Source organism: Mytilus trossulus, chromosome 4, assembly GCF_036588685.1.
Source record: "Mytilus trossulus isolate FHL-02 chromosome 4, PNRI_Mtr1.1.1.hap1, whole genome shotgun sequence".
Taxonomy (NCBI): domain Eukaryota; kingdom Metazoa; phylum Mollusca; class Bivalvia; order Mytilida; family Mytilidae; genus Mytilus; species Mytilus trossulus.
In genome coordinates, this window is record NC_086376.1 from 87,131,798 (window position 1) to 87,275,976 (window position 144,179).

At 31.3% G+C, this 144,179-nt stretch overlaps 2 protein-coding genes across 5 annotated transcripts; both read right to left on the bottom strand.

The window, feature by feature from the left end:
- Positions 1–26,135: 26,135 nt before the first annotated feature.
- Positions 26,136–83,969, bottom strand: LOC134716220 (neuropeptide Y receptor type 2-like). 2 transcript variants are annotated; one of them, XM_063579076.1, is made up of 3 exons: positions 83,697–83,969; positions 51,139–51,198; positions 26,136–27,779 (listed from the first exon to the last, which is right to left on the bottom strand). In XM_063579076.1, the coding sequence occupies exon 3, from the start codon at positions 27,679–27,681 to the stop codon at positions 26,500–26,502; it is 1,182 nt and encodes a 393-aa protein (XP_063435146.1). In that variant the 5' UTR covers positions 27,682–27,779; positions 51,139–51,198; positions 83,697–83,969; the 3' UTR covers positions 26,136–26,499. The 2 variants fall into 2 exon arrangements, with proteins under 2 accessions (XP_063435146.1, XP_063435147.1); XM_063579077.1 differs by lacking the exon at positions 83,697–83,969 and adding an exon at positions 51,635–51,835.
- A 41,387-nt stretch (positions 83,970–125,356) lies between these two features.
- LOC134716221 (ubiquinone/menaquinone biosynthesis C-methyltransferase UbiE-like) lies at positions 125,357–139,110 on the bottom strand. Of its 3 annotated transcripts, none has more exons than XM_063579080.1 (6): positions 138,969–139,110; positions 130,860–130,981; positions 128,293–128,427; positions 126,671–126,806; positions 126,011–126,103; positions 125,357–125,728 (listed from the first exon to the last, which is right to left on the bottom strand). In XM_063579080.1, the coding sequence occupies exons 2-6, from the start codon at positions 130,962–130,964 to the stop codon at positions 125,547–125,549; spliced, it is 651 nt and encodes a 216-aa protein (XP_063435150.1). In that variant the 5' UTR covers positions 130,965–130,981; positions 138,969–139,110; the 3' UTR covers positions 125,357–125,546. The 3 variants fall into 3 exon arrangements, with proteins under 3 accessions (XP_063435150.1, XP_063435148.1, XP_063435149.1); XM_063579078.1 differs by lacking the exon at positions 138,969–139,110 and adding an exon at positions 134,408–134,474; XM_063579079.1 differs by lacking the exon at positions 138,969–139,110 and adding an exon at positions 134,398–134,419.
- Positions 139,111–144,179: the final 5,069 nt, after the last annotated feature.

Genomic DNA, 144,179 nt, shown 5'->3' on the forward strand with positions numbered 1-144,179 from the left:
AATAGAATAGACGTCTATTGCCTGCCGTAAAAAATAGATACGATTGTATAATTGTGTTTACATTTCCCGTGAATTTGCCTTGAAAACATGAAAAAATCTTCTCAATTACCATTTCTAAAAAAAGTGTCGTCTATACGTTTAAATCTTCATTTAGTCCCTTGGTTTGCGCTTCGACACCTATAATCTGCTATCAACATGCAATACCGATCTAACGGTCCGTCCGATATTGGTGTTTAGAATAACCTTTATCAAGAACGCACATGACAAAAGAAAATGGGATGCCAAATACATACTTCAAATGTATACCATAAAGCATCAAAGGTCTTCAATAGTGAAGTCTTAAAAACTATCGACAAACTCGTCTGAGGGACTCATAGTCTGACTTAGGTTTTCTGTTGGAATATTTTAAAACAAAATTTAATTATATTAAAATCGGACCTACTAAATAAAAGTTTTTTCCTACAACTGGGCATTCAATACTGGATTGAAGTTTCAGAAATATTTCTTCTTTTACGTTTCAGCACCTATACATGTACGTCTGGGGCTGAAGCTGGGAATTTCAATGAATTTAAAGATTAAATGACTTGGTAAAAAATAGGAACCCCAAAGACGTTGAATATAAAAATATGGAGATGTGGTATGATTGCCAATGAGACAACTATCCACGAATTATTTAATAAAGTGTATGTAAAGAATTGTAGGCAACCGAATAGGCAGCTATTACGAAGAACCCATCCCGTATTGTCGGCCATCAAATGCACAGACATGAAAAATATAAAATGATCTAAATGAGAAAACTAACGGCCTAATTCAAAACAAAACAAGGTATGAAAAACAAATATGAGAGACGTTAACCAATGACAACCACTGACAATAGGTACTTGAATTGGGACAGGCACACACATAATGTGACAGGGTTAATATCAAAGGAAGATGTGGTGTGATTGCCAATCAGAAACTCTCCACTAGAGACAAAAAGAACTACAGATCACCGTACGGTCTTAAAAAATTAGCATACTCAACACAAAAATGTCCCGAATTTACAAAGCATGATAGTGTCGGGATGTATACGTACCCGGCCACATCCACTTTTATTTTTTGTCTATCTGATGAGTTAAGCCTTTTTCAACTGATTTTTATAGTTCGTTTCTTATGTTGTACTGTTATACCACTGTCCCAGGTTAGGGGAGGGTTGGGATCCCGCTAACATGTTTAACCCCGCCACATTATTGATGTGAGTGCCTGTCCCAAGTCAGGAGATTGTAATTCAGTGGTTGTCGTTTGTTTATGTGTTACATATTTGTTTTTCATTAATTTTTTTTTACATAAATAAGGCCGTTATTTTTCTCGTTTGATTGTTTTACATTGTCTTATCGGGGCCTTTTATAGCTGACTATGCGGTATGGGCTTTTCTCATTGTTGAAGGCAGTACGGTGACCTATAGTTGTTAATGTTTGTGTCATTTTGGTCTTTTATGGATAGTTGTCTCATTGGCAATCATACCACATCTTCTTTTTTATATGATAGTGAGCGCTTCCTCTAACTTGGAATAGTGGTTTAATATAAGAACAAAGTGAAACTAATATAAATCATTGAAAAGGGTTTTACTCATAAGATCAATACAAAAGAAAAATATCCAACAAAAACACAGATAAGACTTGTCAGGGTATATATCCATCCCTCATCCCTAGCATCCGTATAAAACACTAAGCATATCTAGGAGTCCTCGCTGTCACTGACAGCTAGTTCAAAGCCAATAACAACTAATAAAACATCATGTATCTAAAACAATTGTAGTTTTATTTGAGGAATTATCCATTCTTCAATACAAAAACCTATCCCGAGTGGCGTAAAGGTTAAGAGTTGTCAAAGTGAACATCAACTGGACAAATCTCATGCGGCCCTAATTCACAATTAACAAATAAAGTATTTTCTTCAGAGGTATCGAAATTGATGACTTATTGATGGACAGTTTATAATGAGCACGAATAATAGTCACTTGGGTAATAAGTTGTGTAATTTTTCACATTTGATTAAGGACAAGGATGTACCATCTATTTACAATCAATTATTGTCATAAGTCCTGTGAAAATAAACCCTACATGATACGTGACATTTCTATGAATTGTTCGTGGCTTTAGGAAGAAGAAAATGATTAGAAATATAATTATCCGTCTTACAGGATGGTTATATTTATGTAAATCCTAATCATGAATGACAAGTTTTATATACAATTTAACCGGAATAATTCTTTTTACAGGTTGTGAAAATCTACACTTTGTTTAATACCATATGAAGTGAGCCTACTTCCTGTTATTCCCGTTTTTAGACAGCTCAGATTTTGTTATTCTAATGTAGATAGTTACATGTTGTTTGTATGTGCAATGGTGTCAAGTATAATCGACAGTCACTACTTGACTGCAATGAGACAATAATTACTGATTAACGTTTCGACAATAAAGTTCATCGACAGGTATTTCCATGGGCACCAATGTGCCTCTTCAATCTGACATTTGTTCTTGTATTCTTAGGAATCACTTTTAAGTGCAATACTCAGTAAAGCTCGATCAGAATTACATGTTAACTATATATTTAAATAAATAAAACTTAGTACAATAACATTATAGTCTGAGAGATCACCCCCGATTTTCAAAGGGATTCATGTTGCTTTTTCTTTTGTTTTCAATGTTGTTTACTGCTGTTAAAGGATTCGAGGATAAAAAAAAAAGCTTATTTGAAAGAAGAGCAAGAACATTCGGGGGAAAATGCTGTAAATTATGAAGAATGTTCCTGTGTACATCATTAAGATAATTGTACCATGAACAAACATGCAATTTAGTATTGCGATTTAAAAAAATGTTGTTAGTCGTCATGATTTACGAAACCGCCGACTCCGTCGCCTTTAACATCAGAAAAGTTTGAGAATTTTTGAATTTTACTTTTCTGATGTTTATAAACACAAAAAAAAAATTAGTACGATCAATATTCATTGAAAACATGGCGTGAAGTCGATCGCTCTGAAATGTCTGTTCTGCAAATGCTTTACTAGTCTCCATTGATATTAAGAATTAAATTCTCTTAGGAATGTAACATTTCAATAGGAAAAAAGAAATCCTATGGGATTCAATGAAATCTACATAATTACTTTGAAATAAAATTGCATTGGGTTCTTTCCTATATATAATTAGTTGAATCAATGTCTTAAATTTAATATGGAACCAATTTAAATCTTTTCAATTCATAACGCTTTTGAATTTTTACTTTTATCGTAGATCAATGGACGATTTTGAATTCCTCTGGGAAAATCATTGATTCATAAGATTATGCATATCCAGCTGTAATTTCAGTGATTACACGGAAGAATTTTAATTTGAAGATTTCAGCACGATATTTAGCAAATTATCGGTCAAATCATAGTTAAACGAATTAAGGTGTTCGACGCTTTAAGTAATTTCAGAAAAAGGTAAACGTTAAATTCTATTTTTTCTGGTATTGGAAATCTTAAATGAATCGAGGTATATGCACGAATGTCAGTTTCTGACTAAAGGATTGCATATACTAAAGTATTGGATAAACAGAAATAGGGAAAATCGATTAGAATTTTTAAATTATTAATTTGGAAAAAGGTTTTTTTTAAAAATGAAACGAAGTCTACATCGCTTGATTAAAAATTGTTTGGAATTTGTTAATTATTCATATGAAAAAAGCTACATGAAAGCTATTTTTGTTTTAACATTTAATTGCCGGTGTGATTTTTCTTTGCTATCAAAACATTATAGAATTATTTAATATCATATTGATGCTGTCTGTGTATGGTGTTTACTTATTCATGTGAAAAATATTAATTACAAAACATGCAGTACTAGATGGTGCACGTCACCACGGGAAGATAATTCTAAACATGTTGCAACTAATATGATCGAAATGAGATGCACATATGTCATTTCATGCAAGTCATCATTCACGCATCGTGTTAAATAACTTCATACAGTATGGAAGTTGTCCAATATTAACTGTACAGTTTTATGATAAAAATGCGTATAGACGGTTCAAATGTGAAGTGCTAAAACTTAATTAAAATTCTGCATCAAGGTTATCTTTTTGAAAAATATGCATATGTCCTCGAAATTGAACTTAATCATAAAATAATTTAATTTTAAATGTGACGACTTTTTTATTTGGCTGACAGTGTATTGACTTTCAGCTCATAGACATAATTTTGTTATGTGACGCTGACGTCATCAACGTTTTTTTACGATTAACTTATAGCTTTTTAAAATGGAATTTAGATTTAATGATAATAAATGTCTGTATAATTTTTTCTGTCTATACGAAAAAAACATTTAAAAAATGTGGTGCACACTTTAAGAAAACTCACTACACGGATTATTCAGTATGCACCACATTTTTTATGTTATTGCTTCATAGACAGAAAAAATCATTACAGTCATTCCTTAAATTATGTTTTAAAAAAACCACAGCATGTCTCTATCCAAAACCTTAATGCTAGGTGAAACAAATCTCGTTATAAGTCTAAGAATACATTATGGTCTCCAAAGGCAGCACGTTTTGAAGATATTGTCGAAATACACGGGAAAATTTAAATAAAACTTTTTCAGCACGATATTTATCAAATTATCGGTCAAATCATATTAAACAAATTAATGTGTTCAAATAAAGGCAACAGAAGTATACCGCTGTTCAAAACTCATAAATCCATGGACAAAAAACAAAAGCGGGGTAACAAACTAAAACTGAGGGAAACGCATTTAATATAAGAGGAGAACAACGACACAACACCGAAACGCAACAAACACAGAAACGGACCAAGCAACAGACAAAACACCACGAGAATAACAAATATAACATCAAAATGCGTTAATCAACTTCAGAAAAAGGTAAAATCAAATTCCATATGTTCTGCTATTGTAAATTTCAAATTAATCGCGGTATATGCACGAATGTCTAACTAAATGATTGCCCATACTAAAGTTTTGTTAGGTTAACAGACCGAGGAAAAAAATAGTTCAGCATATTTAAATCATTAATTTGGCGACAGGTACTTTTTTTCAAAGAATGAAACGAATTCAACATCGTTTGATGACAATTGTTTGGAATTTAGTAAACATTCATATGAATAGAAACACATGAAAGCTATTTTTGTTCAAACATTTAATTGGCGGTAAGATTTTTTTGCCGTCAATACCCCTACAGAATTATTCAATATCATTAGTATATGTTGTTGTATATATGGTGTTTACTAATTCATGTGGAAAATATTAATAACATGCAGTACTAGATGGTGCACGTCACCAAGCGAAAATAATTCTAAACATGTAGCAACTAACGTGATTGAAATGAGAAGCAAATATGTCATTTCATGCAAGATTTTCAAATCAAAAGAGTGTTCGCGTATTTTTTTATGTAACATTATACAGTATTTAAGTTGTTTATATGCGTTCTAATATTAACGGTACATTTTTATAAAATATTATTAAAGACATGTCGTCTTATATTCTACTAGATTATTCAAATTCTCCATCAATACACTAGTCAAATTATGTCCGAGAATTTTATTTCATCATAAAATGAAATTGAAAAAACACAACTTTAAAGCTTACATTTCTTGATAAGAGAACGCTCAAAAAGCAGCCGATATATTGACAAAATACATTGACGAAATATGATGTTATTTTGCATTTTTGCATTTTCGGTGCTAAGCTGTAGGAAAACATTGGCCGCAACCTGCAAAATAAAATCTGCTACCAGATATTTTTTTCTCTCAAAAAGTGTAATAAATCATGGAAAAAATTGACTGAAACTTACGTTACCACACAAATAATTCATACTTTTAAGGATAGTGCATACACTGGCGAATTTGAATTATCGATTCTGCAGCTGGTACAGATGATTTATAGTCGATATCTTTGACATCACAGGAAAAGTTATCGATGCTTTCAGAGTGCAATGTTTGATTAATTATCGTCTATCTAAAACAAAATTATCGCATAGGTCTTTTTATTTACATATAAAGATTTCTTACATGCTAAATAAATAGAATCGCTTCAGGCGTCTATGCTTGTTGTATGTAAAGCGTAATAGCTATCACGTTTTATTTCTCTCCCATTTTCAGTTTTTCAACAGCTAGTGAATTTATAGCATATATTTCATTCTTTGCTTATTAACACTGTCATTTTTATTCTTTTTTTATAAGACGTTCCTCCTTTTGCTCTTGGTATTTTTTAAACACAATTAATTGAAGGCATTCTATTATAAATGATTTTAAAAATGTAGCATGTGTTTCCAGTCAGATTCTGGTATAATTGTCAGTAAAGCCATTGTGAATTACATTACGTTTTTTTTTACTATTACTATTTTGATATTTCTTCCTTTCTGTATTTATTTGAAATTTATTAATACCTTCATAACTGTAGTGTAAATCGAAGTTTTATTGGTAAGAAGCATAGATAGGTTAGTCGTTTCATATTAAATACTAAATTAAAACTGAAATTGTTCTGCGCCCTCATTTGATTTAAATGAAAATATAACATGTAAAAGATGCTTTAAATTGAGGAAAATTATAAGTTTGTTGATTTTTTATTATCTATTCGTGATCTACATTTTCATACTCAGATTTAATAAGCGAAAACTTACTAGATTTAATTAAAGGGGAAAATTTACACAAGAGCTGTGTTTAAAAGTGAATAAAAACCCTGTTTTGCGCTTAGAGGTGAATAAAGCAGAACATTGCTCATATGGCATTGGTGTGTGAGTTTTTGCATTTAAAATTAACAATATCTCATTAGGAATCATACTACATACAAATTGGAAAATGAACTGGTTCTTAGAATCAATTTGGTTCATTTAAAGGATAAGGAACAGCACAAAAACGTTTATATTTTATCAGAAGCAGAAATCAAATCATGCATTGAAAGTCTTTCAGAAATGAATGCCAGAGCAGTTCTTACCATGGTACCCGACGAGGTTCCTGGAGTGTTGATGCTATGGGTCACATCTAACCACATACTCAAGGAGTTCTTCATTAGCAGCTAGCCTCGCAAATGTTCCGACCTTACTGAGGATACCAAGTCCATCGGGGATCGAGGACATCAGGGGTTGTGGTACGAATAAAAAGAACTATAATATATAATAGCTATAAAACAAGGTTCAATCCACCGTTTTCTACATTAGAAAATGCCTGTACCAAGTTAAGAATATGACAGTTGTTATCCATTCGTTTGATATGTTTGGACTTTTGATTTTGCCTTTTGATTTTGGACTTTCTTTTTCGAGTTTTCCTCGGAGTTCAGTATTTTTGTGTTTTTACTTTTTATATAAAACAATGGACATTAAACAGATAAAAGAGTACTCGTAATTGAAATCTAGTTCAAAGCCAATGACAATTAAAAAAGTGAATAATAATCTTGTAGACTAAGTCCTTTAATGACGATTACCTTTATTCAGCCAATTTCATTCTCATATATTAATACCATGCAGATCAGAAGGGATGTTCATTTAGCGGAAAATGTTTAGTTTAGACAAGTTAGCAGTAAGAAAATGGAATCATAAGGAATATTTAAAGAAAAATCAAATTCCTTTCAGGATGTGTGTATATCTTCTAGGACAACAAAGATCGACATCCTTGAATATATTCAAAATGTTATTCTTATTTTAATGTAAAAGAAAACAGCAGATTTTTTCCGCTTAGAACGTCAGCACTGTCCTTATTGATACCATTCAAAGATAGATTATTAATTTATTTAATTGAAATTACGTAATTTATCATGTGCTAAAAAGTTAATGTTACAGTTATAGTTAAACACTGCGAGTAGTCAGTGTTAAATCTAGTTTCAATACCACAAAATTTTAATCAAAATCATGGACGAAAATTTGAGTCTTTAAACTCTTGGCAAAATGTAAAATAATCACCAAACATATAATGTTTTCTCCATTATATTTATCGGATAAAATCTTATTTTTTATAAGCAAACGTACAAGAGATTGCTTTCGTGCACTTGTACGTAGAGGGAACATGTTTAAATGTGTTTTACCAATGCTCTTTCCAAAGGCCAGTCACTAATATTTTGTAGATTAAAGATTTAAACGTTCGACACCATGACCACAGCATCAAACCTATAATATAAATCGTGAAAAAAACATCCGATCAAATAATCCATAATTTGTACTTAAACGTGGTATTATTTTGGCAAACATAATAACCATAGATAATTGTAACGTTCTTTCCCGTCCTGTCAGCCAATGTCTAGCTTTCTTTTATCAAGATGACTTAACGATGAAAAAATCATGCAAGATGTATGATTTAGCCAATCCATTTGAACCCAGTGGTCTCTACTGTCTTTTCTTTGCCACTCTTTGAAATGGCAAATCACGAACAGATTACATCAGAGACTGTATGGCATTGGACAATTGTATGGATAATGCTTAGAAAAATAAAACAATCGCCGACCTTGCATATGACCAAAACCAGTATGTCTCAATGTTTAAAAGTTTACTCTAGTGCATACAGTGGAAGATGTTTTTGACAGCTACGAGATAAAGACCTATACGGAGTCGTATGTTGAGAGGAAACACAACAAGTACTACAGCTTCCCCCACAGAAGACTGCACTGCAAAATTATGTCATAAATTGTTTACCAGACACGAGAAGGCCAATATTCGTATGATACTCTATACCAGTTATTAAATTCTGTTTTTTGTATTGTCCCTTTTATAGATTCAAGGTTTGCTGTATTTGCAATGCCGGAGACTGGAGGATTCGAGGGCTGGAGATTCTTTATATACTCTCATAAGACCTTTCAGAACAATCTGTCATATGCATAGATCTGTTATAAACTACACTAAGACAGTTCTACCTAGGTAGAACTTTCAGAATCAGTATAAAGTAGAACTGATTTATGTAGAACTGACCAAATCAGTCCTAGGTAGAATTGTCAGAATCATATCTAGGGTAGAACTGACCAAATCAGTCCTAGGTAGAACTGTCAGAATCATATCTAGGGTAGAACTGACCAAATCAGTCCTAGGTAGAACTGTCAGAATCATATCTAGGGTAGAACTGACTAAATCAGTCCTAGGTAGAACTGTCAGAATCATATCTAGGGTAGAACTGACCAAATCAGTCCTAGGTAGAACTGTCAGAATCAAATTGGATTAAACTTGATATGTAACTCATCATGTGAGTTACTCATGATGAGTTACAGATAAAAAATATTTTTAACGATAATAATAACACTGAATGTGATCAGTGAGATGCCCCCTTAACTGCTGTGACGTCATTCAGAACTGTTCTACAATCCTGGCAGATTTGGTCAGTTCTACGGCTAGACAGTTCTACGATTAGAAATGACTAAATCAGTTCTTATCGTAGAACTGTCTAGCCGTAGAACTGACCAAACCTGTCTAAATGACGTCACTGCAGTTAGGGCATCTCACTGGTCATCATTCAATTTAATAACTATCGTTTATATTTTGTATTGCCCCGCAACGAAGTTCCGTCATTCCGCAACAAACCATTATTCGGATTTTTTTTCAAAACCCCTTTAGACATTTGGCTGAATTTTGGTACGTAAGTTAACTATAATGAGTTACAGATGAAGTTAAAGTTTCGTTTCGCTCCGATAATTATTGCCGAAATTACGGGCTTTGGACTTTGATAAATTGTTGAAAATCACAATTATACGCACTTTTTTCTAAACGCTTTCCAATATTTGGATAATATGTGGCATGTGAGTTAACCAAGATAAGTTACAGACCAAGTTTAAGTGTTGTTACGCTCGGCTAATGTTTGCCGAAATTACGAGCTTTGGACTTTGATAAGTTGTTGAAAATCCACATGTGTTATTAAAATTGCAGATTTTATAACTTTTTGAGACGAGGCCATTTGTGTCGCTTTGACACATCTAGTTAATATATATTATATTGTATAGACCTATTTATATTTAAGACATAAAGTTCTTAAAACTGTTATGTGGACATAACTGACTAAATCAATTATAGCCGTAGAACTGACCAATTCAGTTCAAATCGTAGAACGGTTCTAGCCGTAGAACTGTTTTAGTCGTAGAACAGTCTAAAACTGTTCTAGAGTAGAACTGTCTAAATCAGTTCTACTTAGAACTAGTCGTTGAACTGTCTTAATCTGTTCTAGGGTAGAACTGTCAGGATCAGTTCAAGGTAGAACTGTTTAAATCAGTTCTAAGTAGAACCGACCAAATCAGTTCTAGGTTATGACTGTTCTAGCTAGAACTGTCTCAAAAGTGTCAGGATGACAGTTCTACATACTGTCCTAGAACAGATCTCCTGACAGATTCTGACAGATTTGATGAGAGGTTATAAATGATTTTTATGAAATGATTGTTATTCTTTACATCTATTTAACAAATTAAGAAAATTAAATTCTAAATACATTGTACGGGTCCAGAAATCGCGTTTTTTTATCAACGGAAATGAAACAATGCAAGTAAATTCATAATTCCAGCTGGAAAGGAACATAGTATAGTACACTTCAAATCATTCCATCTTGAATTGCATATTTCAGTGGTACTCTTGAAGGGAATTGTGTGTTCGTGTAAGGGACAATCTTCATGTGAGAAGTCATGATAGTGCTTGTTTCAAAGGAAACCAAACAGTGACTGTTACTTTTAAACAAATAAAATTGAGAATGGAAATGGGGAATGTGTCAAAGAGACAACAACCCGACCAAAATAAAAAAACACAACAGCAGAAGGTCACCAACAGGTCTTCAATGTAGCGAGAAATTCCCGCACCTGGAGGCGTCCTTCAGCTGGCCCCTAAACAAATATATACTAGTTCAGTGATAATGAACGCCATACTAATTTCCAAATTGTACACAAGAAACTAAAATTTAAATAATACAAGACTAACAAAGGCCAGAGGCTACTGACTTGGGACAGGCGCAAAAATGCGGCGGGGTTAAACATGTTTGTGAGATCTCAACCCTCCCCCTATACCTCTAACCAGTGTAGAAAAGTAAAAGCATAACAATACGCACATTAAAAGTCAGTTCAAGAGAAGTCCGAGTCTGATGTCAGAAGATGTAACCAAAGAAAATAAACAAAATGACAATAATACATAAATAACAACAGACTACTAGCAGTTAACTGACCTGCCAGCTCCAGACTTCAATTAAACTGACTGAAAGATTATGACTATCATGACTTCTCACATGGATGACATGGTGACTTGAGTGTATATAATGTAGCAATAAATAAGTTTTAAAATGAAATAAAAAACATATTGACTCTGTTAACTGCGCCTCAAATGATATGATTAATAATTGCTGCATAAAGGTGATCGAGTAATACAATCCCAAACTTATGTAAGCGATGCTGGTATATGTTGTTTTATATTTAAAGAAAGAACAGCCAGCAACCGGAAATAGTGTTACCTCTTGCTAGCAATTGAAATAATTAAACTCGTATCAGAATTAATTTTATTTTAGTTTAGTATTGGCATTTACTTAATTCAAAAATATAAATTTTATGATAGAATAAAATACTTACTTTAGTGTTCTGTGGCCTTTGGTTGTATATTAATTACACGTTTTACGATCGAAAGATATCACAGTGTGTGTTTCCAGTTATGAAAAGCATACTTGATGTTCATTTCATCTCTCTTCAATTATATATAAAAGACATAATCATGCTAAAATAGTATTTTATTTAGAAAAAAAGGTATTTGCCTCCTTTAACGAAATCCTTATAAATCGCACATAATACTAGTAAACTTTGTTCTTGCTTAAAGATATGATGATTATATGGCTGTAATGGCTCTTAATAGTTAATCAAAACTTTAGAATCCTAATGAAAGATGTAATGATATACAAACATAATATCATCGCCCACAATTAATATAATGTTATCTAATAGTTATTGACGTAAAACCTTTAATTCATACCCCATGCTTCGTATGCTAGATGTTAGCACAATTTTTCCGATCTGTGTTTCAATGTAGATCTGAAAAAAATAATTGTTGCTGATCTATATTTAAATCTGACAAAATCAGCACACATCCATGCTTTGCGTGTATTTCAATATGACTGTGCTGTTATTTATTTTGTCTGCATGTTGTGTGTTTTTATGTTGTGTTTATGTTATTTTATATTCTGTTAAAATCTTTCTTATGAGCAGCTTATGTTTTGTATTGTTATATGTGAACCGAATAAAAATACAACTATCGTATTCGTATTCGTATGAATAATACAATTAACAAGCATGCCACATCTGCACATCATATACCTTTACTCCGGAGCACCTGAGATAATCCCCAGTTTTTGGTTGGGTTCGTGTTGCTTATTCTTTAGTTTTCTATGTTGTGTCATGTGTACAATTGTTTGGCTGTTGTCTTTTTCATTTTTAGACATTGCGTTGTCAGTTTATTTTCGATTTGTGATTTTGACTGTCCCTCTTGTATCTTTCGCCCCTCTTTTAAATTGTGCGGAATCTGTATGTATATTTGGATTCTTTAGAATTAATGTCAATTACATGTTTTGTTTACATCTCAAAGTTTTCTTGTATAATTGACTAGGACATATGATTTTAATAACCGAGACTTGTAACATTCGGTGGTTAAACCAAGTTTAAGAGAGGCGCCTCGTTTGATTGTGTGGGAAGTATAGATATGAGGCCATTGTCTTGTTGGAAAGGAGACGTAAAATCTGATGATTTCATTGGACGTTAAGCAATGGCATTCAATCAATCAGAGATGTTTCGTGCGCATTGAATCCAAAATCAGCTTGTTTGTGTTTATAACTATTGATAAATCCACTGTAAATAAATGATTACCTTTTATCAAACTCTATTTCATGACACGTAATAATTTGATTTGTCAATCGAAAATCGAAGCAAGGGCTAATATAACATCGGAAACTATGAACTACTTCACAAATGTTCGATATCTACTAGAAAGGGTTCGTGCTATTTAATATTATTGTGTGTACCTTGTGGCCATGGTGTTGTTGTTTTGTGATAGAAGTGTTTTGCAGGATAAATGTGTGTCTTATATTGTTTTCTATGCATAGTCAGTCCTTAAAAAGTATGGTTAATGTTTGCTCTATCTTTGGAATTTTCATATTATGCTTTAATATTTTTGTATAAAGTCTGTTCGTGTTTCTTGAATAATGTCTTGCTATTCTTTGAATTACGAGTGGTATTAGCTTGCACAGCATTTTTATTTTATTGTAGAACGGGAACAGCTACATAATAATAAGGACACGTTTTACATTAAAGGTTAAAACACTGTGCATTCATAAATCTGAAAGTTATTGTAAAATGCCTAATAAAACTTCTTTATCTTGTTATCAACCACGTGTTTTATTAGATATTTACATTAAGTTGTTTACTCGGCAATATTCAGTAAGTGTGTGTCCATCCAAATTCGCGACGTTTCTAATTATCTTTACGACATCCAACTGTTCTTCATTAATTCGATGTCATGATTAGGCTTAACAACTTTATACAGCTGATAATGTAATAATTGTGTTAAATTGATACATGATCCGCTGAACAAATATGATGCTGCCAATTTGGTGATGAAGTTCTTCAGAAACAAGAACGTTGAGGTTGATATATCAATCCCGTCCATTAAATAATAAATTTTCAATATTTACTCAATGTCTAAACCTGCGCGCAGTGGTCAACAAATGATGAATCGAAATAACTTTAGATTATATTTAAGACTTGAAAACTTTTTTTAGTCAATTTATTGAGATATAAAAGTCACAAGCACTAAATTGTCTTTAGGTTAATAGGGGCAAAACAAAATCAGAGACAATTCAAGTGTCTGTGGTAAAAGCTTTGGCTTAGGTAGCAATACACAGTTAGGAAAAAAACTTAAAATTGACACTCATGATTTTAAATCACCCTCTTTCCCCTCCTGTCTAACAAAGAAGGCTTTATATGTGTGTTATGCATGTATATACTTGTAGAAAGAAAATCTTCCATAGATTTGATTTCTAATGCTCATTAGGGTGAAATATAATCCATTTTGGGTGTAACCATGGCAACAATCTGCATTTCTTAGATACAAAATATAGCAAAAAAGGGGGGTGAACATGTCACAAAAGTCTCCAAAATTTGGTCTAAAGGAAAATTTCAATGAATTACAGTGATACCTTTCCTGAATCCATAGGTTTATATCTATCAAGTGGTCCAAAATAAATCATATGCTTTCCTGCTCCTTTTTCCATAAAATTGAATTGAAAAGATTGAGCGCAAAATCTTTGTTGATAAACACTTCAATAATTTTAGGACCTATGAACGGTACGGATAGGAAAATACGGACCTGTCAATCATACAAATGGCCTATAAAACATGTTAAAATCAATCTAAATGTTCATATAAACCCACTAAGAAGGCTCTATTATTCCTCAATTATCTAAAAATCAATTTTATTGTACAAAAACTTTCATATTTAAAAAATTCACAGGGGCCATAATGCGAAACTAAAGTTCTAACTGTGTAGTGCTACCTTAAGCACATTTTGTATAAAGCACGTACACTAAAATCGTGCAACGACCAACGATTTAAGGGGGTAGACCTGGTATATGGGAGACAACTTTTACACATGTATTGGAAGTCATTAGTGTGTTTTAACATAGTAGTAAATTAAACAGTGATCAAGCATTTATGTTGTTTACATTTGACTGTGAGGATGATACAGACAGATCCAGTAAACGGTACATGTTTGACACCACCAGGCATTTAACTAAAGAACATTTTTTAATGATATGGATAAAAAGGTAGAAAACTACAATTCATAAATGAAATGATTAAAAAATCACCAATGAACTGAGTCTAATGAGTTCTGGAGCAACTTAACAAACTAAAGGACCCTGTGGCATCATTTAGCATAAAAACTTTAGAAGTTTTGGGAAATTCAATTTGAACATATGAATTAAATTATGTCAGACGTAAATGGTGTTATATAGTGCTAAGTCATTGATACAGAGTTTGTATTTACTGTTTGTGTTTGGGTTTTTTCCAATATAAAAGGCTATATTCTAGAAGAAATTATCTGAACATCAACCCTAGTACAAGCTTCTGATAGCGTCTGCTACTGGTGACAGGAGCATTTTGGAGTCTGGGGAGAGAAACCAATACATAGTTGTGATTAAACAAATCATGTCAACTCGTCCCATACTGAATTTTACGGTTTGTCCTTATAAATCTAATTACAATTATTATTGGGACAGTACTCTTTTGACTTTTACACATTAAAAGAATGCAAAGACAGTCTGTAGGAGGTTTTGTTAGGGAAAAATGGATTTTGTACCAAAATTCTACTTTTTCGAGTATTGTCAAACATGTTCGTTAAGTTGCTTTCCTATGCAATGTAGTAACGTTTGTCATGAGAACCACATGCAGTTATGAATGTTTAATGTTATTGATAAATTAAATTTGATTTGAGAATTGGCCAATCACAAGCCATGACGGAAGAAATAGATGTCATGTGCCTTTGTAATAATTGTTTATGGGATGTTGACATAATACCCGTTTCATCCTTTTTATATTATTGGGTAATGAATATCGCACAATAAACCAATGCATGTAACTGAATTATGTTGTATCTATGCGTTTAACTTTTCAAGCGAAAAATACATTACTTTCATGACGTTTTAATATGATCCTATCGATAAGTAAAATTACTTCGAAACCTTCTGACACCAAATTACGTCTAAGGAGGAAGTAATTATGTTCAATACTTATGAAAGAGGTAGATACAATTTAATTAGCTGGAAGACCTACAACCTTTACTCATTTTCACAGTGTCACAGCTTCATGTGTACTTTAAGGTATAATTATCGTCTGGCTTATTCTTAAACATGTGACCAAATTATAAATGGTGGAATGTAGACCGGAACTACAGGTTTAAAAGATTTGAGCTTTCTTTGAATTTCTATTCAACAATGAAGCAGAACTTTTGAAAGTAATTCTTTACCGACACAATCAAAGTAAAGGTCAAGTATAAGTTGGCTTTCGGACACAAAGCAGTCTTTTCTCTTAACGAAATTTCTATAAAAGCCTGGAAAATATTGTTTTAAATTTAATTATTTACGATGTCAGCAGGATAAATGGCGGGAAAGTGACACTGCCTCTTTGAAATGTGGGAATTTTGAACAGGAACAAAAAGCATGCCTTTTGCGTATCCTACTGGTTTGTTGCAAGGCTTTTATTAATGTGCATTGAGGGTTGCACTCACTCTCTGCATAAGACACACATACACACACACACAATACTAACAAAGACAAAGCAACGTCATACTATAAAACGAACAATACTACTCAGTTTAAAAGATACGATTCCGAAGAATAAGTAACAAAAGTTAATAAGCAAAATGTCAATGACAAACATAAATTAACAAAATACTACTATCAGTTATGCTTAGGTGCACCCGCGTTTATGCCTGAACATTGTGTTGTTATTTATATGCATTTTTTTTTATTTTTCTCTGTAATCATTTTTGAGTTTTAGCTTGTCCTTTCCTCTCTTTTCAATTAATGATTCGTCATTGGAATATATAGCACATGAATGTACCAGGAACTGTTTAATCTTTCAAAACACATGATTTATGGTATGGTATTTGTGTAAGGGGCGACCATCTGACATTCGGAGAGGGTAGAGAAATATTTTTGACATATTATTGATTTCATCTGTAACAGTTGCTACTTACAATAGACCAGTAACAATCATGGATATCCTTCCATGACACAAACTCAGGACATGCACACCACAGATTTTCCTGTCTGTACTGAAGGTGTTAGCTGCTGTCTGTCATAATTCTAATCGTTAATTTTCATAATTTTCGACTAATCTTCTTACACATCATTGGTTTAAGAAATGAAATAAATCACACAAATTGTTAATTTCATTTCCTGTCTTTGCACCTATTGCATTTCCCAATGTAAACTTGTTAAATCGTTTCCGATCATGTAGCCAACATATGTTCCATTTATCTTATTAAACTAAAATTATTACTGCAAACAAACTGTAAACCTTCTTGGTTCTATCAAAATAATGTAAGCGTAATTGCTTTGTATATTATTTCAAGAGATGTTTTTATTTTATTTGTAAGAGATGTACTTTTCGAAGGAATGTTTTTGAAGTGAAATGTATAATATGTCGTAAACTTAAAGAGGAATTAGAAATGATCTTCCAAAGTGCTGTCAATATTATAAAATGTTATATGAAGCACTAGATAAAAGGTGGATGATACCAAAATGTAAATTATAAACTAGAATTACGATTAATGAAAATTAGAAATCTTCATCAAATAGATTTTTGTGATAAATTAATGTGTTTTAGATACTATTATTTAAATTTTTAATGTAAATCTGTTTCAGTCGTTCTCTGGTGCTAATATCCCAACTACAGAACTATTGATAATATCGTAATACGCTCTTTCGATAATAAGAATGAGCTGTCAAAAATTTAGCGAGAATTTTAAAATCGTATTCCACTCGAACGTCGGGAGATCATCATGGATATATTCTGAATTGCTTACCCTTTAAGCGTAACATACATATTTCGACCTTATATCACAATTTGAATAACATGTTTTCTTCGTTATGCAAATTCAAAGATGCCATTTTTGCCATAAAGGAGGGGAAGAGAACCGTTACAAACAAGTTGACCGAGATATACATTTCAGTTTACCTAAAGTTGTCATAAACGTTTGCTCGAAAATCATGCTCGAAACATAAAATCAAGCATTTGATTGGTTGATATTGGAGTAATGGTACAAAAATTATCGAAAGATTTATGACTTCAACGCCGTATAGATCTTACAACAAACGTGTGAAAGTCAAAGTAATCATTCCAATTAATATAATATTGTTTTGTACATAAACAGACTATAAGTTTGTCATTTCGGGCTTTTTAAACCCTGCTTTGATGTATGGACTTGGCTCATTGTCGAAGGCCGTATGATGACATGTAGCTGCTAACATCTACGCCATTTTGGCTCTGGTAGATTATTGTCTCATTGGCAATCTTATTACTATTAATTTAATTATTTCTGCTTATATTTATATTAATCAGTTTTTATACCGTTTCGTCGTTTTTATTCTAACTGTCAGAATCTTTGTTGTGTGTAATCAGCTAGAAGTATATAATAGCCTGTAGTAAGGACATGGAAAAGTACACCAAAAGGTCAATAAGATAGAATCCGAACGACCACAATAACAAAGAGACATTCAGCATAAATCGTTTAGGGGCCAGCTGCATAGAAGACCCATTGGTGGCCTTTATACTGTTGTCTGTTCTATGGTCGGGTTGTTGTCTCTTTGATACATTCCCCATTTTCATTCTCAATTTTACTTCAATCTGTTATTCCTTTAACTTTTGATTTATGTTATAAAATTCTCTATATATTTAACGAAGATTGGAACTTTAAGTTTAACTTAGTAGAGTTTGTTTTGTACACGACGTGCTTTATTGTATAGCTGATATGTAGTAGTTTATGTGTAATATTTGGTTAAAAAAATAACGTTATCTGCTACACTTTTCTCATGTTTACTGATCAATAAATCCTAAGTTATCTTTTATTTGTAAATATTATTGAGTAGAGAGCACCATTTCACATAAGAGCCGTTGTTATCATCCACCTTGTTACGATTTTGTAACATCGAACATAATGAATTGTAGACGTCATTCAGTGTATGTCTCACACACTGAACATCTATTATAGATAGTTCCAGTACGAGTAATATGTCAATATGAATGCCGAAGGGAAAAATTACAAAGTCACAGCATTTAAGATTTGAAAACAACGAAAGCCTGCGAGCTAAATGACAAAACACCAAAAGACATCTGAAAAATTAGATGGGTGATGTTAAAATATTATTGTCATGCAATACCAGGACATCTACCTATATTTTTACATTAATAAGGACAACTAACCACAATGACTATGTTTCATTTATAATGACTTTTTAGCATTGCCTTTGAAAAAATTGAATGGAAATGGGCAGTGTAAAAACTGAGGCGAAAACACATGCGAGTAATATTTTTATTAAATTTAGTGTAGTTAGGACTTTTAGCCAAGCACTTTATTAAATAATTGACTGTTGTAATTATGATGACGCCTTGTGGTCAAATAAAGGCAACAGTAGTTTGTCGCTGTTCGAAACTCATAAATCGATAGAGAAAAAAACAAATCCGGGTTACAAACTAAAGCTGAGGGGAACGCATTCAATTGAAAAATAAGAGAAGAACAACGACATAACAGAAACACAACATTAAAATGTAACACACACAGAAACAAACTATAATATAACAATGACCATTTTCCTGACTTGTTACAGGACTTTTTAAGAAGATAAAATGGTGGGTTGAACCTGGTTTTGTGGTAAACAGTGTTTTGGTGGATTTTATTTGGGAATGCTTACTAGTGGAAAAGACAAAACATAAAAACTTCGATATCATTGGGTTCCTATTTTCATTCTGCCTTCCTTTTGTACTATAGGGATTGTACACAAAAATAAAAGAATAATGGGGACAGTTTAAACTATGCAGTATATAGTTGCTCTTCGTTGTGACAGATTTTGATCATGTCTAGATCACTTTGACAGCAATTATAAAAAAGGACAAAAATGTCAATACTGAAATTCCTACTTGCTTGAATCAAGCTTAAACATGTTAAGATATATTTGGGGAACTATTTTATCAAAAAGTCTAATGAGAACACACCCAAAGCAATATATAATTAGTTATACTAAGTGAAGCCTTCATCAGAGTCCAACTAAACAAGTTAGATTGCTACACATGTGTCACACTAACCTTCCATGCTATGACCTCTTGATTGCTACACATGTGTCACACTAACCTTACATGCTATGACCTCTTGATTGCTACACATGTGTCACACTAACCTTACATGCTATGACCTCTTGATTGCTACACATGTGTCACACTAACCTTCCATGCTATGACCTTTTCTTTTTACATTTAAACTTTATCGCTATACTTAGAATTTTTAAGCATGTTTTAAATGAAAATGCTCTATATGCATGTGACGCTATGCATGCATGTTATAATGACATTAATTTCCTTTTGTACATTTAAGCTTCATCGCTTTACTTAGAGCTTCAAAAAGAATTACATATCACCATACGTGTTTCAAAAGATTGTCTTTTCAGCTTAATTGATTTAAATGTGTTTCTTATTGGAACTAATGCACCATTGCATCCAATAACATATTTGTTTTGTTCTTTTTATCAACACAACAAAAGACTTTCCTTTTTGAGAAATTCGTTTTCAGATATTTTTATAAGGTTATGTTAGTACAGACAAAAAACTGTAATTTACTTTAATATTGAATTGCACATTTATTTTGTTCTTCCAACCAATTCGTGTATTAAGTAGATGCAAGCAATGCTTTTATTAGTTTACATTTCATTGTAAAGCATTTATCATTTAAATGTTTAAATATCAATATACATGTAAGTAATGATATAAGGAAGATATATCCATCATTGAGACACTATCCAGACAAAACTTACAAACAAGAATTATAATGTTCATCATGCGGTCTTTAACAAAAGCACTCCAATTGATACGTGTTATACTTATATTTCGTCATGTGAGGACCTTTCAAAGTCGATTACATGTTTTGCTCATTGTTGAAGCTTGTCTAATTTCAAGCCATTATGGTCTCTGGTGGATCGCTGTCAGGCTCATTTTGCATCAATATCCCATACCCATACTTTTAAATGTAACTAACTAACTAACTAATTGTATTCAGTATAAAATCCAGTACAAAAGGATCATCGCTGAAACACATGAACACATATAAAAAAAAAAACACATACAAAACAAAACAACAATATAACATAACAGCCAAACATTTTTACACTTATAACAAGCAAGAGACAAAACTCACACTTCAATATTATGCAATTATTCCCACTGGTGAATGTCTAATCAAAATACATTTGTCTATATATATATATATAAGAAATCTGGTGAGCACATCAGTCTCTGAACAGTTCAATGAACATTTAAATTTATCAAAATTATCTAAATTACAAAAACATGGTATAATATTAACAATGTCATCATAAAACTTTTCACTATCGTCTTGATAGAGGTTGCATTCACATATAAAATGAAACTCATCTTCAATTTTGTTATCAATGTTCACATATTCTTTGATCCAAAGGCGTATTATTATATATCTGCCGATTTCAATGTGTAAATTGTGGTTAGAAATTCTTAATGTACATAATTGTCTAATATATTGTTTTTAGATATTTAACTCATGAATGTATGATATAGTACTTTCTAAACTTGAAAACAAATGTTCAATAATAACCAAAGAGAGAAGCACTGCTGTGGGATTTAGGAAATGAGAAAATGGAATTACACATTTGTCGAGAATTTAACCACATCAAAAAGTGAATCGGAATTAAGTTTCGTTGTTGTCATTTATCATTCAAAATATACATAGACAAAACTCGTTTTCCATCGGAGTTCATCAAATATGTTTAAAAAAAAATACATCAAATAAACATTCAGATGACAATTACAAATTGTCTTATTGTTGTAATCCTGTATCTTTGATTGTCTTGAGAAAAGAGGACTGTCGAAAAACATCTGTCTACGTTCTGCATAAACAAATAACAAACCCCATGTGAAAGTTACAGAAATATAAATTTAAACCAAGCAAAAACGAAATTACTGGTATAATCTTTCGCCTCTTTTTGAGTGTTTTGAGAATTTTTTGTTCAATGTAATGAATGTTTCGTTGTAAAAGATATTTCCCAAAATTATTGAAAAAAATGTTGTTACTAATTTTCAGATAATATCGTGATAATGTTGAAACGTGTGACCAAGAAAAAAATATTTTTACATCTTGTCACAAATATCTTGACGAATGAAAACATTATACATGTACTAGTAATCATCAAAATAATACCTGCAAGACACCTTCGCTGCGTGCTCACGTGAATTCACGAAGGATTGGCATAGACAATAAAACAGCTAACCAACAACACAAATACACTGTTGTCTCTTTGATACATTCCCCGAGGCACCAAGTTGGAATGTTTAAATATTAAAATGTATGCAATATTGTGGGTCCAGTGGATGTAAACAAGAACAAAACCGTCAAAAAGAAACACATGTTTAAAATTAATAGCGGCTGTTTTTCGATTCGATGGACACTATAATTATTCTGATTGGCAATGATTATGTATGAACCTCTATTTCTTGCAAGGATGTGTTTCTTTGTTCAAATGAAGCTGAATGTATTTAAAAAACATTTTACTAAAGAAAAAGAAATGTTGGTCGCCAATTACTTGTATTATGTTTCCGTTATACGGGTCATGTCCTTTTCCTTAAGTAAAGAATAATCTCAAAATACACGATTCCGACTTTTTTTAACCCCAATGTTTGTAATTGAACATGGCTCTTGGAAAATCTGTATATCTTCTCCTTATATAGCATTGTTACATCTATGTGGTCATTTGCGATTCCAATTAGGTTTATTTTCCTTTCTAAATAGCAGTATTCATGCATCATCTTTGTATTGTGTAAGCATTTTATGGCTGGTTCGCTTCCTTCGTGTTCGTATCAGCGAAAGACATTTCCGTGAGAGAACACAATCAACTTTGTCTAATAGCTAAATACAAGAACAAAGATAAGTGTACAAACAAAAGTACAACAAAAGAGATAAATCTAAACATGGTCGCTACCTATCTTTGAACAAACAACATTGAATATAGTGGGTTCCGTTGAGTCAGGAGTCCTACTATTTCCTTATCTAAGATAAAGTAGCATGCAATTAAATAAGAAAAGAGGGGGAAAGCATTAAACCAAATACAGGATACACTTCAGTTCCTGATTGTTAAGGTTGACATATAGGTACATGAAAATGTCTACTTGAAGTGTCTGATGAAGTTTATCAGCAGGTAAAATTAATGGTCATTACTATGTCTGTTTATTTTGCTCACGCATTGTTGTCAATATAATGGAACTGTATATGACTGTCATACAAGTGAGAGTTTTTGCTAGCTTAAACTAGGATTAAATCACCATTTTTCTCATAAGAAAATACCTGTACCAAGTCAGGAATATGACAGTTGTAGTCCACTGGTTTGATGTGTTAGAGCGTTTGATTTGTTTCATTTGTTAAAGAACTTTCAGTTTTACATTTTCCTTGGACTTCGGATATTTTGTCATTTTATTTTTTCCTACTGAAGTGAAAAGAAGAGAATATACATTTATACTTTATGTTGATTTGAATATTCTTTATAGGGTCTGTATAGATCATTGTAGCTCACCATGTACTCAAATATACTTCGAATTCCTTGACTTTACATTTCTCATATTTGGTCGTTCCTAAAAATACTATTGAGAAAGGAAATGGGGAATGTGGCAAAGCGACAACAACCCGACCATAGAGTAGAAAACAGTCGAAAGCCACCAATGGGTCTTTAATGTAGCGAGAAACTCCGGCACCCGTAGGCATCCTTCAGCTGCATAAATATGCATTCAAATAAGTGCTTGAGATGCAGCAATTTATTAAGAAAGTGGTTTTTTTTTTCAATTTCAAGAACTATGTCGATACTGTTGCTAGTCCTTATGCACCAACATGATTTTTGTTCTCCATAGATAATTACGAATTTATAAAGCTGAAATTATTTAAACTCCCTCAGGAAAAGATTATTATGGACGATTTTGGTTATTATGTTTATGGTTGTAACATATTCTATAATATCATAAATAAAATATTCATTTATAATACATCCACACTGTTCATGTTTTTATTCTTTTGGTTTTGAGCGTTCCTGATGAATCGAACAAAGCGCTTAATAACACCAAATTATAAAATGTTCATTTATGTTAAGGTTAATTTGTTCGCACAACTAGGCCAATTCCTTATATTGTGATTTCAGTATTATAACATGTCAATAGCAATAGAAACCCTTACATGTTTTAGAAAATATTGTTAGTTTATTTATATATTTTCTTTTGTTACAAAAATTGCCCCTTGATGAAATAGTCTATGTGAGCAATATTATACTTGTTCTTATATAATCTTCGCTGTCCTCTATCGGGATTTGAAGGAAAAACATTTTAAATTCTTCATGGACGACCTTGATGGAATCGAAAGTAATGTTATCCAAGAGAAACTTTTTGACCTGTAAATGGTTTTGTGAATTGGAATGAAAATTGAAGGGACGGTTTATGCACTATGCAGTCTGTTTGTGCGCATTACAAACATTTATTATTAATCTATTCTGGTTTTGAAATTAGCATTGAAGGGGGATAAACTTAAGATTTGATTAACAGTCATAACATATTTGAACTTCCTGTTATTCTTTAAGTTAGCTTATTTAGTGCCCTCAAATATTTATTTTATAAATATTGGTTTGTGTACATGTATTTTTGAACTCTTGGCATGCTTGCTTTTTATCAGCATTCTAAAGTTTTATCTGTAACGTTTATCATCACACATCAATCCCTATTTGTAACAATCAATCATTTTTCATGTGCATATAAATTTATAAACTAGTTTATGTTTTTCACATTTTTGCATTAACATTATATGAAAGTGTTGTATGATCACTCATTCATTACATATAATTGAATTGATATTCTGGTATCATTTAAGTAAATTTGAATATGCTAAACTCAACCTGATTGCGGCATAAACAATGCGTCAACACGAATGTCTAAGTAAATAAACCTTGATCTTTTGCTATTCAATTCTATGTAAGTTGTATGATATTAGAAATGGGTTAAAATATTAGAAATCAACCGCAAAATTTACAAATTATTAAAGGCAAAGAAAACGTACACTTTGTTATCATTTCTGTTACTATTAAACTCACAAATAAGGGCAAAAAATCGTAGACAACTCTGAAACGCCATCAAAATAAGTCAAATATGTCAACAATGTGAACTAGTAAAGAAACATATCCTTCCGATGATTCGTAGCTTCAAGTTCACTTTCCGCTTGCTGGTCCTGTTCGTGTTGTTGAAAACTTAGCTTTCGTGGTATTGTTTTGCTGACTGTTACTTGTCTTTTTCTTTTCCTCCATAGTGCTGTCTATTGTTTATTCTGATTATAAACTTTTATTGTCCCCTAGTTGTTTTCTGTTTCTTTTATTGCAAGGGTTAACCGTTTTACATAACAGTGTTTAAAGCGTGACAGAATACTACATAGCAGGCTGTGCCAAATGATAAATGTCGACAGTGTATATATGCATATCATTCAAATCCTATTCCAAATTTGGTTTCCACTTCAAAAATAACTTCAGCTATTATCCCCAGTTGTTTGTGGGGTTCGTGTTGCGTAGTCTTACGTTTCTATGTTTTTTCTTGTGTACAGTCTGACTATCATTTGTCTGTTTGTATTTTTCTTTTTTAGCCATGGCGTTGTCAGTTTATTTTCGATCTATAAGTTTGATTGTCCCTCTGTTATCTTTCCTAACTCAGTAATAATTATGATTTTAGCGTTAATAATTGTTCTTTATATGAGTGGGTTTTTTTTGGGGTTTTGTTTTTTTTATTAAACATATCTTTTAATTGATGTACTTTATTTAGATGTCTTGCAAAGTACTTTTAGTACAACCATAAGCACATAAAATTAAAATATTAAAATAAATATGTTGTTTGAGTATCCTATGTGTAGTATCTCGACTATTGCTTATCAAAACAATACAACGACCTGTTTTTCCTGTTGTTTATGTTCTTTAACTTATTGTCATTCGGTTTATTTCACCAGGAGTAACATGATTGGTGTATCTAGTACAGCAAACATTGTTAGTGTTAACTCATCCTTTGCTACTGTGTTCATCGCCATTTTTAATGAGGTTCGTGTTGCTTTATACCTTCATCCTTATAGGTTTTCAATGTGGTGTTTTGTGGGTTGATCTTTATTATGTTCGTACTTTTTCCATGGATTTATCGGTATGACTTTATTCAACTAATGGTTTTTGATTGCCCCCTTGATATCCTTTCAAGGCAATGCAATTGAAAGTTTTACTATCATTATTTTGAATGTTAACACATAACATGGACAGTTTGATGAAAGGCTCCAACTATAGAGTTAAAAAAATTTCTCTCGTCGATATATATTAACTGCCTGTATAGAACTAAGAGTTCGATTTTATTTCACAAATAAAACAACAATTATTTACAGATAATGAATGAAACATAATCACACTGATAGTCACAAAGCGAAACATTTTTACAATATGGTACATACAACTAACTGAATGAGCTTGTTTATTTTGTTTGCGATCTCCTACAAAGAGTTAGATAAACCCTTTTGAAACATTAGAACATATTTTATGTTCCACAAATTCAAACATCATTCTAATTCATATAATCAGTAGTTTTAAGTATCTAGATTCCAAACTCACTCCGATTTGCCAGGCACTATTGTCAGACTGTTAATCGCGTGTGGTGTCACTCCGTGTGGCGAGATTTTACGAGAACACACTATAAACTGTCATACAGAGTCTTCTGTGTCACCTTCATGGTTTACGTTTAGTTGAACTTTTTCTGATTCAGTGTCGTAATATGCTTTTGTAACCTTGCCATCTAGTTTATTGTCATCCGGATCTTTTTGAGGAGATTTGTTAATTACAACAGAGGGTTGATTGTCAACATGTGTATACTGAGTATAGCTTCCGTTCACTGGCCTTTCGCGGTCTCTTTTAAATAAAAAGGGCAACACTTGCTTAAACTCTTTCTTAAAATTGTCATTCATCCAAGCGTATAAAAATGGATTGTAAATAGTAGAACTCATTGCTATCACGTGAGCGCTAAAGAATAACAGTGTATAGTAGTACCACTTTGAGAAAGATGAAATATATTCAGCTGTTAAAAGTACTATGTTCAATGGTAGCCAACAACAAACAAATATAGTTACCATAGCGATTAACATTTTGTTTGTACGTCGTTTTCTCTTTATTTCCATTTCGTCTCTCTCCCTAGATTTTGATCCACTTCCAATTTTTGACCGGGAACGTTTTTTCAAAGCTAGAGACACCTTCGTGTAACAATAAGTAATTATACTGCAAGGCACAATGTACTGAAGGATTAGACTAGTGACAGTGAAAAACTGCCCTGCTTGAACACGTGGCCATTTCTCCCTGCACATAAATGATTCATCCATTTGAGGAGTAAGTTCCATATAAATACCGAGTGGGAGGGATATAGAAATAGATATGACCCAGATAGCAACGATCATCAGCAAACATACAAAAACCTTCATTCGTGGTTTAAATGGGTAAACAATAACAAAATAACGGTCAACAGCTATGGCGGTAGATGTAAGCGTTGATACATACACACATATACCTAATGACATTGGTACTATATGACATAGTGCCTCTCCAAATACCCAGGACTGGAGGAAATATCCAAGCGGAGTAAACGGTACTGCTAGCAAACACATCAAAATATCTGATACAGCCAAATTTGTTATGAAAATGTTAGTAATGGTTTGCATTGTCTTGTTCCGAACGACGACATACACCACTAGAGTGTTCCCACTAACACCTAACAAAAATATAACACAGTACAGCAGTACAAATATACCCATAAGTACAGGTTTATGCATTACTTGGTCTGTGATGGTATGGTTGCCCTCTATTGTTCCATTTGTCATGTTTGTTGTATTCTCCATCGTGACTGTAGCAGTTTGATTTAATCAGCAAGATATTATATTCGTGTTGAAAGGTTTTGATTGATGGTTTATCGTGTCGTCTTTTGAAACTATAAAACCTGAAACGATAAAAACGTTAAAATTTAAAATGAATCTCCTGCGAATTGACATTAACATACCGCGGTATCGATGGTATTAACGGTTTTTATACTCGTTATCACTACTTAATAAAAGAAGGTTTGTTTGTAAAATGTAGACGATTGCATCATGCATTTATGTCGTAATTTTGATACACATGAAAATTATCGACTGAAACGATTGAATCGCATGATTTACCTTGCAGCTCACTTCCGACCATGGTAATGTTTCACGGAGTTCAAATAAACTTCTACACGTACAAATAATAGTTCTTATCAAGTATCTCTTTGATTTTTATACGGAAAGAGCAACAAACTTTTGTGTGACTTGCTTTTTTCAGTGTGGTACCAAGTCGATCTATCTGGGTGTGTGGTCTTTGTGAATTGTATATGATTGTCTGGTATTTTTTCCCCGAAAAGTCTGTTAGTGCTGGTGTACTGTCAAATATTTTGTGAACTTTTGTTACCTTTTTCTACGTATTTTATGGTAAATATGAACGAACTCAACGATGAAGATATTTTATGTCTTATCTTAAACGATATCATGCATGTAGAGGAAAGGTATTACAACTGCAAAACTGTAGCGCATTTTCTTAGGATATAATCTCAAACTATTAAATTTGAATTATTACATCATACCGTTCGTCATTAGAATGAGATAATGGGAAAGCATTATTACGTCATACCGTTCGTCATTAGAATGAGATAATGGGATAGCATTATTACGTCATACCGTTCGTCATTAGAATGAGATAATGGGATAGCATTATTACGTCATACCGTTCGTCATTAGAATGAGATAATGGGATAGCATTTTACACACTTCTGATTCTATGGAATTTAAAAATTCATCACTTGCTGATACAAGTCATCTGATGCACAATTTCTGTCATCAGTATCAGATAACAACAACATAATATTTCAAAGTATAATAGATTATATGACTTTTCTTTACACTCCTGAAAACAAAATTATATAAATTGATGAATTTTATAAAATGATTCTAAAAAAGTATATTTTCAAAATTCTAGGTCTTCTTCAAGATGGACGATTCATACACGTAAAGAGAAATAACGACTGGAAGAGTAGATGGCAAAACCATCTTCGCACAACTTACTTACTTTGATAGGATGACCAGTTCCTTGAGAATATTAAAAACCCAAGTACAATGTTATGAATAGTATTAACTGCATAATATATACACATGTCAACACATTTCTGAAATGGCTGAACTTTGGCTACAAATGGCTCCAAATGAAAATATTAACTTCGAAGGAAGTTCGAAGCTCATAAACTCAGTACGACTTTGGAAACGTTTTGTGAGCCGACATCCTTCGAAGATATCAAAACCATAAGGAGATAATTTATGATTGCGAGCAAAACACTGGATTTTAATTCAATCGGTTGTTCTATGTAGAAACATATTTTTTGATTTTTTTCCTCAAAAGATCAAAAGGGTATTTTATAACACTGTATCTTCAGAAATGTAAGAAAGTCGATGTATAAAAACCATAAACTACATTGTATCTACCGTATAGAAAAACTATCTAAATAATTGATTTGGCTGCTAAATTCTCTTCCCACAAACTTTTATACAATGACCAGTGAAACAACACCAAATTAGTAACGGAACCTTGTTTGATGGAAAAACCCAAAGAACTGTATCCGTTACCAGACCATCTATATTGAATATCTGATTAGCTTCAAGTGCCATTGCTTGTTTATTAGTTATTGTCCATAAACGATGACCCAGCGGAAATAAATGAGCAATAAATTTTCTTTTATTCGCCGCCATTTTAATAAGACACATAATCCAATAGCAGAAGCAACTGATCAGTTAGGTTAAATTAGTTCCATGGAGTGACTGATTACTTACAAATAAGTACACTCTTAAACAGACAGGCATGCTGGGACTATTTTTTATTTATTTTTGTCGTGATCTTCTCATGCAATTTGTAATGTTAAAAGCTTGTGTACTTTCTTATTGACAACTTCTAATACGTTTAACTGAGTTTAGGGACCATATAGTGCCATTTTCAATTTTGTCATATGTAAATTCTATAAGCAAAAATGATCATTAATATTGTATACTGTTAAAACTATGGACTGTTTTTTCGCACTGGCTGTGTTGATGATTTTTGTCATGCAAATGGCCCGTAAAAAGGTTGTTAATAGTTTTCCAAGGATAATTGTTTTTAACAGCAACTGGACTGACAAACGATCCGGTTATGTCTTATTATATATACTCACTTAAAACAAAAAGTTAATAGGCTGGGTTAACAGACTATTATAAATGTCGTTCAAAAAGTCATGCCTAAGATTTCAAAGAGAAATATATATGTTTAGAATAATGGACATTTAAAAGCGCCAAGAGACTAGCAGGTTTAATAAGAAATCGTCGACCAATGTTGAACAACGCAAACTGTTTCTGAAGATGAATGTTTATGTTCATTTAGGTTAAGCATACAGACAATAAATGACTTCAGAGAAGTCAAATCTAAGTGTCTGAACAAATGAATATTTACCAAGGGGAGATAATCAAATTAAAAGGCATCTAGAGACTAAAAAAGTAGTACGAGAAGTCTCCTAAATATAAACTTTCGCATAATAGAGCCATGTGGTTAGAATATAACTTCAATAGAGGACAGGAACCATTACTATAATAGTTGAACATTTGAGTAAGATCTCTTTACTTGAATAGCTATTAAATTAATAATTGAATTTATCCGATTCTTAAATCTAAAGAGCCATAATGTTAAAACAAAGGTTAGATTGAGATCACACAAAAAAAAACAGATTAACCCCTGCATATTTATGTATGTGTTCATAGCCCGAAACATTGTCAGTAGTCGTAGAATGCATCATCTTAATGGTTTTCGTTATTTGGGGAATATAAGGTTTTAATAGCAAGTCTATGATTGTTTCTGTCATTTTTATTCACATGTTTTATATGCTTTGGACGAAATATAAACGCTTAAGTACTTCGTCGATGAATATTAATGTGGTACTTGCCAAAGTACTTTTAGCAATAACAAATTCAATATCAAATACATCAATCATAGAGTAACAATATACGGACAAATCTACGGTTAAATTTCATCAATTTACGGAAATAATTCATTTCAAACACTGTCGAAGCACTAATAAAACATAGACAAGATACGTGCACGTGAAAGGGGGTTTCTAAATGAAATCTGGCTCATTTTATTTTTATTTTTACTTTTTACTAATTCAAACTTTTTGGAGTTTCTTTCATAAAGGATTTTCGAGATTCTCGAGGGAAGGCTCTGTCAAAATTACGCTAGAGTGTCGGTAATTCGACAAGTCATAGACACATTAGTATCTGCAAGTCTGTAAACATTAAACCAAAAGAATTACAGTGACTGCTTTACAATGCAGACACCAAATGAAACATGTAGTAAACAAAGATATCAAACTCCAGGGTGAATTAAGAAATAAACAGTCTCTAAATCTATATATTTTTTTTTTATATCTAAAATCTAACAAGACCAAACGCACGAATCAACCAACAAAACAACTGAATCAACCAACAAAACAACTAAATCAACCAACAGAACGACTGAATCAACCAACAGAACGACTGGTCAGACATTTCTCGTAGAAAATGACGGGGAAAATCTAGTTATTCAGATAGTAAACCCTCACATTTCTATAGTGCCTTTTATTGGCAAATTTTTGAGAGCTAATCCATACTGACAAAATTGGTTAACGTGACAATGATTGGGATGCAGCAGACAAAATGGTGTTAACATCTATCATAGATATACAACATATTTTAAACTAAGTTCAACACGTCTGCAGAGGTGAAAGGGCATGGAAATATACTAACCCACTAATGATACGAACACTAATGATACGAAGAAACAACGATTTTTCCATGTCATATCGAAAAAATATTAAAAGTGTATTACCATGACTTCAAAACAATGATGTTCCTATCAATTGCCCTTGCGCTAAATCATGTTCATCAGAGTTTGCTATAAACAATTAGCAATTATATAGAAACTTTCTGTTAATCGTTCAGAAACAGTCGGTTAACCAAAAGTACTGATTTATTCTACGAGGTTCAATTAATCCTGTTGTTCTATTATTAAGAACAGGTCATTTCTCTTCATCATTAAATACGCGCTAGTTTCGTTTTGCAATTATATCCTCTATTACCAATTGTACTTAGTATAATCAAATTATTCATGCAACAACTACATAATTATTAAATATGCACCATGTTGTTGTGATGTCGTTGCATTTAAGCTTGGATAAGGATTGTTTATATTTACAGTCCACTTGGGTGAACTTAAGTGTCGTATTTTACTTGTAAGCCGATTCCGAGATATGCATTACTTTAATCATTCTGAGTGCTGTGTGATACTCTAATGGATGCATATGTCATCATGGTATCATGTCAACAGATTATATGACACTGTAACTAATTTTAGAAAGTTCATAAAAAAATCCTAAAAGGTTAAAGGTTACACTTTGAATTGAAACACGTACCGTAGTAGCAAAGTAAAGCGTTTGTCCTGCAGTGTATTCATTATTCTGACCATACAACATCGTTACATTTATTTACTTGTACATTGAAATGCTTAAATTGATAATGGCCAAGTAAAATGGAACCTTTCAAATTATATGAATATCGTGTAAATTATAAATCCTTTGAGTACAAAATTTGTCAAGAAACAGGGTTCATGGTTCGATCCTTTATGATTCCCCAACAAAAGCTTTTACAAATACGAATGAAAAGTTATCTTTTAAAAAATAAAAAAAAAAACTCGTATTAGTGTATGTAATAATGATTCTTAAACCGGTTTTAAAAAGTATTCTTATAAATTGATACTTAAGAAATATTCCACTAAAGTAGAATGAGTGAATCGATGACAACGCCATTCTATTATCATATGTCAAATAAGTCAACACAGAGAAAAGGATCAGATTTCTTTATATCGTCTTTTATGCATTGATAACATAATAGACTTTCCAGAGAAAATCTCATTTATTGTCCTTCATCAGACAGGATCCTATAATACTTTATTGTTCTCGAATGGACTTCAAACGTGGAAAAATACACAATCCTATTTATTTTTACATTGTATCAAAGTAAGTCGCATTCTAGATTTCTCCATTCCTGTTTAATTTGCATCAATCCCTGTCTTAGCCTGTCCTAATTGGATTGGATTAAGCAATCCGAATGTGGAAAATCTCGTCAAAGTCACGATGATGGAATTAATATATCAACTAAGATTTTGCCTTCTCGAGTAGTACCCTTCAAATTACCGACTGACAGAATAACAAAACAATAAGTTAGTTATATACCTCGCTATATTAACTTTGTTATCGCTTCTGATTGAACGCCTTGTTCATGTCGATAGTCTTTCGCTAATAAGTTCGACCAATCAATAAACAATGCTGCAAAAAAGTCGCGTGTCACATTATTCTACACTTTGCCCTAATTTATGATGGCGACCATAAATTTATAAGTAAATAAGGCAATATTGACGTCATTAAAGGGATATCATTACTGTAGTTTTATATATATATATTCTCCCTAAAAATAGGAAGCGACAGATTAATGCATTTATTTTCAAAAATAGCACTATGACATATTGGCTGATTTGGAACCAATTAAATCATTGTCAAAAACAATAATTTACCGATTTGCTTCTTGACTTTGAACTCAATTACTAGAATGCTGTGTCTGATAACGTCTCTTGTAACAGGTATATGAATCTGTTTGCAGACGATTAAAATTGCCTTTTTTACTCCCCTCCAGTTATTTCGATCTCACCGTAGCAGAGCGATAAAGATAGGGTAGTGAGACTGTATAAAAGTCCTCTCATGCCATTCACTTTACGGATAATAAGCAAAATCCTTAACATTTTGGAAACAATTAAAGGTCCCGGCATAATACAATGTGAAACAATTCAAAAGAGAGAACCAACGCATGCATACGTTTCTTCCTTCAAAGCTTGCAAGACAGTTTTGTTCTGCTGAATTAAGTACTAAGAAAAACACACCAATGACGGAATACCGGGGGATACAATGTACTTAGCAAAAGAACAGGGAAGTTAACGCAAATAACAATTTAAAAGATTTAAAAGATTTGAATGCAATTTCTATTTAAACTAAGACGATTTTTTTTACCGAGAAAGTACATGACAACACAAAAAACTGTACTCTTAAAGTAGAAAATTGAAAAGACAAATCGTTTTTACATTCATATTACTGTAACATATTAATCCATAAATCAGAATACCATTATATAAGAAATGTCCCACCCAAGTCAACGTAAAGCCATCAATTCGGTAATGGATGACGACAATTAATTTCCAACAAAATCAGAACTATTCACACGAGACCCATCATTCATATAGAATCTTTAAAGCATACAATGGAAAAATAACAAGGGGATTAACGTAAATCATTTCATTGTTGCAAAAAGTAAGTGTTGCCATGGTGATAAATCTTTTCAGTATACAATTATTTTCATAGTCTTCAAGAAGAGATTTCATCCACGTATTAGTGTGGATTACAGAAACTTAACAAAATCAATTGAATATTCATTTTAAAGTTTGACTATCACAAATCAATAAACAGCCGTCAAGATTTTTACATGCACTTAAACCATCTAAAACCATCATCTTCAGACAATACTTTAATTTAAAGTTTCGAAAACCTATTAAGATAAATTTTACCAACTGAACTATTCAATTTTGTGTTAAATAACAAGCTGTATCGTTTCTTTGATTGAATTTCCCAAGTAACGTAGCCAGAAAATAGACATTGATATTTAGAAAACTACTGTTCTTTAAATGAAATATCAACATCATTATTGCAGGGTTTTTATTACCGTTTATAAATATACATGTAAATTGAACAAGATGTGCTTTAGATAAAATTATGTTACAATGCTTCCTGATGTTTTATTAAAACGGACTTTAGCATCATGGATTTTAAATGTGTTCATTTGCATATAAATCGTACGTTTGTATGTTAAATCACAAGACTGGTTCACAGACTAAGTATTTCTTCTCATTTTCGTGTTCATGTAATGATACAATGCCTTTAATTACAGGATATATATTGTTACAAATGAAGGATATTTTTTGAGAGAAAGTGTCTAGATCAAATCTACCTATAAAGGTTTATCATCAAGCCAGTAATAAAATAAACACAGACACTTTGGTATATCTGTTGATTTTTTCATATAGTTGATGTGTTTCCCAATGTTTTGATTTGTTATTACCGGATTTGTTTTTTCTCAATCGATTTATGACTCTTGTACACCGGTATACTACTGTTGCCTTTACTATAAACACTGTTAACACACCCTCAATAAACTTCATAACATACAACTAGATGTCGTTTTAAAACAATACAAATATTTCTTGTTATTTTTTTTTTATTATCTAGAAACAACTTATCTTCTGTTGCCTTTATTTATCAATACCGAACTTTTGTTTTCCTAAACAAAATTTCGGACATACAAATGTCCGGTTATTTCTCGATTTTCAAAAATCATTTTCTCTTATAAATAATATCTTTTGTTTTTTTTCGAAAAAAAATATCTGTATTTAAAGGCATGGTCTAGTATGTATCAGTTTTAGTTTGAAACCTAGATGTGCTTTCTCTCAATCGATTGATGACTTTTGAACACCGTTTACTACTGTTGCCTTTATTCTGCAAGGTATGACAGAGAAGGCCTAACGTATCTGTTCTGAAAGGCATTGTTGAGAAGGCCAAATTTAGCTTTTCTGAAAGACATTTTCGAGAAGGCCGATTTCTTTTTAACCATCTTTTTCTCCTTTTCCCTTTTAGATGAAGGATGATGGGATGATGATTGCTAACATATCGGTTTGTGGTTGGTGCATTTGTACATTAACTGGTTGAATCATGCAATTTAGAATAGAACCATGATGCATAAGGTTTTTTGAGTTGGTTTTTCTGATGAGTCTTTCTATGTAATGCTCAACTACATTTATCATTCTGAAAATTTATATACGGTAATATAAATCATCTGATAGCTATAGTACACTTCAATCGTATTTACCCACTTTCCATTAGCGATTCAATGGTCATATAATATTAATATGATCAATAATCGTTTTCAAATCTCAATAATATGTATTTAATATTGAAACTAGATATGCATTCGGATTTGTAAAATATAAAACTAATGTTGTAATACATTAAAGTTTTTTTCAATTCTTATCTTTTGATTGCTACATCTATTTCATTTCCTATATTTTTGACGAGTTTTACGGTGACTCATTTTCTATTTTATGCCGGTATAAAGATACTAGATTCCATGTCACTGAACGTCATATCCGGTATGGGTGATACAGGAAATTGCATTTTGTTTAACCGATGAAGATAGGTACCTAAAGATATTTCCTCATTCTGTATTGAATGACATTCTACTGACAGTTTTATTTTTATGCGTTTGCAAAGATATCGAGAGAACACTAACTTCATATCTATAGAAATACTTAGAAATGTATTAGCTGTTTATTTCATACGACATTAAAAATAAAAGGTTTACTAAATAGAGTTGCGTCATTGTTTATATACCTCAAATGGAAATTTTCGTTTAGATATGGATTATATGAAAAATTCTGCTCTGCTCATTTGACCCAAAGTATCACGAAAGTTTTACTAAGACCTTGACCGAAATCTTGTTTTCTGCAACTACTGGGACAATTAGAACCTACCATCGCCACAATTAAGGGTATCTTTTTGTTTTAAATATGTCCGATAATCCCAATTGATACACACATTGCTTCCAAGGTTAAGAATAGAACATAGGGGACAAAATGCAAGAGTTTCATAATAACATTAAAACCGTTATAGATACTAAAATGAAAAAAAAACTGCATATTCAAAGTCTCTCTCTTCTTTATCTTTCAGTTTGACATATGCATGGTTTTACAATATTTGTAAAGTTTCATTTTAGTTTACTTTAAATACTAATCCGTTTTTTCTAAAACATCAGCATATATTTTGTCGACATAAATGTTTATACTTCTTTCCGAATCTACTTTTTTTTCTATTGTTTCCTTATTTTCCAAAACCATTACACCACCGGTGCATCTTTTTTAGAAATTGCATATGGTACGGAGTTGACGAAGCATGGCTTCAGAGTTACATTTACTAATAGCCTTGGTAAATTACAGTGGAATACCATATAGCTATATTAATTCGATATTTTGTAACTTAGATATTTGGCCATAAACTGGAAACGACAGGGAGTGTTTAAATGTGTTTGAATTGAAATAGTTCAATAAAACGACACATTTCATATAAAATTGAACATTAGTAATCGAGTAGACTTCAAAACTAAGTGTCTTTTATATCTATTTAATTTTGTCCATAAAAATAAAACATTGCCCCAGAAATACACTAAAAATGTAGTTGAATTTTTTTTAATTCACAATTCAACCATGTGTTCATCAAAAGTTTCTTTGCTGTATTTTTATTCATTTGATTCTTATTTTCACATTATCATGAAATAATATGATGATTTTGTTTAAAAGGAGAACAATTATTTTGATCCGTTGGGTTTCGTTTCTTTGAAGAGGAATTTCTTCGCTTTTGTTTAATTTAAAAAGATACACATGCAATCCTGACAGATATAATCTGATAGATTACATGTAAGCCCGAACACGTTTATATAATATATTCGATGAATTAGGATTTTTCAAATGCCGAAAGTATTATCATTGTGCCGTTTCGGAATGAAGGCTTTTCTGGTTTCGTAACATCTGAGATCTCCCCCGGTTTTTGTAAAGGTTAGTTTTCTGCGTTGGGTTTTGTTTACTTTTGACTGTCTTTTAATTCTTTTCGCTTTTTGCCAATGCGTTATAAGTTTGTTTTCAACTATTTTTTTTTTAAATTGAGTGTCACTTCAGCAGAGAGGTTAAGATGACTACAAAAACCATTTTGTACATAAGGAAACGCCTGTACCAAGTAAAGAATGTGACATTGTATTTCCTCTGTTTTGATGTGAATTAAAGCTTTTCATTTGGCATTTGTAAGGGGCATTCCGTTTTGAATTTTCTTTGCAGTTCGATATTTTTCTTCTTTTAGCTTTTAGTAGAGGCAATCATATAATATCATCTGTACTGGAGGGAAAAGACTGTTAACTGGTGTCTATTTTGTAGTAAAATACGAATTAATAATACAAAACTGATTTGTACTAGTCAAGTAAGAGAATAGCCATTAACACCTGATAAATTGATGATATCAAAGAATCCTATATCTAAAGTCTAGCGCTAGACAGTAATGGTACCCACAAGTAATGTAAAGGAAATATTTCATTCGAGATATTGATGGTGATTTGTTTTTACTGAGTGACCCTGTTTCGTTTATTGAGTTAATATCTGGTACGTCATCGTATGTTAATGATGTCAAACAATATATAGGCGAAAGATATCAAGGGTATATTCAAAAGCTATCAACCGCAGGGAAACTACTACAGCTAGAAACAAAGCTTTGGCCAAATCATCAAAAAGCTAAATCTGTCTCTAATATCGTTCATTTTCAGAAACATAGTTATTTCGTCTTACGAGATAAAATGACATTATTTTGTCTCGCACCCATTGTTAGGTGTAAAAAACCTAGCATAGATTTAGTTTTTAAAACGTGACAAGAAAGTTTTGGTCGACAACTGAAGCCGGCCATATATTATTTTTTGAACACATGTCAATACAAATTATTAACATATTTAATTTGGATCAAAGTTGTGATTCGAAATTATTATAATTTGTTTTATAGTGATTAATTTTTGCACATAATCGTATTGTCTGCACTGTTAATGTTCGCAAAAGTATGAATTATTCGAAATAGTAAGAATTTCCCTATCCCATACATAGATTACCAAAGCCGCATTTGGCACAACTTGCGTATCAACTTATAAACCTGGTACCTTTGATAACTATTAATGGCTTTTTTTTAAATGGAACAAAACTAAAGGAAATTTCAGAGTTGATCAATAACTATTTATCCATACCTTATTTAATCTTGCTGAGGTGATGTAGAACTTGAATATGGCAATAACTCGTGTGAATTGATAATTCCGCTTAATTTTGTTGTTGTTGCCGTTTTCATGTTTGAATGACCTACAACCCATGTCAGTTATTCTTGATTGAATTTCTAACCAAAATAGCTTAATCTATATAAAATGCTGAAACCTGATAAATTAATAACTCAAGTTTTCTCAAAGCGTGATGTAATTTAATAGGGAAATTTCATATGAAAGCTTAAACTCGTATATATATAAAGCTTTCATTTGTTCAAAGTCCAGATTTCTTACGGTCATTGGTATAGTATATCATTTTCTTCTATGAAAATCAACCAAGGAGTGAAATTTGAATAACGTTTACATCTGCCAACATATAGTAAGTCCAAATACAAAACGTCACATGACAGAAAATCACACCTAATTAGTTTTCAATCGTGTAAATAAAAAAAAGGAAATTTATAAATTTATTTCCTATTATAAGTCCAATCTTTCCGTTTCTGGAATTTTTCAATGAATTCATCAAAATGTATTCTTATACAGGATCAATGCAGCCCGTTATTAAATTTGTATTTCGACAGCTTGCTTATTTATTAAAAAAATATCAGTAATACTTCTTTGTACCAAAATTGCTGAGTACAAGGTTATTTAATATAAATCGAAGAAACATACACAAATGATTTAAAAAATTAGGATGTGTATATTTTTCTTTATCTTAAACTTTGAAATTAGAATTTTGCTGATTGTTTTGTTACTTTTTGGTGCGTGACTTTTTTTCTCTAGTCTGCCCAGTGACGTTCCTGTCAACTTCTTATGAATTGAACTGTTTTTACGCTTTTTAAATGTTCCGATCGCTATACTTTTGGAGAGATTCAGTGCTTTGTTTCAAAGTTATACTTCTTATTTGTGCGATTAAAAGCCAGTCTAATACCTACAAAACCAACTATTATGTCTTATTTTCCAACTGGTATTGATGGTTGAGTGAGTGCTTTTTTAATCAATTTAAATTCACTTTGAAGATTATTGCACTTCTATTTTCACTGTTATCACCTATGGACATAAGCAGTTTACTCGTCATATTTCTACGTTCAATCGTTTATTATACTACATTTTAAACGCATCTTATTTCAAAACACATTATTCACTTGAAAAATAAGGTGTATATACCATTGATAGCACGTCAATGGCTGAGTTTTCTATGTGAGGAAGTGTTGAAACACACATGATTAGAAATATAATTGGAAAGTTGTTTTTGCTGATCTTAATATGATACAGATTTGCACGATACTAATAAAGAAACGGTAAATTCACTGGAGAAATCAACTTTCCGGGTGGTGAGTTCAAACACAGCTAAGAACTCAATTTATCATAATTTGAACGAAATGTTACGGACTCAATTACGCATATGAACCTTTCTAGTAGCTGTGTATGATTTCCATTAATTAGCACATTGCATGATTACAGACGTTGTAAAATTTCGTTAGTTAGCCGAGTGCATAAAGGTAAAAAAATATTTATGACTTCCTAAGATCTTATGCTGTATCAGATAAAGAGAAAAACGTTCTTTTTATATCGTTATATAACGGTTCGGAAGTGATCGTAACAGGTTAAATAATTAATATACAAAACTAATAAGTGTTTACCAACTGTTACCCTGTAATTGCAATATCTATGCCTAGGTATACACTTTGAAATTGTTACCCTGCAATTGCAATAACTATGCTATGGTAGGTTTAAAAATTAAAATTGATTCATCATAGATACCAGGATTAAAACTTGTAGACAGACGCCTGTAACGTCACAAAAACACTCATCAGTGACAAAGAAATAATTCCTCGAATAATTCAAATAAAACAAGTAAAAAAGACCAAATACACTACAAAGTTGAAGACCATTGCGGACCCAAAATTTCGGTAATATGTTCATCGGGAAGAAAATCTAAGGTATTTCGAAAAATTCTAACTTTGTAAACAGTTTATTTATAACAATAATCATATCAATGATACATATGCATTATATCCAATGGAGATTCCAAAGATCTAGTTTATCAAAAATAAAATTAAAATAGCACTTACTTCCTTCAAAATCACTACATAATGTATACTGTAAATAAAAGAAACAGTAGTATACAGCAGTCAAATGTCATAATTCGATTAAAAGAAAACAAATCCGGGTTACAAACTAATACGGAGACAAACACATCAGCTATAAGAGGAAATCAGAAACACTGAACTACAACAAAAACCTGGTTTTATGACTAGCCAAACATCCCACTTACAAGATTTACAATGCACATGTATAGAGTCTTTATGTAAGTTTTTGATCGGAAAGGAATGAAAATATTCACTTGAATGGACTTGCAACTGTCGCTGTTGAGATCACTTACCCTCCAAAGCATTTTTTTAATGCACCCAGATAACAAGAACAACAACAAATAGTTATCTAAGGTACAAGGATTCTAATTAAGACACGCGTTTCGTCTACATAAGACTCATCAGTGACGATCATATCAAAATATTTATAAAGCCAAACAAGAACAAAGTTGAAGAGCATTGAGGATCCAAAATTCAAAAAAGTTGTGCAATATACGGCGAAGGTAATACATGACTTAAGAAACTAAGATTAAGAAAATCCTTAGTTTTTCGAAAAACTCCAAGGAGTGAAAACATGAATTTTATAACACTGACCACATTATTGGAAGTCATGTCAACAGCGAAGTGTTGACTACTGGGCTGGTGATACCCTCGGGACGAAACGTCTACCAGCAGTGAAAACTCTACACCAATTGTTATTATGATACTGATTACTCACACAATTGCGCGGTCATTTTTAATTTACGAACTATAGTTTACATTAAAGTCAGCATATTCAGAGTGTGCGGGATAAATATTGATAGCCAATTAAAAACTATTTATATCACATCTAAACGAACAATTCAGTTTCATTTCTATATATATCGTATGATTTTCAAACACGTTTATGTTATTAAACAGGTTGAATGATTAGTTTACAGCTTAGACAGGTGTACAGTCAGTTGTCAAAACACTCAGAAATAAGAAAACACTATGATCAGGTATAAAGATTCCTATCACAGGAAGCAATTTCTGATCTGCACTGCAAATTAATTGTAAATAGATGTAGTGCAATCAGTGCAGAAGTAAAAACGAGAATTAAGCGTGAAAAGCAAAGGCTGTTGCAGGGATATTAGTAGGATGAAATATCTAGGTATCTCTGATGAGTTATTTATTTCGAATACACAGCAGAACAATATAATATACCGCCTCGGTCATCTCATACTTGGGGGTGTATGTCCGAACCCGACCAGGTCAAACCAAAGACTTGAAAGTTGATATTTGCCTTATTCGGCTAATCATGTGACAATAAGAAACAAGATCAAAGACAACTCGAAGTGAAAATAATGTGTCAGGGTAGGGTGAAATGCCTTTTTGCTGGCTGTTACCTTGTGAGCTAGCACATACAAAACCTGTTCAGCGCGTCAGGCTTGTACAAAGCATAGTTTATACTCATATCACATTATCATGTTTTCGTCATGAATATGTATTTAATTTGCCATTGGATGTTAACCAGCTATCAATCAATCCATCTATTCGTTACAAAGCATGTCTGTTGAAATACATTTTATCATTATGTGTTACACTCAGGATTTTTTATCACCTATGTATTATCAATATCGTTCAAAAATATTCCCAATCCACGACATTCGATAATGTGTTGAAAGGATACAGAGTTGTCGTCGATATCAGATCTTCGTCAGTCTCTAAAGAGGCAAGTTAATCAACAGAATGTGATAGAGCTATAGGCTCTCATTTGGTTTAGTTGACCCTATGCAGAACTTATCTAGACTCGGGGGTTTATAGAGCTTGTCAAATGATTTGGCCGATAGAGGATGTTGATCTGTAGATGTCTATTTACGGTAAATTGCTGTGTCTCTCGTCTCTTTACGTCATCTACTTGTATCAATGCTGAAAATTCATTTGTTTCTATGCTTTTGTATTGATCTTAAAATAAAATATAATTAGATTTTTTTTATTAATTTACTGGTTTTGGTTTAATAACGTTGAAATTTCTATACATATCTTACATGTCCTTTGTTTTCATTTGTTTTAAGTCGTTGCGTTATTGTCTGTTTTGTTCATACCCTACTTGAATTCATACCCTTCATAATATTTCAAAATATAAATAATCAGACAATGGAATCATTTAGAGTTGCTTCTATTTCCTACACTTACTTAAGAATGTAAAACAGGAAGCGTTACACTTCTTTTTCAAAACCATGTCAAAAGATATCTTCAAAACCTACATACAAAATGTCAAGTGTAATTGTCAGAGTATATCTTTCAAACACTTCAATGTTACAAGTTAATATGAATATGATTTAGTGATTTGCAGAGGTTTCGAATAGTTGGCGAGTATCTTCCACTCAAAAAGATAAGATCGTTATATGTAATGATGTAAATGATAAAAATTCCATACAGGTTTATTTTAGAAACGTTAACCGATTACTGCTCAAGAAAGAACCTCTTCTTGTTGTTATCTATCTCGTGATAGATGCATGTAAAATAATAAACTCTGATTGTAAGATATTTGTATGTTATAGTCAATGAAATTATGTAATAACCCGTATATCATTTAATCTGATTTCAAAAATTGAAGGTTACGTGAGATGTGTAACAGTAGGAAAAATAAAATACTGAAATATAAACTTTAATCAATCCTTAATATAAATTTTAGTTTAGCATTCTTATCGTAATTTCGGAAATAAATTGCCTTTGATATGAAAAAGAAGTCAGGCAATCGTCAATAAACCAGCAGACAATAACGAAAACATGTTCTAAAGACATCTAAATAAAATGTAAATGGTTATCTGATGGTTGTAAACAAACTCAACTTGAATGACTAGATTTAAATCCTGCGTCAATCTAGTATGCATCGTTGGGTTTGATTTTTTTTCATAAAAGATGTAAAATAACAAAAATACCTAACTCTGAGGGAATTTCAAAACGGAAAGTTCTTAATCAAAGTGTAGTCTTTATAATCTTTTAGATTTTTTTTTTGCTTTCTTTGACTTGTGGATATCTCTATATAACTTTCTAACTTAAACCATAACATCGAAGTTCGGGAAGCTCGCTAGTGGGATAAATCAAAGGACATTTATAGTATAAACATTAAGTAAACTATAAATACTTTAAAATTTGTATGATTATCTTGTGCTTTCTAAAATACGACCACACCCTTATATGGGGGTTTATGATTCACGTTTGTTTTGTTTGCTTAAGAAAATATCACATTAGATTTCAACATCATGAACCTAATCTCGAAGACAAAGAATTAATTTTCTCTAAGAGAATCTGTTGAACAAGTTAAACAGAGAAAAGCGTATGTCTAAATTCAATAAGACAGCAATGTTGTCAAGTCCTTGGAGGACCAAGCTAATCAAACCAGGACTGAATTGGTCACAAGAGAGAATTCAACAGACAGTTTATTGTGAGAAGTAATGTCTTCAAGTGATTCTGCTTCAGGAAATTGTGTCTTTTATTTTGTTAGTTAGCTCTGACGGTCTCTTTACGACTGACATGTAAGAATCCTAAGAAAAGTACTTTCCTTATGTAAATGTGGATTGTAATCCTTTAAAAAAGACATATAGTCACAGATAACATTTCCCGATTTAGAAAATAAATGTCTGTTTTTAAAAAAAATTGTGAGTTATAAAACATTTTCAAATGTGACTAGAGAGCAATATATATATACGCAAACGAGACAGACAAAAATAAGAATAGCTTTCCATCTTGGTTCTTATACTTTGAATGAATAGTAATCATAATTGTATAAACATGTTCAAAATGTTTATTGCTACATTCATGATATCCCTCTTTTTACTTTAGAATGTTTGTACCCTGTCCTTTCCTTGACTACTAATACCTAGTTTTATTTCGGTTTAACTTCAATTTTATATTCAAAATCAACCCACAAACGCTGCGAAAACAAAAGCTTCATACACAGTGCGTGCTTGCATATTGCTAACGACTATATCATGATAAAATGGTTCGTTTTGGTTGTCAAGTATTTGTATGGTTGTCCTCATCACTGGTGTTTTCATTTATTGTAAAAAAAATTATCACCGAATGCCTTTTATAATCATATATTGTAATATTTTGTATTCCTTCTTCTTCAGGAATTGTATGTCCTAAATGATCTTCAACTTCGTACTTTATTTGGCCAGTTTTACTTTTTTGTGTCGAATTTCACTGATTAGTCTTTTCTAGACGACCCGTGCGTCTAGAGTACACATTTTCAGTCCTGGTATCTTTTATGAGCTCATGTGACATTTTGTAAATGTACCCGACTTATGATTGAAAAACCGGAACATTTTGAAATTTAAAAAAAAATCATGGTATGGAATGTAATCATTTACACTTCATTATTGAGAGGAACCACTATAAAATGTTCATAATCATAAATTCACTCTCAACTGTAAAATTTCTCAAAACACTCTACCCCACGGTAAAGATTGCGAATAAAGCTTTTTTTGCAAAACATTTCGGATTTTAGTTCCTCAATGCTCTTCAAATTATTTTTTTATTTAGCTGTTTGATTACCGCGTCTTTTTAAACGAAACACGAGTCTTGTTTACCAAATTTGAATCATAGTATCTACGATGGAGTATTAATTTCGATGACCCAACTCTTTCCCTATTGTCACAATCGTGGAAGAAGAATGGATTGTGGCTACCACAGATAACTTATTCAGTAGGCATCTGTTAGTTGGAGACAAAACGTGCGTCTGGCGTACAAAATGTTAACTTATGCGTTTACTTTTCTACACTGGCTAGAGGTAAAAGGGGGGGGGGGGGTTGAGATCTCACAAACATGTTCAACCCCGCCGCATTTTTGCGCCTGTCCCAAGTTAGGAGCCTCGAGCCTTTGTTAGTCTTGTATTATTTTAATTTTGGTTTCTTGTGTACAATTTGGAAATAAGTATGGCGTTCATTATCACTGAATTATTATATATTTGTTAAGGGGCCAGCTACAGGAGGCCTCCGGGTGCGGGAATTTCTCGCTACATTGAAGACCTGTTGGTGACTTTCTGCTGTTGTTTTTTTCTTTGGTCGGGTTATTGTCTCTTTGACACATTCCCCATTTCCATTCTCAATTTTATCTAGTATCCATGATGAGTTTATCTGACATTTTGACGATGTCTACGACTAAATATATAACCCTTTTGTAAATAGGATAATTTAGATTTGAAAAAAATATATAATATGGGAAGCTATTTAATTTTTAGTATGAATATGTCCATAACTTTAAATTTTCTGTTTACATGATTTTTTTCGAAATACATGTACTTTAGATTTTTTACCTAAGGAACAATTGGCTTAATTTGCATAACTTTTAGGAATTTTAGTTCCTCGATGCTCTTCAACGTCGTACTGTATTTGACCGTTTAAACTTTTTATTAAATCCCGCATCACAAATGAGTCTTTTTTTAAACGTGCGTCTTTCATATTATATTTGAATCCTTGTATCTATGTTGAGGTAGCAAATACCTTTTGTCACAAGATAGGCAGAGGACAATTGATTTAATTAGTGATCTTCTGAGATACAGATATTCCATGACGGACAACCAAGTAATGTGTGCGTCCGTGAAACATAGATATGTAAATTAGATGATATGTGTGTTTGTTGTAAGAATTATATTGTACTCAAAAACTACAAAAGCATCTACAGATAAATGAAACATACGTTTTATATGAATACTAAAACAATATGTTAAATGATTCAGAATGTAATTATCTTTTCTCTGTTTGTATTTTTTTTAGAATATGTTTTATGTTATTATTATTCTAAACATTATTGTTAATGTTGAACCAAAATACGAACAGTGTGGCCTATCTTAGTTTTTATGAATATTGAACGTTAACAACATGCAGTTGGCATTTTTACAAAATAAAATAATTATCTCTTCTACGGTTCGATAAATCTTTATGTTGAGACCTTTTGATAAACGGATTAGGTCGTAGTGATATTCGTAACTTTTAATTGTAAGTATAAAATTACAAAGGAAATGAAGTCTCATCTTTAATGATTATTGCTCCATGATATTCTTTGATTGGTGTTGTTTTTATCTTACATAAATTAACCATAGATACCAGTGTTAAAATGTGTTACGCTAGACGCACGTTTCGTCTACTAAAGACTCATCAGTGCTGTCTGGATACAAAAAAAATCATACAGTTTTGATCAGTATTTTAAATAAACGCAAGAGTATACCGCTGTTTAAAAGTCATAAATCGCTTAGGAGAAAACAAATCCGGGTTACAAACTAATACGGAGGGAAACACATAAACTATAAGGGGAAAATAACACAAACAACAAAAACACTGATGTGCACCAAAAACAAACAACAGTTTTAAACAAATTGTGTCATTTTTCCAAATTGAACATGTTTACGGAATGTGAATTCTCATGGCGGGGTATGCTTGAATAGCAGGAGACACTAACCTTGTCGATACAAACGGTCTTGCTCCTTTTTGAGTTCATGTGGTCTCCTCAATTTTTATATTTACAAGATTTGAAAACGGTAAATTACTGACGCCTTAATTTCCTTAACTATTTTATTGCATCTTACGAATATGGACTACATGCATACACAATCACCTCGTATAAAATAATAAATAAAAACAAACAATCGTGTTTCTTATTGAGCACAAAAACTGAAATCAAACGTTTGGAAAGTAAAACAAAAGCATGAACAGACAACTTGTAAATATCCATTCGCAATATGTTTTTCCATAAGGGTAAACAAAATCTACAACAACTGAATATTTCAGTTACAAATCTAGTGATTGAAATCTTGTTTGGTTCATTTTTGCATATATATTTCGCGTGACAACAGTTGCCATAGCCTAAAAACGTTGTTGGTCAACATCAATAATACCTGCCGTGATGATAAACAGAAAATAACATTTTATGACGTCGACTACGTCATCATCTCACCTTTAATCAATGTACTTTAACACAAATCAGACGTGTTAAATGTTTTGCAAGTAAGTTTATCGAAGCAGTAATTAAAACATGAAAGTAAAAATACAAGACTGGAATAATAATATTTGTTAAAGGTTATGGCGACTGTTTAGACATTGATTACATAATTACTTCTCGTCGTTGTCATAATTTTACAACTCATTATATTGTGGTATTATAACTTGTGATTGTAATTGAAATGCATTTATCAGTACAATGCATTAAGTTAATTATCGTCTCTGGTTATTGCGAAATGGAATTCAAAGTGCAATAAAAAAGGAATAAAATTACGTTGTTTTTTAAATTAGCAGTTACACTGCATTCCATATAGAGGACGAGTATTTGCTGAAGTCGTTATCTTTGCTGTTTCAACATAACAATCGTATCAAAATTACTGTTTTAAAACTAACTGAATTTATTGTCTATTTTCAAGTAGTTTCCTTATCATGAGCAAATAAAAAATGGTCGATTGTTGTTGTTAACGATGAGTCTGACTTATGAGAAACTAATTTTATTCAATTGTTTAGATATGTGGAAATGAAAGAGAGGTTCTGCATAAAACAAACGATAGCTTGCACTTCCCGACGAAGACCATAAAGGACTGGGCAACTATTTAAGCATAGCTAAACAAAATAGTTCATGATGAGCGTTATAAAAACTATGGAGAATCCTACGCAATTTACAACCGATTTTATTTCGAAGAAACCGAAGCAAGAATCTTCGATACACTTTTGATGATATTTACTAAGTTTGGCCGTTATGCTATTTGTAGAAATATTTAGTTACGTTATGCTTCAATGCACAGTTGTACATTGTCGACATAACTATCGACCTTTTGTTGGGTTTGTGTGGATCAGTATGTTTTAATGAGTAGTAATTTGTAGAACTTTGTTTGTCTTTAGGTCGTTTGGCGTTTATTGCCATTACATACGCAGTTCTTTCTCAATTTAAGAGTTTGGAGTCATCCACAATACTTTTAATTCTTATCAAACGAAAAAGTATTTTTATTAAACAATCCCAATTTTTCTCGTAATGCATCTATCTAAGTGGTACCTGCAAAGTATGATAAATTTTGATATTTTCAATCTTATTAAAAACCGATCTCGCTTCGCTTCCGTTTTCTGATATGTCGCATCATATCAGTAAACGGGAATGGTGAGATATCGGTTTTTAATTGCACTGGGATGTTTAATGTTGAGAATAATACGCCAACGTGTTATAAAGATATGCTCAACACTAAATAAAAAAAGCTGATGTTTTACAATGTTTGTCCAAACATCGTTTTGCAAATCACAAAATAATGGTGTGAAACAAATTTCCGTGCGAACAACACGTGGTGTTTCTGAGAAAGCCTTCATCTGGTACGTATGAGAACCATATTATAATAAGCATTGAAGAGCATCAAAACTTTAACGACATAAACAGAAGATGCAAAATCATATAAGGTCTACCCTACCTCATGACAAAAAATACAAAAATTCTATACTGTAGAGCCACCTCATGGCTTTTTTGATTATTTGGCCGTTTTTATAGTGATTATGTGATTACCCGACCATTTTTTCCATGATAAGTTGGTTATTTAATATATGGTTAAAAAAATAATCATTGTAACGTGCACCATTAAATTAATTGGTTGGATCGCGTACTTGATAAATATATTTTATCATTAGCGAAAATTAAGTGAAGGATTTTCTAGCATAAGACTGAACTAATTTAATTGCATTTCGACGAATATAGTGTCTTATCTAAAAATTAAGGCAAATATATTCAGGGATCACAAACTTAAAAAAATATTGATGATTTAGAAAATCACAAAATGGTCGAAAAGAAAAGCCAATATAAAAATGAAATGTGGTATGATTGCCAATAAGCCAACTCTCCACAAGAGAGAAAATGACACATAAATTAACAACTATAAGTTACCGCGCGCCTTAAAAAATAAGCAAAGCTCATACCGCATTGTCTTCTATAAAGGACACAAAAATGGTTAAAGTCATAAGAAACCTCAAATTAAAAAAAAATATGCGTATGTTTTTTATAACTAAATTGATAGTTTTCATTAGACAACTTATGTACATATACTTTTTTCTGAGGAAAGTTCTTTAATTTGTCCACATTAGGAAGAATTTGACTTATTTTTAATTGCTTGCTTCCAGGAAGCAATTCGTCGACATATTTTCCGTATGCATAGTGACCTGAGCGTAACCCTTCTCGTAAAAATCCGGTGATCGCGATACGTATGAATCTGTCATAAAAATAAGCAATTATTTGATTGTACATGGTAAACACGTGCTCAATACCAATGCTTTTTGTTATTTGTTTATTATAAGGTGACAATCGGTAAACTTCGGCTTCAAAACACGGCATTTAATGAGCAGCCATATTTGTTAAATCATAATAGACAGAGAGAAAAAATATTGACGATTATACGATATATTTGCGTAAAAAATGATAAAATCGTGCACAGAGGACTAAGTTTATGATATATACATGCATTGGTTCACGAATTGGATAAACATTATTTTTTCCCCACTCACTGGTTTCATATGACTTTAAATGAAAAGACTCAACATATCGAATGGTTTTTTTCATTCTTAATCTCAGAAATTATCCCTAGGCGATCTGTCAAAATTTTTAAGATGAGAAATTCAACAACACAAGTAAATAAATTAAATCGAATAGGACTTACATAAAACAAAATGCCGCAGGAACGACAGTAAATTGATACACACTCCCTGTCCTGTTTGTCATGACAATAATGCTTGCACATTGTTAATTGTAAGTGCGATCATACTTATATTTAAACGGTAAGCAATTTTCTGATATAAATGAACTGGTTTGATTTAATGAAATACATTGAACAATTATGATAATGTAGACAAAATGCCAACACATGGTATCGTTTTCAGTTAAACTACAATCAGTATACACGTAACAATTAAAAAATTACAGTTTCTACAAATAAACTGAACCTTATCTGTAAAGGCGATCTTAAATCATAAAAAAACTGCTTGATAAAAAATCAATACACAAAGTATAAGAAGATACTGATAAGCCATGTTTTATTACAATTTGTAAAATTATGCACGCATGATGTCATGTATTACAACTCTACACAGGAAAATATCGATATTTGAATAGAATTTTCAAATGTTATCACAAATAACAAAATAAAGAATCTTTAACTCAATATAAAAATTATTTGATATCAGAAATCCATTGCTTGTTATTTACAAATCAATATCATCAACAATATGTCACTTACCAAGTCCATCTTGTCACATCGAGGTTTCATCTGTTAATTTCCCGCCATTATTCCTCAAACCTGCAGACAAAAACAAGATGTCGTCGTTAACACATGTTGAAATCATGACAATGTTTAAGATGCATTTGTCCAGTTTAAGTCTTGATATTCATTAACAATAATTAAATGGTTTTAAACGTTTGAAAGAGCTTCATTTCTCCGCTACATTGTAGTTATTCTCAGCTTCTACAAAAATCGATTGGCAAAGCACCTGCAGCGTAGTAAGAGAACTAATGTCGGTTAGATAGCACTGTACACACAAGACAATCTTTCCTTATCATGTTATAAAATCATTTTACATTTTTGTTTGCTAATATAAAAAAAAAATGAGATTTGCTCCAGACTATTTATCGGAACCAATTTTCTTTAAATTTATTTATTTTTTGTCGACTACATGATGATCATGAATTGTAATCACTGTAGTCGCTATCATCAAAAGTCACTTAAAATATTTCACCTTTACGTTTTTTCATTAAAATAATTAGCATATGATGTAGCTATTCTCTTGCATATCGTCTCCTTCGTTCTTTATCCCATTAAATCTAAATCAACGAGAAAACTGCAGTTCTACTCGAGTGTTTTGAAACCTGAGCAAAAAGTTCAAACGTATCAATTTTCAATAATAGCCAGAAAATATATCGATGAACTGTGTAATAGAATAAATATTTATGGCGGTTATATGAAACGCCGTATTCTGACAAAAATAAATAGTAATACTTGTCTGATCTGCCCGGAGGTCTTATTTAAGCAACTATTCTGTTAATTAATAATGTATAGCATATTTCACAGGGGATATTTAGTGCAGAAGTTGTTTGTTGCGTCGAGATTTCATAATTAAGCAACTTATTATCAGAATCGTTGCCTTGTGTTAGTAATATTTCTGGGAATTTACATCTAATAGTTTTCATCTTAAATATTTTATTACTTTTTTGCAATAATTGTGCACTATAACTTCAATTTGGTTGATGTTTTGCAGATATGATTTATCCTAATCATGAATATTTGAATAACAATTACTGTTTTTTCTGTAGTTTTAACCCCAAAATACCCCTGAAACTATATAAGTATTTAATTGATTCCTCAAACCTCTAGAAAATATGTGCAAATAATACTTAAAATCTTTAATAAATGAATCAAAACTTTTCAAGAAAAACGTGATGATATATTGCAACATTATTTCAATGAATCGTTTTGCATATTGCATTTTTTGTATACACATCTTACAATATAAATCTACTTTGAATGTGCAATGCATGCATAGTTGAAATAAAACCATAACGTTGACCTATCTATATAAATGGAGAGAGATTTGAATTTGTAGTTTAAATTAAATTTTGTAAAGTTTAAATATGCTAGCGCATTAAAAAAGCAATAAGTGAATGTTGACCAAAACAACTGTGTATGTCGAAAGGTGGAGTAACTTTGATTGTTAAAGTTTAATAAAGAAAGTAAACGTATACTGTATGTTTGATTTTTAGTATTTCAGATTTGTACTTTTTTTTTTCATTTCAATTTTTTTTTAAACATTTGATTATATTTGAAATAACATTGAAAGTTTTGTCCGCATGTCTAATGAAAATTTCAAAATTACAATATTGTTCATATTTATACATATATTTTGCCTATTAAAGTAGTCTATATGCCCATACACGTTATAATTATTTCACTTACACATAAATAAGATAATATTAATCAAACAATTTTCCTCGTATAACAACTGGTGCTTATATATAGATACAAGCGATGCATTATCAATCTGACAGAGCTGCTTAAAAGTTAAGATACTTGATCCGACTTTAGATATACTGTTTGCCTGTGATTTCTGTACGGTCGGTAGCATGGAGTTATATCTTAAAACGTGTTGTTTTTTTATAGTAAAGTTTAAGGCATTGTTTACAATATGAATACCACATACATATAAGTGATCATATTGAAAGACATTTCATTAACAATAATTCTTGGTTGGTTTGTCTAGAAGCAAAGCGAATTGTGATTCAGTAGACGGAAATCTGATCAAACGTAAAATAAAACTTTCTCTTGATACAACTTGCAAATGAAGAGTGAAATGACCATACTTTCATTTCATCTGAAAAATATATAACAGTTATGTCTCCAGTGACAGTGAATTTCATGTTTAGATTCACTTTTTTCTATAATTTTGATGTCCAGTTCTCGTGCTGGAAATATCATATATAACCATCAAGGAATAACAATTAACAAATCAATAAAACAACTATGACTAAAGTATTTTAAGTAATGTATCTGGTAAAATATGTGCCCTTTATAAATCAAATTTAAAGCAAGGTTTTATTATAAGTCGGAAATTGAAGCACAATTCCTGGAAGCTTCGGAAGTTGTTTAAAGATAACAGTTATGAAATAACAAAACAACTGCACCAAAGTTTGAATCACAACAAATAAAAACACCAATTAAAGGGACTAAAGAAAATCAATAAACAGGTTCAATTTAAGTCCTTGATTTCTTCCATATTGCTTTATATCTTAATGACATTGAACTTGCATTGTAATAAAAATAGAGTTCTGAAAAGTCATCTGTTTAATATAAAACCCTATTTTTCATAATCTTTAATATTTTTTTTCGTAGAATTTATAACGGTTGTATCTTAGGAAGACTAAAAAACTAAGCTCGGTTTATGTGGTTTGCATTTTTCAAGAATTATGAAAATTGAAGATCCTTTTGTAATTTCTTTTTCTCTATGAGTTCTGTTTTTAAGGCTTGAAACATCAACAGTTGTACGTAGAAGTGTGAAAACGCATAAAGTATTGGATGGAACAATTACAAAAATACCAAAAAGAAGAAATTGATAGAATCCATGTTCTCAAGGCGGTGGGTTTCAAATATTCGGCCCGTCCCGAGAGGTAAATTCGGTTCTTTTACTATTCGGATCGGCTGGGTGTTAAACATTTATCTGTATAAAATGAATGTACAAAATTTAATGACTTTTAAGCGTTTGGACGAGCATACCCTGAGGATTTTTATTGTATAAATAAAGGCAACAGTAGAATACCGCTGTTCAAAACTCGTAAATCAATGGACAAAAAACAAATTCGGGGTAGCAACCTAAAACTGAGGGAAACGCATTAATTATAAGAAGATAACAACGACACAACATTAAAATGTAGCACACACAGAAACAGACTTAGCATTAGACGAATTCTGACGAGAATAACAAATATAGCATAAAAAAAAATACATGAATTTGGGATAGAAAAGTACCGTCACATTCAAATATAAGAGAAAAACAAACGAAACAACGGTAAAATGTAATACACACAGAAACGAACTATAATATAATAATGGCCATATTCCTGACTTGGTATAGGACATTTAAAAACAAAACAAAAACAAAAAAATGGTGGATTGAAACTGGTTACGTGGCATGCCAAACATCCTGCTTTTATGGCAATCTTAGATATAATATTAAAATGACAACATAACATTTCAGGACTACAATACAAATAAATAGGAGAACATATTAGACAAAGAAACACATGAATAATAGCTAAGAAAAGGCAACAGGTTCAAAATTCAATACGCCAGAAGCGCCTCGTCCACACAATACTTACATTGTTATATTTTAGTTCGTTTCTGTGTGTATTACATTTTAACGTTGTGTCGTTTGTTTTCTCTTTTTTGTGAGTATGGGTTCAAAATTATTTTAAGACGTGTAACGGTACTTGTCTATCCCAAATTCATGTGTTTGGTTTTGATGTTATGTTTGTTGTTTACGTGGGATTTTGTCTGGTGCTTGGTCCGTTTCTGTGTGTGTTGCATTTTGATGTTGTGTCGTTGTTCTTCTCTTGAACAGCGGTATACTACCGTTAGCTTTATTTACCAGTGACGACAAGATATGGAATTTCGAAAGCTAAAACAAGTACAAAGATGTACAGCACTGAGGATCAAATGTTCAAAAAGGTTGTGCCAAATACGGCTAGGGCTTTCTGCCTGGGATAAGAATATCCTTATTTTTTAGAACAATTAATGTTACTGCAAACAGTAAATTTTATCAAATGAATATAAAAGATATACATGATAAAATTGATGTATTAACTAATTACTGAAAACAAAAACCGGATACATTACATAAACCAACACAATAAAAGACAAACCCGACTTAGTCAAGGCCTCAACGAAAAAAGTGAAGAAAAAAAATATATTTAGTGTATGAGAATTCTGAGGAAAGTTATCAAGATCTTAGTTTTATTATTGTTTTCAGTATACATTGATGATTAAACAGTCCGAATTCTTGAACAAAGCAAAAACGATTTCCCTCCACAGTTGAAAATTGTCCCAATTTGGCTTTTCTATCCTTTAATCATTCGTGAGAATAAAAAAATCAAACACTACTTTAATGGATGATATGTTTTATATGAAACAAAATCTCTGTTCACACTGTTTAGTTTCCCATAATTGCCTGGTCGATATCATGCTTAACTGGAAAAATATTCTACAAAGTAAATAGGCTTAGATTTGACAGGGTTAGGTTTTCATATTCATCATATAATCAGTTATCAATGCTTTATCAAGTCAATTATTCATATTACATGAGAAATTACAAAGGTTGGAATTTTGTTTGTTGGTTATAGGTCACAATAGATCTTAGGAAGACAAAATCTATCCTCAATTAATTTGCTTTATCACCAGATATAAACGAATTGCAATGATAGCAATTGATGCTTGTTTTTCCATTTTTTTCTTTTTTTTTTTTCTTTTTTTTCTTTTTTTTTTGTTATGATTTATGAACATTTTTCATAATAGAAACAAAATTGATATTTAATGAGATAAAAATGTAAATTTGAATTCACTGCCACGTGGAAAATAAAGTTATGAACATGAAAGATTTTAATTTTTGGAAATGGATTGATGTATAATTATTAAATTCATCATAACAAGTTCGAAAATAAAAGTAATTGTATATCAAAACAATAACACTTTTGCTGTTTTCTCTCTTCTTTTGACAAAAGCGTATACTTTTAAGTTGAAAAAAATATGTTTGATCCATCCTCTTTTATTAAAAATGTATGTTGCTTTAATGCTGGGTTTTTTTTTATCAAAAAGTGCGAATATTGTAATCAAACTCAGAAATGAACCAATTGAAATACTTGTATTGGTATTTCAAGGGCAAATTTGTATTCCGTGCCTCGTGGTCATTAAAATTTGGAGACAGATAATTGTACTCCGACGCATCATGCTATAAACAACAAATTATGGGTTTTGAATTTCGAGCACACAGAAGGTACTCAGAGTACTAAAAAAACTGTTTTATATTACCTCAAGACTAGGAGGACTTCTAATGTAAACATTAAAAGCTATTCTTATATTCATCGATGTCAGTAAACATAATCATATATGAAAGTTACGATATGTAGGAGTATTCGATTAATTACAATTTTTAATTAAATAACTGTTAAGATTTTCCTCTTATTTGAATATTGTCATTAATTGCTTAGCAACATATTAGTAATATAAGAATAACAAGTATTCAGACGACATCAATCATCAGGAGATTTTGCAATTAAAATTAAGTCTCAAATGGGTAATAAAAACAGATGACTTGAAATCACAAAAACTCGGGCTAAAATGAATAGTTTGACGCAGTGACATTCGGGTAAATTCAGTTAATAAGTATAAGTTCAGTAAAACACTGAAGTCCGATGCTGAAGTAAAAAGTAAAATCACAAAAATGCTGAACTCCTAGGAATATTCAATCGTAAATTCCCAAATCAAATTGCAAATCAAATGGCAAAACACATCAAACGAATGGATAACAACTGTCATATTCCTTTTTCAAATGAAGAAAATGGTGGATTGAACCTGGTTTTATAGCGCTAAACCGCTCACTTCTATGACAGTCGCATCAAATTTCGATTTGGTAGATTATGATTGTAACAAATATTTTGCTGATAAGATGTATTAAAACATTGGTAAGAAAGAACTAAACGATACAAAATTAATGAGTTTGTAAACAAGGCCATATCAAATAAAACATACAACTATGTTTTCATTGTTACAAATAATGGGGCTATAGTATTAACCACTAAAGCTAAAACAAATAGTTAGTGTGTCATCATCAAATCAAATTTGGTTTGTATATTAAAAACAGTTGTAGAAAAACTTCTTTAGGTCTATGCATTATGCACTTTTTTTTGGAAAAATAGCTCACCTGAATCGGATTATAAAAAAAAAAAAACAATATAACTTTAAGTTTAATGCTCCAGTTGCGCTTTTCTGGATTTGTCTATATCAGGAAAGCCAAAGGCCAAATATTTTTAAAAGCCAAGGAAATATAAGAACCGGAAAATTTAAATTTAAAAGTTGAAACACTCAAAGTTTGACTCCAAATTCAATACTTTATTAGAGTCTCATTATTTGAAATACATAAACACATACTATTTACAAAAATAAACACAATATAAAACAAACATGAAATACAAGTGCTGTTCTTATTGCTTACATAACATTGTAAAACAAAACTTCAATCGTCTACTTTTTGTATTGAAGCATGTATTGGCAACATTTAGGAACACTCGTTATTTTGAAATAAATAAAATTCACTCATTCAATAAACCAAAACATGTTGAGATTGCATATTGCTACATAACTCGTAAGTGTTTTCTTTTTAATATATATATAGAATAATAGGTAGTTTCGTTTTTGATACTGACTATATCACGTGGAATATCTAGACGAGCCCGTTAGGACGAGTTAAGATACTCTACGTGATATAGTCAGTATCAAAAACGAGACTACGTATTATTCTGTTTATCGGTAATTATGACGTCACACAATGTATTGCCTATTTTTTTCAGTGATACAGCCATTACGTTAATACTCGAAATTTTTTACATATAACTAATTTTCTCGTTAGGGAACAGGATCCAAAGCTATCTATACCCCTCAGGGTTTTTGGTGGGATTCCTGTTGCTAATTCTTTAGTTTTCTATGTTGTGTCATATGTACTATTATTTGTCTGTTTGGTTTTTGTTCATTCTTAGCCATGGCGTTGTCAGTTTATTTTCAATTTATGAGTTTGATTGTCCCTCGGGTATCTTTCATCCCTCTTCTATAAATCTGCTAACTAAGGCTGCATAAATTATCTCAAAATTATACCCCTTTTATCCAGTTTATTATTTTTTTTTAAATAATATCGGCTTGTTAACTGGAAATTATGCTTTCATAAAAATCTAACCGAAGGACACGCCCACTTTATCAAGCAAACGAAAGAGATTTTCTTCGCCAAACTTCATCTGCAGAACGTTCAATACACCATCGATTTGACATTTCATGTATAAGATCTTGTAAATGACAATTACGTTAATGTATTTTTTAAGATGCTCGATGAATGGGATATTACTAAATGATGTCTATAGTATATTGGAAAAAATCATATTTATTGTCATTTTTCCTAGGATATTCAAAATCCATAACATGATTTTATTGTAAAGATCATTGTCATTAAAATGTCAGCAAGGGCATGTAATAGAAAGTTTCTAGACAGTATCTTTCATCTCTGATCCTGATATTGAACGCTCTAGGGGTTTACTGTTTTATACCATTTAAATTATTACTTATAATAAGTATTTTTTTTTATCTGTAACCTAGTAACCAGACAATAGCAAATATATTACTTTTTGTTGTCCTTGATGATTTTCCGAAACTTTGACAACGCGAAAATAGTTACTGAGTGATGGATTCTACAGCGGATTATCTTTTTAATGTGACAATGAGATTGTGAGCTTCTTTGTTCGTATTTATATAATTTATGAGAGAAGTTGTTTTGATCAACGTAAATTGAAAAATAATATAGGTTTGGGGATTTGAGAAATAATTTTCTAACGTATGATATCATTTTAAATTCCAATAAAATTGTTAGATCAAACAGCAGGAAGTTATAAAAATTAAAGAGGATTGAAAAGTTTCAGAAGGTAGATGAAATAGAAATTTGATTTAAAGACAATGAATCTTTTTTTTTTCACGCAATATAAGTGCTGCGCATTTTAATCATTAGACATTAGACAGTCTTACATTTGTATGATTATAATTGGTTGATACGTTTCATCTTTTCGTTTGTTCTGTTCCACAAATAAAATCTTTCGTCAAGTTTTACTTAATTGTTAAAAAGTAATTTTTTTTAAAACATAAAATGACAAGTTTTATAATTTTTTATACATGGTTTTCAGTTACAGAATACATTGAATCAAATTAATGTTTATTATATTAAAGTTCAATATCAAACAGCATAAATTCAAGTCAACATTGGAGATTACGACGAAGAGTCCAAACAACTGTTGTATAGAGGACGGGTGGGCGGACAGAGTAAGATAAATGAGTTCAACGGACATATCGATTCGAAACAGAAACAAGGATTAATTTACAGACATTCATTGTAGGATTTCGTGTTAAATTTGCATTGACTTGTAGCTCTAGAATTATGATTGTAGCTTGACCACGCAGTTTATAATTTGGTAAGTCACCAGGAATATAATTAAGCTAATCACCTGATCGCCGCTGGACAAATACGGTGAAGAATATGTCAAGACTAGTTCCCAATAGAAATCACTGAAAATAAATCATAAACGTTCCTGAAGGGACGTTTTCAAACCAGAAATGACATTTTTTGAATAATTTTCAAGAATTTTATTGATTTATCTATGACGTCTTCTCAGGGGTATTCATTAAGCCAACGTAAAGCTTCAGTTTATTTCAAATTTGGGAACAAAGAATCTTCTAATTCTTCAGCTTGTCACTCTAAATTTTCGATAGAATCCAGTCAAATAGACTGTTAATCGGTAACTTTGACAAACCGCCCAGGTCTACCGTGCAACATGAAACTAATTTATATTTCATTATTTGTAAGTTGTTAAGACGATAGGTTTAGCTGAAGGAGATGTATTTTTGCAGATTCGCAATTAATTTCTAATAGCCTTCTTAGACGATATAAGTATGGCGGTTACATCTAATTTTCCCTTTTTTGGTTTAACTAACCAAATATCTGATTAACGATCGTCAGACTTCAGCTCAGACTTTTCCCTCAATCATTGCAGCAAGATAAGATATTGGCTTTCATCTTAACATTAAATACCAAACCTAGATTCTATTCTTGACAGTCAAACGTGCCACATATCTACGTGTGTCACAGGGTTCATTTCTTATTGATGACAATGGCAATCGATTAAATGATCGTAGTCATCGGTCAAATCAACGATTATCGTAGCCTTTTAAAACATTTGGACGCGTTACACAAAAATGTTCGTTTAGATGAAAGCTATCCTTTATTTGTTGCCTCGGGTTGGTGTCTTATCCACGAATTTCCATACCTGATTATATTAAAAAATATCGAAAAGTCTACTCTTTGTTATTTGTAAGTACTTGTTTCTCATTTAACTTATTCTTTTCCAAAAGTTTTGTTTCGATTCTCTCGAACCTAAAAGACTTATTACGATTATCACAGAAAATGGTAACATTACAACGAAATTCATGTACTGAAATCAAACAAAGATTAAACAATGCATTACAGTCATTTGCTTTTAAATGGGTTAAAACTACAATTAAATTGAAAAGGTCCATTGTGTTATGCAATGTACAAAGATGTATAACAAAGAGATAATTTGTAAGATATACTTTCATTTACTCATTCTTCACATTTAAAATGATAACTCAAATAAATAACTAGGGTTCATAAACAGACTAACGTCATAGCAATGAATAAAGCGAGACGATTTTATTCCACGATAAAAGATATACAAAAGCAGTACTCTTGTACGTTAAACTGTAGAATTCGACACAGCATACTTCATTAATAGAAATCAGGTCGACTTAATGTAGATGTCCAATATGTTGCAAATTATTAGACTGAATATTTTATTGCTATTATTTATTCCTGTTTTACTTCTCTGATCCAGACATTGAATATACTAGATATTGAGACATTGTTCTCAAATGTCCTTCAATTTTTTGCGCCAAAATATAACCATTAGATTAAATGATCAGAATTTCACTTCGTGTATATATTAACGTCTTTTCGATCAAATAAAATAAGAATTCTTGTACAAATGGACAATATCACTAACTTGGACATAAAAACAAATAAAATTAAAACACCTATACCACTTTGGAAGATATATGAGGACTCAAATGGATATTCATACAGAAAGTACTGAATGAAACTAATGTTCTGTCGAGAGATTAGTTACACAATTATTCCAGAGACCTAACAATAAATAACTGATATCTTCATACCACGCAATACCAATACTGCTAAATGGAAATATAATTAAACGAAAAGGAAGTATTCTTTCGATCGGAGACCGTGATTAGTATCATAATAAGATTCTACAGACAGCCATAATGTTGCATGACATTCATTAAACGTATTGACCTTCATCCGAGTGTCCATCTTCAAACCATACAATACACGACTCTATCATATATACTTTTGACATTTCATTTTTACACTATGTTATCCCATAAGACATCACGAAATGTCATAACTTTTACTTAAATATTACAAATAAAGAGACGTATTTAGAAAAAATGTGAAAACATGGTCTTTGTAATTGTCTGAATTAAACAATTCACAGAGTTAAAAGGTATACTATGTATATTTTGAATGGTGAATACATCTGCGTCCCTATTCAATTAATTAATTTCATTTCATTACTTTTATTTTATCATTCTTTAATACTTTTTGTCTACAGAAAAAAATAACTGTTCCAAGTCAGGAATATGACAGTTGTTATCCTTTTTTTTTTTATTTGTTCGAGCTTTTGGTTTTGCCATTTGAGTAGGGACTTCCTTTTTTAATTTTCCTAGGAGTTCAGTTTTTTTGTGATTTTAATTTTTTCAATAAGGTACAAACACAATTAATCTGCTGTTCACCCTGTTTTGATTTAAATTTTATAACGTTGTAATTGGAGGTAAATCGATATCAAGAGGTTAGATATTCTAGTGCACATTCATTGTTACATGTATTATAATTTTAAAACATAACAATAAATTGCAGGGCGTCAGTTTTAACTTTTTGCAATTGGTATGTAACGGAAACATACGTTTCGATGTCAGATAAAGTAGATAAATGCATGCAATCGACATATAATTGAAACTATTTTACTTAATCATAAGACTGAACATAAGCTTGATTGGTTGTGTGTGTATAACTGAAAACTGTGCTCCAAACAGCAAGACTAAAGTAAAATCACAAAAATACGAACTCCGAGAACAATTCAAAATGGAGTCCCCAATAAAATGGCATAAATAAAAACCTCAAACAAACTAACGAACAGATACCTGATTTTATCATATATTTAGTACAAAATACAGCTATTTTGTATATCTAATAAAGGTTGTTTTTCCAGTCTGTATCACCTACCCTGAATCGCATATCCCGTATCGCATAGCTAAACCCGTATCGCATACCCCGTATCGCATAGTAAAACCCGTATCGCATACCTTTTTTTTTTTTTTTTTTTTTTTTTACATAAAGTAAGTTTTTTGTTGTTTTTTTTGCTTAAGAAAAAATTTCCTCAAAATAGGTCTTTTTTTTTTTACGTCATTATTTGGTATGTAACGTCACGAACGTCAAGTTTTGATATTGTATGTGACGTCACGAACATCAAGTTTGCATTTTTTTTGGCACACTAAATGCAACTATAACAAATAAAAAAACACTCAAATAAACACAATAATAAACAAAATATTTTTAAAACGAGCAGCAGGCATATGGTAAGGTAATCCAGGTGCTTTGTATAAGCAGTTATTTGAAGGCTTTGAAACAAGACAAAAAAAGAACTGAAGGTAACCCAGTGCTTATCTATGGATCAGAAAACAGTTCATTTAATATAATACTCTTCTGTTGAAATATATGATAAAGCGTATAATACATGGCAAAATCCGTATCACATGCCGTATCACCCTCGACCAATATCATCTCTCGGGCCTAAAGGCCCTTGGGCTGATATTGATGTCTCGGGATGATACGACATATGATACGGATTTTGCCATGTATTATTCTCTATATATCAAATATCTTTTCAATTGACATTTTAGAATGTAAGTTATACAAGGTAAAAAGATGCGAATATATATTCAAATAAAAACGGTTCATTATAACAGTGCAAATGCAATGTTTATGTTGGTGCTGCACCTAAATGAGAAGAAACTAAGCGATATAAAGACAGTATTGCTGAGAACAGATTGTTTTTTCATGAAATATGAAGAAAATTATATTGTCAAAGATGAAAAATATGTAGAATATAACTAACTGTCATGTATATGCCGATTTGCTCGCTAAATTATGTAACAAGGCTAGAATGTTTGGTTGCAATTTTGTTTATTCGTTCAATGATAACAAAAACACCTTACTACAAGGAATATTCAAAACGGAAAGTCTCTTCCTAATTTTCATAATAAAAAGCTCAATCACATTAAACAAATGAAAAACAACTGTCAATAATAATCATTAATTGGTACAGGTACTTCCTTGTGTAGAAAATGCTGTATAAAACCAGTATTTATAGTTCGCTAAACCTTTTTAAGTGTATGATAGTCGCATACCGTTCGACTATATTGAAAACAATGTGTGAGCATAATGAGTAACAGATATCAACAATTGTGATGCAGCAGTCCACATTGAGTTATATAATGTCAATCACTACAAAAGTGGCTCTTCTTGCTTTAAATTATAACTGACTTTATTAATTTATAAATTATATATGTCAATAGAGAGGGACGAATTGTTTGTCTCTGTTTTTTCTGTTTCGCAGCTAAAACATATCAATGTCCTTTTAAAGTTTTATCACTTTCTTTAGAACATTTTCATGTTTAACTGATCATAAAAGTACTACGACAACGTACATCAGAAACATCAGCTTCGAGAAAACAATCCATCAATTTTCTTCAATACAACAGTAGTTAACAACATGCTGAGAAAGAATTGTAAAACAGAAAATGAATAATATGCTCGACGGTAACACAATAAGCGAATTGTTTAGAATCTCTCCTTATATATTGTAAACGGAAGTAGAACGCTAACGAAATCTTGTTGGTACATATGGATATCAGGAAAGTCTTTCAGAGATTTGCGTATAATTGATTTTAATAGGATATGATTCAACCCAATAGCTCCATATATCATTTTCTATTGACATATTGGTTGGGGAGTCTGAAAGGGATTTCAAAACAGCAAGTTGGATCAAAATACATTATTTGTGCTTCAAAACTGACAATCATGAAATGATAACCTTGTGTTAAGCAGGCATGTTTTTGGTTATACTTTACAAATTATGGATTCGCTACCTTCTCTTTTTACTACCGTGTTACTATTCATTTATAATTCAATAGGAATCTTTCAAGATTCAATTTCTGTTAAGCACTATAACATGTAAAACTGAGACAAGTGGAAGACATTTCAACGGTTTTTCTCATCAAATTGAAATATTCGATACAATTAAACAATTATACCATATCCTCAATGGATGGAAAAGTTAATTTCAGTCGCTTTCTTTTAACATCTTTTAAAATTTAAATTAAACAAGAAGCAACAGAAAACTCAAAGAGTTATTTTTTTAGAGCATATCACATGATAAAATTAATTTGAATTTTACATTAGAAGATATCTCTCGCCTACAATGGGGAAACAAGATCTTGAAATTAAATATATGTACCGTAACGCTATACACATTTTCTCATTTATCAAATACATAAGACACTTTCAGTTTTTGGAATAATTAAAATACTGTCACTTAGGTTATTAACAGTGAAAGGTAATACGATTATGTGTGTTTTTTTGGGGAAGTTTCTTATTTAAATGAATGATGATCATTCCACGTAACAATGATTTTAGTGTCGACAGACAAGATTTGTTTACAATTAATGCATCTATTAATCAATGCCATACATTTCTTAGAAAACATCTCACTTTCATTAATAAGGGAGTTTTAAACGAACAAACATGGTAATCTTGTCACAAAAAAAAAACCAAGTAACAATGATTAAGTGCCGATTTTATAAATATTTACCAAAATTCAATATTACTGATATTTAATTTTTGTACCAGGCTTTAATTGTTTGAGCAGTGTTTGACACAACATTTCGGAATTTTAGATTTTTTAATGCTCTTCAATGTTGTAATATGATTTGGCACCCACCTGATTTGATTTGAGCACCATTGATGATACTTATGTTTAAAAAAAAAAAGAAAGCTCTTTTTGCGTAAAAAAAATATAGGACTTTTATTTTTTTTAAATCTCCCTCTAAACAAACGGGGATTGTTAGATGAAATTCACAACATCGTGAACTGGATAAAACAAAATCCACAAAACAATGTTTTAAGTGTCGACTTGTAAGATCTTTTGTTAACTGTTGACACCTATTTTGATGCAAAAATTTCATATATAATCCACTCAATGTAATAAATATAGAGTTTGAAAAATGTCTTTCCAGTCATCGAAATCTCAGCACAAGAAAATGAAGTAGAAGGTTAGACATGTTGATACTAGTAGATGTATTACCGTAAATGAAGCACATATTTTTAAAGTTAGATCTTCAAATTGATGACACGGTTTCCCCCCAAGATCAATATGGCTACTATTTCCCTTTGGTTACAAGTAGATTAGAATCTTATAAAGAATGATAGGCACATCAAGTCCATCGGGGCACTCCGTTCAATGTATTGTATTTATTATCTCTTTGAACAAATAATTGAAAACGAAATTGACGATCAATGACAGTTAAAAAAAATATACAACGAAACAATTTTGATATAATGAAGCTAAAGCTACAACACCATTAAAATATTACGGAACTTCAAAAGACATTCCCTGAAATAATTGTTATGGAATTAAGTGGAATCTATCTTGTCAAAATGGTGTTTTAAATGATCCCTTGTAGACAAACTGACATTTGGTATGCTACTCCTCTGCTTCTAAAAATCTGTCGGCAATGTCGCCGCCAGCTATTCTTCACAAAGTGTATGGAAATGTGCATACATTTTCTTTTTATTATATCTGCAAATCTTCAAAAACGTAAAGGTTTAATATGAACAAAGAAAACAATTAACAATATAAGCCTCCAGATTTATATGCAGTTTTTACTTTCGAGACAATTACAATTCGAAAACTGTTGATCCAAACCTTTAAATCTCACAGATTTTGAAGAATTGTATTCAAACTTTCCTGATCAGATATGATAGCGATTTTTGTTAATTTTTTTTAATCCTTTACAGAATTTAATTTGAATCAAAACTTAAGATCAAATAGTATATGAATAAGTTTGACCCATACAGATCTCGAACCAGTTATACTTAATTAATAACCTAACTTAAATGTGTGCTTCGGGATGGTTGATTCGAACTTTCAGATTTCATTATGCATCAAGGAGGTTGAAGTAAAATCTTCACACCTAAATAGTGATTAAGGAATGTTAGTTCAAAAATTCTAATGTTTTAGGAAGATCGGTGGAAATATTAACCCTAAATGTGTGTTGGGTAGCTAATTCCAAACCTTTGGATCTAAAGATGTTTTAGAAAGTTTTATTCAATGCTTCATATCAAATAATGCTTGTGGAAAATTGATCCAAATCATCAGAAATAATAGTGATTGTGAGTATAGATTGAACCTTTGGATTTAATTGTGTTTGAATAGTGTTGATCCGAATATTTAGATATAAAACGAGTTTATAAATGTAGATCGTGACCCATGAGTTTAATCGTTTCGTATTCGAATAGTAAGAAGTAATTCTATGTTCAAAGGCAGCATATTCATGTTTCTTCTACTTTTAGTTAGTGGATTTTCATGAATAAAATATATCGTAAGTCTCATGGTCTACAGAGATAAACACATCTGTTCTCACCTAGCATATGTGTAACATCTTTACTATATAATAACATTACATGAATATTTAATACATTTTTAATTGATTATATTATATTCTATATTAAATATTGTCCAATTCGTATGTTCGGCACTATTGATCCCAATGCAATCCCGAGGTTTAAGTCCTTTCACTAGTGCATCTCACATTTGACGATATTATATATTTATCATTGGTTAGTATTCAAAATCAAAATATATGCTAATGAAAACATTAACTTTGTTTGAAATTGGATATAGAATATATTTATTGCCCATTTAACATTTTTCTATATTTGTGACGTCTGCATAATATGATGTGGAGCATTTTAAAAAGTTCTGCTTTCCTGAAAGCTGAACAAATATCAATATTGTCAATGAGAATTAAAGATATCAAATTTTCCTTTTTTTTAATTATCGGAATAGACCATACCAATAGCTATCAATGTAAATAATTGACATCAATAAAGTAATATAATACACATTGTCATGATAACTACAAACAGTTTAGCTCATCATACATTGTTTGTCGATTTGTACCAGTATAGTTTTTTAAGCAAAAAATCAAAGGATCTTCAAACATTTAAATAAATATCTATATCACATTGATGTTTAAAATCGATTTTGAACAGCAGGAGACCTACCCTTAGATTCAAAGGGTAACACATTAATTTATACCTCCAAATATATTTTCCTTTTTTCTTTTAGAGAGAACAACTTTAAGCCGCCGACATTTCTATCATATTTGTATAAAAGTGTCACAAAAATACCGAGCTCCATGGCATATTCTAATGCAATTTGGATGTTACAATTTTTTTCATTGGCTAAAAGTTGCCGTCAAATCCACAGTTGACCAGGCGTAACTAAGGAGAGACCCGCCATTTTGAAATGATGAATCAACAAATGTTCGATTACTACTATATAATCGAAAATAAAACAACACCTACCTCGAATTTGCCGTTTTAATGTAATTCTATCTGAATTTGAAGCATACAGGTAACGTAATAACCTCCAGTTTGTAAGTTTTCATTTGTATGACGTCACGTTTAGCCATGACGTCTTTGTGTCAAAATCATTCATGAAGTTTCGCGGATTATTTTTTATTTGACAAATTTAGACATTTTTTCAAGTTTTATCGTATTTTTTCTTTTTGTAATGCATTAGAATCGGAATAACAGTACTGTAGTTGAAGAGTTGCCACCGTCAATTTTGATTTGACGGTCGCAAATCTCCGTTTTACTGTCTCCGCTACGCGTCGCCAGTAAAACTGCATTTGCGACCGTCAAATCTACAATTGACGGTGGCAACTCTTCAACTACAGTACTGTTATTCCTTAATTCAAAAGGTGTAATTCAGTATCAACCGACAAAACTAAACGTTATCAATTAATGGAAAACAAATGTCATAATCAGGACTTGATAGCATTTCCCCATCTTTGATATTCCATGAAAACATGGAAGTTCCTGAAATTCTTTTTTTTTTCAAAACATTCCATAGGGTTTAGAAATGGGTTTAATTACTATTGTGTTAACATTTTCATGGTCTCATAACACTATCCATGCTAATATGAGGCAGGCATAACCTGTGAATGGGGACGAAGTCTGTATGTATTATATTTTTAATTCAAAATGTTGATAAAAGAAAACGAAATACTGTGCGTAACGTTCCCGATTTTGGTTCCGTTGTTAGGGAATAAACTGTGACGTTCTTTAAGTTATGACGTCATATTCGATGTAAACAAAAGAAACGCTTTCATCAGGAAACGTAACGTTGTTTTTTTTCATATCAAACATTTATTAAAATTGAATTTGTATTGAGATCCAATCTTATGTTTTACTAGACTGGTAAATATAAAAAAAGTTCAAAGTCTCATGCAAACAAGACAGATTTCTGCGCAAATGCGGGAAAACCGGAACAGGAACTAGATCTGAAAAAAAACGTTAACGATTTGGAGTTCATTAGTACAATGAAAAATTTGGGAAATTTTCCCGATTTTTTTTTTTTTTTTTTTTTTTTTTATTGAATTTTCTACCGTAATTGGGGACTTCGTCCCCATATTACTGTCATTGCAAGTTTTAACACTTGAGGAGCATAGAACCTAACCATCACAAACACATAAAATTCTATTTTGTTTAACAGTCTTTGCCAATTTGTTATAAACAATTTAAAGTGTAAATAACACAATCATTACAACGAATTTACGCCAGAAGGGATCTGTCTTTTAGGTTTTTTCACTATTTTTCAACATATAATGTCATTATTCTCAATTGTTTCTGAATTGATTGCTCTCTAAAAGGTGATATTCATTTAATCTTTATCAATACCCTCATCATATTTCATGAGGCCCCTATATATCCAAAGAAGACAGATATTACATTATCAAAGGACTTGTAGGAATTTTGATTAACAAATAAACTCATTTCATATACCAGAATTCAAATTGTGCACGCCAGATGCCCGCTTCGTCTACATATACCCCATCGGTGAAGCTCGAATCACACATGTAACAATGACCAAATAAAGTTGAAAACCATTAATGACCCATATGAATGTTATCTTCGATACCCTCATCACATGACTAGTTAGTTAAGCAAGGATGGTAAGTGGCAACTACTTTAAAATATATACAATCCAAAATATACCACTTTAAGTAATTCCTTATTAAAATTAGTTTGAGAGTTTTGACGAACAGGATATTAATATTAATTTAGGAACACATACAAGGGTAACGAACGGACTAATATAACTATAATTGTTCAGCAGAGCTGTGAAAACAAATATACATGAATATAGAAATTAATTGCATTTTTATAGTAGGTCCGGCATGGCATAATTCATTACTTGTAATGATATAATTATTGTTGACATATTATCATTTAGGACTTCATGCTCAACCACAGTATCGAGTTTTTTTTTAATTCATTGTATTTAAGGGGGAGAGTGTGTTTGGTTGCTAATTTTTTAACATATTTCCAGCATCCACTTTCCTTTATAAAAAAATATGATTATGATTTGTTTATGGATAAAAGACTTTTTTATGTGTGATATCCTGAGTTATTATAACAAAAGTACTTCTAAACATTCTTCGATGTGACTGACTTACTAAAATATATTGATTAGAAGTAGCGCAGTGAATGTTTCTAAACGCGTGGGATTCATTTTTCTACCTGTCTCCTTGGGCATCAGCGATAATAATTCATAAATTTATGAATGTTTTGATATTAGAGAAAATAAAACTGCAACTCCGAGGGCGTGTGTGACGAAAGGAACAAAGTCCTTATCAGTAAACGGAGCGAACTCTGTGGTATAATTTTAAACGAAACAGTGCAGTAATGAAATCCTGAACTTAATGATAAACTGGAAATAAAATCAGTATTCAGTGATTTAACGTAATAAGCATTCTGTCTTTCTTCCATTCTACAGTACCAAGACATGATAATCAATATTTTCCATTTACAGCCTATTATTGTAATACGGTGCAATTTACACATCAAAAACAGGCCAGTACAATTAAAATAACTTTATTATTTCTTAGTATTGATGTAGAGGAAACGGGATCTCACTATGTAACGACCGAGATGGATGACATTTATTTCCTTCTCATCAGACGAACTAGGGAAAACACAAATCTCCGGTAATAGCTAAGTTCACTTACCGACGTTTCAACCACCACAGTGAAAGATGGAGTGTTTTGGACGGTCATTGAAAAAAGTAAAGTACATGTATATCAACATTACAACGTTTATTACTTCGTCTTAAAGTCGCATTACTTAAATGGATGTTCAGACATTTCTGTAAATCAAGTAGAAAATATTCTCTTTAAAATGTCAATGGTCAATGGAATGTTTTAACAAAATCGTTCTGAGAATCAGAATTCATTAAGGCTAACACATACCAATCATCTTGTTTAAGTCTTGAATTTGGTTTTAAAGGGATAGTATAGAGCCACTTTAAATATTGACTTTCCAAATCTTGATGAAATTTTAAACCATGTTGGCATCGTATTTCCAGTTGTCTGAGCTTCAATATGTGAAAATGTGTTTTACCGATACATGGTGAAGAACTATAAGTGCATAGACCATAAAGTGCACGTGTCTTATTTTCTACCAATTCCATATGAAAAAATGTTGATATTTGAACGGAACTTAACAACTTTACTTTGAAATCAGTTGCATCCCTTTAAAATTTTGGTAAACCTATCAACAACAAGTCGTCGCTTTTTCTGACAACATCAGTGTATACAACTAGTATGGTTGCAACACGATATAATACAATTACAGAGAGGAGTTGAAACCAGAAGAAGAATAGTTAAACATTTGTTCCTGAAAAAAAGTAGACGAGAAATGGACGATATAATGACTCATAGACCACAAATGTATTACAGTTTGTTTTGTTTTTTTTCAAGTTTCTTCTTTTCCATAATGAAATGATACTTCAAGAGATGTGTTTTATGAATTACCGTCCAATGAGACATTTATTATAGAAAGAACTCCACCTCGTTTTGATCTTTTATAAATATCAAGTAATAGTCCTACTTGTCTGTGATAATAAAAACTTTGGCTTTTGTCTACACAAAAGTCATTAAATTTATTAGTAAAATGTTGTAAAAAGACAATTACATATTTACTGTGCCGCATTTTGCATGGATGAACCTAAAAATGTAAATTAAATATCGTATCTGCAACCTCTGCATGGTTTAAATTAGATACAAACATTTACTGTTGACATGTACATTTGTGTAGCAAATCATGATATAAAACAAACTTCATGTTTATGACTGAATGAGATTTATTACCAGATTCCTCCTTAACATGCAAATCACCAATGGAGCTGAGGTTATGTGCTTCCTTCAGTTTCTGTTTTGTTTTTAGATTTGTCTCATCTAGTCGATTTCTGAACATCGGTAAAATACTGTTGCCTTAAAACCACTATTGAAGTCGAATAGGGTACTCTGCCCGTGGGTACTTTCTCGGTCTTTGTTCAGATTTTTTCCATACTTATTATTCTGTGCATTGTTGTAAGTTGAGGTGGTGCTTTTGTCTATTTTCCTTGTTGTTACAATGCTTTATGTCCCACCTTCACTTTAAAGATGAAATGCTTGGTATCTCCTATTGTTATCTTTCATTGAGTTGCTGTTGGATATTAGGTGCACTTTTCGGTGAATACTGTTATGTATGTCTTCTTAACAATACAATGGAATTCATTTAATATCGTCTAGTTATAGTGAAAACGTGGTAGTTGATACTGGTGTAAGTTTCTGCTTGTATTACAAATGTATGGTGTTATGATTTTTCTTATCATTGAATCAGAAATTACGGGTTTTTTTCATACTGAATAGTATCTCTGTTAATCTTGAAGAAGCGCTCTTATGATTGTGTTATGTATCGCCTCACAAAGTTTCCGGTTTGATCTCTAGGTTGATCATTGAGTATCTAGTAATAACACTGTGAAAATTAGTGTTTTTCCTGGTTTAGTAATACAGATGGGTCGCATTGTTCATATACGTTGTGAACTCATCTTAGTTTGTATCAGATCGAGGCTTCCTTATGTGCTGAACAATGAATCTATCTGGATGATTGTTGATTGGATGTGGCATGGTTTCCGGACCTCACCGGTCCTTTACTTAACTTTGATGAAGGTCCAGAGCGGTCCGAAATCCACGCACACCGCATTAATCTTCTGTTATTTTGAACATTTATTCTTTGTTGTTTTATACTCCATCTTGGCACTCATTCTTAAAAACATCTTCTGTGTTGCATGTGAGAATGGATCTTTGTTGATATTGATGAAGAAAAATTCGATGAATGCATAATTTCATGAAGTAATTATTACTCAAATCTGTACTGTAAAAAGTATTTAATCATCTCATAACGTCATTATTTCAAATCTGATATTGCATGCATAACATGTCTTCAGTTGATAACAAATCAGAATATACCATTTCAAACAGGAAACAGCAAAGTAATTTGATTTGCACTTGATGAAATACAAATAAAACACAAATCTAACAATTCTTTGTAACTCTGATCTTTGTGAACGTGATTTTAAAACGTTGTAATGTATTCGTTTCAATGGATTTTCCCCGTTTAATTTTGTTTGTCATATTTGCAGAGGAACCACTCGATATCGACAAACTAAATAAAGATATAAAGACCGTTTGAGTTATACATCGAAGTGCATAATATGGGATTAAACTAGCCTATCGACAATGCTTACAATAGAAAAAAAACCATTTTGTATATCTTAACTTAAATCGTGATGTCAAAAAAGTTCGAAAAAAAGAAGACAGAAATAGTGGCAAAAACTACGCTTTTCCAGTTAGTGTGATGTTCTAAGAATTGGCTTATTTCACGAATATTTTTTTTTAATTCTTTTGATCCCCTGATGTTTTTGTCCTCAAAACACGAACAGCAATTTTCTTTTGTTAAGCTTTTTATATTGAGATTAATGAGTTATATTTCCTGTCAATAATTGTTCAATACCAAAATGAAGAAATAAACCCAGTACTTTGGTCGAAGAAGTGATTTGTATTACTTTATCTTCATTTAAGGATCTATTTTATAAAGGTTTTCAAGAACCTTCGGCCATGCTTTACATTATGTTGTTTATTTTTCTCAGTCTTAGTCTAAAGTAGGATATGTCAACAATAAAGCTAATAAAACCAGTGATGGATCGATTTTAGATTTAATGGCAGAGACCTGGTGACAATTTTACAGCCAGTGATTTAATTTTCTGCAATTATTAGATTTAAAGAAAATCGAGTCAATGTGTGTTCTATCACCCTTTTCAATTTTGTTAAAGTAAATCTATTTCTAGTTCTGATAGAGAAATTAATTTAAGAATACATTTATTTTCGTTATTGCCTTTTAAGACAATTATGTAAGCTATGTAACTATGCTCTCTTTTAATATGCAAGTCTGAATAAGTCTGATATAACATCGAAATACTTCTTAAGTAATATCCAACTATTCGAATGCACTTTAATATTAATAAAAGGACAGGGGATCCATGCGTATGTAATAGCATGATTAGATCGAGAAATGATGAAATTAAAAAGAGTTCGCGGAAAATGACATCTTGTATAATTTGGAAAGTTAATTTCAACATGTGTTTTCGATGAAAGCATTGTACTTTTATAAACTTTTGTCAAGATTTTTTATAAATCCTTTAAACAATAATTATACAAAACTCATATGTCGTAATTGAATATGATAAAAAAAAATCCTCATACTAAATTCGCAGTTTGAAATTTTTTATAGCTCTCGTTTTCTATGTAGTGAAAAGTTAAATGAAAAAAATCTGAACTCCAAGGTAAATTCAAAACGGAAAGTCCCTTGTCAAATTGTAAAATCTAAGCTCAAAGACAGCATAGGAATTCATAACAAACTGTTATATTTCTAGATTTGAGCAGCATTTTCTTATGTCGAGAACGGCGGACAAAACTTGGATTTAACAGTCGTATAAAATTCCTCACAGCAATGTGTAAACACATGCTTTTCATGGAAAGAGTGGCTTTGCCTTTTGAATATGGATAGAACGGGATAATGTTAATTTCCCTCAACTGGAACAATAGATCCCCCAAAAACCTAAATACAAAGAAATGTAAAAAGGTTTATGAAAAAAAAACACTTTATAATTGTACTCGTCAATGTACAAGATCCAATGATATGACATGAATGAATTCTTCAATTGAACTGTTAATAAAAATGTAAAAGATCGTGTATGATACACAATAAAACAACTATAGACTTATAACAATATGACATTATGTACAAGATAAGAAATACAATACGGCTAAGTCTGCAAATACATTTTTAATCTTGCTTTGGGTCTTCATGTTTTCTTCATGTTATTCCTGATATAAAATATACATGAGAAAACAAGGATCGATATGTTCATATTTCCTTCTGTTGTGACAATATTATGCAACGGTATAAGTGATAATTATACAATGGGCCTAAACAATTGAGACCCAGACTCTATTTAGTCGGAGTCTATTACTATATGAAATGATATGGATCATTATCTTATTGTAACGGTTTCTTAAAGTGCATTATGTACATCTAGTAATCAGAGAATATGCTGTGTCTTTAAGTTCTTTTAAATAGATAGTAAACCTCGTTGGATAAAAAGAAAACATATATACTTTTATTCGTATTTGTAAAGATAATAGAGGATTGCAAACAGATGAGACAAAATACTTCATAACACTCTGAATTCCAGATATAAACTTAAACCCGAACTTGGAGTATTTTTGTTTTTGTACTTTTCAATAGTCATCTTGAAAGTACTTCAATAAATCAGTAAATAATAGTATTCCATAATAAGCTTAATAATGTGCTTCACTTTTTTAATCGCTAACAGTGCCACATCTGATGAATGAGCTTGCGGATATTACTGTTCAATTATCTGCTCCTCTTAACAATATAAAAATTACCAAACAACTTCAAATGCGAAGGCAGTCTAACCCAACCTCTTAGACCTGGTTTCACGTCCTGTGTTGTTTTTCATTCTGTTTTTAAATCTTTAGAGCGTTTAAACATTTTTTTTGTAATGTTTTCAAATGCTAGTAAAGTCATAAAGTGCAAATGTCAATTTCATATAGAATTACGAGTCATTAAAACCAGATTGACAACTTATAAATACTATTTAGGGTAACATAAGTGATGCATAAAAGATAGGCAAAACTTTTTATACAGGGCAAGGTAAAATTAGCATGACCTGATTGGCAACATTGGATATACTGAAGAAACAAAATCATTGTACAATTCATCAAATTTCAGAAGTGATAACACATACTACAGTCAACAGTTTGGTTCTAATTAATCAATGGTTGTTAATGGACGCGGAGGGGGAAATCGGAAACATGAATTACAATTGTTGTATTTATCATTATATATGTAGAGGTAAGTATCACGCGAATAGAAGTCTAGTAAACTCTGCTACATCCTTTTAGTCAACATATCATCTAATCGCTAATCATGAAGTCTTAATACAGAAATAAACCATGTATTGCTGAAAAACTTAAGTGCAAGTACCACGCATTTTATAAAGGTTTATGCTCTATAAGTAATTAATCGTAAGAGTACAGTTATGTATAATATAACATAAAACATTTGGTTTTGTAATATAAATGAAGCTAACACTTTGTAAACTTAATGCGTTTTTGGATTGACCTTCTTCGAGAACTTTCATACCAAAAGTATAATAGACATCAGGGTCAAATTTAAGAATTATTTCATTTAATCAAGTATTTATTCCTCTTAAGGTAGATTGATGGTATACCGCCATCTTGGATTGTACAATCACAGTACAAAATCGGTCTAGTTATTTGCCCAAATCAGCAAATTTGGAAACAGATTTGCATTTACTTGTTAATTTATTGTATAATCCAAAATATTTTAACAAATATCGACCTTTTTGTTTTTTAAAATCATTTTTTGCAAATGAGCCATTTAAGGGGAGATACCTCTTTTAGTACAAAATGTATACTAGACTAATAGGGAAAATTTTTTTTTTACTTGTGGCAAGAAAACAAGTTCGGTGACGCCATGTTTTCTTTTTATTTTCTTAAAAATATTACGAAACCTATCTTCTCACAATTTATTACAAAATTATATCTCATAGAACTTTTTTTATGCACTCTTATGTGTTTTTCCATGAACAAACTAACCAAATTTAGGCAATTTTCAACGACTCATAGCTTGAAAAAAAAGCACGGTGACCCATACTTTTTATTGTATTTTTGAAAAAAGCATAGTAAAATCTTCATTTTGGCAAATTATAAGAAAATTCTGTCTCAAAAAACATTCACTTATGACCTACCTTTATAAGTACAAAGAATATCACCCAGGTATACATTTTATTGCTATCGTTTACAGCAGTAATTTTGCAATAGTTGATAACACATTTTTGTAAGCCCCTTATGTCATTGCCCAACAATGAATATTCTGAACAGTTGACGACACGTGTGTTTTTGTCTGCAGTCCCAATAGCAATTGCAAAACGATGAATTTTCAATCTTATTAAAATAAGTTCTCATCACTTGCTCCTCGATTTTTTATATGTCGCCGTCGATGAGAACTTATTCTAATACGATTGATGAATTTTGCAACAGTTGACATCACATGTATGTGTGTTTGGAGTCCCGATAGCAATTCCAATACAATGCATTTTGAAACAGTTGACAACGCATTTAATTTTGTTTGCAGTCACTATTATCATTGCAATACAACAAATTTTGCAACGGTTGGCAGCATTTTGTTTGTCTGCAGTTCCGATAGCCATTGCAATACAATGAATTTTGCAACAGTTGACAATACGTTTATTTTTGTCGGCAGTCCCGATAGCCATTGCAATACAATGAATTTTGAAACAGTTGACAACACGTTTATTTTTGTTTGCAGTCCGAATAGCAGTTGCAATACAATGAATTTTGAAACAGTTGACAACACGTTTATTTTTGTCGGCAGTCCCGATAGCAATTGCAATACAATGAATTTTGCAACAGTTGACAGCACGTTTATTTTTGTCGGCAGTCCCGATAGAAATTGCAATACAATGAACTTTCCAAGAGTTGACAGCACGTTTATTTTTGTCGGCAGTCCCGATAGCAGTAGGAATACAATGAATTTTGAAACAGTTGACAACACGTTTATTTTTGTCGGCAGTCCCGATAGAAATTGCAATACAATGAATTTTGCAAGAGTTGACAGCACGTTTATTTTTGTCGGCAGTCCCGATAGTCGTTGCAATACAATGAATTTTGCAACAGTTGACAACACGTTTATTTTTGTTTGAAGTCCCGATAGCCTTTAATTTTTTTATTGCAATACAATGAATTTTGAAACAGTTGGCAGCATATTTATTTTTGTCTGCAGTCCGAATCGTCATTGTAATACAATGTATTTTTAGGCAGTTTAAACATATATATTTGTGTCTGCAGTTCACTTGTCAAATGATATTTTGAAACAGTTGACAGCATATTTTGTGTCTGCAGGTTCAATAGACTTTGCACTACACTGTATTTTGCAACATTTGATAACATTTTTATTTTTATCTTAGATCCGGTTGTTATTGTGATACAATGGATTTTGCAACAGTTGACTGCATATTTATTTTTTCCCCTGCAGATCCGATTGTCATTGTTACACAATGGGTTTTACACAGTTGAAAACAGACTTATCTTTTTTAACTGCATTTCCGGTTGCCATTGCAATACTAACGATTTTACAGTTGACAACACATTTTGATTTGTGTTGCTAATTGCATTTTGCAGTTTCGATAGTTGTTTATGGGGTGTGTACATGCAGAATAACATAATTACACATAGTCAAAACCTGAATTGACGTAGTGTTTATCGGAATAAACGCTAGAAACGAGGGTCTCCGGAGACCTACCAAAGATAGTTGTATCTATAATCTCTCATGGTAATTCGATATCACGCACCATACTATGAAAGTAATACTTTTATAGTTAAATCAATATCCAATGTATCATTTAACATTAACAGTTATACAACTTAAAATTATGTAATGTCATCACCATAATTTATTGTGTTTTTGTTTCCGTATGTTCCAGATCAGACGCCTACTGTTTGCTTCATTTTACATCCACGCTTCCTGTAAATTGTTTTCAAAATAATTAGATTTTCAATAACTGGGACATATTTTTTTTTAAATATCCTAATCAGATTTTATAAAGGTTAAATAAGAGCAGTGATTTTAACATGCTAACGCCATAGGGAACCAACTGAAAAAGAAATTGTGTCGTCGACTCGAAAATAGACTGAATTGAAGTTTGAGAACAAATGTTCGTAATAAAAAGTAAAGTTTTCTTACCTAAAAATGTTTAAAACGTAAAAGTATGTATAAAAGACCTACATTACAGAGAAAAGACAATGAGTCGATAAAATGTCTGATATTGGACGCCAGCTTTATTAGAAATAAAACAATACTATACTTCCTTTAAATACACAACGCTACATTTACTTTTGTCACGCTATAACGGCGAAAAGCTATAAAGAAACTGAATAACAAATATCTCCATACATGAAACTATGTCATTAGATTAGACTGTTGATGTTCTCTTTTTCTTTTTTCTTTATTTTTTGTTGTTGTATTTGTTTTAGTTTTTTTACTGATTTATTTATACCTTGCATTAAAAAACATACTTTCAGGCCGTTTGATGTCTCGTTTGAATTGTTTTACATTATTTCTTTCTTTTTTGCTGATTATGTCTGATAATTCAAATCGATTTTATAAAAATACAAATTTATATAGTTTTCGTTTTGTTTCTTATTTATCCTTTACGGACAAGAGACATTAGTTACAATGATGTATTTTTTTTCTTTTTAAGGTCTCGCTCTTTGGAATGCAAAATATTCTGCAAAACGAGTGTTGCATTTATTTGTTAGTTTTAATATGGGCCGCCCATCTTATTTTTTCTGTGCGAAACCGTCATCGTAAAGTCATAATTGCAATGATTCAAAATTGTTGTGTTTGTTTGCAAAGGAAAAAATACTCAAAACAATTGTATTTTTTGGGGCTTTCAAATTCAAAGGATAACGTGTTCCTGATGAAGTAAATCCAGGTAAAAGCTTTGACGCTGCAAGTTTATAAGGTGGTCGTAAAGCTGAAACGGCGCAGCTGGTGCATGCATGCGCACAATAAAAGATAACACGTTAATTATGTTGACGTCTATGGTACATTACACATTTGCAGAGAAAGTCGTATCACTTGTGAAATTGTAGTGGTCTCATCTAATTTGTGTTTCAATTATTTTTTCATAAACATTAATTTCCATAGTAACATATACATTTACAAAAGACGACTTGTTAATTATCATTAAATAATGTTCAAACATTTGTTCGTTATTTGCATTTATGTGTTAAATTTGAATCTACATTGCTTCTTCACTGTACTGCCTTTGATCGTCTAAAGTACCTGAAGTTTGCTTATAATTTCACAGCAAACAATGTAACAGACATTAATTGAAGGACATTAATAGTCCCGTGTTATTTATAAAAGTATTTTCGGTAAAATAGATAATCAAAAGAATTTGTAATAAATAAAAGATTTGAAGGGTAATGACCTCAATAACGGGAATAAACAACAGGTGTTTTTGATAAATCAAAATTGCATGTCTATCAATTAGGCAAAAGACAGATCCGTAATAATTTGACTTTACATAGAAATCTCATTTCTGAACTAATTTCTATTACGCTTATGTATATAACAACACAGCATTCGACGTCAAAATAAAACAGAAAGGCATTTTACGTTGAATTCAATCAAATTGAAGAGTTAAACCATGTTGATTTTAAGCAAAAACATCGTTTAAGTTGATTTTGTTGTGCAATTTCATTTTTTGTACATTTCATGCTGGTTTCACTTAGAAAATACATGTTTAGTTTAGATTGTAAGTATCTTCAATAAAAATATAAGACAATATTTTCAATGAAAAAATTGTAAAATTTCGCATCACATTCAATACAAACTCTCAACGATCATGCCCGAGAGCAAAGGTCGAGAGTTTGATATGGGTGTTATGATTATATTAACCATATGATTTACTTACTATGGGTTGTTTGGCATGTGATTTATTTGGGGTGTGACTGACATTTGTATCATGACTTCTGTATTCTGATATGAGCCATACATTTTATATCATAATAAATACCAGTCGTCATAACTAACTATATGTTAACAGTTTTATAGACATTTTGATTATTTAAACCTGTATATTTAGAAAAAAATGGGTTTCTTTTATTTTCATGCTTTTGAGAAGTTTTGTTTTTACAGTTTTGAGTTAGCTTCACGCAGATGTGACGTCATGTATTCGTGACTTCAAATACAAAATGTTAAATTGTCTTTCAGGTAAATCATTTTAGCGTTCATTTTTATATTACATATCGCTGACTCGTAAAATATCATGTCAATCTATCTCCGGAACAGCCGTCGAGTATTCATTTTATTTTTTATTTTTTTCAAAACATAATTGTAAAGGTTTTTCTCCCGTTAGTAACTAATACAATATAGTAAAATGCACGAATGACTTTATTCTAGATCTATGATAAGGTTTAACCACGCTATTGTTTGCATACATAATATTCCCGTGATGTTAAAAGCATCTGTCGGTTGTTTTCATACAACAATTTCAAAGTAGTCTTTATTTACTGTCAATACTTGCTTTTCCTTTGCAACCAATATACATGAAAGTAATACACAGGAATTTACTATCTAGACAATGTATAAATGTGTGCATCAATTACGCTCAACCTTACTGATAAAATAGTATTACTTTAAAAAAAACCATTGAAACATTCTGAAAAGATAAACTTAAACTTCTATTATAATGAATATTCCAAAGCAAAGAATGGTGCTCCCATACAGATTATGTTAGATATGTACATGTGTATCAGATGCTTTTAAACGCAACATGTCATTTTTCTTTGAATGCTAAATGATATTTGATTAAAATGAGTGTCAAATGCATGTCTTTAAAACGTTTACCTTATTGATAGTCGAGAACTTTCAAATGGAATTCGGGAAAATATATAGGTTTCCATATATTTGTTTTCCGTTATATGAGCGGCTTTGATATATAATATCTCCCAAAATATAAGACGACTGTCTTTTTTCTGCTTTGCTTTTTAAAATCTTCTGATCTGCTTTTTAAAATGAAACTGTTCTGAGTTTGCCGTTTTTAAATGAAGGCAATCATCGTAACATTGTGTGCTGCTAACTATTAAAATATGAAACCGTTTGCAGTGCAGCAAGTTTAACGGAAAACCTCATTTATTTTCAATCAAACATTAAAGTCGTTAAGTAAGACAGGAAAGTGTAGGTTATAATATTTTTCAAATAATGGGCATCTTCGATGTATCACGAAGTGTCATGTAAGCATTTAATTGTATTTTCACCATCAAATGAGACTTAAATTAATTTTAGATAGAATTGGTTTCAGGCTTAGTGTTTATAAATGCGTTAAAATTACGATTCCAGCGAAGCTTTCTAATTAGCAATTAATTTCGGAAAGTTATTGATTCCATCAACTAGCCCCGAGATATTCCGCAAGAAAGATCACAAAAAGTGTTGGCCTTTGATGTAATATACAACCCAGGTGGTACTTGGTAATGACAACCTACTAATAGCGATCTATATTCTTTTGTTTCTTAAATTGTTTTCCAAAAGATTCCCTTGTGGTTACTTGTTCGTTAGCGGAGAAACTTGTACCATCGTGACCTTAGATCATAACCATTCTAGCAGATTCATTTCACGGCATTTAACACAAAAAGTACAAGTAATTATTCAGTATTAAGCACTTCATCAGCACCAAGTGGTTCGAATATGAATACTTTTTTTTGCAGTTTTTGTAATTTAGAAAAGAGAAAGATCTTGGTAGAAATGTTTTGTATTTACCAAAAGGAATGTGTTTCTGTTTGGTTATTTGGAAAGAAAACGGGGTTAACATGTCGGAGCCATTTTATAGCAGACTATATCGTATGTATGTGTTCTCATTGTTGGAGGTCGTATGGTTGCCTGTAGTTGCTAACATCCACTTCATTCGAACTTTGTTGAATAGTTGTCTCATTAGCAATCCTACCATCTTCTTTTTTATTATATGAAGTGCAACCAACGTTGACAATGCTTTTCTTCGTTGTTTTTTTTTTAATGCGAAAATTTATATTTCTTCATTTCTACAATTGAAAAGTAGGTATGGTGGCCTTCTGCTGTTTTCTCCTCTTTGGTCGGGTAGTTTTCTCTTTTACACAGTTCCTAATGTTGGTCCCAATCTTATGAACATGTAGATTATATTTACATATACTACTAAAGCCCGAAGCAAAGTAAATGTTTTGCTGTTCTTCGTATCAAAGTTTTGACGTCCGACTGCAAATTATTTACGGTAAACAAGAATCGGATTAAGCCGACTACCTCGGTAGATGGTAATACTATTCCATTTCTGCAGTGAAATACCTAACAGATGCGTTCTAATGTTATACTGTAAAGGGCAAAGTAAACGTAAACATATTGTAATTCAATACTTCGCAACGGGCTATTTCAGGTTCTATTGTATTAAACCGGAAAAAAACAAAGTTTTAAGTCTTTTTTTATAATTCATCTTAATAATAATGCTATTATTTAATTTACTTTGATAGAAATTATGATTTAGAATATTAAGTTTATCATATGTTTCGTAATTTTATTTTTCCTAGTTTGTATCTTTAATATGTTACTTCCAATATTTTATGAGGAAGTATACCCGTCTCTCATTGTTTTAACTATACGAAATTGACACTTATTTTTGCTTTTATCACAAAATCAAATTATAAAATGTAATGCACTTCTAAAATCTAATAATCAGAACACTTGATTGAATCTTATAGCCTTAGTTGATAATTAGTTTTACCAGCTTAAAAGTGATGAAGTTGAACACGAAGTTGTATCATCTAAAAAATAAAACATGTTTCTCCGTATTTCATGTTTTAAGTTAGTGATGATTAAGAAAGCTTAAAACAAATGCAATTCTGCAAATTTGATAAAATTCAAGTATAAAAAAAGATAAGATTTAACCAGAAAAAAATTACGCCTCAACAATTACAACATACAATTCTTTGTAAGTGTGGAATAATAATATAAAAATGCTTCAAACCTGATTACTAGATTCCAGTTAAGATCCAGAAAATCTTCATCACACAGCGACAATCCTTCTCCAAACTCTACTGCAATCGATTTGACGATCAAGCTCTACAAAGCATATTGATATTAGCTTGTCACAGAAAAAAATCTCCACTAATCCAGGCGTATTACGAAAGACAACTCCAAAACACACTAAACAGACGATAAGTGAGCACGAGTAAAATACTGGGAAAATGAAGGCAGAGGATATCGTCTGCTTTATAACCATGCAAATCAATAGATAGTGTTCATTATCATAGTGCGCATCCTCTACGAATACTATTGCTTGTTAACGGATGTTAAAAAAATAGAAATATTGATTAAAATGTGGCTGAATCAATTATGTAGTTATTAAAGAAACACCAGAGGATTTAAAATGGTCACCATATTGTTTTTCTTTTGGATAGTTTTAGCTTCTAATTGATTATAGTATCTGTTCCATTAACGACGATTTCATTATCAAAATATAAGCAAGAAATGAATATCTGTTGAATCAACAATGATAAGTATGAATTTTTACTGCTGTTTATCAAGATGGTTCTTAAATTTGTGCTAAAGACATAACATTTTTATCAGTTGTACTTTTCTTTCCACTTTTTTTTTCGATTTTTAAAAAAACTCATTTCAGAATATCATATCAACAACTGAACTTTATTATTGTAATATCTATAAATGGTGGTCATTAATATTTTAAAGCCAATAAGAAAAACCAAATAAAAAAATAATTAATTGGAAATAGTTATAAAAGAAAGACTTTATATCCTACTCACAACCATTTAAACATTGTTTTCTATATTCCTTTCGTTGAAATATTTATCGAAATCAATTGAAATTCTAAACGATTGATTGCCTCTGTTACATGTATATTATTACTGTTTTGTTAGCATGCTATTTAGTGGATAATTGTTCTTGATATTTGTAGATTTCCCATAAGTATTGTAAAGCATTACGCAAATGCTTTCGTTAAAAAAAAATCAGGATATTGGAGTTCTTGTGTATTACAATCCTATCAAATAAAATATTTAGTAGCTTTTGTCAAGAAAAATGGTAATCGTAGTAACAATAAAACAAATTAGTTGAATTTTACAATGAACAATGCTCTTATTTACCTTACTTACTGCATATAATTTAATATCTATTTGAAAAGAACAATTATAACATAGCTTCCTTATTCGTTATACAAGACAGAAGCGATAAGCTAATATTCAAGAAATATCGGCTTTTACAAACCTTGTATGCATTGATTTTACTTCATAATAAGAATACTACATGTATCAATTTACATTTGTGTCATTCTTGTCTTGTTATGCTAAACTGAATTGTCATACTTTCGGAAGAACTTTGCAATAATAAGTTTCAATTAATACACCGTATTCTTATTCTTTCTTTCTTCTAGAATATCCTTGTTTTATGATAAATCAAATGAGATAAATTACCTGTCACTTCCGGTCTATGTTTTTTGTAAGATTTTTGTTCTGCTTTGTAATGATATGATTAATTAAAAAAAAAGCATTTAGTTCTTATGTTGTGTCCGTTGTAAGAAATAGGGTTGGGGCTTTCAAAGTTTACCCCTTTCGTTTTCTTTAAGTGCCTGTCTCAAGCCATGAGTCTGTAGCTCTGTGGTTGTCGTTGGTTCATGTATGTCATACTTGAAATTGTTTTTCATAAATTGTTCTGTTACAAATTATGCCACTAGTTTTCTAAATTGAATTGTTTTATATTTTTCAAATTGGGACCCTTTTTGCCCACCTAACGATATTGATTTTTTACGGCCTAATTGCTTACATCAACTTTATTCGAACTTTAACGGATACTTATCTCATTGTCATATCTCCTTATTTGTTTACTAATAATGTATTTTTGAATCATTTTCCAGGCATCAGGATAACCACTGCTTTGTGTTGTGGCCTTGGTGAACGGAGATCTCAATTCCAGAAAACAAGCAAGCTAGTTTGCTAATTGTTGAAGGTCGCACATTGACCTATAGTTGTTATTTTTTTTGTCGTTTGGTCCCTTGTAGAGAGTTGTCTCATTGACAAACATACCCCATCTCCTTTTTTATTTATTTTCAAAACAGAATGCTTCTTTATAGTTAGTCAACCAGATATATGAGGTTATGGATGACCTTAACAGAATATAGAATAATGGGTAAAAATGCATAATTAAGGGGAGAATATAGAATAAGAAAATAGAAAAAAAATAAAGAATATATAATAATAGGGTGCTATAATATGAAGAAAAAATTATCATTACAGAGAGCATTAATAAAGAATAGAGAAAATGGTATAAAATATAAATAATTCAGAAATGAAAGACCCTTTGCCTGATCCTAATATATGAAGTAAAAAGCAGATTACCATAAAGATAAAAATAGGGGCGAAAGATACTAGAGCGACATTCAAATTCATAAATAGAAAACCAACTGATCACACCATGGCTAAACAAGAAAAAGACACAAACAAACAATAGGATACAAAACATATCGTAGAAAAATAAAGACTGCAAAACACAAAACCCCACCAAAAACTCGGGGTGATCTAAGGTGCTCCGGAAGGGTGATTACGTAGATCCTGTTCCACATGTGACACCCGTCGTGTTGCTCATGTCGGTATTAACCTGATTATTAGTAAAATTCTGTAGATCACATTCGAGAATTAAAGCAAATATCCTAATGTCCATAAATATATATTTCTTAAATTATTGGTACTTCGAAACATAGACATTTTAAAATAAGTTTTTCCCAATTAGTATTTATTTATGAACTCTTTATAAAAGTCAAAGACTTACCTGAGTCAACTATGGCCAGTTTTTGTCGTTTAAATTTTTTCTGGGCACTCAAGAGTTGACGGTTTATATATGTGATATCCTATGTACTATTCTTGCACGTACAACGTTGGTTTTTTGATATTTTAACGGAAGGCGAGATCATTATCTTACATATGTAGAGTGTTCTTGAGCGCTGGACACAGTGCAGGCGGTGTTGTCTAGATAATTTATCCCCATTGCATGAGTTGGAATCCCCCCGAGGGAACAACATAAATTTGATTCCGCAAATTAACAAAGCGGTACACTACTGTTACATTGGTTTATTTAAGGAATGACTGTAATATTTTTTCTGTCTATGAAGAAATAACATAAAAAATTAGGTGCACACTGAATAACGCACGTAGCGTTTTTTTAACAGTGTGCATCACATTTGTTATGTTATTTCGAATAGACAGAAAAAATATTACAGTCGTTTCTTTTAATTTAGATTTTCGTCATGAATATGCATGAAATATTTGCCACTGGACGTTAGCATCCAACAATCAATCAATATAATTTACTTCTAAATTCCATTTTAAACCGTAGAAAACTATGAAAAAACGTTGATGACATCACGGTCACATGACTAATTATGTAAATGGGCTCATAACAAAATAACGTCAGCCAATCAGAAGACGCGTTACATCCAAAATTGAATTATAACTAATTCAATCACAAAATATAAAACGCCTATAGACAGCCCAAAACCGCAATTTTGTCAGATTTTGACATTTTTTTAGTAATAATCCCAAAAATGTATATACAGACAAAATGAAAATTTGAAGTAAAGCATTGTTTTGTATTTCAAAAAATAGTATATTGTACTTCATTTCCTAAGCATCGGCATTTGGTCAGATTTGACAAACCCCTGTAGATTTTAGGATTTTGTGTCAAAATGCATTCAACAGCAGCAAGAAAAAAACACGTTATAAATGTCATTCATCGGACGCGCTCTTTTGGACTTTATTGATTTACCTTCACCGGGAATGCTGAAAGCCGAATATTTGAAAGCTAACGAATATTAGTACCGAAATAAATGAAGAACTAGCAGTCACAATAATCTGAGGTCAACTTTGCTAGATGAAGTTGAAATATAGTTTTTGAAATGACAGTTTTATTAAGGTTTGTTATAAATCATGTTAATGCCACTGACATGATAATACCCACGGTGCCTGATAGTAGTATCGACTCAATGCTGTAAAATTTAAAACATCGCTGTATAAATTACATGCGTCCGAAGCGCTTTTCTAGATTTACTTTAATCAGGAACTGACATCTTTTAGATTTTGACCCCGAGCTTAAAACAAAACAGTGAGATTTGCTATATATTATTCTTTCGTAAACTATGCCATTAAATTGGTATAATACTAAAAAGAAGCTTTTTCTTAAAAACTAACAAAGAGGATTTTCGCCTAAATATAGTTTATTGACTTTGGTAATGCAGCAACTGTTTTTCCAATAAGAACAGTGTGTTACAAAAGGTACGAAACACTCAAAATTGAACAAAAAAGGTTAAGCCGATTGATCAAGTCAGAACCGGAACTTAAATTACTTTTTTTGCTTTTTATAAACTTTGTTTTATCTATAATTCTCATAAAACTGTAATAATAGCTGTATATAGGGACACGTATATATTATTACTTTTTAAAATTAAGAAGAAAGCTTCTTAGGTAAAGTAAAAGACAATCTCTTTATTTATTGTTTCGTTTCAAACAGTAAAACATAATTTCAGAGTTTTTACATAGTTCGTAACCGTTAAAATGTGCTATAAACATTTTGTGTGTTCGGTCTTAGATACCAGTTTCATAATAATTTCAAAATTCATAAACGTACAATTTCAGTAAATTTGTTAAATCATGTCAGTACCAAAGCACTGACTATTGAGCTGATGATATCCTCGGGGACTGATAGTTCACCAGCATAGGTATCGACCAAGTGATGTTAAAAATGAAAACAACACGTTTAATAATTTCTTGCGTCCGAGCGCTTCTCTGGATTTACCTTTATCAGGAACTCTCAAAGCCAAACATTTGAAATCCGAAGTATCGAAAATCGTATTAAATGTCTCCTACTATGCACGCATCACTTGACCAAGTCTTTAGTTTTCGGGTTCAAAATTCAGATTCTACATGTTTTTTTATGAAAAGATGAAAACTATTACTTCCATGAAGTGAAGAAATAGGTATAAAAAAGGACAAAACCTTTATTTAGACATAATAAATTGTGTTTCTTTCGAACAATATCACCTTTCATTGTTGTAAGAGATTTCTTAGCTGGACTGGAATGTGCTAAGTAAACATCTAATCCAAGTTTGATCACTGACAATGTTTTGTGAATAATAATAGCTGATGTATGATTTTTTTTTTTGTATTTTGATATTCAAATTTCGGTAATTGCATGAACTCCAAAAGGAACGAGACCGGGTTCTTCGACATGAGAAGTGTCTTCTGCTACATGTATGTAAACCTCGCCATACGAGTTCAAACTCTGTAAAATACCATGATATGTGACGAGCATAATCGGTAGATCAATATATTAGTCGATTATGCTATTATCTTTTATAACTTGATTGGTTGATTGATTGTTGATTGCTTTATGCTGCATCCTTGTTAATTGGAGGTAACTGGTAAGTATCTGCATTCACTGCGGAGATAAAGATAACGAATTCGTTGAAATTATCAGTTCGACTTTCATACTTATGAATCGAAGTTTCATCGATATTAGTACCACTATTCCCTTTGAATCTGTCAAATGTAAAAGGAAACCATAAAAAATACAATTAAGTTTAATTTACAATCAAAACACCTTGGACATCAAAGACAGTTCAGTACAATTCATTGAATACTAAACCATGACCTTCGTTATGAACTCATAAAATTTCATTAATTAGATTTTTATATCCTTTATACAATTAAACTAACTGTGACACGATAAAGGGGACGAAATAATGAGGTATTGATATCTTATATTTCACCAACCATCAAAGTATAGTTTTAAATGTCAAGCCTTTCACATAAATACATCTGCAACACTCTATTGTTAAGATTCATTCTGTTATCTTTTTTGAGGCAACATATGTTCATTTCAAACAAAGTTGAACGCCCATTGATTATAAGTCGGTAAATAAGTGTATTAATTAATTTAATTTATGAATGAATTCACATGCATTTATCTCTATCTGAAAAAAAGGACAATCTCTTTCTTCACGAATAAGTACGAGCGTTATTTACACCATCACGAAGTGGGTGACCAAAAAGAAATGTCTGTGTTTCAACTTACACTAGCCACATTTTTTCACAGTCTTATATTTTTGATACCATACTAGTCGTCTCAACGTCTAACCTAACTGATTGTGTCCAATTTCTTATTTCTATATTTGACTGAGTGCGGATTAGCAGCGATGTATGTAAACATGGTAAATGAAAAGATAGTAACAGGAGACGCTTGGTTGGTAACGTTAAAATTTGTCAGGTTGTTTTTTACTTCTCCCATTTCGAATTTTTATTTGTGTTCTCTTTTTTTTGTTATCCTAATTTTACCTAGTCGAAACGAAAGTTTTTGTTTGTAACCTTGATTTGTGTTCGTGTCTAAACGAGTATATGAACACTCATGCTATATCGATTTTCAAATAACCGAATTTCCAAAACATCTTTCCTAGTCTCATGACACATATGATATTTTCCCCACAAATATAACCCAAAACACGCGGGTTTTGTGTGTAAATCATATACAAACGAAACTGCTAGATACGGAAATGACTATATATAATAGGAATTGTCTGTTCCCTTGTAAACTTAACATGTACCACACATACTCAACAGAGAGAAAATCCTGTATAGTCATACTGATAGGTCCTTTCTATGTGTCATTGGAATTTAAACCACATATGCAGAAGCAAATATTCCTTCACTGCATTGGATACCTCAGTTGTATAAGAAATCTTACAGACAACTTGATGTTTATCATTTTTCAATACTTTTAACATCAGTATAAAATCAAATAATAACCTTAGAAATATTATTAATAAAGGCAACAGTAGTACATCGATTGAGTAAAAACTAAAAGCGAGGAAAAAAATCAACTATTAGAGAAAAACAACAGAAACACTGAGGTGTAACAAAAATAACGCCAACTTAATAGAAACGGACTATTTGAAGTCGTTTAAACATCCAATGAATCTGCGATGTATACCAGATATAGATCTATAAATTATGTTAAATGTGATTGAGCTTTTGATTTTGTATTTGTTGAGGAACATTCCGTTGTGAATTTTGTCTTGAAGTTATTTAACTTTAATTTTGACTAGGCTTATAGGAATGAAACCGGGTCCATACATTACTAGTGATTTCATTTTTTGTCATCATTTACAAACATTTCCCTGTTTTTAGGAACCGTTTTATAGACACACGTTAGCTGGGTAAGAAAATATCATATAATGAAGTGTCCTTGTCTGCGAGTATATAAAGAGCAAACGATTTTATGAACAATGTCATAATCGTCATCAATACTCATCCCATTTTCTTTTTTTGTACAAAGTATAAAAAAGAGGATGTGGTATATAAAGGCAACAGTAGTTTACCGCTGTTCAAAATTCATAAACCGATTGAGGAAAAAATAAATCCGGATTACAAGCTAAAACATCAATTATAAGAGGAGACCAACGAAACAACAGAAACACTACACTAATAAAATGTAACACAGTAAGAAACGAACTATAATATAACAATGATTGACATGAGACATCTCTCACAAGAGACCAAATGACACAGAAATTCGATACAATAGGTAATGGTACAGCCTTCAAAAATTATCAAAGCCATTCCTGCCTTGTCAGCTATACAGGGCCCAAATTTACAAATGTAAAACAATTTAAACGAGAAAACTAATTTCTATGTTATTTTGGTCTCTTTTGGAGATTTTTTTCATTGGCAATCATACCACATCTTCTTTATTTTTATACTAACGGCCTAATTAATATACAAAATTGAACGAACAACAAATATATAAATAAAGGCAACAGTAGTATACCGCTGTTCAAACTCATAAATCCCTGGACAAATTAAAAACAAAATCGGGGTAACAAACTAAAACTGAGGGAAACGCATATAAAAATATTAAATCTTATGTATCACAGAAACAACCGACAACCACTGAATTACAGGCCCCCGACTTGAACAGGCACATATATAAAGAATGTGGCGGGTTTGATATTGAATTATACGACCTTACAAAAAAGATACTGCAGAATCTTTAGAAAAAACACGAATAAAGTAAACAAAACAAAATGGATTAATACGTATTAAAGTATTAAAGTGACCATTCCAAAAAAGAATTAATTCTATTAACAATAATGTAGACGACAGTAAGTGACCTGTTGAACTTTTAGCACTCTGATATAGTCCGATGTTCGCTTTGTAAGGATATTTAAATATAACTACTACTTAATATCTACTTTCGTGTACGGAAACAGCAGGGTACTTTCAATATCGAGTCTGATTAGTCATTAAAATGTAAATTTTGTAACCGGTATACCACGGTCGTGATATATAGCTTTGAAATTCTATATGTTTTACAGATTTATTAATTTCGAATTAATTTATACATGAAAATATAGAACAACATATGTTACCTTCGACAATATTGTTTAAATTAATGAAAAAACTCTACTTTTTATCGACGACTCGTTATCTATTTGATAAATGTCAATTTCGTTTTATAACATGAATGAAAATAATTATGTCCTATTCATTAGTAGATCGAAATTTATTGTTGGGTTTTATTACAAAAGAAGACATTTAATTGTTACTGATATCAAGTCCTGAATTTAAATGTGTAATTAAAACTTCATCATGGAATGTGAGTCTGAATTAATTCTGTTAAACTAGATTTGTTAGTGAACATATTTAAATAAAACTGGTCTTAAAGTCATAAGAAACCTCAAATTAAAAAAAAATATGCATATGTTTTTTATAACTAAATGGATAGTTTTCATTATACAACTTATGTACATATACTTTTTTCTGAGGAAAATTCTTTAATTTGTCCACATTTAGAAGAAGTTTACTTATTTTTAATTGCTTGCTTCCAGCAAGCAATTCGCCGACATATTTTCCGTATGCATAGTGACCCGAGCGAAACCCTCCTCGTAAAAAACCGGTGACCACAATACGCATGGATCTGTCATTAAAATAAACAAATATCTTATATACATGTTAAACACGTGCTCAAAATCCATGCTTTTTGTGATTTGTTTACTATAAGGTGACAATCGGTTAAACTCGGCTTCAAAACACGGCATTTAATGAGCAGCCATATTTGTTAAATCATAACAAACAGAGAGAAAAAAAAATGACGATTATATGATATATTTGCGAAAATAATGACAAAATCGTGCACATAGTACTAAGCTTATGATGTATACATGCATTGGTTCAAGAATTGGACAAACATTATTTTTCACCACTCACTCGTTTCATATGACTTTAATTAAATTGTATACTAATATAAATTAATATGAAATATTCGATACGTTGGTGAAGTGCATCATTTTTGTTTTTATCTATCATGAGGAATTATATAAATGAATGTATGATATAAGAGTAATGTTTTGTAGTCTTGGACCATTTTGCCAATAGAATTGACACAAAAACCCAACTCGTAGTTGAAGAATCATTTTAACCAGGACAAATTTGAATCTAATGGTACGAACTTTGTCATCATGAGGTGTTTGAAGTAACTGAAAGATATTTGACCAAAACAAATTGAAACGATTATAACTGTTTCAACGTATAAATATATATTAGATCCTTTACAAAGACTCTGTACTTATACATCCCTTTATTGTGTTATTGTGTCATGATAAATGGTTCTTTACTTATTTGTTTGTTTTTAAAGTGATAAAGATAATAACACAATTTATACTACTGAACCACAATTTGTGAAATTTCTGCCTATTATGTCTGTTTGTTCTGTTCACAAATCGTTGCCAATACAATGGAATTAGGTATGCGACTGTCATAAAAGTAAAAGATTAAGCAACCTATAAAACCACCATTTTCTACTTAAGATAATGCCTGTATCAAATCAGGAATATGATAGCTTATATTCATTCGTTTGATGTGATTGAGCTTTTGAATTTGCCAATTGAATAGGGACTTTCCTTTACGAATTTTTCTAGGTGTTCAGTATCTGTATAATTTCCTTTGTACAGCATTGTTTATACAATCTAAATTGGAATATTGTCCGTAAAATTGAGCACATCAGAAGACGAATTAAAGAAGACATCCAAACAAGGCAGGTATCGAGTTGTTAACATTAAATACGTATACTCAGGGGGAACTTACATTTTTATTAGACATTTTTGATTTTTATTCCATTATTCCAATGATGTTTTAATGGTTTTACAGACTCAAAATTTTGAAGTTATTTATATCTCTCTTTGGTTGATACTTGTGTTCTTTTGAAAGTCATCGTTTTGTCGATTTTATCCACCTTTCTCTTGATAAATTGTTGGGAGGCCTGTAGCATTTATGTAAAGGTATTCAGACAGTAAACAATTAATCATCAGTTTTAAATAGAAATAAATATATTTTTGCTTTGCAGTAAGATAAAATTGAGAATGGAATCTAAAGTGTTTATTTTTTACTTAAAAATGGAAAGATCACATTTTGGTTAGCTGAAATCATCTCTTTTGTTGTAAAGTTTTGTTTTCAACCTACTCTTATTATCAACTTCTAGATATAAGTCAATATATGATGCCAACTTAACTGTATCTGTTGTATCCTTTATTTCAAGTTCGATAGGATAGATGCGTTCAACATAATTACCAAATTTTTATTTTTTTAGTGAAAGAACATCATCAACGATGTATATAGCGGAGAGTAAAGTTAAAGAATATTGCTTTCTTCTTAGAACTTCGTGTATGAAGTCAGCCTTAATTTGCACATAATTTTACATATGTATATTATATTTTTAAGGGAACACATCGGCATATTGTGTAATACTTAGACAGTGGACCAGTCTGATATCCATTATATCTTGATAATTTAAATACCATGACAAACGATAAATCGAATAATATTTCTTTCCGTTATGGAGTTTTCGTTATTAGCAACTGCTTTACATCTGGAACTGTATCCGTAATGCAAGAATTTGAATCAATGGGCTATCAATCATAACGATTTTACAACAATCTTTTCTATACATGTATATATATTTTTTTTTAAATCATTCGGTTTCTTTAAGTTTACCAGCATTCTAAACCTGCAAATTTTGATTCTACAAACAAGTTGTTTTTATAAAACTAAATTGTGATATGTAAGGGACTACAAATAGTTTTCAAAGGTACCAGGATTATAATTTAGTACGCCAGACGCGCGTTTCGTCTACATATAACTTGTCAGTGACGCTCATATCAAAATATTTATAAAGCCAAACAAGTACAAAGTTGAAGAGCATTGGAATCCAAAATTCCAAAAAGTTGTGCCAAATACGTCTAAGGTAATCTATGGCTGGAATAAGAAAATCCTTATTTTTTTTAAAAATTCAAAATTTTGTAAACAGGAAATTTATAAAAATGACCACATTATTGATATTTATGTCAACACCGAGGTGTTGACTACTGGGCTGTTGATACCCTCGGGGACGAAACTTCCACCAGCAGAGGCATCGACCCAGTGGTGTAAATAGTAATAAAAGATACCAGAATTATAATTTAGTACGCCAGTACAAACAGGTAGCAAATAAGTATCAGAGAATTTACATAAATCAAAATGAATTTTATCATTAATCTTTTATACTGATTAATTATATCTGCACGTTTTAAACAATAGAAGACTTGTCTGTTACAAATATAAATGGATTTAATGCATGTATTAACACCTGCATTCTTATCGATTATGAAATTGATAGAAACAAATACATTTGTCTTGCAATATTAATGTGAAACATTCCCAGCAACACTGTCTAGGTGTAGTGATCGACAATTGTCAACACCTTTCACAAAATAACGTGTATTCGGGAAACGAGGCTACGTATTTGTTACAATTAAGGAACGAAAATGAATATGTTTTTTAACAAGTAGATCAGTGAAAGTAATAATTTGTATTTTGACAAAATCAAATTATAACAAAAATTATCAGATTTGTATGTTTTGTAACAAATATAAATGTGTTTATAAACTTAAGCATAGTAAGTAGACGCTAGCACTAATGTCTATATTTGCAACACCTTTCTAAAAAAAACCTGTATTCGTGGAACGAAATTACGTATTTGTTGCAATTATGAATCGAAAATGAATATTTATTTTAACAAGTAGATCGGTGATAGTAATAGTTTATATTTTGACAAATTATCAGATTTAAATGGGTACTTTTTTCCAAAATTATAAATGTGTTTTAGGTTAAGCATAGTAATAAGACGCAAACAGTGGTGTTTATATTACTGGTAGTATATAAACTCATTATAGATACCAGGACTCAATTTTGTATATACGCCAGACACGCGTTTCGTCTACAAAAGACTCATCAGTGACGCTCGAACCCAAAAAAGTTGAAAATGTCAAATAAAGTACGAAGATGAAGAGCATTAAGGACCAAAATTCCTGAAAGCTTTGCCAAATACAGTCAAGGCAATCTATGCCTGAGGGAGAAAAGCCTTAGTTTTTCAAAAATTATAAATTTTGTAAACGGTTAAGTAAGTATGTTTCTATTATTTTTCAACAATTCTCTTATCTAAGAATTTAATTCTTAGTTTGAAACTATAAAAGTTGAAAAATGAAAAAAACTATTTCAGTACAGCTGCACCGATATTCTATTACATATTTTTTTTTATATTTCTTCTTCCACCAAAGTTAACTGGTATTAAGTATTACTGAGTGGAATAAGGGATAAAGTAGATATCAAATTTGCTATCTTAAATTATTGTTGTTTCTACATCTATTTCATAGGTTAATGATTCTCTTTGCTTCTTTGACTTACCGAAAATGTAGAATTTAAAAAAAAACATTATTTCAACAGATGTCGGCGCTGACGTCATCTTTATAAAATATAGTTTCATTAAAAAATTCTTTATTTAAATTTATAGTTTGTTATTAAAAAATGAGTGAAGTTTAAGTTTATGTTTGATTCAGATGAAACTAACTATTTATCAGTTAAGTTTGCAGTGATTTCGAGTTTATCTAGTAATACACAGATAAAGTTCAAGAAATATATAACGTCACTACAGACAATGGCAAAGCAAACCAGTTAGGATATATTTACCCCCTGAAATATACTAGTAAAAAAAATTGAAAAACGGAAAACTATTGAGGGATTTTTTTCTCATTGAAATCCTTTTCTTCTTCCTCTCATATGTTTATAATGACCATTTTTTCCGCTCCCTAGAATAAATTTACAATCCTAAAGAATATTTTCTCTTATAATTTCTGCCGTTGTCGGGCACTTAGTCGTACCTGTAACTTTCAGCTCATTCTTTTTCAAAGCTTTGTGTCTGACTTTGCCTGTCAGTCTGCTTTTGCTTTGAGAATATCATTAAAAGTGTCCCTCATCCTGACAACTCTCTTTCTATCCTAATGTTAAATTTGAGAATGGAAATGGGGAATGTGTCAAAGAGACAACAACTCGAACATAGAAAAGACAACAGGTCTTCAATGTAGCGAGAAATTCCCGCACCCGGAGGCGTCCTTCAGCTGGGCCCTAACAAATATATACTAGTTCAGGTTTTGTTGCATTTGTGTCCTGGTTGGTTGACATGTTGACATTTTCTTCTCTGATCTTAACAGTAAGATTTCTTAATGATTACTGTTTTTTTAATTTGCAATATGGCTTCCATTTCCTAATTGACTGACTTGATAACTTTAGAATTCATATTGTCCTTTAGTTAAAAAGTACCATTGATATTTTTTCCTATATTTTTCCTTCAAATATTGGTTCAGTGTCGTCTTGGTCACAAAGTACATTTCACTAACTCTTTATATATACTGGATTAGAAAGACATCTCATGCAGATGAACACCACTTAGTCTTATAATGAGGTTTCTCCATGTTAAAAAGATTACATGCAATGTAGCCGGATTTATGGTCTCCTGTATTGTGTTTTGGAGCTTTTTGCCTTCCTTTTATCTGTGCTGAATAGAAATGCTATATGTATAAGTGATTCATATTCATAGATTCATCCTATGTTTTTACTGATTGTCTGCATAGATCTTTTTAAATATTTACCACAATGAAGCTCAATTTCTCTCAACATGAATTTGAATTATTTTTGTGTCATATGGAACAGCTCTTAGAAAAGTTTAAGTCTTGTCTTTTAATACATTCAATATTTTCCAACCTAATAAATTCTACTTGACATTTCTGTCACTTGGAGAGTAAAAATTTGCCTAAACTTTCAGAGAATATAATATGTGGTTGTGATTGGATTTGTATGTTCCAAACTTGAATATTTCGTTTTAACTATACCTATTCAACTGTTCACGAGTACCGTATATGAATCACATTGTTCTGTCTGTTTATGTAAAACAATGTCTTTTTTATTTGACCATATCTGGTTCAAACTTTTCTTCAAGGCAGCTTGTAAAGCTTTTTGGGAGACTCGATGAATGTGAACTGTATATATTTAAAATCAGAATAGTCAGTTAAATACAAATTAATAAATCATTGACACCAGTAGCGTCCTTCGCCGTTAAACAGTTACTTTAGATAGACGGTAAATGTAATGGTTAAAAGTGTGGACGATTAATTTTTCAAAGTACAATTCCCTCCTTCATTTTGTTTCGTTCATTGAATTGTGATTTCGACGTCATTTAGATTTTCAATCTGTAATTTGTCTGCATTTTGTTATTATATATAAAAGGAAGTATAGTTAGTGCAGTTAAATGATTCCACACCTGAATCGTATGATCCAAAGATTATCGCTATAGTTTAACAGAAACACATATATATTTAAATACATAGTTGGCAGACAGTCGAACAATAATCATTTATATTTAATGTTCACTGAAACGTTTATAGTTTATAATTGTTATTCTAGAACGGAGATAAATATTTTTACTCATTCCCGAAACGGAAATAAATATTTGCATTGACAAGCAGACCAGTAAAGTCGGGAAATATGACAATAATGCAAACGTTCTTTAAAGTTGTATAAAACTACTAAATGAAAATTATCAAGAATAACACAAATCATGTTATGTCATCTGCTTCTCAGAAATCAGCGTTGGTTCAGTTATTTTCACCATCATTTATTGTTTGGCCAACACGACGATTAAGTGTTCCAATTTCACTGTAGACATCGGTCTTAGATCTTTAGATAAAAGTAAAGTCCTGTGACATTTTGACTAACTGTCGTTTTGTATGTTTGCAAGTGCTATATAGCAGGTGACACTTATTATGGTTTTACTAGATTTTAACATTGGTAAATAAACTCGTAATAGATAGCAGGATTGCAATTTTGAATTTGCGTCATACACGCATTTAGTCTACAAAAGACTGACCAGTGAAGCTTGATAAAAAACAAGTTAAAAAGGCTAAATTAACCACCAAGCTGAAGAGCATTGAGGACCAAAAGTAATCAAAATATATATCCTATAAATATGATTTGTAAAATTCAGATCCGACAGATTTACAGCAGATAACACTTGGATTGTAACTTGGGCTGGTGATACCCTCGGGAAAGACGCGCGTTTCGTCTACACAAAACTCATCAGTGACCCGCATATCAAAATGTTTATAAAGCCAAACAAATTCAAAGATGAAAGCATTGAGGGTGCAAAGTTGCCAATTACGGCTATGGTAATCATTGCCTGGGATAAGAAAATCCTTAGATTTCGAAAAATTAAAAATTTTGTAAACAGGAAATTTGTAAAAATGACCATATTATTGATATTCATTTCAACACCGGAATGTTGACTACTGGGCTGGTGATACCCTCGGAGACGAAGCGTCCACAAGCAGTGGCATCGACCTAGTGGCATGAATAGAATAAAGATTCAAATTTGGGTAACATACAGAAAATGACGCAAGCAAAATGTGCATTACCCGTCACACAAGTCTATACTTAGTCAAAATGACACACTTGGAAGGAAATAAGACATCTTTGGTACCGATCACACTGTTCAAACCAATTAAGGATATCTCTTATTTTGAAGCCAAAAAAAGCTTAAGGTATTTTAATTCCTGGTTCAACTATATAGCTGCCCCTTAAGTCTTGTGTCAATATAAATTCTTCTGTCTTAAACATATAGATTGCTGTTTCTTAAAACCCCATATTTTACTAAATCATAGTAGTAATAGTAAATAAAAAAACTTGAAGTTTTCGAACTTGAAATAAAACGTGTATAAATTTTAGCATAGATTTTCTACATCAACGGTTTAAAAATATCGAAGATTAAACCATCAAATATGATAAATATAACGACAAAAAGGGGAAAAATCGATAAGGGAATTGACTTTACGATTTAAAACGAAGAGAACTTGATTTCTATCAAATTGCTCCAAAAAACTCCTGCAAGAATAATGATTACCTGATATCCCAAAGACAAACACATTTTTCTTATCTTGCATGTTGTACAAGAACCTCCATTCCATCTTATAAGTACTGAACTACTATTGACATAGAAATGTGAAGGGATGATGGATGCACTGGTGTTGGGTCAGTTACGATCCATTTATTATTGCATTTTTAAACAGTTATCGCGATAACTGTTAGGTGTATGTGGGAAGTATAATTACGATAAGTGAAATAAATCTATGGTATTTGTGACAAAGATATTGCGTGAACTGTACTAAAATCATGATCGCGTTCTCGAAACTAAGGAAAAGATTTGAAGGTCGAACTAACGTATGATATATCTACCAAATTACACCGTTCGGATATGAATCGGACACAAGTGTGTCCGATTTGAGTACTCAATTGTATAAATATTTAAGGTGAAGTGTGTCGAACTTGTTTGATGGCTTTCTGTACAAAACTGCCACACATGTTACAGCAGCCTGATTATTAAATTTGTCGTTTATATCAATTTTTTATCCAATGTCTTACCCTAAAGATATATAGTTCAAAACGAAAAAAAGAAACGGACAAACAGATACATAATACATGTTATAGTACAAACTACACAATAGAGAAAACTTAACACTTAGCAACACGAACCCAACCAAAATCAAGGGTGATATTAGGTGCTCCAGAAGGGATAGCAGATCATACTCCACATGTGGCAAACATTGTGTTGCTCATGTTCATACAAACCCGGTAAATAGTCAAATTCAGTAGGTCACATTTGTGAAAAGGGAACGGGATTGTAGTTACGAAATCATCTGTGAAACTAACTTTTCATTAAATTCTTATACGTAAGAAGCAAAAATTATATGTCCAGTTAAAATTTGAATCTAAATATTCAAGTTTAATTTCAAACACAGCCCATGAAAACATTTACAAATATAAAATTAACGACTGAGAAATAAATGCATAATATAAGCGATTGCGTACAAAATTGGTCAATCGATGCTTTAAATAACTCAAGAGAAAAACAAGATGTAGTATTCCAATATGTCATGTTAACCTTTCTGATTCTTAAAAACTGAAAAACAACAGATATAATGAAACTGATTGTAACTACAGTGACATAAAATAAACATGAAATAAAAATTACCTAAACGAACACATTTTGACAGCTATGTTATTTTCCATGTTTTCTGATTTATCAGAAAGGGAATTAAATTGACCTAGTACACTAGTATTTCGTGGTAAAATGAATAAATGTTAGAAGCAAAATGTCATATCTTATTCCACTTGACCTTGGATCTTTTGTTGCCGATTTTTAGTTAACGAATTTTCGTGATAAATCATTTAAAAGCTTGAATTGAACAGTTGCAAAAACTACATTTTTATTTAAGAAGAGAGTAAGAACTAAAAATTATAAGTTTAACTTATTGTAAGTGAAAGCCCACCATGAATCGGCATGGACTTCGAATAAAACTGCATATGTTTACATCTGTTTCATCAGTTACATAGAGCAACATCTTTAAAGTTGTGTTATCTGGACAATCTGGCATTCTTCATCAAGAATAACATTACATAAAGATTTCAATCTCTTGGAGACCAATAAAAGAAGTGTTTGGGATGCAACAAATAATGATTTGCTTACCCTTCCGAAGCAACTGAGATCAACCTTAGTGTTGGTGAGGTTCGTGTTACGTAGTCTTTATTTTACTATGTTGTGTTTTGTCGGCTTATGTTTGTCTGTTTGTCTGTTTTTTTTTTTTTTTAGCCATGGTTATGTCAGTTTATTGCCGTTTTATGACAATGTCCCCCGGCCTTTTTTGTTTTTCTTTAAAAGTATTTATTTATCCAATGCATAAAGATTTTGTTTTGTGCGTTTCGATTGATGCTATATTTAGCAAAGGGCGCTTCTGTACCAGACTTGTAAGGTGTTATTTTAATTTTCTACTGCTGAGTCGGTACGTGTGATCGTGGATTGCTATGTTTTATCAACTCAGGAGTAACTTCGGTATTGTCATGATTTTTGACAATTTTTCGTTTATTTGCTTGGTACAGCTGATAAACATTTATTCACCTTATTTACTATATTACTTTTTATTTGAATAACTGTAAAGTAAGGGCATAATTGCCTCTATTCCTATGGTGATGTCTAAACGTTAGTCAAGAGACAATTACAAAAATGTTTTAATATAATTCCTGATATCGCACGTATGTTTTTTTTCTTATTTTCTGTAAACGTTAAATTAATTTTGCAAATGTATTTTCTGTAGGTTTTTTTTTACGTAAAATGTCGATTGGTTTTGATTGTTCTTCAACATTGTATTTCATTTCGTCTACCTCTTTCTTTCAGGTCTTATTAAGACGAAAGGCCTATCTAACGTAACAAAAGATAGATCAGATATATTGAATAAAGGCAACAGTGGTATACCGCTGTTCGAAATTCATTAATCGATTGAGAAAAAACAAATCCGAGTTACAAACTAAACCTGGGGGAAACACATATACACGAGAAGAACAACGACACAACAGAAACACTAAAATGCAACACACATAGAAACGAACTATAATATAACTATGGCAATTTTCCTGACTTTGTACAGGACATTGTAAGACAAAATGATGGGTTGAACTTAGTTTTGTAGCTAGCCAAATCGTGTTTACGAGTTGTTACAAACACTTAAAAGATGCCTCTCCTAGTTGAAATTTCGATCAAAAAGGGTAGCACAAGCATCGGTGTGTTATTGTTCATTTTCTTTGGTCTTTTAATCGTTGTATTTGGCTTTCAATCCACTTTACTAAATATATTTTAAAGCATGTCACCTGTTGTGATTCGGGCACCACTGATGAAAAAGTAAAACAACATAATACTGAACTCCGAGTAAAATTCAAAACAGAAAGTCCTTGATCACATGGCAATATCAAAAGCTAAAACACATCAAAAGAATGGATAACAACTGTCACATTCTGGTACCGACATTTTCGTATGTAGAAAGTGGTGTGTAACACCTGATTTAAGGCTAGCCAAACCTCTCACTTGTATGACAGTGCAGACGCACAGTGCGTAAGCTTTAACATATTATAGATCTGGTATCTTAAATGAATATTTTCGGATAATATCGATTGTTATGTCGCTAGCAGGTTTTATATATACTATGGGGCGTAATCAATATATTTATGCTTTTCATGTAAATAAAAGTGTCCGAATTAGAGTCGGAAAGCTTTTCAAATGTTTTTTTGGTATCTTGAATTGAAATTGTAGGTAAAAGTTCTACTAGATATTTGTAAATACAATATGAAAATCTGTATCCGTGACCTGTTTTAATTATGATATATTGCGGATATATCTAATCACGCCATACTCTTTTAAATGAATGAGACACATTTCTATGTAAAGTATATAAAGGCTATATTTAATCACGCAATTTGCCTTTAAATGAAAGAGACAAAATTCATTATAAAGTTTATTTTCAGGATCAGCTAATTTACAACGTGTTCAGATAAAGCTAATTTCGCCTTATTTCTTGTTAAGCTGAACTTATTTCAAAATATTGGCATGATATACTCCTAATTGAGTCCGGATATTTCTCTGATAAGCTTCAAAAGACAGAACAGAAAAATTTCTTGATGAAAAATTAGTAATAAATCAAATGTTTTTGGTTGAGTAATATGACTGAGAACTCGTAGTTGATGAAATGAAACAAATATTTGAACGACGCCCCATTTATCAACATCTTTCGCTTATAGTATTAACTGGTACATAATAAATAAATCAATTTTGATATTGGTCTGTCAGAATTGTAATTAGTTCTAATTAAGAAATACTAAAAGACAGAAAAAAAAAGTATAACAACACTGCCACAAAGAAAATTCAAAACTGGAAAGTCCTGAAAACTAACAAAATCAAATGCTATCAATCAACAAAACAAGTGAAAACAATGACTTGGTACAGGCAAATAAGTACATATGATAAAAACAATGACTTGGTACAGGCAAATAAGTACATATGATAAAAACAATGACTTGGTACAGGCAAATAAGTACATATGATAAAAACAATGACTTGGTACAGGCAAATAAGTACATATGATAAAAAAAATGACTTGGTACAGGCAAATAAGTACATATGATAAAAAAAATGACTTGGTACAGGCAAATAAGTACATATGATAAAAACAATGACTTGGTACAGGCAAATAAGTACATATGATAAAAACAATGACTTGGTACAGGCAAATAAGTACATATGATAAAAACAATGACTTGGTACAGGCAAATAAGTACATATGATAAAAACAATGACTTGGTACAGGCAAATAAGTACATATGATAAAAACAATGACTTGGTACAGGCAAATAAGTACATATGATAAAAACAATGACTTGGTACAGGCAAATAAGTACATATGATAAAAACTGTATAGCGTTATTAATTAGCTGATTACTTACATAATTTCATATGTGGAGGAAGTTTATAATATATTATCAGGTTAAAATTGAATTAGAGTGGGTAGCCTTAAATGTATTGCCTTATTAATATGTAATAACTCAATAGCATGTTGAGTGTTTTAGATAAATGTACTATGCGTTACCCAAAACTTAATGATGAGCAATGAATCAAGTAAATGGTAGTTAAATACGTCTATTCTTAAAGTTTAGAAATGAATGAGGAACAATATATCAAAAATTCTTTAGATAAAGGTCGCACTATATGTGTCAAAAATTTAAATGCTATTTATTGAATCACAAAAAGGAGAAAAAGTCAATCTAACCATAATGTATAGCTAAGGCAAGGTTAGAGGGCCGTACACTACGTTTTAAAAATTATTAACGCTAGTCAGTAAAACAAAATATGTCCAGCTACTCTCAAATAAACATTGACTTAGCTCGAAGTAAGTTTATCCTGTCAGATGGATGTGTTCTACTTACAATGACTTTAAATGAAATATATAGTTGTTTTATACGTCTAAGTGAAATTGAAAACTACATAACGAAAAAAAAACAATGTCAGACTACATATACTACGATTACAAAATAAAAACATGTTGCGAAGATTCTATCAATTAAAGAAATAAAACTGTCGAAGCACGAAAATGTAATTCTGATTGATGAATAATGAACATAGGGTCAGCTAAAACATGCAAGAAAGACATGAAAAACACATATTACTTGTCTTCTTACCTAATAGACTGAACTGGATGCTGTTATTTATGGAACACCACAGCTGTCTTATATTGAACTCTGATATTACGTTATGTCGTTCTTCTATTACTTAATGATAGTTTGTCTTAAAATAAAATAGTTTGACATTACGTAATGATGTTCTGATAACTCCATATGGAATAATCATTACATAATGATATTTCGATATTACATGACATGGTTTCGTATTGAACTGATATAGTTTTGTCATTACTTAATATGGTTCTGTCATTACTCGAAGTGTTTTTTTCATTATTTAATGTGGTTATGTCATTAAGCAATGTGGTTTTAACATAACTTGATGTGTATGTGACACAACGTAATGTAGTTGTTTTATTACATGATGTGGTTTTGTTATCTCGTAATGATGATTTGCCAATTTTTTATATTCTTTAACTTTAACACTACGTATTGATGTTTCAAAATTTGACGATTTTACACTACATAATGTGTTTGTTTCATTATTTGATGTGGTCTTGTCATTCTTTGATGTGGTTATCCCATTACTACTACGAGGTAAAACCACGTGACCATTTTGGAAAAAGTGATCTGTTTTTAGACCGATTTCCATATGCCGATTATTTAATGCGCTTTGGTCGAGTAACGCTATCCATTAAGTAACAGTTCAAATTACAGTTCAAGTTGTTCATAGTTGTTTGATACGAAAAATGGGAACGACAGACAAAATTAAATAAAAAGTACTAAAACATTTACAGTAATTCGGACATAAGGAGGGTATCCAAAAACCACTTGCCGGTTTTTACTAAGTTCTCAAATAAAAGTAGTAATGTAATGAGTTCGTAAATGATTCCGAGGAACACTGTTTTATATTGGTTTTGAAAAATAATTCCTATACAAGTTCTTTAACAATACGTGGATGTTTACAAATTTATCATGTCAAAATAGTTTAATTCGGTAATATTGAATGCAAAAAAAAACATTAGAAATAAAAAAAAATGTGGTATATGATTGTCAATGAGACAACTCTCAGTCACAAACCAAATGACGTAGAAGTTAATATATGTGTGGATGTATGGTCTTTAAGAATGAGCAAAACTCATACCACATAGTAAGCCTAAAAAGGTATTGAAATTAAAAATATAAAAACAATTCAAACTAGACTACTAACGATCTAAATGATGAAGACGCCGACGATACTACCGACGACGACATATAGGTGTGTTGTCTCACTGCCGCTACATTATTGTCACAGGTACGACACAAATCAAAAGATTTGTACTGTATTCTCAACAAATAAGACACTTTAAATCATCTCGCACTAAAGTTGAATGGAAATGGAAACGGTCTAAGCGACAAAGCATCAATTCTATAAAATAAGAATTCTCCGGGTTATTCTTTAGCGTGTATGTTCATTTGAACATATGAATATTAATCTTTTATTTTTATTAATTGCAGTTTCTGATATACCACGCACTATCTTTTTTTTTATAAATATCTGTTTCACAGGTGACGACGGATAGTTTCTATTTGTCGTAACCACAATCCCGTCATCTTTTCCTCGAATGTAAACTACCAAATAAAACCAAATAACTGGTTTGTACATTCATGAATAACACGACGGTTGCCACAAGTTGAACAGAATCGGCTTACCCTTCCGAAACACCCGATATTACGCTGATAGATTTGTGTTACCTAGTCGTACTGGTCTATTGAGTTGTCATCTTGAGCCAATCATAACTGTCTTTACATTTTCTTTTTATGTTGTGCTATTATACACTAAGTTAGGTTAGGCTTTAGCGCTTACATTCATGTTAAACTCGTGCACTTTCTTTATATGCCTGCCTAAGTCAGGAGTCTGTAGTTCAATGGTTGTCGGTGTTTCATGTGTGTCATTTTTGTTTTTCGTAGATTGTTTAGCTATAAACTAGCCCGTTAGTTTTTTCGTTTGAATTGCTTCACATTTTCACATGGTGGTATGTGGCCGACTATACGTTGTGTGGAATGCTGTTCGGTTGCCTAAGACTGATTGCATCCACTGCATTTGAACTCTGGTGAAATTTTTCATTGGCAATCACATCACATCTAACTTTTATTCAATTTCTATGTTGTGTTCTGGTTGCTGTAAATTTGTTTATCTTTTGTATGCATCCCTACCCATAAAACCCTCTTTTCAGAAGCTCGAGGAAAAACCCTTAATTCCGCGATAAAAAAAAATAGAACTCATATTAGATGACCTAAATTTAAACTCTTATTCGTAATCTAAAAAGTAAAAACACAAAAAGGAAGGTTCAAAACCAAAAGGCAAAATCAAAAGTCCAAACACATCAAACGAATGGATAACAACTGTCATGTTCCTGACTTGGTACAGTCATTTTCTAATGTAGAAAATGGTGGATTGAATCTGGTTTTATAGCTAGCTAAATTTCTCACCTGTATGACAGTCGCATCAAATTCCATTACATTGTCAACGATGCGTGAACAGAACAAACATACTCACAGAGTAAAAATGTCAAAAATTGGGGTACAATTAGTCAATATTGTGTTATCATCTAAATCATATAAACACAACAAAAGAAACGAAGAAGCACAAAAAGGCATACATCAAATTTAACATACTCATTTTGCTTATCTTATATGACTTTATTTGTCTATGTAAAGTCTAGCCGTAAAGGATGGAAGGTTTTCAGTACTGGTGTATAATTGCGCGTTTGAAATTCGCACAGGTAGACATAAAATAATTTTGTCGTTCAAAGAGACTCAAATAAGGGTTTACCTCGAATTCGACGTCAAAAGGTGACTTAAATTCAAAGTTGAAGTCGAATTGTTTTTCGGAACTCTATCTTTAAATGTGACACAAACTCGAAGTTCAACTCGAAACTTGGTATCTGGTTGAGAGTTGTGTCATTGAAAATCTTACCACATTTTTGTTTTTCAATATATATTTTTTTTCAATGCATTCAATATTACCAAATTAAACTGTTTTGACATGATAATTCGTAAACCTCCATGAATGGTTATAAAACTTGTATAGGATTTATTCTTTAAGATCAAGATAAAATCATATACAGAAATACCGTTTTCCCCTTTAAGTATCGGTTAATGTACAGTCAGTCAACATTACGCTTTAAAACTGACAGCAGAATTATCAGGCGAGACACAGGTTGAATAAAAGAGGGACAAAAGATACCAAGGGGACAGTCAAACACATAAATCTAAAACAAACTGACAACGCCATGGCTAAAAATGAAAAAGACAAACCGAAAAATAATAGTACTCATGACACAATATAGAAAACTAATGAATAAACAACACGAACCCTTGAATAAAAATCTTCAAGGTATGATAAGAGGCATTTTTGGCCCCCTCTCCAAATGACTTCATATTTGATCCAGTATTAGTCTATGGATAGTTACTTAAAAAAATGTTGATATTTTTGTGTTTATGTTATTATTTGGTTGCCTAGCAACGGGTTTTATAAAACGAACTATAATATCCATCTTTATTGCAATTTCCCAAGGAAAAGACTTCAGAATCTATTCAAATGAATGGTAAAGTGTTAACAAACACTTAAATATTTACTATTGTTGGGTATATCATTTTAAAAAGTTCTTAAAAGTAACTTAGCAGCTACAATGTTGCCTAGTAACCACATCAAAGTACTTTTTTATCCAATGTTATCCATAAAAAAAATGAAAAAGTCAAATGTTTTCATACAACTCATATTAAGTCGACTCCTATATTGATATATTTAGTAACAATGTTTGCATGAAAAAACAACTTGATTTTGTATCTATATAATCTGTCTAATCAACCCGAGTTTTCCTTAGCAACGCAAAGTTAGTTTAAAGATACCAGTTGAAGAACATTTAAAAAGATGTTTAGTATTACTGAGTGTATTTTTTCAGCTTGAAACGTGGAACTAAAGGTTATTTATGAGTACCTTTAGTGCAGATGTGCAATTCAAATATAATTCTAAATTCAGCGTTTCCATGGTTACACATGGTGGTTTCCATGGTTTCACATGGACGTTTCCATGATATAATATCTTGCTTAGCAACCATCTCAAATCAGAAAAAAATAATTTGTTTGCATATCTACGTATGTATTTTCATATAAAACAGAGACAGCAGATACATATGTTTTTAGTGTTGCATACTGTATAATAATCTAAGATTTCTTGCTGCTTACAACAGCCTTATGAGTTTTCACAATGTTTATTTTTTTCTCTATTGTTATTTTCAAAACAAAATCAATTGTGCATGATCTGATGAATAGACAATGTTATTAATGACTATAAGGTTTCAATTAATTTCTGTTATTTTTTTCTTCGTCCAAAGGTTAAATAATTTAACTTAAATACATGGAGAATGTGTCCATTGACATAGGGACTCAGTTGATTCCCTCGCTTACATATAAAGTTATACAGAAACATATCTCAAGAACTTTAAAAGTGACGCTACTAAAATTTGAACTAAAACTGAGTTTTGTGGCAATAATCATTATATATGCATTTTATAACATTGAATTTAGACAAACCCAAGTTAGAGATCGGAAACCAAAAAAATCAGCTTTTGTTTTTCATTTGTAAAGAGATTAACCCTAGAACAGAAAAAAAATCATCAAATTTTATACTGGGTCTCTGTTTTTGTGGTAATAACTATTGTTTATAGAGAACGGAAACGAACAATTCCGCAAGTTTTCCTTTTATTAAGGAGCATAACTCTAGTATGAAATGGCGCCAGCAAAATCAAACTTGACCTGTGTTTTGTGGTGATAAGCATTGTGTATAAGTTTCTTAACATTTGGTTGAGGCAAACTAAAGTTAAGAAATCGAATTCAATTTTGGAACGTACAGACGGACGGACCTATGTATTTACGTATGTATAGACGGACAAGGGCACAACTTAATGCTCGCTCCGGTACAGAGAGGACGTATGCATGCTTTTTACTACAAACGTGGAGCACAAAAAATAGTTGAACATTGTAAGAGTAGAAATTATTGATGTGTAAACTTGGCTGCTGACTTTCAAAATTTACATAAACGTCCATTTTTTTTAACCCTTTAGTTGTAAAATAAACTTTATGCAGTAAAAAGTAGTACCATTCATATTATTATTTAGAACATTGAGTAAACTGGTGCATACTGTACACTGATAGTAAAATTGATCTACATGTTGATATTTTTCAACTGGGATCGTCAGGACAGGGGGCGATGACTTTGGGTTCTTTTATAGTTTTATTTTTAATCTAATACAGAAGATGAATATATCATAAAAAAATAGAATAATAAGAAGGTGTGGTATGGTTGACAATAGGACAATTCTCCACTCAAAAGACCAAAATGAAACAGAAATTAACAACCGTACGGCCTTCAACATGAGCAAAGCCCATACCGCATTGTCTGTTATAAAAGGCTCCGAAATTAACAATGTTGAACGATTCAAGTGAGATAACCAACGACCTAATATATGAAGAAAACAAAATAACCAAAAAACAAATATTTTACACATAAGCAAATAATAACCACTTAATAACAGTAGTCGATTTCACACAAAAAAAATACGACTAAGAATGATCGTAAGGTATACTGAATTGTTCATGACTTACTATCAATCTTAGTCGTAAGGTGTTTTTTTTTGTGAAACTGACCCCATGCTCCTGACTTGGGACAGGCACATACATAGAGAATGTGGCAGGTTTAACATGTTAGCAGGATCTGAAACCTCACCCTTACTATAACAGTAAAACATAAGGACAAACTATAAAAATCAGTTAAAAAAAGGCTAAGATCAATAAAAATACAAATTTTACAAATAAGTGGACGTGGCTGGGTACTTGTACATTCCAAAAACAAATAATCACTGAATCGTTTTGTTCCTCATTATCTAATAGGTACAAGATGTGCTTCACTTGAGTAAGGAAATGTCTTATCTACATCCCTTGAGAAGATACACAAAATACAAGTTTAAAATATATTGTCTTTAATTGGAATGAACTGGATAGGGAATGTGTCAAAAAGTCGTGACTTTATTTCTTTTACAAAAATTAGTTATGTTCTCCTCTTATCGATTAACAATTCGCACACATAGCAGCTTCTCCTTTTATTTTATATAAGAGAAAAGATTCTAAAAAAGAAAAAGTGAAAAGAAATAAAATAAAATGAAAAAGTCACAGAAAAGATAGTAATTATAATTTTTTAACTGAAACGTTTATCATGTTATGATGTCAGCTTTTAGCAAGTAACAGCTGATCAGCTTATATACGAGAGAAGACGCATGGGTTTTCGTTTTAAAAAATTAAGCATGCATCTGTAATGTATCTTCGGATTTTGAAAATCGAATTTTGTTGAGATTTTTATATAGTGTCATATTTGACTTTGTATTTTTTCATAGATTTATAATATTTGCATACACTTAATTAAAGTTTCAAAATTATATCTATTCCTTGCAGTATTTCATTTTAATACATTTCATATATTTAACATTTTTATAGTAAATTAATGAATAAAGATTTTTGTTTCTTTAAAAATTATTTTAAAAAGAAATTTCAAATAATTTTCTGTATAATCCATTGACAGGGGAGGTAATCTCGGTTCTAATTTTGTTTTCACGTGAAATCAATTTAAATTTCCAGTTGCCATTTACGTACTATGTACACGGATAAAAAGGGTTATAGTTTGTTAGGGGCTTTATTCATTTAGTGTTGTTGAATGTACAGTTTGCTGGTTGTTCTTTGACAACACTGCCACTGTCACTTAAAAACAAATGATGCAAAATCACACGTTCCTTTACTTTGCCCGATTAAAAAACCCGTAATTATGATTAAGAACGAAAAAGCATTTTACCTTCCCGCCATTGAGGTTTAGTTTTCTGTAATTAGTTAATACTTCAGTTTCTTTGTGTATATCTCTTTCATATTCATTTGATAAAATTTCCTGTTTGCAATTGCATGAATTGTTCTATATAATAAGAATGTTCTTATCCCGGGCATAAAAACAATGCCGTATTTGGCGAAACCTTTTCAACTTTTGATCTTCAGTGCTGTACAACTTTGTACTTTTTTCTCTTTCGATCTTTTATATCTGGGCGTCTCTGGTGAGTCTTGTGTGGACAAGGCGCGTTTTTGGCGTATTGAATTTTAAACCTGATGCTTTTTGTTATCTATTAATCATGTTTTTCTTTGTCTAATATGTTCTCCTATTTATTTGTATTGTAGTCCTGTAATATTATGTTGTCATTTCAATGTTATATGTAACTTTGGCATTAAAGTGCGAGGTTTGGCATGCCATAAAACCAGGTTCAACCCACCACTTTTATTCCCCTTTAAAAGTGTCCTGTACCAAGTCAGGAAGATGGTCATTGTTATATTATTGTTCGTTTCTCTGTGTGTTGCATTTTAACGTTGAGTCGTTTGTGTTTCCTCTTATTTTTGAGATATTGAGATAAGACGTGGCACGGTACTTGTCTATCCCAAATTCATATGTTTGGTTTTCATGTTATATTTGTTATTCTCGTGGTGTTTTGTCTGATGCTTGGTCCGTTTCTGTGTGTGTTGCGTTTCGGTGTTGTGTCGTAGTTCTCCTCTTATATTTAATGCGTTTCGCTCGGTTTTGGTTTGTTACCCCGATTTTGTTTTTTGTCCATGGATTTATGAGTTTTGAACAGCGGTATACTACTGTTGCCTTTATTTGTAACCCAATCAAGATCACCTGAGCTAAAATAAGACGTTCGAGCAGATTCGGAAATGCAAGTTCGTTCCGGTCGTTGGTTCGCATATTATTGACGTTTCCGTAAAAACAAGGAATTTTCAGTGTAGAATTATTGAATTTTGAACATGAGCGGACGCGAGTACCACGAATATATTCAAAACAGTGAATTATTTCCTTACAACAAACAACACATTGAAATATCTTCGTGGTACTCGCGTCCGCTCATAGTTAAAAATTGCTTAAACGGACGGAAAAACTTCGAATTTTCATAAAATTTACGTTTTTCATGAGAAAGAGAGAGGTGTTCATTATTTTTTTCACAAGGAATAAGAAAAGTTATATTGATTTTTTGTTAGATGAGACACTATTCTCTTTAGAAATGGTCAAGTTTCTTGGATATTATGCATTCTAATTTCAACGAAAATAGGGGGCCAATTGCAATAGCTTATCGTACCTTGTCCAAAGTTTACAGCTTCCATTTTAGAACTAAGGAAAAAACAGCAGGACCAAATAGTTTGGGAATGGCCCCCTTATGGCTGAATTACTGTAAATGTTTTAGTATTTTTTTCTTAATTTTGTCTTTCGTTCCCCTTTTATATATCAATTAACTATGAACAACAACTTGAACTTTAACTTAATGGATAGCGGTACTCATCCAAAGCTCATTATACAAACGACATATGGAAATCGGTCTAAATAAAGAACATATTTTTTCCAAAATGGTCACGTGGTTTTACCTCGTAGTAGTAATGAGATAACCACATGAAAGAAAAATGAATACATCAAATGATAAAACAAACACACCATGTAGTGTAAAATCGCCAGATTTTGAAACATCATTATGCAATGTTAAAGATAAAGAATATAAAGAATTAACAAATAATGATTGCGAAATAACAAAACCACATCATGTAATAAAACAACTACATTAATTTATGCTACATACACATCAATTAATGTTAAAACAAGATTGCTGAATGACATAAACACATGGAATTATGGTGAAACCACATCGATTAATGACAGAACCATATCAAGTAATGACAAAACTATATCAAGTCAATACGAAACCATATCATGTAATATTGAAATATCATTATGTAATAACTATTCCATATTGAGTTATATCAAAAACATCATTGCGTAATATCAAAACATCATTGCGTTATATCAAAACCATATTATGTAAAGACAAACTATCATGACATAATTTATAGAACAACATAACGGTATATCAGAGTTCCACATAAGACAGCTGTAGCGTTCATAGTCATTTATTCATTTGGACATTCAACACCAGTCTTATTCATCAAAATGTTAAGGTTCCTGTATTTTTGTTGCATCATGGAAATTGATTTTTAACGTTGATGCCACCTCCAAACATATCATACACATGATAGAACAATAGACAACATCAGACAACAGAACTTCTGTAGTTCTTATTCCTACCTTTACAATTAACAAACAAAATTTACAAAGGATAGTATATAATAGAAAGAAGACCCAGAACACCTGCATGACCTTATTCTTTGTGTTCCTCTGTGAGATAACGGATTAGTAAACATCTATATGACCTGCTCCTTTGTGTTCCCTTATAAGATAATAAATATTGAAAGAACATCTATATAACTTGATTCTTTGTTTTCCTTTGTAAGATAGCAGATCAGTGGAGGAACATTGACACAGCATGTTACATTATGTTCACCTACACGATCACGGATTTGTTCGAGTACATCTGCATATCCTTACATTTTTTTGTTCCCGTATAAGATCACAGATGTGTAGTACTTACCGGACAAGCCTTTTTGTGTTCGCCTGTTATATAACGGATTAATGGGAGAGCATATTCATTTTCAGCTACTTTACATTGGTATGTAAAATAACGGATCAGTAGAACACCTACAGAACCTGATAATTTGTTTTCTATAAGATAACGGATCAGTGAAAGAAAACCTACATGTTTTGGTTCTTTGTAATATTAAAACGTGTTTCCTTACGTGGTAGTGGCTAGATAATCGAGTCTATTCTTTTAGTATAGTTGATGAATGATTTAATGAGTTTATGTAACATGTAAAGGCAGTTTTTGTTGTTATCTGCATCAAGCCATTATAGATTTAAGTCATATTACGTGATGTTTCTTGTTAAAACTCAATATAGTTGAATCACTTCAACATATGGTAATTTAGAGAAGTAAATAGTTAACAATGGATATTAACGTTTTGTTATCAATAATTACTTGGCTTTTTTCTATCACATTGTTTCCTGCAAATACTGTTGAAGAATTCTTTGAAGAACAATAAACGACTGGGATTTCCGGATATTGTTTTCGATCCGCCACTATATTATATGTAGTTTATAACGCTTCAGTGATATGCACTTCCCGCGTGAAAACTTCGTTTTAACACAAATCATTTTCTCAATCAAATACAAATGTTTTGCTGCATCCTTTTTTAATAACATTTTATGATTAAAAATCTGAAACCTCTTATTATATTGGCTTAGTGTAGATGCAACTTGACATCAATTCTAGTAGTCCTGAAAATAGAATTAAGTAAAGAACTTTCAAATAAGCCAATCTTTTATACTTATAGTATTTATACATATAGCATGTTGTGAAAAAGGACTCTGGTATACTTGAAGCAATAAATAGACCTTGTGTTAAGATGTGGAATGATATAAGGTTTCATTTGCACACAAATACATTTTCAATACCATGATAAGATGGATTGCTCAAAACACCAGATGCTCATTTCGACAATGGTCACATTTTTGATAGTGTTGAAAACTAAAATATCTAAAAAATCCAAAACCTAATACAAAGTTGATATGCTGATTTTTCGAAACAAAACAACAGCAGTTATAGCTAAGCTAGTATAGGCTGTCAGAGCTATGTACATTGGGAATATCGTCATGACTTGGCAATTATATTCCGAGTTATATAACAGCAGAATTTGAATTAACAAATACCGAACTCCTATGTAGTTTTATTAGGGGAAAGTTCATAAAAACTGACATAGAAACGTGATCGACTTTACTTACCAATAATAATACTGGCAAACAAGTGTCTTACTCTCGACCTTGTACGGACATTTTCTGATGAAAGTTGAGAGTTGAACCTGGTTTAATAGCTAGTGAAACCTCCCGCTTGTATTATAGTTGTGTATAAATTTGTTATATTTACATAGTTATTTAACATGGAAATAATTAGGATCATGCAGCAAAAAAATTGTCAACATACTTTAAATAATACAACGCACCAAAATTACATAATCAAAACAATAAAACAAACTATATATAAACAAAGACACCAATTGAAAAATTATTTGCAGTGGATAGTTAATCTAGTAGACATTATGACATAAACACACTCGCCCAAAATAGAAATACATATACGAGAGTACACAAAACAAAACTAGCGCTATAAAAATAGTATTCCAAGTGTAGCTCCCCTCTTGACCAACATACGACCAAAAGACCAAATTTGAATATTTATTTAATATTCATTTAAGTTTTTTTACCATCAAATGCACTTTTTTTAGCAAAAGGATTTAACAATCTAGGACAAATCTACTGCTCATTAGTATTTTGCTCAGACCTCGATGCAGATTGAGTATAGATACCGTCTGCAATATTTTGAATATCGCATCTGTTGGGAAAGGTATGCTTTGAATTTTTATTCGGAGGAAGTAGATAAAAAGCTTCTCAGTTAAAAGTAATCAATTATTTTAAATCTAATTGTCTCATTTGTCATAGACTCGGGCACTGCGATGATAACTAATGTCAAATATTAGATATGTGTCTGAAATTTTATATACACATTGAAAAAAGTATTGCAACACCAAATTGAAATTCAAAAAAAAAAAAAAAACACTCATTATTTTTTTGTGATATAACTTGTTAAAATAGAACTAGTCAAACATTTTTTAAATCTCACCTGAGTTTAATCAACACATATCAGTTCTTCTCTGCGCATGCAGCTATTGTACCCGTAAACACTAAAACAGATGTTTTACCCTCAATGTTTTCAAAACTTTAAATAACCAAGTTTATAAAGTTATGTGATTGACACCTTGTCATGGGTCCTCCACAACTCTTAACTGCAGCAAAATTGCAGACTATCAGCATGAGAGAAGAAGGTATGTCGCTGTGACAATTGCACGTATTCTTGATCATCACCGTTCCCCTATTAGTCGTTTTGAGAATAAAAACCAGGCAACAAACGATGTTAAAGACCTTCCGAGATCAAGTAGAACCTTTATAAGATCTGCTTGGGAAAATCAATCATAATGAAGGTTGGTCATGAGGAAACTCATCACAAACAATACAATCCTAAAAAGAGAGTGATGGCCATACAGGAGACTTTAAACAAAACTGTTCGAGATCGACTCATCGCTACTGGTTATCGTACGATAAGACCATTTCGAGTACCTTTACAGACATGCAGTGGTCCGTATCCAATGTAGTGCAGAGCTCGCCAAAGTTGAAAATTAGCATCGTTGAGGATTATCCATTGTTCCAAAGGAATTGTGGTTATCTTCCTTGGTCCGATCGTAGCCCGGATTTGAACCATATCGAGCATATATGGGACACTATTGGGCGTGAACACCCCCAGTTCAAACACTTCACGAAATAAACAATGCCCTTCACCAGGAATAGTTGAGAGGCGGTTATCCGTTTAAGTGGAGGCTGCACCACGTACTTATTCTTTGGCGTATAACGATCAACAATGATGACAAAAATCATCTTAATACCAGTTTTAAAATGTCTGACATTGTTAAGTTCGACTACAGTAAAAGTTGTAAAAATCTTTTTTTTTGTACAATAATACTTCATTTTTTTTCACAATGTTGTTAGATAAAACATTTGTTCTCAATGGAGTTGTTGGTTGTTCTTTTTGTCTCTTATCCCACTCATAAGAAAACTAGAAAAGGTCGGCAAGGGGCCAGGTCTGGTTCTTGTTGAAAAAAAATCAATTAAAAACGATATCTGCTTTTTCAATCCATATGCTAAAACGTCCGACGTATTCGTACAATCCTTGTCTATGAATTCTATGCTTTTTATTTAAAATTTTTATCTAGAGTTGCCTCCCGTTCACCACATGGTTATTATAACAAAATATTGACTAATCCAACATTGAAATTTGTGCTTTTGATACAGTGAATTTAATCCATTTAACGAATATAAAAAATATAAAAAACTGTTTATCAAATTAGCTAAAACAGTTAATTTATAATTATTTATATAACACTGAAAACTCATTTCAACACAGAAGTGTTGACTACTGGGCTGGTGATACCCTTGAGGAAATAAATCTCCACCAGCAGTGGCATCCCCAGTGGTTGCAAATAAACTCATCATAGATACCAGCATTAACATTTTAAATTTACTCCAGAGGCGCGTTTCGTCTACAAAAGACTCATCAGTGACGCTCGAAACAAAAAAAGGACATTCAAACATAACCGAAATTCCTATATCAAGGTTTATAAAGGACATCCGTCACTATCTATGTTTTCTTTAAATATAATAAGTGGTTACATATCAAGTGTATATCTAGAAGAATCTTAATTGTAGCCAAATATGGATCACTTAAATATCTGTTTGATTTGTTGTTAATCCTTTGAAATTAATGGTGTTTTGTTTTGACCTCTATGAATGAACCCAGAAAAAATTGGATATTCATAACCCTCAAAAAGTAATGCTGCAATGTTTGAAATATTTGAATATATAAAACAGGTTTCAAAATATAAACGAGAGTTAAACACAAATTCCCTCAGTTTTAGTTTATAACCCGGATTTGTATTTTCTCTATCGATTTATGAATTTCGAACAGTGGTATACGACTGTTGCTTGTTTTTATGTCGAGGAATATGAAAGGAGAGAAACGCTAATGACGATTAGAGAAATAATTACCTTTTTTAAAAACCATTTTTTCGCTTTTTATCAGTTTATACTGTTACAAGGACAGTGTTGGTACCTTCAAATTCTGCAATGTTAGTTATAAGTGAGGTTGTGGTAAGATATCACTTATCCGTTAGTATGGTTACATTGAACGATCATATATCCAACTTATTTGTGGTATAACAAATTGCATTACAATCATTTTGCACTAGATTGAATACTAATATGTATTGATAGTTGTGACCCACAAGTGGCCTGAATAGACCTTGTATTAAACGGTACTAATCTATGCAAATAAGGACTAATTAAAATCTGATTTCTTTAATCATATTGCAAAATAGGTGAGCGTAAAATACGTGAACTTCAGACAGGGACTTTAAATTATAGATATTGTTTTGATACCCTTGAAGTTAGATATGATAATGACCTAGTCCTCTCTCTACTTCTTATCGGATGCAATGACTCAGGACTTAATTGAATATTTTCTACCCTTATAATGGCCTTCCGCCTTTTTTCTTAGTGATATTTTAGTGAATTGTCGTCCGGTCCGGTTAATTGAAATTACTTTGGTATTTGTCTCTTTTAAACAATTTATATTATATCTTATGATCAATAGTTATTTATTCTGGAATCATATAAAAAAGAAGATGTGGTATGCTTGCCAATGAGACAACTATCCACAAAAAACCAAAATGACACAGACATTAACAACTATAGGTCGCCGCATTTATTATCATTCAAAGCTCATCAGTAAATATCCTTACTTCATCGAGAATTATTTTTCTTCAAGATATTGAAAAAACAAAGCCGAGTATTTGTTATTTTTATAATGAATTAATCACCATTTTGTCAACCTGTTTAACCTAACAGTATACCCTATATAGATCTGTTCTATATTCAACGGATGTTCCTATTTTATTTATACGCTATCATTGTTAGTGACGTTATAGTCAGCTGATAATGAAAGACTATAAAATCCACAATTTACAACAGTGCAGTCCTTTTTATCTCATTTGTGTGAACTGAACAAGTTGTGTTATAGTATGCACTCGGAACTCCTTGGACTTATTCGATACAAACTTCAACAAATGATTGCGATCAATATAAAATTCGGAAATGTTCCGAAAGTAAGAAACCGGAAATGGCAATGAATGATAGCATAGATGGGAATTAAAAATCCTAGCTGTTTTCAACAAAAAGTAGTGAAAATTTCTACGTTAATATTGAAAACTTTTGTCTTCAGTTTTTTATCAAATTTTAAACAGGAAATTGTACAAAAAAATAAAAGAGTATATTCCTTTCAGTTGGAAATATTTTATGCTATCATTCATAATTTGTTTTCGTCTGGAATAACATAATATTTGTTGTTGAATATTTATTAGTGTATCATTGAAGATCATTAGCCAAAGTCATATGAACGTTGACTATATATATATAATAGTTTGAATTCAGGTCAGATAACCAAGTTCAAAATCTAAGCGGCAGAACCCTACATTTTAACTTAAGCCTTGTACTAACGGACCAAAACAACGCCTATCGTATACATAACTATAGGATTGTAACAGATAACCTATACTTTAACCGATATGTACTTAATGTGGCCTTTTACGAAGACAGATAAATGGTTAATCACGCGGCATAAGCAAATACGCACATGTTACTGGGAAAATTAGTTGAAGTAAAATATGGTGTCATGTTGTTGACCTTGTTACAGACAAAATCAAAATTCTTCAGGCAAATCTTAAACTTTTAAGTATTCATTTTCTTGGTATCTAAAAAGTTCCAATATGTCATGAAGACGGCATTTACCTTTTATATAAATGTTTATTTGTATTTTAATGTTAATATGACTACATAAATATGATATTTCAATTATAAATAACCCTTAGACATATCTTGTCTAGGTTATCTAGTAGTAACTTTCACTTCGAGAGCAGATTAATGTATAAAGAATAAAGGAGGATGCAAGCCAAAAACTATAATTTGATTTCTAAAATGACTGTACTTATAGTAAAATCATTCACGTATTTCGATATTATAGAAATTTGATTGATATATGAACATAATGATGTAATCTGAAAATTTGCAAAAATAGTTGTCAAAATACATATAAAAAACATAGTCTAACACGCCTTTTTACACAATTTGCACCTGTAGCACAATATTTTTAGGGTAAATCTGCTGCTAATATCTGAATATTGATGGCAAGATTTCAAAATTAGTCTATTGTCGTAGATTTTAGAGTTCTACTGTAGAATGATTTCTATTAAATAATGTTTCTTTTATGTTAAAGGCATCCACAATGGGTTTTTTCAAGAAGATGTGAAGAAAGATAAAAGTGTCTTCAGCCAAGCCATTCAAGTTTGAGGTTCAACTAATACAACAGTATGTGATGACAACCTAAATCGGGAAAAAATACAACTAAAATTTCTACTGTTGCACTTACACAATTGTAAGAATGCATTTTACAATAGCATTACTGCATTGAAACGGTGACAAAAATGGTATCTCCTAATGTTTGATGGCGAAACAACATTACTGTCTTTGTATGGTAAACCTTATAAGCCTTATAAATTACTACTTAGGTATGAATGCGAATAACATGATTACATAGATATGGTCGCCAAAAATCATCACTGCCTTGGTAAAGGGATTGTGCAATTACATGTAGTTGCATGAAAAGTTACATACAGAATGAACTGTCGCGTATTATAACATGTAAAGAATACTTTACACTTCATAAGGAGAAAGACTGGAAAATGTATACACACATACATTCATACATAGTTCTATGGAAGTGAAATATGGCACGGACAATCTACATTTCTAACGAACAACTATTGTAAATATACAGTAAAAAACATTTGACATTACTTATTCAATGCTGAAATATGAAAATATATGAACTTTATATTAATTTTCTTTTTAGTAAAGTTTATATATAAAAAAGTGTAAAATTTTCAGAAAAAAGTATGGAAGAAGAAAAAACAAATCATAATGAATTACTTTTAGACAAAACAGTCAAGCTGAGAATTTAACCCACCGAAAAAAGTATACATTAACTAATTTTTTTTAATTCCCCGCTTTTTTTCAATTAAATATCTTTTAATTTAAACGATTAGTATAATTTTTTTAATCGCGGTCCGAAATTCGTCTGATATGTAATTTTTGGATTATGTACTATTCCCGATAAGACCTTTTGACTAGATGTAAATTAGCATTGTGGGTGATGCGTGTATAAAAGTACACGCTTAGAACATGTCTATACCAAGATATCTGGCAAAAAAATAACAGGTTTTTTTTCATTCGTTACGTTGAATGTTAAAGATGCGTATTTGGTTTTGTCAGGTTTAATGAACTTTTCCCTGTTTTATTTTATCTTATTTTTGATCTAATCGATTTACAGAACTTGACCATCTTAACACTACAATTATATTCTGAGGTTGGCTGGGAATCTCTTTTTGAAAGAAGAAGGAGAAGAAAATTACAGATGTTTTATAACATGAACCAAAAGCATGCACCAGAATATCTTTGTAATCTTGTACCTCCTTGTGTACAAAGTACAACCAACTACCCGTTGCGAAATGGTCATGATATTATTGTTCCATTTTGTAGACTTTCCCTTACTACTGAATCGTTTATTCCCTCTACTATACGTGAATGGAATAAACTTGATCCAAAAATTCGCAGTGTCGACTCTATTTCTAAATTTAAGAAAGAATTAAAAAACGATAGTCTAGTATGTAAAATTGAAACGTTTTATTTGTACGGCCCAAGGAAATTAAATATTATCTTAACGCAATTGCGATGTTCCGCTTCACCATTGAACAATGACCTATTTAGAGCTAACATTATAAATGATCCTTCTTGTCATTGTGGGTCCGATATTGAGGATGTCTACCATTACTTCTTCGTTTGCCCAAAATACACATTATGTAGGAAAAACTTATTCGATAACCTTAACTGGCTATCTGAAAACTTTGTTTTAGATACAAAACTATTAACTTGCGGACACTTGGAACTTTCGAACGAACAAAATATTAAAATTTTCAAACAAGTTCAGAATTACATAAAAAGGTCAAACAGATTTCTTATGCCTTGATAGAGCGTTATTATTATTGCTGTCACAGGACGTCATCGTTGTCATCAATCCACAAGTCATCGTCACAGAAGTATGCGATTTTTCAAACTTTCTTTTTCCTTTTTTACTTTGTCTCCTCTTTGTTCACCTATGAAAGCTAGTATTATATTGTATAAACTGTTTGTTTTATATGCATGTCCATTATATTATACTGTTATTGTAACTTTATATTGTATTATGGAAAAGACTTCATAAGTATGATTTACTTGTGTCTAATCCATTTTGCTTTAATTCAGCAAATAAAATATGTTTAAACTAAACTAAACTACAATTGCCTTATTTAAGGACAAATCAATAAACGAAAAAAGAAGTGTGACAGACAGCAAACAACGGAAAGTTCAGTTCTATGTCTATTCAAAATCAATTGGGTTTGAAATTAGCCATTTAAAATGAGACCCAAAAAGATATTGATCATTACGGTTCCATACACAATGGATTTTTCAATTGACATACGTGTAGAGGCAAAATTTCTTTTGCTTTATATTTACTGATGGCTGTTGCATGTTTCACAAGACTAAGTAATTTGTAATGAAAAATAAATATAACATATTGGTGAATATTGACTAGTTCGTTACTGCCACTTCAAAACGATAGAATCTTAATCTTATGAGTTTGAATGTCCCTCTTGTATCTTTTTTCCCTTTTTAAATACGACAGGAATTTTGCCTGATACCATGCCTTCGAATGGTTCCTATGAGAGCTGTATTATCTTTTTTTTTTCAATGTGCAATCAGCAACTTTCTCTATATGAGCTATCTGATTAATAATCTCAATATGACCGGATGTGTCTGTATATGTATACAACACATACACCTAACCGTAAGCGAAATCGAAACAATTGGTGCTCTTCAAACCGGTTGGAAGATTATTAAGCTAGTTTTATTTTTCTTACATTCGCTTCATTTTAGGGATAATAAGTAAAATGAATTATTTCTCAAACATACTACATTGTTGATTCTGGTTGGTAATGTCGTAGTTTTGTTTTTTGCCAAAGTGGTGTCACTTGCTCTTCGACTTTTTGTTTGTGTTTGCTCCTTAAAACATTTTCATTTTCGTTATTAAACAAATCAGAACTTGAATTAAAAATTATATTATTATAAACGTATATTTCAGGTGTCCGAAATGTTTTTTTGAGGAATAAGCGGATATTAAATTTTAACAAAATTATGATATTGTAACGACTGGACATAATAACGATATAAGGTCTAGAATAAGGATAGGAAACTATGAAAATGCAGGGTCGTGCACCTCCAACACGTCAAATAAGAAAATGTGTTATGATTGACAATGAAACCAACTGACGTAGAAGTTACAACGATTGATCATTTTGTGGCCTTCGATTCCCATTCCGTATAGCAGATGTAAAAGGTAAAAAAGAAAATGACAAAGGTAAAACAATTAAAAAAAAATAGGCCTGTGCAAACCAATAAATAAAAAAGAAATATGATATACAGCAACAAACAACAACCACTGAATAAAAGTCTCTTTGATGATGGCGATGGTCAAAATGTATATGATTCAATAATCTCATACAGACGTTGACGAGCTGTTATAACCGAAAAACGGGCAAATTTTATCTAAACCGGATAAGGAATCAGATATTTCTACTAGGGGGAAATATTCCTTTATTTGCAATTAGTTCCTAATTTTTCTTAGATCAAGTTATAATAAAAAGGTGTCAGTGCTAAAGCATTGACCTCCTGGTTGGTAGGTAATCGCATCTGAGTAATCGACCCTGCGGTAAAAAATAACTTCTAACGGTTCCTGTTTTAATGTATAGTATGCTCATTTCGGTAAAAAAAATTGTCTTCTCGGTAATGCACCAGGCACATATATTTTTTGATTCAAACAAAACCATACGAACACAGATTTAACCGAAACAGGACCATAAGTAACGCAAAACACGTACAAAAAAACAACACGTTTAATAATTTCATGAGTCTGAGGCGCTTTTCTGGATTTACCTTCATCAGGAACGCTCAAAGCCAAACATTTGAAATCCGAATAGGTATAAGTACCGAACCTGTTGATGAGTTATATGACAAAATATACCTAAAAATGAGCAAAATTCGTCTAAAGCCAACTTTGCCTGAGGTAGTTGAAACCTTAGTTTCTAAAAAATTTCAAAATTTATAAACGGATAATTTTAGAAAAATCGTTTGGAGATATTTTTTCTGAACTCCTATTCCCGATAATAACATTTTGACTAAATGGGAATTTCCATAGCAGGAGATGCGATCCCTGTCGATGCAACCCGACCCAGTCATACACCTTGTGTAGTTCATGCGAGTACTTCATGTTTGCTTTTTGCTTTCAGTCAAAGGACAATCTTCAGCAAATAATACCACTAATACGAATTTCGCCGTATCTAAACCTCTGATATTTTCTCAACAATGGCACAAAGGGTTAAGCACAAAAATAGCTGCATTTATTGTTTTTTATTGTTAAAAAAACGAACATAAATTGACGACATATATTTACATCATATTTTTACAAACACAATTAGTCATTTCGGCACAATTGAAAGACAATGCAAACTATTATAGTTTCATCTTTTGTAGGCTTATGGATACCATAAATCAGCAACTTATTCCTAATGTTAGTTTCTTCACACTATGATACTTCAAATATATACAAAACTCCAGCTTTGTTGAAGGCGTATTCTTGAATAACTGTTCGTTGTACCATTTGCCATTTCTGTTCATTTTCTAGTTTTCTCATCAGTGGTTCTAGAATATCATTATAACATGACATATAGATGTATTCCTCTCTCATTGCAATTATAATATATCCACCTGTAACGACAAATTAAATTTATAAAAAAAATTACTAATGTAAAAGTATTTAAACAAGAAAAATAACGCTCTAAGCTATATAAAAAAACAGAAACTAGAAACACGTAAAATCACATCAACAAACGATGACCATTGAACATCAGGTTTCTGACTTCGAACAGGTGCAAACAAATGCTGCGGGTTTACAGGTTTTAACAAGACTTTGTTACTATCATTATCACGTTTTATATCAATTATTTTCCTTTTTATCAAAAATGCTTTCAAAATATAAAAAAATCATACCTTTTTTAGTCAATCGAATCAGATCATGAAGTGCATCGGCAGGAATGTGTCCTAGTCCAAACCCACCAGAAGTAGTTATACAATCGTAAAAACCTGTGGATACAATATGATTTTTTTTTAATTTCTTTTAGGTATATCTTTAATGGCATTTATAGATTCAAATAGCATTTAGCAATTGAAAGAATAATGCTTAAAATTGTCCATTTGTATTCATATGACAAAAACATAACTGATCACCAATAGCCTAATGTTCCTATATTGTTCACCTAGATTCAATATTGAAACAAATTGTGCATGCTCAACAGAACTGCTTTCTGCTCCATACTGAATAATTCCAATCCGACTTTGACTTTTACATCTTAGTTAAGAAAGTATATTAGGTTTTTCCATAAACATGTGTTTTGTTAAGGGAATTCACATCCTTCAATTTAACCTTATTTTTTTCATGAAACAGAATGTTTCGTTCGAAAATCAGTGTAAACAATTAAAGAAGAAATACAGGTAATGTATTAATAAAGTTGATCTTAAAATTAGGCAAATCATAATCATCTATAGTTAATTTTGTTTGAAAAAAAATCAATCCGTTTTTAGTCGATTAATGAAAAAATCTCTGTATAAGGCATTCATAACCTTAGTCAAAGCATAGTCCATGATACTTACCATTTCGAGCTGGCATTGTATATTCACTGAGGAAATCACATATATAATTATTGTACAGATTCTTTTTTCTTGCTTGAGCCAACATTGAACCAGAGGGATCTAATGCATCAATATTAGTAAACCCCAACTGACGAAGCTACAATATAATGTTAGATTTGATTAATGTAACAATGTAGTTTACTCATTAAGCAAGCTATATTTCAATTTTGTTTCGTTTAATAATCTAGAAATTTTATTTATCTTAGTTATACCGTTTTCTAGGGATACCATTTTTAATTTATAAGCTTTGTCAATTGTCCTCTGTAGGCCAAAAAACATCTATTTATTGCAAAGCCTATGATAATTTTCCACAGATTCACCTGCAAGTTACCTGTCCATTTAAACTTTTGTAAGTTCTATTGTCCCATCTAACAAATACAACACCTTTTGTTCTCTGTTTAGTTTATTCAATGGGACCTTTAAATTTCTTGCAAGAGAAATCTATCAGTCACTGATTAATTTACCTGGACAAAAAAATGAACTGTCAATGATAGAAATACATGTACAAATAAGTAATTATAAAACTGCATGTGATGTTGTATTTATTCAATCAATAAAACATTTTCAATTTGTTTGATATAAACACTGATTGAAAAATTTAAAGTTGATTTCTGATCAAATTTCAACATTTTACCTATTAAAATTTGCTATTCTTTAGTCTGTTTACAAATAAAAACTTATGATAATGTTTAGATAAAGGTCTTCATAAATGTATTCTTTATAACTGAAGAACCATGAAAAACATGCAGATTCTTTGAAACATACATGCATGCAGTACTTAAAAAAAAAATCAGACATAAACTTTTTATAATTAAATCTGTGCTTATATTGAACAAATTGAATATATATTATTGATATTGAATAAAGACTGTATCACATGCAGTTTATGTGAGTTTATATATGTATTTCAATCAACAAAGGATATTTTTTTTTTGGTCAGGCAAATTAATCAATGAGTGATAGATTTCTCCTAGAAGAAATTTAAATGTCCAAGTGAATAAACTACACAGAGAACAATAGCTATTGTATTGATTCAATGGGACAGGTAAACTTGCAAAAGTTTAAATACCTTGGTAAAGAGCAGACGACTCTGTGGAAAACTTTCATTTGGTTCGCTATAAATAATGAAACTTAAATGTAATTATTTTTACATATGCCATGGCAATAGTAAGTTCATCCAAATAAAATACTTTAATGAAAAGATGTGCATACCAACTGTGAGTTTAACTTGCCATTTGAAAATGCCAGGAAAACATCACCACAAATGCAAGGAAAACTAGTCCCGTTTAACATATATTTTTGTATGGCTATTACCATGGAAGATTCTGATATTATGTTCTAAAAACGACATCGTTCATTTTATGTCTGCCTTAGTAAGTTTTGTTTCGGGTGATTAAATTTAATTTGAATACTTGTATGCATTGTAAAAGATAACTATTAAATGGCGTCTTGTTTTGGTCTAATGGCAGCTTTAACAAAAGCAGTATAACAGAACTTGAGTAAATCTGCAGTAAGAGTATAAATTCCATCTGTGCAATTTTAAAACCCTTTAAAACTGTTGTTGTTATAATTCACCTCCTCACCTCTTGAGAGACTTTACCAGTTCCTGCTGCCACATCTAATATTTGAACTGTTGGTCGACGATTTGGTTCGAAAACTTCTGCAGCAGCTTGAGCCGCTATATGAGGCCCTTTATATCCGTTGTCTACTGATAGGTGCTGCAAAAAAAAATATAAAGGATTGGTATCTAATGTCGAATGTACTTTTTGAAACATAAGATTAAAGTCAAGGACGTTTGGAAAAGGTCAAAATAGCATTTTTTTGAATCTCGACTTTTTCAAAATATCAAATATGGTTTCTAAGCCGGATATCAAAATATAGAACTAAGACATAAACACAATCATAAAGTATGAAAACTTGGAAACGGCTTAAATACTGATTATCAAATCATTAATGTATAAAAAAAAAACAACAATTGAATCTTATTCAATTGCACCAAAGTGAGACACAACCACTGTTCTAGTATACTGTTATTGTTTATCCAATCATTTTGATCATCGTATGATAGATTCTATGACAATCAAGATGCTCCAAATTGTATTTTAATAGTGAAATTTATTGGCCAAACAAGTGTTCTGTATAGAAAGTGTGCAAATACTGACTAATGAGATTTATTTTATTCATTTGCTAAATATTTCAGCATGATGTATCTAATTCTAAGATCTTTCGACTTGGGCCTAAAATTGTTTCATTGTTTTAGGTACTATTGTTTTTAAATACAGCCTTGGTTCGAACTTCCTCGTCGAACGTCTACTTTGCATCGGTAAAAGTAAGGTAGGATATCAGCTTAATTTATATTATCATTATCCACGGTATAAGCCACAAATCAGTCTTTGTTCTGTAACGTAATTAAATTTTAAGTTTTCAGTACTTTCAATAAGTATTATCATAATTCCGAATTATTTCTATATCAAGTATTGTTAACTAATTAGATCGTAGATGTACGTTGAAAACATACCAATAAACAAAGCTTCAACAAATCTATTTAAATGGTCAAGTAATTCATTATTTTACCTTATATTGTACCTATAAATATATCACTTCTAAATTTAAAAGGGTGTCCTATTTATTTTTACATTATCAGTGTAAGTGACGTATGTGTCAGCTGATAACGAGATACTATAAAACCAACGGTTTGATATGGTGCAGTCCTTTTTATCTCATTTGTGCGAACTGAACAGGTTGTGTTAGATTATTCATTCGGAACCCCTTGGACTTATTCGATACTACTTCAAACATATAATTGTGACCAAGATAAAAAGCTGAAATGTTCCGAAAGTAAGAACCGGAAATGGAAATAAGGATGATAGCATAGAGTGCAAAATATTATCATAGCAATTGCTTATATCAATAAAAAAAGTCAATATTTTGTACATTACTTGAGTTAAACTAATTACAATAAGTCTTGTCTTTTTAAGATTTTATAAAAGAAACTGTTGTAAATTTTGAAATGCATATCAGTAATATTTTATGCTATCATTATCCTTTGATTCTAGTATAACGCAGACATATAACTTATTTATTATTACAAAGTCTTTAATAGTCATTGTATCTTTTCTCTCGTGGACAGCCATCAGACAGTTTGATATACTGTTGACTAACTATTTGAATCGGGTCAGATCAACAAGTTCAAAATATAAGGTGTAGTATCCTATATTTCAACTTAAACTTCTCCTTTCCGACCAAAACAACGCCAATAATAAACATTAGTAAATACCTGTAAGAGATAACCTATATAGCAGTGGTTGTTACGAATATTGGTCACGAGTTTTAAGCAAAATTATGAATTACTATGAAAGTTGACTGAGGTTAAATACTTGGTCGAGTTACAGGCACAAATCCTTCAAAAATGTAGGCAAACTTATAAATTAAGGTATAATCTTAATGTTCAGTATAAAAAAGTTTAACAAGAATACCGTACTCCAAAGTATATTCAAAAAGGGGGGAGTTGGGACGTGTAAGATATGTATAACATCTGTAAAGATATGATTTGTCGTTCACCCATCATTACTAGTGTTTTATAAAGACATTATGTTAGCATAACCATTAAACATTTTAATATAAATTACAATATGCAATAAACATATACCAATAAGAACATGTCATATATTACAAATAAGACTACTAACTACCATAATTTTGATAACGTGTGCATCAAAGTGTCTATAAGGAATTGTACGGACTACAACAATGATCAAAACTCATATCGTACGCGATTACTAACGATAACCACTGAATAACAGGTTGCTGGCCACTGGTAGTACCATAACCTTCGACAATGGTGTAACAGCACAACATAAGAACAGTATGATCTAATAGGGAAAATACCAAAAACAACTGCATGCAATAAATTTGGCATACAACATGGTGTAACAGCACAACATAAGAACAAAATGAAAGAAAATTAGTTAAAAACGGTCTGCCTCAATCTTCCGACAGCAACGAAGTGCAAAACAAGCTAACAATAACAAAAAGACATTAAAAAATTAAATGATCTACGAGTTCTTTCAGTTACAGAAAGCTAGTTCAAAGCCAACTACAACTAATAAATTTATCATAGAAAGCGTTAACGTAATCATGTATGCCTTACCTCGTCATATTTGCCTGTCTGGGCCCAATTATTGTAGTATTTTAGTAGATCTTCAGTTGAGTGGCTTCCTTTAAATAATGTGTCATTTACTTTTAAGGCTTCCATATTGTTTTCCAGAATATCTGAAAGAGAAAAAGATTCTATGGAAAAGACTTCCAAGAGGGATGTATTGTGCTACAAAAGAAAATGTTGCAGAGCAAGTCCATTAGAACTACTGCTGATGCAATATTAAAGCTGCTAGTATGCCTGAACAACATCATTACCTTGAAACGGTGACGAAATAACAAATGTCTGACTTCTTAACTGTCATCTTGTGGATTGGGCAGTGCGTTACAGGGGAAATGGAATGCACTTAATCATTCATCGTTTCGATGCAGGTTTGGAACAAACTATTTTTCCATTTAGAAGTGGAAGATGGAAAATTGGTTTTGATAGACAAATGTGACATAAGATATCTTGTTTTATAAAAAAAAATGTTAAATAGATTATATTTAGTTGATTTTGTCCATTAAATACTAAGATATAAAATAAATGAACAGTCAACATTATATTTTATAATCGTTACTTAGATTCTATTTTGTTGAATTGTCCAGTCAATGCTCAAAAATTAAAAAAAAATGAAGCATCATTTTTTCTTATTTTCTTGAAAATTTGAGTTTTGAATTACAATCAAATTTAAGTCATGTAATAAAAAGCAAAAAAGATTACATTGGTTATAAAAGTTGTAAAATAATGATATATTTTATCAAAAAATATTTTTGATCAATTATCAAGCATGTTCATGTTTCTTTCCATTAGAAAGGATCTCGTGCAGGCTAATTTTTTCTCTTATTTCAAACGACTATCTATTTCCATACAAATCAGTTTTGTTTGATTTTTTCATTTCAAACAAGTCTGCATACGGATACACATAAGAAATATATCATTTCAGCCCAAATTAATGTCCATTCAATATGACATTGTAGCGGAATTTGACGGTTTCTGATTTCAGTTGCATGTTTGACAAGACAATAGTCCGACTTCGCTTCAATCAAATACAGTGTTATCAGAAAGGTGCATTTATTCTAAGTTAAACAATTGTAAAAGAGGAATGAAAGATACCAGTCAAACTCATAAATCGAAAATAAACTAAGCGGTTATAAAATAGATTCCATGCGTGCGGGTTTTTTTTTCCAAGTAGATAGACCGGAATGTAGGCAGATTTAAACAGGGGATAATTTAGATCTGATTCTAACCGGACGTGTCTGTATATATGTACATTCCGAAAGCCAGCAGTAAACGCAAGCAAAATCGAAACGGTATGCGTTTCCTCAAAATTGACATTCATTACTTATATATGAAAAAATAGGTACGAATTCTGATAACTTCGATAACGCATACGAAAAAAAATACTTTTACTGCTCATCTAGAACAATTGTTTTATAAACATGATACAAACAATATCAACGATATATGCATCTACCGCATGATATCTTTTTTAAATGTACATGTAATCTAATGCAAAATGAACACAAAAAAGGAAAAACTAGCGTCTAGTAAATGATAAAAGATGTTAGAAAATAACTCTCTACTTGGAGTTTAAATAAATTAAATAGGTTTTGAGTTGCGACAATTTTGCCCCTCCATACTGCAATAAAACGTTAATTTGTGCAAGTGGAAGTTTTAAATATGTTCACAATTTTTAAGGAATCCATAATTGTGACCCGCCATGACATTTGCAGGCTTATGGAGGTAGAACGTCATTGTTAATTTTTTAACTACATAATAATTTTATTCATCAAATATTGCTTGTCATTGGTAGAAAAATTAAAAACATGATAAATATCGAGATTCAATGAAATACGTATTTGTGAAGAAGAGATTAAAACATTCCTTGGCTTCTTTTTTGCGGACGCCGAACTATACATCATATATAAGTTTTGAAGAAGTTTGACTTTATCGTTTTAATTGAAAAATATTTGAATCTACATTTCAAATTGATATAAAAAAATCAAATTTCTGCTCTAAAGATTTCCTTTCATAAATGATGTCTGAAATAAATCCATGATAAATGTACCGCATCGAATACTTATAAGAGAACACCTACTTATAAACGGTTACGCGTCGCATACTATGTTTAGAGACATGCATAATAAATCTCAATTAAAAAAGAAATTCTGAGAGCTTAGTTTGACAACTTTTAAATTAACTTCATTTCAACAAGTTTAAATAACATGTTTCAAATTGAGCTACAAACAAAACAAAAATGCTCCTAAAGATTTTCTTTCAAAAATGAAGTCTGGAAAATATCCATAATAAATGCACCATATCAAATGCATATATGAGAACACCTACTTATAAATGTTACGCTTCGCATACTATGCTTAGAGACATAGATAATAAATCTAAATTAAAAGAAGGAATTCTTAGAGCTTACTTTGACAAATTTCAAACTAACTTCATTTCAACAAGTTTAAATTACATGTTCTAAAATAGAGCTAAGAATTGTTTGTATTGTAGTAAATTTAATTTTTTGAAATTTTATTCAAATATGCTATTGAACACCACTAAGAGCCAATAAATACAATAATTTTGTATTTTATATATTAGTGACTTCAACAAATAAAAGTCGTCATAAAACAGTCTCATTTCCATACCGTTATTCGAATTGACTCGTTTCATTGCTTTTACAACAAGTATGTCATAATAACATGACAGAGAGTTTGTTTCTGAATATTCTACATAAATATACAAAAAGCAATTTTTAGACAATTTTCCCTCCTAAGCCTGGAAATGGCTAGTCACATATAATTTACGGCGTTTTTATCACAATGACGTTCTACCTCCATAAGCCTTGATATGTCGTGGCTGGTCACATATTTGCACCAGCTTAATTTATGCATTAAAACATCAATATAAACTGCAGTTTTTATGGTTATGTTACGCACGGACTTCATATTTAGTGGTACTCTATCATAGATTTTACTAAAATATTGGGACCCAATTTAAAATTGCTTGAATTCAATAGTAACCCTCCACAAAAACTTTCATGTTTCTGTTACAGACATTTTCGGAGAAAATTATTACATTTTATATTGAGACTTGCATTTCATGTTCTTTCATTTCTTTAATTTATCTTTTTTTTTAATAGAACATTAAGTTATGCCTTTTGTTATTTCATATAAAAAAAAATCGTTACATAAGTTATTTGAACATAAATATTAATTGAAACATAAAAGAAAAATAGAAATTTGCTTTGCCTGTAAAATTGTGGGTCTTTTTCCTTCATATAAAATCAATTGGCTTACAATATACGTTAGTCTTAAAAAAAATAATCATAACAAAATATATAATATAGCAATAAAATATCAAATATCAATATCAAAGAAAAAATATTAGCCACATTTAGAAAAAAAACTAGAGAGAGATAGAGTCTTAACCTATGAAAATACATATCTTATTCAGACTTGAAACAAATAAAAACTTATAATTGTATAAAGCAAAACAAAATCATTTAAATACAAATACTTTATTAAAATCTCTAAAGAGACATAATTACCCATTCTTACCAGCGCAGTGATGTCTTTTAGAATACTGGGCTAACAGAGGACAAGAACGCATTTATATATAATCAATCTGACCCACAAAACTAGTTAAAACCAGAACAAGTGACGATACGCGTTTATTTTTAACTTTAGGAGTCTTCGTTTTTAAACTTTAAAATGATTTTATGGGGGGTCATAAGTACTGAATTTGCTATTTCTTGCTATATAAGCTTTTTCTATAGCTAGTGTGATTAGTTCGAAAACATTTGTGGTGATTAGCATGATTTTTAAAACAAATTATGAAACAAGTAAACAAACTCTGTAGAAGAACATCTATATCTCTTTAAAAATGTGAAAAATTAAAAAAAAAACATATTTGTCCTAGTTTAAATACATATGAGTAATTTATATATACTGCTAATTTGTTTAATAAACACCACTTAGGCCTTGAACGAAACGTCTGTTATCTGTGTATTTCGCAATAACTATATGTGTATGAAACGATAACTAGTTATTTTTCTATAAAGAGTGTTCTGATGTTATGCCTAGGCAACGAGAATACATGGGATTCGTCTTAAAATCAAAGAAAATCATAAAATTACCAAAACCTAGTCAAATTTAAAAGAAAATTGTTCAAATTTAGATACACAAAATAAAAGCAAATCACTATGTTGATAAGGAGGCCTTTTTCCCACTAAAGAGGAGGTCTCAATCATATTTAACTTTTATTTTCATTTAAGCATGTCTTTCAATGGCCTTATGGTGTTTTTCAACTTTTTTCAATTTGTATTACAATTTATTTTAACAAATCATTCATGTCATCGCTTACAACGCCATTACAAAAAACAAAAACAAAAACAGAGAGTTCACTAGAAGGACAGACTACATTACCAGTATTGCTGAATGGAAGGAAAACAAAACGAATTATCGGTCACTTGGTCATTATCTTTAAGAATAAATTATTTAATTCAAAACGTGAAATTCTGGACATACATCCATAATAATACGATGTTAGATCTGAGAGGACGTATTGCACCGAAAAGGTAAAGGAACTCACAATGATGGAGGACGTATGAACGGTTGCCTCTGAATAGAAACGGTTTATTGATTACAGTTATACATGTCTCAATTATATCTAATTTTTATTTCATGTACGCATGTCTTTCAACGGCCATACAGTGTTTTTTTTTACATTTTTCCAATTTGTATTACAATATTGTTTAACAAATCATTCATGTCATCGCTTACAACGCAATAATCATAAACAAAAACAGAAAGTTCACTTGAAGAAAATACTACGTTACCTGTATTGCTGAATAGAAGGAAACATGGCGAATTATCTTTCACCTGGGTATTATCTTTAAGAATAAATGTTTTAATTCAAAACGGGAAATTCGGGACATACATCCATAATAATACGATGTTGGATCGGAGCGGACGTACGGCACCGAAAAGATAAACAAATTCCCAATGATAAAATCACAAAAATACTGAAATCAGAGGAAAATCAATACGGAAAGTCCATAATTACATGGCAAAATCAAATAACAAAACGCATCAAAACGAATAGACAAGAACTGTCATATTCCTGACTTGGTACAGGCATTTTCAAATGTAGAAAATGGTGGATTAAACCTGGTTCTATAGCGCTAACCCTCTCTCTTTAATAACAGTCTCATCAAATTCCGTTATATTTACACGATGCGTTAAATAAACAGTCACAATTAATAAAATAGTCAAAATATGGGTACATCAGTCATCATCGATAACAATTTTAAAAGGGGACAATTTAACAGAACACAAAAACATCTATCTACGAACACATGGATTGACTTGAGTGTCTGAAGTCATAAAATGTGTATACGTCACATAAATGGCTGCCTCTGAATTGGCAAAGAAAGCTAAGAAACATCGCTGATTAATCACTCACTTGCAAGTGAATAATTGAACCTCATTCATATTTTTTTTTGTCTTCTTTATACAATCGTTTATTTTCTTTTCAGTTCTGTTTATGTTCAAACAAAAAGACATCGAAACCTTAAGTGGTTCAAATAAATCGTTTTCGTTTAAATGTGTTTGCTTCCTTCTCTAGTTTCTGCATGTTGACTCCACACTTCATCCAATCTAATTAACAATTGTCATAGGGTAACACCCGTACAGTTGTAAGAACTGTTAAGTTGACATGAAATATTGTCGATACACTCATGTTCTGTACATAAATTGTTAATCTTTTTTATTTTCAAAACACGAATGTTTGTCTTCACAGATTGTCTTATTCATATTTTGCGAAACTTTTCGGAATATTCGGTTTATAGTGTTCAGTGTTTTGAGTCAAGCGTCGATGGTAAGTTTTTATGCAGACGAAACAATCGTCTGGTGTACTAACTTATAAGCCTGGTATATTTAATGAATTTTTACAACCACTGGGTCGCTGCTATTGTTTGTGGACATTTTGTTTACGAGAGTTTAAACAACAAAGAAGTCAGAACGTTTGTGTTGACTAGAAATACCATTGGTATAATTATAGTCTGTAAATGTACTATTTATGAAATGCTTAATTATTTGAAAAAACTAAGGTTTTCTTCCAAAATGCATATATTACCGTAGCCCCGTTTCGTACAACTTTTCTGAATTTTCAGTTATGTTGTTCTTCAACAGCATATTGAGTTAGGCTTAAAACTGTATTGATTCGATGTGAAGACAAATCGCGAGTCCGACGCAACCATTTATAAGCCTTATATATATATTTGATAAGAACTAGATTTTAAAACCAGTGGGTCGATATCACGGCAGATAGTCGTTTCGTTCCCGACTGTGTCACCAGTCTAGTATTCAACACTCTTGCGTTGATTATTATTTTTAGGATATATTTTTTTAGAAAATTCGAATGTGACGTCATTAAATAAAGGCAACAGTAGTATACCGCTGTTCAAAACTCATAAATCCATAGACAAAAAACAAAAGCGGGGTAACAAACTAAAACTGAGGGAAACGCATTAAATATCAGAGGAGAACAAATACACAACATTAAAATGTAACACACACAGAAACGTACTACGCATTAGACAAAATCCTATGAGAATAACAAATATACCATCAAAACCAAATACCTGAATTTGGGATAGACAAGTACCGTGACACGTCTTATAGTAATGTGAATTTACACTCAACAATAAGAGAAAACAAACGACACAACAGAAACACAACGTTAAAATGTAACACATACAGAAACGAACTATAATATAGCAATGGCCATATTCCTGACCTGTCATGTAATGTTATCATTTTAATGTTACATTAAACATTGCAATAAAAGCGGGAGGTTTGGCATGCCACAAAAACAGGTTCAACCCACCATTGTTTTCTTAAAATGTCCTGTACCAAGTCAGGAAAATGACCATTGTTATATCATAGTTCTTTTCTGTGTGTGTTACATTTTAATGTTGTTTTTCTGTTGTGTCGTAGTTCTCCTCTCATATTTTATTTATTTCCCTCAGTTTCAGTTTGTAACCCGGATTTGGTTTTTTTCTCAATCGATTTTTTAATTTCGACCAGCGGTATACTACTGTTGCCTTTATTGCGGTCGATTTCACCAAAGTCATTAATTCTTTTATTTGCTGTTTCTCGATAAGCAGGCAGCAAATCAAAATACTGTCCAGGTAGAATGACATTTCTTTGAGCAAAATAATTCTTCATGAAAGTGTTGAATTCCTAAATATATGGTCAAATTAAATTTAACACTGTAATAGGACGCTAGCTTATGTACAAAATAGCCAAATTTAAGGTTTCTCTATAATTTATTCATGTTTCTTTAAATAATCATTAGATATCTAAACCAAATAATAAAACCTCTTGATATCAGACAAAAAGATGTGGTGTGAATGTCAAAAAGATGTGGTGTGAGTGTCAAAAAGATGTGGTGTGAATGTCAAAAAGATGTGGTGTGAATGTCAAAAAGATGTGGTGTGAATGTCAAAAAGAAAACTATCTGACAGAATTCAAATAATATGGATGTAATACATTTGACCTGTTTCACAGTGGTCATTTCTGTATTTGGCCAATTTGATATACAACATAGGAATATATTTATGTCTCTGTTTCATTAATTTAAAAAGTCACATTCTTACCTACCAAACACATGCTTAGGACTTTAATTGGATATAAGAACTTTACATATGTTTATCGTAATGTAGCGGGAAATTGAGTATTGTCATGTCAAGTTCGAATTATATTTGTTCTCAAATTATTCGGCTAACAGTTGTCCGACTTGGAAAAAATAAACGCAGATCGAGACGATTTTGACGTTTTGGTGTTGATCTTTTCGGAGTAATGCCCTTAGTTTTAGAAAAGATCTTTTTTTTTCAAATTCAATACAAAGGAATTTAATACATACACTTGATTTATTGCGTTTTGCTTATCATTCAGATATATTTTCAAGAAGACTCGGGAAGACAAGGATAATCATAAATATTATATACTTCGTCGATGTTTTGGAATACAAATAAACAGAATAAAATATTATTTAGTCAAAACAATATAACGAAACTGGGGACTGAAATTCTGATAAAGTATATTGTGCACTTACCCTATATTATCTACCAGTTGAAAATCTGATGGAACAAATAAAAGTTTATCTTGTTTTATATGGATATGAAAATCGAATATCTTCAAAACAAATGTAAAGACGTAAACAGGTGACATGTGACGCTGTTTACATCTAACACGCTGTCAATAGAAAAGGATAGCAAGCATTTCTATTTATACATATTCTGCGTATTTAAATAAAATATAAAATAGGACATAACAACAGCTGACTATAATATGACGAGTTAACTATGACACAACTGTTTGTACAGAATTTCAATTGGAACTTTTTATGAAAATATTTAAATAACGAAAAATTTAACTTATTTAATCGTCGTGTACAATAAATAATGATTTGCAATTTCCGCTCGTCTGAATATTCATGATTTTTTTTTTAATGAAATATAAACAACAAACAATTAAAGTGAGTAAAGTGTCCCTTTTCATGTTAAAAGTCAAATCACAAAAATACTGCACTCCGAGGAAAATTCAATCGGGAAGTCACTGATCACATGGCAAAATCAAATGAAAAAAACACATCAAAAACGAATGGACAAGAACAATCAGATTCCTGACTTGGTACAGGCATTTTCAAATGTAGAAAATGGTGGATTGAACCTGGTTTTATAGCGGTAAAACTCTTACTTTTATGACAGTCGCATCAAATTTCGTTCTTTTTTCAACGATGCGTGAACAAAAGAGACATAATCGGCACACATGGTACAATAGTCAAAATATGGTTACAGCAGTCATCCCTGTGTTACAGTCTCAAGACAAACAAACATATACAAAAAATACAGAAAGCATCTATCAAATTAAAAAACACATTCCTTGTTTCGCGTGTTGGGCGTCAGAAATACAAACGTCACAAAAAATAAATTGTGTCGTTCAATATCTTTACAAAACCATTATAATTTCACATGGAGATGGTAGTATGAAGGGTTATAAAATAAAAAGTTATGTAAGAATTGATTACAGAAACAGACTGAGATAAAAAAAAAAAATAAAAAATAAAAAAAAAAAAAATAGCATACCATTTCCTACAACTGCCTTTCTACTGTACAAAAGAAAACTGAATGGGAATACACACTATCTCGAGATAAGACATTTCCATTACTATATGCATGCTACATCTTTGATAAATAGCGAAATAAGAGACAGTATATGTAATTGTATTGTCTTTCAAAATTAAAGATAATTCTGTTACACACTAATGCAAGTGGGAAGTCTGAATTCAAATTTTCTGAAGAAATCATTAATCACATTTGGGAATTTAGTGCCAAGTTTTATTCAACACAAATAAACCATTGTCAATTTGTTTGCACTTTTAGATCTTTTTTTTTGTGCATTTTTTAAGATTCACTTAAAAAAACACAGTCTTGAAAAGGGTTCCTTCATTTAATATGCAAGGAAATAATAATAGCAATTATTTCGCATTCATCAGTTTGAAACGTGCATAATATTCACGATTGCAGAAACAATCAGTCGCATCTTATAAAATCTCATTTTAGTCTACTGCAAAAGCATATCATCATTATAAATTGTATAATCAAACTGATATTGATAGATAAATAGACTATATCTGAAGTCCTGGAAGTTCCTATGAAATGGCTGAAGGAAAATATGTGCTCCTTGTATTGGCGCACATACTTCCACATCATACTTACCGTATCAATGCAAATAGTATACCTCTGTTTTGGTGTAAATGCTATGATGCTGTTTTCCCCTATTTGAATCTTTAACATAGAATATAAACAATTATATATAACTCAAGTTCTGATTAAATATAAATAAAACGTAAACTACTTATTTACATGACCACAAGACGCAGTTATTATTTTAAAATTTTCAAAGCCGCAATCCTGATTTAGTTGACCATTGTAGAATGTTCGTTTCACAGATGAGTATGGATAATTTTGTTCCAATAGTCGTATATTTCTCAATTGTGACATTAATTACCGAATGATATGTATCACCTGCCATGAGAGCCACAATAGTTATCACATGTGCAGTAGAACTTTGAACACTATCGGAACAGGTGAGAAGGGTTTGTGTTGTTCGATCTTTATTTTCAATGAAGAGCTTTATAAAACGTTATTAAAGGTACCAGTATTATAATTAAGTACGCCAGACGCGCGTTTCGTCTACATAAGACTCATCAGTGACGCTCATATCAAAATAGTTATAGAGCCAAACAAGTACATAGTTGAAGAGCAATGAGGATCCAAATTTCCTTAGTCGTATTTGGTTCAACTTTTTGGAATTTTTAAAAATCCGAAAAGTTGAGCCAAATACGGCTAAGATAATCTATGCCTTATAAACTGGTCGTCTTTTTTTCTCATCATTTTTCGATGGTTTTTTTTTTTGTCGGTTTTTTTTTTTGCCATGTTGCTGGCTTATGAAATCTTTATTGTTCCTTTGTTGACATTTGTCTCTTATCTTTAAATAGAGCGCAACATTGATTTTATTGAAAAACATATCGCTATTTATTGATACACTATTTGTGTCTTTCATATCGGAATTTCTAACATCATAAATTGTTTTATTATATAATGTATCATTTTGTAGCTTTTCAGTCTAGAATGTCTGTCAAAATTCATACTATACACCTGTTATAGGTCTTAAACATTTATTTCAAATGTGTTTGTGCCAATAAAGTTTACGTATTTTGAAAAAATTACGTTTTGACGGATCGACAACAAGAATGGATATCAAACATCTGCATGTATACATTTTAAAGTCAAGACATCTCACTGCTGATTTCCTTTTTATAGAGTATGGATTATCAACAACATAGTCCGAAGAAAGGTGTATTGTCAAGTGTTTCTGTTGATCACATCTTGATGGTTTTGTCCTTGGACGTATTTGGTGATGATTGAAGAGTCTCCTTGTTTATTGTGGATGATTGTATATTTACCTCTCCTTATTCTGTTATAATGAATTTGTTTAGATGTTGGATTGCGTTATCCTTGTCATATACACCATCGTATTTTATAGTGATTAAGATTATAATATAATGTTGACTGCTTTACCCCTATTTTTGACATTTTTAGCTATTGTGTCTGCTTGTTGTGTTCACACATCGTTGTCAATATATATATACCGGTAATGTAATTGTGTGCGACTGTCATACAAGTGGGGGTTTATCTAGCTATAAAATCAGGTTTCATCCGCCATTTTCTGTATAAGAAAATGCATGTTCCAAGTCAGGAATTTGGTAGATGTTATCCATTAATTTGATGTGTTTGAATTTTTGATTTAGCCATTTGATTACCGACTTTCTGTGATTTGAGTTTTCGTCGGAGTTCGGTATTTTTGATTTCATTAGGTAAGAAGGATAACTCTAATTGACACCAAGTACTTAATATCGCATTTACTGTGGACATACATATGACTAGTATATCTATGCTATGAATGTGTACTCGTTAATCTAATGGAAATTAGAAGTTTGAAAAATAGTTTTAATAAGATACCAGTTTAAACATGGTCGTTTTAAAGTTATTTCATAAATAATTAATTGTATCAGGGCCAAACGCTTTTTTCGTAACGAGATCGTCTATAACAGTGTAAATAGTGGGGTTTTTTATTTGTATGAAATCAGCAAGAGTTCATCGGCACTAAAAATACATCATAACAAGAATGTGTCCTAAGTACATGAATGCCCCACTCGCGCTATTATTTTCCATGTCCAATGGACCATGAAATTGGGTAAAAAAACGAATTTGGCTTTAAAATTAGAAAGGGCATACCATAAAGGTAACATGTGTACTAAGTTTCAAGTTGTTTGGTCTTCAACTTCATCAAAATCTACCTTAACCAGAAACTTTAACCTGAAACTCCCACTTTCATTTTCTATGTTCAGTAGACCGTGAAATTGGGGTCAAAAGTCTAATTTGGCTTTAAAATTAGAAAGATCATATCATAAGCAACAAGTGTACTAAGTTTCAAGTTGATGGGACTTCAGCTTCATCAAAAACTACCTTAAACAAAACTTTAACCTAAACGGACTCACAGACGAACGGACGGACGAACGAACGAACGGAGCCACAGACCAGAAAACATAAAAAAAGCCCCTCAACTATCGTAGGTAGGGCATCAAAAAAAATTCTAAACGTAAATTTACACCAATGTGGAAGTAATACTTCAAACAATAACTTTTTTTCAAATTGAAACAAACCGGAAATTTCTAACATTTATTAGTGTCACTGAAAAGGCAATCAATGGCCATAACTTCAAATGAGAAATCATCAAAACATTTCTTGGCCTCCATTTGTCACGAGAAACAACATGTTTAAAAAACCTAGAACGGAATGAATCAAAAGTTCTCAAGTTATCTCACAGAATGTGGTCGGAAGCGCTTTATACTAAAACAAGGGTATAATCAAACATTTAACACACCTATTTACTTCAAAATAAAGAATTCATTTTTTACAAACAGATTTTAATGCTTAAACTGGGAAACTACGATATAAATCAAACTTAACGTTCGTTTGTTAAATCATTATTACCACGAACGCAATATGTTGTATGTTGTCACGGAAAGCATTTGCAGCAGTAATTGTTGCATTTTATTGGGAAAAGAAACAACACTTTTAAACACAAAGTTATTTCTATCTGCTTATCGAAAGTTTAGAATCCTATTGAAACATCAGTGCAATGATAGACCTCTCTTAAACCTTTCAACGTTATGTGATATTTATATATTTTATAGCATATGGAAAATCACATTCAGAGCATTTTTGACGTCCAATTAACATGTGTATGTGTTTCTAGGGATGTGGACATGAGTTAGCACCAAAAGAAAAACAAATTCCTCATCTAGAATATTTAAATTTGTATTTATGTATGGATTTATTAAAGCCTAGGTCAACAGAGTCTGTAGTATATAGCAATGTTAGTCCTTCCGTCAATAGAGATTAAATCATTGCTTTTTGAAATTAATTGATGTTAGACGTTTTCTGGTGTCCGTTCAAGAGTTATGGTACATTATTGTTAAAAAAGATTTTGAAACTGTAATGTTTCAATGTTAGAAATAGAAAATAGTTAAATTGTTTACAAAATTTTGATTTTTTTTAAATACTTAGGCTTTTCTACCTGAGGTAAATATTTGGCAATTTGTTTTAGGAATTTTGGTCCTCAATGCTCTTCAACTTCGTACTTTATTTGGCCTTTTTAACTTTTTTGGATTCGAGTGTCACTGATGAGTCTTTGT

Bases quoted from the DNA above. Each gene is read 5' to 3' on its own strand.
- LOC134716220 (XM_063579076.1), bottom strand. From the start codon at position 27,681: ATGGAGAATACAACAAACATGACAAATGGAACAATAGAGGGCAACCAT.
- LOC134716221 (XM_063579078.1), bottom strand. From the start codon at position 134,459: ATGCGTTCTTGTCCTCTGTTAGCCCAGTATTCTAAAAGACATCACTGC. The intron at 128,428-130,859 runs GTAAGGCATACA...TTTTTTTTGCAG, and splicing joins AGACAGGCAAATATGACGAG to CACCTATCAGTAGACAACGG. The intron at 126,104-126,670 runs GTAAGTATCATG...TTGTATCCACAG, and splicing joins TACAATGCCAGCTCGAAATG to GTTTTTACGATTGTATAACT.